Genomic DNA, 144,179 nt, shown 5'->3' with positions numbered 1-144,179 from the left:
GATATCAGTTTATAGTACTTATGACCTTTTTAGATGCTTACATAATTAGGTACTATTCTATGAGCAAGACAGTTTATAGGGCTGTGTTACTGAAAAAATGCATATAAATTACATTTTTATAAATGAATTCCTGAATTCCTGCAGGCTTACATTATATTCACTGTGTTATATCGTCTGCCTTTGATTGATGTTCAGTTACATCAATTACAGCTAGATTGATTTTTCTAAAGCACAACTTTGATGATGCTTTCTCCTGCTCAGAAGTCTTTGCCAGCTTCCCAGTTACCCAACAAAGTTCAGACTTCTCAGCCCTCCCAAACTGGTCCTGGTCTCAATGTCCTACTGTATCTTTAACTACTCCTCTTTCTTCAGTACTCTCTGTTAGCCAGTAGAATTTCTGGATGAGCATGGATGCTTTCTCATAGGTCCACCTTCACTTGTATTGTCTCTGTTCCCTTACAATGTTTTTACCTCCTTCTGAGATTGTCCACATCACACGTATATTTCCAGGCCTATCACAGATGTTAGCACCTAATCTTAATATCTTCTCTGATCACCCCAGCTGGAGGTCACTTCTTTTTCTTCTGACTTCTTAAGACACTTTATTTTTACTGCTCTTTAAGCACTTCACCCTTTTTATTTTGTTTTGAAGTTATTTCTAGTCATGTCTTATCTTCCCCACTAGCTTCTTGAGTCCAGTCTGTGATGGACAAGTCTTTGCTTCTCTCACTGTGCCTAACAGAGTCCCTTGCATATGGTAGGGTCTAAATAAAAAAATTTGGAAGGGATTTATGAGTTAGTTGTTGGTTGCTAGATTGCTCTTAGACAGTTGTTAGTGGCCTCTAAACAAATGCTTCGAGGGATTGATATATACAAAAATCCTTTGTAATGTTGGTCATCCCAAATTCTGATTTTCTTACAGAGATACTACTCACTTGGGATGTTTATATGTCTTTTTGCCCATTTCACTGACACTGATTCACAGAGATTATTTTAGATTCATAAATGGTGCTGTCATTTCCATTTTTGCCACTCTTTTGAAGGTTTGCATGCTCATTTAGCTGTAAAAAAGAATGAAAAGAACAAATGAACACCCTCTCCAGTTGTTGATACCCAGCGGGGAGAAATAGATTTGAAAGCATGTCTAGATAATGTACTTATTTTGCTTGTTTTGGGTTTTCCAAGTGCATGTGACTTTAAATGAGTTTGGAATAATCCCACATAGATTTCCTTTTTCATTGGTTCATTTGGACCTATACCTCTGGTGGACAACTTTCTGTTTATAAGCTTTTATTAAAAGCCATTTCCCTTTGAGAAGCTGTGCCCTTTATTTCTGTCTGAATAAACATTTGAACAGCTTTTAGATTGCTCTTCAATCTATGACTATAGGACCATGTCATGGCTTTAGTTGATGTAATTCTTGGGTTTTTTTTTTTGAAATAACATTATCTCAGGCAATATTTAAATATACAGGATTTCTCATAGAAACATTTGTCTCCAAGGACAAGTAAAACAAAATATAGTTGCAGGATAATGTGTAAATATTTATGATTGATTTAGTATTTGTAATTCATTTAACGTTATTGTTTTGGCTAGAAGCATTTCTTTATAAGTCTCTTTCAGTTTTATTCACTTCTCCCCCTTATATAAGTGGCACATTCATGAAAAAGAAATCATTTAGAAATTTCATATCTTTATGATTAACTATTCTTAAAATTTAACCCTTGAATAATATGATTCTATATAAATTGAGGAGTATATGTGAATTATTAAAGGCTCTTTTTCTTTGACTATATCATTTACTTTTCTTACAAAATTATTATGTGTGTAGTAAAACAAAAAAATTTTAAGTTATAAGGAAGAAATAAAATATCTGTATTTCTTCTTTTCAGAGACAATCATGATTCTAAGCATTTGTTAATAAAAAGAAATCTCTAAATAAATACCAGTTAAGGATACATATAAATCTGGATTAAAAAACTTAAAAATCTGATTTCCTCTCTGGATGCAGTTTTCATATTAGATTAAATTGGGGACCCTAGAGTTTAAAATTTTTCTTTAAGATTGTTTTGACCTGGGAATTGTGAATTACTATTTAGGAAGATCATATGGGCCTTTTAACCTTTCCTAGTTACACTGTTCACATGACAAGTTTTTGCTGAAGACTATTTGTTTTAATTGTTTAGTCTTGAAATATAAATTTGAAATACCTTGGTTTATCAACAAATGTGGCCAAATAAAATAATAGTGTTTTAATTCCTGTAGTTAAAAACTATGTATTTTTGAGCTCTTAATCACTGAAAGCATTTGAAAATGTTTTCATCTGCTAATTTGAATGACAATTAAATGGTCAATATAGTGTCCCTCTTTTGGATTCCCTTGGAACCATATCACAGGACAAGATCCTTGATAGACATGTGGTTTCATTTGGTCATATTTGACATCACAGGGGAATCTGATGAATGAGTAGCTAAAGATCTTGAGAATAGAAATAGAGTCTGTATTAGGCAGAATCAAATTGATAGAGATAATAAGAAGCTATAAAAAGTAGAAATGAAGTAATTTTGCTTATTAAGATTCATTCATGCATTCAGCAAATATTTGTTCATTGTTCAAGCACATTTGATATTGTCCTTGGTATTGTTTTAGGTCAAGGTTTCTCAAGCTTGGCATTAATGCCATTTTGGGCTGGATAATTCTTTGTTATGGGCCTGTCCCATGCATTGCAGGTGTTTAGCAGCATCCTTGGCTTCTAACCTCTAGATGCCAGTAGCACTCCCCTAGTTGTGACAGCTAAAAATATCCCCAGGTATTGCCAAGTGTCCCCAGGAAGGCAAAATCACCTCTGGTTGAGAACCACTATTCTAAATGAACATTTTAAAAGCAAAGTTTTTGAAATGTATTTTGCATTGTTTCCCTATTTCAAATGTTGTACATGTTTCATGTGATTTGGTCTTTCAATACTTCCCAGGTAGTGCTCTATCTGGAAAAATGACTTAGGTTTTATAATGGAATATGAAACTAGCCGTATTACCTATGGAAATAACTGAAATAAAAACCATATATTTTAAAATATATTAACAGTTGATTTAATCATGATTGTATAGGATTTATGACACCTGGGATCAAATAATCTACTATTTCTTGATCTTTTAAAAAGTACTTTGTACCTACAAACAAATTCTTACAAAGAAACCTTCTAATGCTTGTTATTTTCCTCCTTTAAAAATGATCCTATTCATCTTTTGTTTCAAAGGCTCTGTAACTTATTGGTCCTGCATAAAAATTCTATTATTGTAGAAACTGTTCTCTTTGCTTCTCTGCAGCATCCTTTTCTAAAGTTATGAGAGATGTGAAACATATTCCAAAACTTCATTCAAAGTTTTAAAACTTATTATATCCAGGAGAGACAGATTTAAGATTGCTGAGGTTTCTGGTTGAAGTACTTCAAGCAGAAATCCATACTCCATTAGACTCTCTAACATTGTGACCTTAATTTTCCAGATATTTAGCCCTTTAAATTGAAAGCAGTATTTTAATACTATTTAAGTCTTCTGGAGGGGCTTGTAATATCACAGACTTAATTTGTGAAACATTTGAAACAAATGGAAAGTAAAAGAGCAACTGACTTAGGGCTGTATCATTTTATATATTTTTTAATTTCAAAATACACAATGATAGAAAGCTATGCATGGAACATACCTAATGCACTGAAGTTTGTGAAAAAAGCTATTTAGTAAGGAGTTGTTCATACTGTACTTGAGCAGAATTTCTTTCATGGGGTTGTGTGGGGTTCCTGGCATTGCCTAAAGAGTTTCTCATTGGGAATAGTTGTTACGTTCTCTGAAGTTAGGAAATTCACTTTGTATAAAACTATGGACTGGGTGAAATGAAAATCTATCTGGACAATAGCTAGTGAGTTATCTTGCTTCAGCAGATAAAGCAGGAAATGTAAAATTGTATTACACTACTGAGTCAAGAAACTGAAAACTAGTTAAGAAAAAACACTCTATGGAAAAGGAGAGATGAAAAGCCTCTTATTCTTTCATTAGTAAATTAGGTTAGTTTTAAAATAATATGCTCATTGAAAAATGTACACATTTCTCAAGTAATTGATATAATTTAATCCCATTTCTATCTTAAAGGTATAAAGCTGAGTTGAATTCTTTAGGGGCCCTGATTTGCTTTGTCTGTTATCCATTGTAAAACGTTGTTTAGAACCTACATTGATCATATAATCTTTAGTTTATTGCTCACTGAAGGATGCTATATCAAATATTCTTTATTAATCTATAGAATCTTAAAATTTATATTAGCCTCTGTTTGTGTATTACTTTAGTTATGAGTTAGCTATAAAAGAGATACAGTAACCTCCCTGAGTTGTTTTATACATATTCATGTTAGTTAAGTGCCAAATAAATCACATGACTGTATTAATGTCAAGTAATTATTGCATGAGTTGCTAGGGGGCATTCTTTAACATAAAGAAACAATTGCAGGTAGATTCTTCAAATCTTTTGCTGTCCTGTTGTAATCCAAACCTAGGGTAGTTTGCCCTTACTGGTACTGATGTTTTACGGGTGCTCCATTGCTTAGACTAAAAGTGAAAATATCCTCGCCTGTTTGTGGAATGTAACCTGTTTTTGCTGAGAGTTTGGTTTGGTGAGTCTCCAAGTCAGTTTTTAATCTCCACCATATTGGCCAGCTGTCTTAGTCCACCTTATTCACTGATACCCTGTTTCCCAAATGATTATTAATGTCCTCATCAGACTGGGACAGAGAGGTCCATCACCTCCACTGAAAGAAAAATTTTTGAGATGCAGCATAGTGTTCAGAGATTGTCATTAAGCCCCTGGAGGACTGAGCTTGATATCAATATAAGAATGCCTTTTCTGTGAACTTGCCATATCATTCAGTAGTGAAATCCTTCTGGCTAGATCTGACATTCTTGGATATGGCTGAACATCAAAGGGAGAACAGATTTTGGACAACTCTTTTTTTTTAAATTTATTTTATTTATTATTTATTTTTGGCTGTGTTGGGTCTTCATTGCTGGGCGCGGGCTTTCTCTAGTTGCGGTGAGCGGAGGCTACTCTTTGTTGCAGTGCGTGGGCTTCAGTAGTTGTGGTGCACGGGCTTAGTTACTCCACAGCATGTGGGATCTTCCCGGACCAGGGCTCGAACCCGTGTCCCCTGCATTGGCTGGCGGATTCTTAACCACTGCGCCACCAGGGAAGTCCCTGGACAACTCTTAAACTCAATCATACCAGTTTATATCATCAGTATATTTGGAAACATTTCTCTTAGCTTTTATATACCTTCCTGTTGTCAGAATGGCTAATTGGCCGGTAGTGGTTCATTGTCCTATCATTATCACCTGAAACATTTCCTGACCCCTAACTTTTAGAGGCTCTCTGTTAGGAGTTATCGCTTTAGTTCCTCCCCTCTTTAGCATCTTTTTTTTTTTTTTAACATCTTTATTGGAGTATAATTACTTTACAATGTTGTGTTAGTTTCTGCTTTATAACAAAGTGAATCAGCTATACATATACATATATCCCCATATCCCCTCCCTCTTGCGTCTCCTTCCCATCCTCCCTATCCCACCCCTCTAGGTGGTCACAAAGCACCGAGCTGATCTCCCTGTGCTATGCAGCTGCTTCCCACTAGCTATTTTACATTTGGTTGTGTATATATGTCAATGCCACTCTCTCACTTTGTCCCAGCTTACCCTTCCCCCTCCCCGTGTCCTCAAGTCCATTCTCTATGTCTGCGTCTTTATTCCTGTCCTGCCCCTAGGTTCATCAGAACCTTTTTAATGTTTTTTAGATTCCATATATATGTGTTAGCATACGGTATTTTTTTTTCTCTTTCTGACTTACTTCACTCTGTATGACAGACTCTAGGTCTATCCACCTCACTACAGATAACTCAATTTTGTTTCTTTTTATGGCTGAGTAATATTCCATTGTATATATGTGCCGCATCTTCTTTATCCATTCATCTGTCGATTGACACTCAGGTTGCTTCCATGTCCTGGCTATTGTAAATAGAGCTGCAATGAACATTGTGGTGCATGACTCTTTTTGAATTATGGTTTTCTCAGGGTATATGCCCAGTAGTGGGATTGCTGGGTCATATGGTAGTTCTATTTTTAGTTTTCTTAAGGAACCTCCATACTGTTCTCCATAGTGGCTGTATCAATTTACATTCCCACCAACAGTGCAAGAGGGTTCCCTTTTCTCCACACCCTCTCCAGCATTTATTGTATGTAGATTTTTTTTAAGATGGCCATTCTGACTGGTGTGAGGTGATACCTCATGGTAGTTTTGATTTGCATTTCTCTAATGATTAGTGATGTTGAGCATCCTTTCATGTGTTTGTTGGCAATCTGTATATCTTCTTTGGAGAAATGTCTAGTTAGGTCTTCTGCCCATTTTTGGATTGGGTTGTTTGTTTTTTTGATATTGAGCTGCATGAGCTGCCTGTATATTTTGGAGATTAATCCTTTGTCAGTTGCTTCATTTGCAAATAGTTTCTCCCATTCTGAGGGTTGTCTTTTGGTCTTGTTTATGGTTTCCTTTGCTGTGCAAAAGCTCTTAAGTTTCATTAGGTCCCATTTGTTTATTTTTGTTTTTATTTCCATTTCTCTAGGAGGTGGGTCAAAAAGGATCTTGCTGTGATTTATGTCATAGAGTGTTCTGCCTGTGTTTTCCTCTAAGAGTTTTATATATAGTGTCTGGCCTTACATTTAGATCTTTAATCCATTTTGAGTGTATTTTTGTGTATGGTGTTAGGAAGTGTTCTAATTTCATTCTTTTACATGTAGCTGTCCAGTTTTCCCAGCACCACTTTTTAAAGAGGCTGTCTTTTCTCCGTTGTATATTCTTGCCTCCTTTATCAAACATAAGGTGACCATACGTAGCACCTTTTAAAAGGGGTAGACATTCTGCTCCTCTTTCAACATCTGTAGAGATGTGCATACATGTGTGTTCATTCATTCATTCATTCAGCATTTGTTGAACACCAGACATTAGTGCAGGACACATCTTGTCGGTTTGGGTCACTCTGCAAAATTCTTGGGAAATTGCCTGTGTTCTTGAGCTCTTTGTTTTTCCAAAAATTCTTGCTTTTGGCTTTTTTCTTTAGTTAGTGGCAACAAAGTACTCTATAAAAATATACTGGGCTTCCCTGGTGGCGCAGTGGTTGGGAGTCCGCCTGCTGATGCAGGGGGCACGGGTTCGTGCCCCGGTCCGGGAGGATCCCACGTGTCGCGGAGCGGCTGGGCCCATGGGCCATGGCCGCTGGGCCTGCGCGTCTGGAGCCTGTGCTCCGCAACCGGAGAGGCCGCGGCAGTGAGAGGCCCACGTACCGCAAAAAAAAAAAAAAAAAAAATATATATATATATATATATACTTATGACTGCTAAAATACTAGATTCACCCTTACCGTTTCCCTTGATAGAACATCTCAGCATAGAAATAGAGCATATAAGAATAACCAAATGATATTTTAGTACTCAAAAATACAACAATTGAAATTAAAAAAAACTCACTAGTATTTAGATTTATGCTTGATTAAGTTCTAGTTCAATTATTAAACAATAATACTCCATAAGTGGTGCTGTATATTTTCTATTGTCTCACATCTTAAGCTTTGCATCACATCATCAGACGTAGTGTCTGGTTTTCCCACTTTTAGTGAGACTAATACTAATCAATAGGTTCAGGTGGTATCAGCCTGACCCCTCCCCCCCCATTGTGAAGGTACCTCACCAATCTTTCTTCTCTTTATTCTTGGTTTTCTGAAATTTTATGATTATTATTATTTTTAAAAATTTATTTATTTTTTATTTTTGGCTGTGTTGGGTCTTCGTTGCTGCATGTGGGCTTTCTCTAGTTGTGGCGAGCGGGGGCTACTCTTCATTGCGGTGCGTGGGCTTCTCATTGCGGTGGCTTCTCTTGTTGTGGAGCACGGGCTCGAGGTGTGCGGGCTTCAGTATTTGCAGCACGCGGGCTCAGTAGTTGTGGCTTGCAGGCTCTAGAGCACAGGCTCAGTAGTTGTGGCATGTGGGCTTAGTTGCTCTGCGGCATGTGGGATCTTCCTGGACCAGGGCTGGAACTCGTGTCCCCTGCATTGGCAGGCGGATTCTTAACCACTGCGCCACCAGGGAAGCCTCCAAGAAATTTTATGATTATTGATGTGGATCATTTTTCATTAACTTTTCTGTGAAATCTGTGGGCTCTTTCAATTTGGAAATTCATGTTCTTTACTCCTGGGAAGGTTTATATGTATTATTTCTTTGATAATTTCTTCTCTTTCATTTTCTATATTCTTTTTTGCTTGAACTCTTGTTATTCAAATGTTGGACCTCCTGGACTGATCCTTAATTTTCTCATCTATTCACTCCCATTTCCATCTTTTTGTCATTTTGGTCTGTTTTCTAAGACATTTTCCAAATTTATCTTCTAACTCCTTTATTTAATTTTTAAAATAAACTTTTTAGATTTGAAGGACTCCTGCTGGTTTCTGAATGTTCTTTTATTGTAGCTTCTTATTTCATGGATACGATATCTTTTAACTCCCAGAGGATTTTTTTTATATATGGTATAATTTTGCTCCTGGCCTTCTCTCTGTTTTTTTTTGAGTTCCTTTTCCTCCATTTGTTTTGTTCTCTTTCACATTTGAGACTTTCATAAAATGTCTAGCTATCCTTGTGTATGTTTTCCTATTTAAGAATGAGGTATTAAAATTGCGTCACAAGCTCTGTGTCAACTAGTAAAGGTGACCTGGTAATGATCTAAGCTCTTTTCCTGGGAGCTGCTGGGATTAGGGGAAAAATCCCAATATGTCAGTACCTGTGCACCTTTTCACGTATATCATCAGGCAGTTTCTCCAGTGATTCCTCACTGGCTGTAGTCTCCTGCCCAGGAGATATAAGCCTGGCTGCAAGCATTCTGGGAGGTAAGCAGGGGAAGAGGGATGGAGTATCTCAGTATGGTACTTCACTTTTGATTTCAGGTATACTTGAACCACAAGCCAGAACCTATCTGAGAGGGGTAACTTTTAGTCTTTTGTAGACTGAGGAAGGTAGTAGTCTGGCTGTGCAGAATCTAGTGATACTTTTGAAATTTTTGCATTGATTGGGACAACTCAAATCTACAAATTGCTTTAGTAGTATTTTAGACAATAAGTCAAGTAATTCAATACCTGGACCATTTATGTTTCTTGTATTGAGGCTTAGAAGAGAATAGTGGACAGTACCAGTTACTGGTAATTGGGACTAAGGTGACACCCCCAAACCCAAGCTGTCATGGCAAATTTACCATACTCTTTTGTCTCTTTTGTATAAAAGAATAATAATTTTTCTAAATCTCATTGCTGTACCAGGTTTAGGGATGAATTTCCATACTCTTCCCTTCCCTGATATATTTCTGAGATGCTTAGAGGATTCTGTCATCCCAGGGAAAATATTTGCACTTTTCTCATTCCTAAACACTTAATTCAGTTTTTCACATTTTCTCAGAAACACCCAGTGTGCAGGGGCCTTTCAAAGGCAACCTCTTTGTAGTCCTTGGTCTCCTTAAGATCAATAGGACTGTATAAGATATATTTTCATTTCTGAATATTGCAGATTGCAGTTCTCTAATAATAGCAGTTTTGTTTTGGTGGATCATGTGTCACTCAAAACAGTAGAATACCCACTGGAACCACAGATCCCCTAATTGTTTTCAATGGATGATGATTTAATATGTTACAGAGTTGTGTATATATATTTCTCATGCCTTAGAGCAGTGGCTTTCAAACATTTTGACCCAGACCTCAGTGTGAAAAAATTTACCTTGCTACACACACACACACACACACACACCCCTGAAGCAACTTTGAAGAAATAATACCTTTATGACAAGTGTTATACCTTCATATATTCTTTTATATTTAATTTTAGAATGTTGTGTCCCACAAATGATCTAGTTTGTGAATCATTGCAGTTGTGATTCTTAATATTTTGGGGAAGGGGGTATGGTAGATTGTGGACCTTTTGACACTCTGATAAAAGTATTGGACTCTTTTCTCAGAAAAATGTACATACACATGTTTTGTATACATTTTCAGGAGATTCACAGTCTTTAGGCATACACATGGACTTCCCAGTTCTAAAAACTTCTATGCCATATAAAATTTGGAGTTCTCTAGCTTTGCTGGTCCATTTCACCCAGCATACCAAATATCATCAGCTACATAGTAGATCTTCTGCCCTTCCTCCCTTTATCTTGCTAGGTATTGTTAATACAGTGTTGTAGACCAGAGACCCCGCATAATAAATAAAACTTCCTCTTGCATATCAAGGTTAAAAGTCTCAGAGGATCCTTATTCTTCCTGGGTATATAGTTGTCTTTATAGTATTTAGTGTCAGTGCCCAGGAACTGGAGAGACAAACACTTGCTTCTGATATGTCAGGAGCCATTGTGTCCTTTGCAGAGCTGCTCCTTCGCTAGGATCTTAGCACATCAGACCCTTAGCAACTGGAGGCTGATTACCCGGCCGTCTTCATCTTTAGTGGAGAAACTTATTACCAGTTACCTTCCCCAACTGTTCTTTATAACCACCATCTGGTAATTCGAATGGAGCCACAGCTTTGTTGTGTGGACTTCTGCCCTCTCTCCCTTTCACCTTTCATGCATTATGTCCTTTCTGCCACAAATGTTTATTGAGTTTTTTTCTGTGGGCCAAGCTTTGTTAATGCAAGTAATAATACAGTGGTAAGAAAAACTCACATCTGGGTATGCCTGGTTACCCTTGCCTTGTTCCTCTAGGACCTCTGCTCTGAGGTTAGTTCTCCTGTGCCACCATCTTTGGGCTTCATGGCAGCCCTGCTTACTTCCTGCTTTATTGGGGTTTAGTATTTAACTGTTTCTTGCCCACATTGGAAATTTTCATCTGCAATTTTTTTTTCCTCCCTAGAACAACAAGCATACACATATATTTTCTTGTACAGTTTTTCTTTTGCCTAGAACCAAAAAAATACATATTTTCCTTTAAAATAATAATGTAAATATGCAAATCTTAAAATGTCATTTCCCTTATTGGTATGTTCTGGGTCACTATTTTAGAAATCACATCATGGGAAAATGGTGCTAATGTGCAAAAATCACCCCCAAAGTTGAGAGGATCTTTGAAAGATATGTTAATAACGGGAACATTTTTCAACTGATAAAATATAGGCTCATAGCATTTGAAACAGTATTAGTATTCTTTCAAGAGCAGACATCAATCTCAGAAATCTTATGTACAAAAATGACAAAATTGGTCTGTATTACAGTCTAATAAAATCACAAAATGATTTTATTTCTTCACTTTTTTATGAATGTGAAATATTTAATAATATTACAATAACTTCCACAGCAGTTGGAACAAAATCTGATACATTGTTAATGGTGTAGTTAAAAATGTGTGCATTATATCCATATTTTGTTGCTGTTATCCAACAGTTTTTTTAGAAGATTCTTAAAACTTGTGTACTTTATAATCAGGCTCAGCAAGTAGATGCCCATGGAAGACATCTCTAATCAATCACAACATTCTTCCTCACTGAGCATGGACAGTCTCACATCCTCTTCAACGTGGTGATCCAGGTCGTGAACTGAATGCATGTGACATGAAAGCTATTTGTTGTATTTGTTTTGCACCTTAACCTTTAGTATCAACAGAAGATACCAAAAGTCTGCTGAAGTTTGGAAAAGGGAAAATATAACGAGGGAGAATAATAGAGTGGTTTAGGCAAGGGTTAGCAAACTTTTTTGGCAAAGGGCCAGATGGTAGGTATTTTAGGTTTTGTGGGTCAGTCTCTATTACACCTACTCAACTCTCATTGCAGTGCAAAAGTAGACATAAACAATATGTAAATGAATGAGCATGGCTGTATTCCAGTAAAACTTTATTTATAAAAACAGGCAGTGGGCCACATTTGGCCAACAAGCCATAGTTTGCTAACTGGTTTAAGTCACTCCTACTCAAAATTTATCTGTGGAAAAATGGTATCAACATCACCTGTTGGAAATGCAGATCCTTGTTCCATACTCTAGACTTAAGTGAATCAGAATCTCTGGGGATGGTGCCCAGGCATCTGCATGTTTACCAGTTGATAAGGTGATTCTGGTGCTCACTAAAGTTTGAGATCCTCTAGTTTAAATAACATGGCACTTCTCTCTTTAAAAGTTACATATAACTCAAGTGTGAAACTACCTGATGCATTTAATTAATGGCTGATCTTTAATCACTTTTCCTGTCTCTTCTATGGCATTTGATCTGTTCAAGCTTTCTACTTCTTCTTGGGTCATGACTGGGGATTCATGTTTTGCTCGAAACTTATTGATTTCCTCTAGGATTCAGATTTGTTGCTGTGGTGGTTTTAAAACATTTCTGCAATTTTTTTTGACATTCCTGTCAAGACATGGATTTATGTTCACTCCCTTTGGATTTAGGCAGGCTTATGATTACTTCAGCCAATAGAGTATGGTGGAAGTGATACTAGGTAACTTCCAAGGCTGGTTCAGAAAAGGCCATGCAGCTTTTATCCAGTTCTCAGGGATGCTCACTCTGGGAGAAGTCTGCTGCCATGTAAAAAGTCTGATTTGCTCTGAGCCTACCATACTGGAGAGGCCATGTGTAAGCTCCCAGCTATCAGCCAGAGTCTATTGCCAGCCAGTTGAGTAAGCCATCCTGGACACACAGTCTAATTGAACCTTCAGAGGACTGCAAACCAGCTGGCATCTCAGTACAGTCACATGAGAGACTCTAGCCTAGATGAGCCCTCCTTGACTTCCTGACTGATAAAATCTGTGAGCATAATAAAATAACTATTGTTTTAAGCCACTAATTTTGGGGTAGTTTGTTATGCAGTAATTGTAACTAGGAAAATTACCATAGAATTGCAAGTACTATTGTTTTATAATTATCTTAATGGCTTTCTCATCTGTGTTTATGATTTCTTTTAACTCTGAATCTTTTATATGTATATTTTTTCTTTTTCTGATTCTTTTCCATTATAGTTTATTATTAGATATTGAATATAGTTCCCTGAGCTATACAGTAGGTCCTTGTTGTTTACTCTGTTTTATATATGGTAGCATGCATTGTTAATCCCATACTCCCAATTTATCCCTCCCCACCTTCCCCTCTGTTAACCATAAGTTTGTTTTCTATGCCTGTGAGTCTGTTTCTGTTTTGTAAATAAGTTCATTTGTACTATTTTTTAGATTCCACATATAAGTGATATCACATACAGTAATGTTTGTCTTTCTCTGTCTGACTTACTTCACTTTGTATGATAATCTCTAGGTCCATCCATGTTGTTGCAAATGGTGTTATTTCATGCTTTTTTATGGCTGAGCAATATTCCATTGTTTGTATGTATGTATGTATATATATATATATATATATATATATGCCACATCTTCTTTATCAGTTCATCTGTTGATGGACATCTAGGTTGCTTCCATGTCTTGACTATTATAAATAGTTACGCTTTGAACATTGGGATGTATGTATCTTTTTGAATAGGTGCTTTCATCTTTTCCAGATATATGCCCAGGAATGGGATTGCTGGATCATATGGCAACTCTGTTTTTAGTTTTTTTAAGGAGCCTCTATACTGTTTTCCATAGTGGCTGCACCAATTTACCTTCTGACTAACAGTGTAGGAGGGTTCCCTTTACTCCACTCTCTCTCCAGCATTTGTTATTTGTAGACTTTTTGATGATGGCCATTCGGACTGGAGTGAGGTGGTACCTCGTTGTAGTTTTGATTTGCATTTCTCTAATAATCAGCGATGTTGAGCATCTTTTCATGTGCCTGTTGGCCGTCTGTCTCTCTTCTTTGGAGAAATGTCTATTTAGGTCTTCTGTCCATTTTTTTATTGGGTTGTTTGTTTTTTGTTGTTGTGTTGTATGAGCTGTTCGTATATTTTAGAAATTAAGCCCTTGTTGGTCATATCATTTGCAAATATTTTCTCCCAGTCCATAGGTTATCTTTTCATTTTGTTTATGGTTTCCAAGTTTATAAGTTTGATTAGATCCCATTTGTTTATTTTTGCTTTTATTTCTATTGCCTTGGGGGACTGACCTAACAAAACATTGCTACTATTTATGTCAGAGAATGTTTTGCCTATGTTCTCTTCTAGGAGTTTTATGGTGTCATGTCTTATATTTAAGTCCTTAAGCCGTTTTGAGTTTATTTTTGTGTATGGTGTGAGGGAGTGTTCTAACTTCATTGATTTACATGCAGCTGTCCAGTTTTCTGAACACCACTGTGTTATCTCCATTGTATATTTTTGCATCCTTTGTTGAAGATTAATTGATGTAGGTGTGTGGGTTTATTTCTGGGCTCTCTATTCTGTTCCATTAATCTATATGTCTGTTTTTGTGCTGATACCATGCTGTTTTGATTACTGTAGCTTTGTAGTATTATCTGAAGTCCAGAAGCATTATGCCTCCAGCTTTGTCCTTTTTCATCAGGATTGCTCTGGCAATTCTGGTTCTTTTTTCATTCCATATAAATTTTAGGATTATTTGTTCTAGTTCTGTGAAAATTTTCATTTGATAGGGATCACATTAAATCTGTAGATTGCTTTGGGTAGTATGGCCATTTTAACTATATTAATTTTTCTAATCCAAGAACATGGGATATCTTTCCATTTCCTTGAATCATCTTTGATTTCCTTTATCAATGTTTAGTTCTCTGCGTATAAGTCTTTCACCTCCTTGGTTAGATTTATTCCTAGGTATTTTTTTAATGTGATTTTAAGTAGGATTGTTTTTTTACTTTCTCTTTCTGATATTTCATTGTTAGTATAAAGAAATGCAACAGATTTCTGTATATTAATCTTGTATCTTGCTACCTTGCTGAATTCATTTATCAGTTCTAATACTTTTTGTGTGGAGTCTTTAGGGTCTTCTGTATAGAGTATCTTGTCATCTGAATATAAGGACAATTTTACCTCTTCTATTCTGATTTAGATACCTTTTATTTCTTTTTCTTGTCTGATTGCTGTGGCTGGGACTCCCAATACCATGTTGAATAGAAGTTGTAAGAGTGGGCATCCTTGTCTTGTTCCAGAATTTAGTGGGAAGGCTTTCAGCTTTTCACCGTTGAGTGTTATGTTGGCTGTGGGTTTGCCATAAATGGCTTTTATCATGTTGAGATATTTCCCTCTATACACACTTTAGCAAGAGTTTTTATCATGAATGGATGGTTAATTTTATCAAATGCTTTTTATGCATCTATTGAGATGAGCAAACAAAACCTAAAGTCAGCAGAAGGAAGAAAATAATAAAGATCAGAGAGGAAGTAAATAAAATGAAGATAAAAAAGATAGAAAAACTCAATAAAACCAAGAACTATTTTTTTGAAAGGATAAGTAAAATTGACAAACCTCTGGCCAGGCTCACCAAGAAGAAGAGAGGACCCAAATAAACAAAATAAGAAATGAAAGAGGAGAAATAGCAACCAATATCACAGAAATATAAAATACCATAAGAAAATATTATGAACAGTTATATACCAACAAAATGTACAATGTAGAAGAAATGGACAAGTTTCTGGAAACATACAGCCTGCCAAAGCTGAACCAAGAAGAAACATAATCTGAACAGACCAATCACTAGAAGTGAAATAGAATCTGTAATAATAATTTTTTAAAACTCCCTGCAAACAAGAGTCCAGGACCAGATGGCTTCACGGGGGAATTCTGCCAAACATACAAAGAAGAACTTATACTTATCTTTCTCAAACTCTTCCAAAAGATTGAAGAGGAAGGAACACATCCAAAGTCATTCTGTGAAGCCACCATCACCCTGATACCAAAACCAGACAAAGATACTACCACAAAAGTAAATTACAGGCCAATATTTTTGATGAACATAGATGCAAAAGTCCTCAGCAAAATATTAGCAGACTGAATCCAACGACACATAAAAGGGATCATACACCATGATCAAGTTGAATCTTATATATTTATTTTTGCTCTCAGTTTTCTTTAATTTAATTTTATTTATTCTATTACTCATGTCAAAGAATCAGTCTTTAGATTTATTCATTCTACTATTTGAGATATTTGTTTCATTAATTGAAGCTTTACCCTTTTTCATCTTTTCTTCCTACTTTCTGTTTATTTAATTGTTCTTTTCCTAGTTGCTAAACGTGAGCACTAGGTTAATTTTCTTTTTCATTTTTCTTCTTGTTAAGAAATACATTTGAAGCCATCCGATTTCTTCTGAGTATAACCTTCACTGTTCCCCATAAGTTTGGTAGGAAACATTTTCCTCTTCACCGTTTTCTTGAGAGTTTGTATTTCAGTTTTGATTTTCATTTTATCAAAGCATTTTGGAAAATATTTCTAAATTTCCAAATAGTTAAGTTTTTTTTTCTTGGTGGGGAGGGAGGGTCTTTCATTTTTCCAACATATATAATAAGTACATATTTCTCTACTACTATAAGAAAATAAAATTCTAACTATTTTCCATACCAAGACCCTCTCTTCTTCCTTTACCAGTAAGTTTGCTTTTTACTTTAGGGTGCTTTTACTTCCTGATTCCCCACATAAGTGCTTTAAATGCTTTTCCTTCTGCTGTCTCCTCAGGCCTGACCTTCTCAAACCTAAGTTGCTTTAAAAAAAAAAAAAGTTTAGTAATACTTGTTTCAGACTATGATTAGCTTTTTATTCTTTGTTTAGTGCTGATTATTATACATTCTCATTCCATTTCAAGGTACCATGATGCTACCCACAGTCTTGTCTCCTTGGATGCTTTCTTCCATCCTAGGGAGCAGGAGGGATGTAGCATACCTTTTCAGCCCCCACTTTCACCAGCCTCAGGACCTAATAGAAAATGCTTAGTAAATAATATGCTTATTTTAACTCTACCCCTATTGTATTTGTGTGTATTTTTATGGCTTAAATGTTCTGCTTGGAGTGTTGATTTCATTGAAAATTTTGGAATGAAATATTCCTACACATAGAAAGAATGGAAATCAACTACAGTTTACATGGAAGTTTTTCATTAAAAAATGTCTCTTCTTATGGATTTCCCCCAAAAGATAAGATTTAATAACTAAACCCTTATCCTTTAAATAGGAATTATACTTAATGTAGATCAGTTCATGCCATTTAATATTTGAATATGTTGTAGTAAATAGTAAACTTGGTTGGGATCTTGATGCTCATTCATTTTAAACTCCTATTTAGGGAGGAATCTTTTCTCCACATTTCCTGACCTCCTGTGTAGAAACTTCTGCCCTCTTCTGGAGTGAACTGGATATTCTTTCCTATTGCCTTGGGCTGAAATGCCTTCCCACATCTTAAGTCATATTTTTGCTGAATTGCCCTGTTGAGACATTTTGTTTTCTTATTTCAAGGGCATATAAACTATTTGTTACTAGTTAAACGTGATCTAAACTTTGGTAAACCATAATTTTGAATTGATATATTAGTTTTTGGTTACCCAAGTTGAAAAAGCTTGCTCTTTCCATCTGGTATTTTATACTTTTGTTTTCTGCCTTGCACTGAAACTATTTGTATATATGCTGTATTATTAATATTTCCCTTTAGATTGAAAGGATCCAGGACTTAACTATTTTGTTTCCTGTATAGGGCCCATAATTCCTTGCACATAGTAGAACTTGACCAATATTATTAAATAAATGATTGAATAAATAGATATAACTGCCATTGTGATAATAGTAAAGTGATTTTAGTAGTGGTCCTACAAATTTACCATGGTAACTTTTAAAAAAATTATATAGACTATCCTGTTAGAGCAAAATTATTTTCTGGATATAATCAAAATATACTACATAGTACATATAGTACATACAAAGCTGAATTCTGGGAAGCCTGTTCATCTGTGAAACTCAAAATCTTTAGATACTTGATAGTTCTTTCAGCATCTGAATGTGACAAGATCAATGAATTAAGCAGTAATTTACCCATTCATTGCAGATGAAAATTGCATATGTGGTAAATTAGTACCTCTCCTTTTGCCTCTCCAAAGCATATAGAACAGATTTTGGCCAAGTTTTGATACTGCGTACCAATGCCATATAATGGTGGGGAAGTGGGGAAACTGTGTGGCAGACTTGAGGCAAAACTGGGGACTGGAGAGCACCTGGGCACCTTGGAAATCTGGATAGGGGCAAAGGCAGGTGCTTTGGACAGTGAGTGGACTAGCGACTGGGCATTGGGGACTCCATGGGGTTGGGTGCTCATCCCAGAGGAAGAGAGTAAAGGGACAAGAGAAACAACAACATTATCTAATTGACAAATCAGATAACAGCTCTCAAGTTTATGTCTCAGCTTTGCCATTAGTTAGTGTATCGAATATTTTAACAGCTTGTTTTCCACCCAGATTGGGAAAATAGTAGTGTAAAGGAGATTAACTATGACCAATCCTTAATTCCTATTGTTTGAGTTTCCATTTGTGTCCATAGTTGTATGCAGTGGATCCTGGGTGGCCCAGTCAAAATTATTAACTTCTTCTGTGTTCCCACAATAGCAACCTTTACTGGGCACTTAATTCATTCTTCTTTGTGTTAAAGTTAATTGGTCACACGTCCATATTCATACTTTTCAATAACAATTTGGTCAAACTTTGGACCAAATTTTACTGGGTAGTAAAATCAATTTAGTGGAGTGGTAGTAGGGTGCTGTGACAAGGTGTTTTAAAAATTGGGAATAGAATAGACAAGAATAACAAGAAGAGTGTATTGTAAGTACTAAGGGTATTTTTATTAAACATTAATTTCACTGTATATATACGTGCGTGTGTGTGTATGTGTACTGGGTCATAATGTAAAAATATATTTGCTATTGTGGATCAGGTCAAATGAGTTTGACATAGATATGTACTATCTTTCCTCCTTCACTGTTACCTTTACCTTTATCTTTACCATAGAACTTATCAAAGAATCTTTGTTGGGGCATAATGTGAGCGGTTTGGTCATGATTTAGACTCATTCCTTGTTCCATTACCCCACAACGTGTGTTGAGTGCTTACAATTTATCAGGCACCAGTGTAAACATTTTACATGGGTTAATTCATTTAATCCTCATAATAACCTATGGAAGATGCTTTATTATCCCAATTTACTGATGAGGAAACTAAAGCACAAAAGTAGATTAAGTAGATTTAAATCACAGATTTAGTAAGTGGCCAGGACTTGAACCTAGGCAGTCCATGGTGTAACGGAAAGAACACTGAACTGTTCAAGGGCAGAGAGCTAAGCTAGAGGGCTAGTTGGCCTAGGGAATTTTGCTCAGTAAGGCTCTTTCTTTGGGCAGGGCTGATAGACAGAAGACCTCACATGGGTATGACTGGGCCCTGAAATTAGGTAAAGCTGTAAGATAGACTGAATTTCTGCTTTTCTTTTTTTTTTCTTTTAAAGATTTATTTATTTATTATTTATTTATTTAACTTATTTCTGGCTGCATTGGGTCTTAGTTGCGGCACGCAGGATCTTCATTGAGGCATGCGGGATCTTCTTTGTGGTGCGCAGGTTCTTCCTTGCGGCATGCGGGCTTTTCTCAAGTTGTGGCATGAGAGTTTTCTCTTCTCTAGTTGTGGCGCGCAGGCTCCAGGGCACATGGGCTCTGAAGTTTGCGGCATGCAGGCGCTCTAGTTGAAGCAGGTGAGCTCAGTAGCTGTGGTGCATGGGCTTAATTGCCCCGTGGCATGTGGGATCTTAGTTCCCTGACCAGGGATCAAACCCATGTCCCCTGCATTGTAAGGCAGATTCTTTACCACTGGACCACCAGGGAATTCCCCTGCTTTTCAATTAATATTTTGAAGCTGTGTGGACAAAGCTTGAGATAAGTGGCCAAATGCCTTGCCTTTCAAGAAAAATTCATATTTAGTCTGCCCCCATCAATTTACTAAAGTTAATCTTGGCAAATTTTCAGGGACAACTTAATTTTTTTTTAATTTACCACTTTAAAGTGTACTACTCCACGGTTGTACAACCATCACTACCTTCTAATTTGAGAACATTTTCTTCTCCCCAAAAAAGAAACCTCAGACCCATTGACAGTCACTTCGCATTGTCACCCTTTCCCCTCCCCCTAGGCTTTGACATACACTAATCTACTTTCTGTCTCTATGGATTTGCCTATTCTGGACGTTTCATGTCAATAGAGTCATTCAATATGTGGCCTTTGAATCTGGCTTCTTTTACTTAGCATAATATTTTCAAGGTTAACCCACATTGTACATATATTAGTGGCTGAATTATATATATATATATAAATATATATAAATTATATGTATATCACGTACCACATTTTGTTTATCCGTTCATCAGTTGATAGACATTTGGATTGTTTCTAACTTTTTTGGTGCTGTGAATAATGCTGCTCTATTCAGTTGTGTATACGTTTTTGTGTAATATGTTTTCAATTCTCTTGGGTCTATACCTAGGAATTTCTGGGTCATATGGTAACCCTTTGTTTAACTTCGGAGGAACTACCAAATTGTTTTCTATGGCTACACCATTGTACATTCCCACCAGCGATGCCATTTTGCATTCCAGTTACTCCACATTCTCTCCAACACTTATTTTCTGGTTTTGTTTATTTGTTTGTTTAACTGTAGCCATCCTGGTGAGTGTGAGTTAGTATCTTACTGTGGTTTTCTTTTTCCTTTTTTTTTTTTATTTGGCTGTGCCATGCAGCATGCAGGATCTTAGTTCCCCAACCAGGGATTCAACCCGCAGCCACTGCATTGGAAGCACGGAGCTTTAACCACTGGACTGCCAGGGAAGTCCCTCATTGTGGTTTGCACTTGCATTACAATAATGACTAAAGAAATTGAGCATCTGTTCATGTGCTTACTGGCATTTGTATATCTTCTTTGATAAATTAGAGTTTTTGATTACCCAAGTTGGAAGAGCTTGTTCTTTCCATCTTGTGCTTTATACGTTTGTTTTCTGCCTTGCACTGAAATTATGTGTAAATATTCCATGTTATTTCCTTTTATATTGAAGGGATCTTTTTTCCAATATTATTATGGCTATTCTGGGTCCCTTGCATTTCTATATGAATTTTAGGATTGTCAATTTCTGCAGGAAAAAAAGACACTTGGAAATGGATAGTGATTGCATTGAATTGGTAGATTAATTTGAGGAGTATTGCCATCTTAACAATACTAGGTTTTCCAACACATGAAGTCAAAGTGTCTTTTTCATTTTTTTCTTTAAGTTCTTTTACCAGAGTTTTATGTTTTCAGTGTACAGGTCTTGTACTTATTTTGTTATTTACTCTTTTTTTAAAATTAATTAATTTATTTATGGCTGTGTTGGGTCTTCGTTTCTGTGCGAGGGCTTTCTCTAGTTGTGGCAAGCGGGGGCCGCTCTTCATCGCGGTGCGCGGGCCTCTCACTATCACGGCCTCTCTTGTTGCGGAGCACAGTCTCCAGACGCACAGGCTCAGTAATTGTGGCTCACGGGACCAGTTGCTCCACGGCATGTGGGATCTTCCCAGACCAGGGCTCGAACCCGTGTCCCCTGCATTAGCAGGCAGATTCTCAATGACTGTGCCACCAGGGAAGCCCGTACTCTTGTTTTCTGATATTATTGGATTAAACCATTTTCTTAATTTTATTTTCTAATTTTTCATTTCTAGTGTATAAAAATACAACTGATTTATGTATATTGATCTTATATCCTGCAGCCTTGCTAACCTTGTTTATTAGCTTGTGTGTGTGTGTGTGTGTGTGTGTGTGTGTGTGTGTATTCCTTAGAATGTTCTATATACAGGATCATGTCATTTGCAAATAGAGGTAATCTTTTCCAGTTTCCCTTCTAATCTAGATGCTTTTTATTTTATTTTCATGTTTAGTGCTCTCCAGGCTAGAACCTCCAGTACAGTGTTAAATAGAAGTGGTGAGAGTAGGCATCCTTGACTTGTTTCTGATCTTGGGGGAAAAGTTTTCAGTCTTTCACCCGTAAGTATGATGTTAGCTATGGGTTTTTTGTAGATGCCCTTTGTCAGTTTGAAAAAGTTCCCTTCTGTTCCTAGTTTGTTGAATGTTTTTATCCTGAGAGAGTGTTGGATTTTGTTAAATGTTTTTTCTGCAGGTATTGAGATGGTCATGTGTTTATTTTCCCTGGATTTTATAAACATGGTGTATTAACATTGACTTTATATGTTGAACCAACCTTGTATTCCTGAGATAAACCTCCTCTCATAGTATTGTGTAATCCTTTTCATATGCTGCTTGATTCAGTATTTTGGTGGTATATGCTGCCGGTATTCTGTTGAGGATTTTTGCATTTATCATCAATCATAAGGAATATTGATCTCTAGTTGTGTGTGTGTGTGTACTTATGTGATGTCTCTGACTGTTTTGTTATCAATATAATTCTGGCCTTAGGCTACTCACTTCATTTTTGAGAGCAACTTTTTTTTTTTTTTGGGGGGGGATGGTTCGCGGGCCTCTCACTGCTGTGGCCTCTCGCGTTGCGCAGCACAGGCTCCAGACGCACAGGCTCAGCGGCCATGGCTCACGGGCCCAGCCGCTCCGCGGCATGTGGGATCCTCGCGGACCGGGGCACGAACCCGTGTCCCCTGCATCGGCAGGCGGACTCTCAACCACTGCGCCACCAGGGAAGCCCTTTCTCACTTCATTTTTGAAGGGTAGTTTTTGCTGGATTTAGAATTTTTGATTGACAGGGTTTTTTTTTTTTTTCTTCAGAAATTTGAATATGTCATTCCATTTCCTTCATTCTGTTTCTAATGAGAATACAGCTGTTAATCTTACTGAACATTTCTTGAATGTGATAAGTCACTTCTCTCTTGCTGCTTTCAAAATTCTCTTTGTCTTTTGACAGTTTGGCTAATATATGTCAAGGTGTGGATCTCTTTGAGTTTATCCTACTTGGACTTTTTTGAGCTTCTACATGTGGAGATTAATGTTTTTCATCAAATTGGAAGTTTTTGGCCATGATTTCCTCAAGTATTCTTTCTTCCCATTTCTGTTTCTCCCCTTCTTCTGAGACTGTTGTTATGTTTATATTGATTGGTACAGTTGATGGTATCTCCACAGGTTTTTGAGACTATTTTTCTTTATTGTTTTTACTTTTTTTTTTTTTTTTTTTTTTTTGAGGTACGTGGGCCTCTCACTGTTGTGGCCTCTCCCGTTGCAGAGGACAGGCTCCGGACGTGCAGGCTCAGCGGCCATGGCTCACGGGCCCAGCCGCTCCGCAGCATGTGGGATCCTCCCGGACCAGGGCACGAACCCGTGTGCCCTGCATTGGCAGGCAGACTCTCAATCACTGCGCCACCAGGGAAGCCCGGTTTTTACTTTTGTTTCTCAAACTAGATAATCTTCATTGACATGTATCCTCAAGTTCATTGTTTCTTTCTTCTGTCTGCCCAAATCTGCTATTGAGCATCTCTCATGAAATATTCATTTCAATTATTGTACTTTTCAATTGAAGAATTTGTTTGAGTTTTTAAAAAATAATTTATGTATCTCTATTGATAATCTCTATTTGGGGAGATAGCCACATACTTTCTTTTAGTTCATTAGACATGGTTTCTTGCAGCTCTTTGAACATATTTATTTATTTAATTTATTTATTTTTGGCTGCATTGGGTCTTCGTTGCTGCACATGCGCTTTCTCTAGTTGCGGCAAGCTGGGGCCTCTCTTGTTGAGTACCATGGGCTCTAGACACGTGGGCTTCAGTAGTTGTGACACATGGGCTTCGGTAGTTGTGGCTTGTGGGGTCTAGAGCACAACCTCAGTAGTTGTGGTGCACGGGCTTAGTTGCTCTGCGGCATGTGGGATCTTCCCGGACCAGGGCTTGAACCCGTATCCCCTGCATTGGCAGGTGGATTCTTAACCACTGTGCCACCAGGGAAGCCTTGAACATATTTAAATTAGCTCATTTAAAGTCTTTGTCTAGTAGCATCTGGGCCTCCTCAGGGCCAGTTTCTATTAAGTGCTTTTGTTCTTCTATATGGCCATACTTTCTTGGGTTTTTTGTGTGTTTGTTTGTTTTTGCATGGCTCATAATTTTTGTTGAAAACTGGACATTTAAAATAATATGGCAACTTTGGAAATCAGATACTCTCCCATCCCCAGGGCTTTTTTTTTTTTTTCTATTGGTTGTTGTTGTAGTAGTTTTCGTTTAGTGACTTTTCTGAACTAATTATGTGAAGTCTGTATTGTTTGCTTTGTGTGGCCACTGATGTCTCTACTTGTTTAGCTTAGTGGTGAGCTAGTGATTGGAAGAGTGACCAAGAAATCCCCAGTCTTTGCTGAGGAGCTCTATGTGCATGTTGCGGTGCACCTTCAACACTTAGCAAGGTGTATGACAGCTCTGTCTTAACCTTCACTTCCTGCTTGTGCAGAGCCTCAAGGTCAGACAGAGATGAGAGCTTAGGGGCTTCTCAAGTCTTCCTTTTGCATGTGTACAGCCCTATGTGTGTGTGTGGTCTCCTAGATTCCCAAGACTATGTTGGAACTTTTCTTTTCTCTTTTTTAAATTAATTTTTATTGGAGTATAGTTGCTTTACGATGTTGTGTTAGTTTCTACTGTACAGCAAAATGAATCAGCTATACATATACATATATCCCCTCTTTTTTTGATTTCCTTCCCATTTAGGTCACCACAGAGCATTGAGTAGAGTTCCCTGTGCTATACAGTAGGTTCTCATTAGTTATCTATTTTACACATAGTATCAATAGTGTGTGTATGTATGTCAATCCCAATCTCCCAATTCATCCCACTCCCCTTCCCCCTTGGTATCCATACCTTTGAATGTCTGTGTCTCTGTTTCTGCTTTGCAGATAGGATCATCTATACCATTTTTCTAGATTCCACATATATGTGTTAATATATGGTATTTGTTTTTCTCTTTATGACTTACTTCACTCTGTATGACAGTCTCTGGGTTCATCCACGTCTCTACAAATAGCCTAATTTTGTTCCTTTTATGGCTGAGTAATATTCCATTGTATATACGTATCACATCTTCTTTATCCATTCCTCTGTTGATGGACATTTAGGTTGCTTCCATGTCCTGGCTATTGTAAATAGTGCTGCAGTGAACACTGGGGTGCATTTATCTTTTTGAATTATGGTTTTCTCTGGGTATATGCTCAGTAGTGGGATTGCTGGGTCATAGGGTAGTTCTATTTTTAGTTTCTTAAGGAACCTCCATACTGTTCTCCATAGTGACTATATCAATTTACATTCCCTCCAATGGTGCAAGAGGGTTCCCTTTTCTCCACACCCTTTTCTATGTTGAAGCTTTTCAAAGCCCCTATGGGTGAATATTTCTCAGCTGTTTATTTTAAGCTTTTTGGTTAGTCTGTTGTTGCTCCAAGTAGTAACTACTTCCTCAGGCAGCTGTGAAGTTAGAACACTTGCTTGTAACTGTTTTCAACAAATGCCCCTTGGGAGAAGGTTTTTTTATACTAGGTGAGTTCTGAGTCAGGTCAAGTACAGACTGACTTATAAGTAGGTTCTTCCAGGGAACCATCAGAAAGGTCAAATAATGACAGTTCTTTGGGAATGAGGATTTGAAAGGGCTCCAGCTCCATTCTGCTCTACCCAGTGACTACTAGGCTGTACCAGGAATGTGGGCTATTATTTTTCAAAACTATTGCAGAGATGAGAATGGGGGATGGGAGTAAGGGAAGTTAAAATGTCACAAAGCTTCTTGTTCTTCCTGAGATACAACTATTTATTGACTTAAAAATAAATGCTTCCTGTGTTGCTGCAAGGCTTTGGTTAATTTCCAGAGCTCTGGAATAGTTTATTCTAATAATTTTGTCAGCTTTTTCATTGCTTTTATGGATGAACAAAATTTTGGAGGTCCGTAATCTGCCATTTTTGCCAACAATACCCCATAATTTTAAACTAAAACTTTCCAACCCTCATCTTTCTTGAAAGTTTTGAGCCACTTGGCTTTTGCTAGTCTTTCCTTCATTAAATACCCTCTTTTCTGCCTCTATGGATACTCTTTTCCATTGTTCAGTGGACTCTCTTCCTCTGATTATCCTTTAGAATTTGATGTTTCTAAAAGTTCTGTCCTTGACTCTCTTATGTTTCCATTCCACACATCCTTCCTGGGTGATCTCACCTATACCTGTGATTTCAGTTGCCTCTTCTATGACATAACTCTTAACTCCAAGTTTTAAATCTAGATTTCTTTTTACCTTTGGACTTATGTAACCACTGCCTCTTAGACATCTCCACTTCAGTGTCCTCTTTGACTTTGCTCTTAGCATGGTCATAGGCGATCAGTTACCAAGTTCGATCACTCTACTTCCTGAATATCTGTATAATCTATTTTCCCCATCCTTGATGCTGCTTTCCTAATTAGAACCACATTTCTGTCTTGCTTAAACTATTGTAATACTTTCTTGTTTCTATGTCTCCAGTCTTGTTCTGCCTTTCATACATTTTCAATACTGCAGGTAGAACGTGCTTTCTAAAAAGCGCATTTCTTTTTGTCACTCCTTCACTGGGGAGACAATAGCTAGCAATATAGACACCATCCCTGCTTTCAGGGAACTTTGGGTATAGGGAGGGACACAGACATGTACAATTCCGAGTGTGCTAGAGCAAGTACAGTGCACAAAGGAGAGGCGTACACTCAACTGAGACTCAAGACATCAAGAAAATTTCAAAGGAGATGATGTCTAAGCTGAGATCTGCAGGTAGAGCAGAAATTTTAACAATGAAGGGAAGAATGGGAAAGAGTATTTCTGGCTGAGAGTGCATGTAGGAAGGCCTAGAGAAAGCATAGAATTGCAGGAAATGAAAGAAGTTCTGTATGTTGGAAAACTTTACATTGAGGAAGTAGAATCAGTTAAGCCTGAAGAGGTAAACTGGGGCCATATCACACTGAAGCGATTTTTGTTGGGAAGAAACATGATGAGTTTTGCATATTAGAAAAAGCGTCTTGGCTAGAGTATGGAGAATGCTTTGCATGAGAGGGTTGACTTGGAATCAGGGTGACCAGTTAGGAAGCTCTTGCAGTATTCCAGGCAAGAGATAATATTGATGTAGACATTCGGAGTGGAGAAAGTTGGATCGATTTGAGAAGTGTTTTGGAAATAGAATTGTTGAATGTGGAGACCAAGGGAGAGAGAGGAACTAAGGAAAATTGTATTATTCAGTTAATAAAGCTATCTATTCCAATAGCTATTTAGAACATAGAGCTTTTTTAAAAAATTGAAATATAGTTGACTTACAATATTGTATTAGTTTCAGGTGTACAGCAAAGTGATTCTGATATGAATATATATATATATTCAGTATATATATATATATTCAGATTCTTTTCCATAATAGGTTAATACAAGATACTGAATATAGTTCCCTGTGTTATACAGTAAATCCTTGTTTTTTAATCAATTCTTTATATGGTAGTGTGTGTCTGTTAATCCCATATTCCTAATTTATTCCTCCCCACCCTCTTTCCCCTTCAGTAACCATAAGTTTGTTTTCTATGTCTTTGAGTCTGATTCTCTTTTGTAAATAAATTCATTTGTATTATTTTTTAGATTCCGCATTTAAGTGGTATAATATTTGTCTTTCTCTGTCTGACTTCACTCAGTATGATATTCTCTAGGTCCATCCATGTTGCTGCAAATGGCAATATTTCATTCTTTTTATGGCTGAGTAATATTCCATTATATATATATACCACATCTTCTTTACTCATTCACCTGTCGATGGACATTAGGTTACTTCCATGTCTTGGCTATTGTAACTACTGCTGCTATGATTATTGGGGTATATATATCTTTTTGAATTAGAGTTTTCATCTTTTCTGGATATATGCCCAGGAGTGGGATAGCTGGATCATATAGTAGCTCTATTTTTAATTTTTTAAGGAACCTCCATACTGTTTTCCATAGTGGCTGCACCAATTTACATTCCCACCAGCAGTGTACAAGGGTTCCCTTTTCTCCACACCCTCTCCAGCATTTGTTATTTGTAGAGTTTTTGATGATGGCCATTTGGACCAGAGTGAGGTGATACCTTATTGTAGTTTTGATTTGCATTTCTTAATAATTAACAATACTGAGCATCTTTTTTTTTTTTTTTTTTTTTTGCGGTACGCGGGCCTCTCACTGTTGTGGCCTCTCCTGTTGCGGAGCACAGCCTCCGGACATGCAGGCTCAGCGGCCATGGCTCACGGGCCCAGCTGCTCCGCAGCATGGGGGATCTTCCCGGACCAGGGCACGAACCCGTGTCCCCTGCATCGGCAGGCAGACTCTCAACCACTGCGCCACCAGGGAAGCCCCTGAGCATCTTTTAATGTATCTTAGAACATAAAGCTTTTATATATGTATGTAAGTATGTATGCACTTAAGTGACAAGAAAGTATGTGGTGTTTTGTAGATTTTCTTCTTAAAATTATCTACATCTGGTATAAGCCTGAGACCTAAGCTCCCCTGAATAGACTTTACTGTTCACTTGGTAAAAGCTAGTAAATGTAGACCTAATGCCTGGTCAATTTATTTCTGTGAGCCTAGCCTTGTATTTCCTATCAGGATTCATGATTAAAATTATCTCAACATTTCAGGTCAACTTTTATTTTTTTTTTATCATAAGGATAAAACTACATAGTTGATACCATCAGCTTTCCCATGCTACAGAAGAATGTTTCTACTTTGGAATTTTCAGTATAAAGCAATCAAAAACTTTTACAGTTTTCTGTTTGTAGTATAGTAGAACATCTGACTAGAGTAAAAGTCTTACTGATTTTAGGTTCAGTTTTATTTGGTCACTTTTTATCAAATGAATTTATGTCTACATGACTAATTTTTGCTATCTGATTAAAAAGCATACTTTGAACTGTAGCATTCTTTGAATTTGAAGGCCTGTTTTAAAGTTTGTCATTTCATCACTAAGACTTGAGAAAAGAGTCATTGATCATTTTTGCAGAAGAGGTTTGGAAATTCATATATTTGGACGTTCATATTCTTCTGCATGGACTTTGAAGAAATAATAATCCCATACCACTATTCTGTGAACTATTCTAATATTTGTGAAATGGATGTGTGGTTGGATATGGTATTGTTAAACAAAAGTAGCTTTCAGTTTAATTTTAATCAGGATCATCAATCTATTTTTATTTTTGGAAATAAATGAAAATTTAATATTAATATTTTTTAAATGTTATAGAGGACATTTAAAATCTTCATGATAAAAAAACAGAGAAATGATGATTTCCTTTTAATTGAAGACAAAAAACCCCTTGGCTCCAAAAAAGAAATACTCTCTATTCTCAGCTGCTTTTAAAAATCTTGAACCTGTCAGTGAAATTGTGTAATCTAGTAATAACATGCCTAAGGCTTATTGCCTTTTCTTGGGCAACAGTATCAGCAAATGATGTGCTCTATCGATTTTAATCACATTATTTTTACAGTTCCATTGCAGTGTTTGGAAAACTCACCAAGTAAATAAATCTGTGGATACAGACACCTCTTTTTTTCTCTGAAAACCTAACCAATTATATATTATTCCTTCTTGATCAGTTGCTAAGGTATAACACAGAGTAGTAATATTTTGAGAGGCTGTGGTCTTGGCTAGGCTAAAACGTTCTTGATATTCAGCACTACATATTTTAAAAATAAAATTCTTATAAATGTGATATGTGAGTGCCTGTAGCATTCAGAATTTAACATTTAACAAGCTGCCTGTGGGCTAATCTAGCAAGCCATTCCCTCTACAACTCAACTGCATATATCTAGAGCAAGCTCCCATAAGGTTATATTCTAAGCTAGCTATGAGCTGATTTGATGGCAATTTGTATCTTGGAAACCATGTAGAACAATATTTGGAGCATTAGATTGAGAGATTATGGCTGATAAAATAATTTTCTGATGCTACCATCTATTGGGTTTTGGCAGAGTTTCATCATAATCATAAAAACCTCCACTTATTAAAAGCTTACAATGTATCAGGATTTTACATACATTATATCCTATCCTTATAACAATTCTGCCATGTAGGTATATAGACACCATCTATATACTTTGCATATAAGGAAGGTGAGACCACATAGGTTAAGTCACTGATGAGGAATTTGAACCTTGGTCTAACGGTAAAGCTCAGGTTCTTTCTGACTACCAAGGGCAAACAAATTTCACTTAAAATATTCTGTACATGTAAAATGGAACCATTGTCTGAGAAGACTTCTGAGATTTAAATGCTCATAAATTGTTCAGAAATTTGGGGTCTTTAGACCCAAATGGTAGAACACTGCTGTTCTGTTTTTTGGGACTGATGTAGCTTTGTTTGCAGTAGGGCTGAATTTGGAGTAGGGATGTATGCATGTGTGTATAAAATAAATAACTTAATATTTTTCTTTTTCTGTGGAAGTTATAGTGGGAAGGTTCCCTTGGTGTTTTTTGTTATTCTGGAACTAATTAGAAATAAGCCGTATATTTCCATCACATTGAAACACTGACTCTAGTTAATTTGTCACTAAATTCTAATTTGTTCATACAGCAGTAGATTTGGATTGATTGTACTATCTAGGACTTATTCTGCATACTTTAGAACTTTACAGTTTATATTTTCAGCATACGTTGAAGCCCTCTGTCCCTTCCATGCCTAAGCTGCAAATGCTTGCTGGAGGACTTAGTGTTGGCAGTTTGGTGGCTACTCTCTCTTCACTCCAAATCTGTGGCTAATTAGTGTCAGGGTTGGAAGTGTCACCTAAAACTACTTGCAGCAGCCCTTTCTTTCTGGAAGCTCTCAGAACGAGAACCTCACGTTTCACGCTCCTTCATCTGTCTTTTGTGCCTACTGGAGCCACTATTCTTTAGTGAAGACACTCTTGTTAACCCTGATACTTCCTGGAAGTGCTTCTTCCCTCTTCTTATCTTAGCACAGACCTGGCTTTCTCTCTCCCATTGTTCTTGCTTTCAACTGGAGATCACGTTCTTCTACTCCTCTTGAACCATAGGTTCTGGGCCCTTGCATGTGCTGATGTCCCTGTCTAGAGAGCCTTTCCTTGACTTGTTCACCAAGTGAACTCCAATTCATTCTTTAAGACTTAGTTTAATAGATGCAGAAAAGGACAAAATTCAACATTCATTTATGATAAAAATTCTCCAGAAAGTGGGTGTAGAGGGAACATACTTCAACATAATAAAGGCCATGTAGGATAAGTCCACAGCTAACATCATACTCAACGGTGAAAACCTGAAAGCATTTCCTGTAAGGTCGGGAACAAGGCAAGGATGTCTACTCTTGCTACTTTTATTCAACATAGTATTGGAAGTCCTAGTCATAGCAATCAGACAAGAAAAAGAAATAAAAGGAATCCAAATGGGAAAGGAAGAAGTAAAGCTGCCACTGTTTGTAGATGTCATGATACTATACACAGAAAACCCTAAAAATGCCACCAAAAGAATTACTAGAGTTCATCAATGAATTTGGTAAAGTTGTAGGATCCAAAATTAATATATAGAAATCTGTTGCATTTCTATACACTAAGAATGAAGTATCAGAAAGAGAAATTAGGGAAACAGTTCCATTTACCATCACATCAAAAAGAATAAAGTACCTAGGAATCAACCTATCTAAAGAGGTAAAAGAGCTGTTCTTGGAAAATTATGAGACACTGATGAAAAATTGAAAACAGCACAAATAGATGGAAAGAAATATTATGCTCATGGATTGGAAGAATTAATTTTGTTAAAATGACCATACTACCCAAGGCAATCTAGAGATCCAGTGCAATCCCTATCAAAATACCAATGATATTTTTCACAGAACTAAAACAAATAATTTAAAATTTTATATGGAAACAAAAAAGACCCCAAGTAGCCAAAATAATCTTGAGAAAGAAGAATAGAGGTGGAGGTATCATGCTCCCTGACTTCAGACTATACTACAAAGCTATAGTCATCAAAACAGTATGGTACTGGCACAAAAACAAACACATAGATCAATGGAACAGAATAAACAGCCCAGAAATAAACCCACATGCTATGGTCAATTAATCTGTGACAAAGGAGGCAAGAATATACAATGGAGAAAAGACAGTCTCTTCAATAAGTGGTGCTGGGATAACAGGACAGCTACATGGAAAATAATGAAATGAGAACATTTTCTCACACCATATACAAAAATAAATTCAAAATTGATTAAAAACCTAAATGTTAAGACTGGAAACCATAAAACTCCTAGAGGAAAACATAGGCAGAACACTCTGACATAAATTGTAGCAACATTTTTTTTTAATCTGTCTGCTTAGACAAAGAAAACAAAAGCAAAAATAAACAAATGGGACCTAATTAAATTTAAAAGCTTTTGCACAGCAAAGGTAATCATTGACAAAACAAAAAGATAATCTACTGAATGGGAGAAAATATTTGTAAATGATATGACCAATAATGGGTTAATATCCAAAATATACAAACAGCTCATACAACTCAATATCTAAAAAACAGGGCTTTGGGCTTCCCTGGTGGCACAGTGGTTAAGAATCCACCTGCTAATGCAGGGGACACGGGTTCGAGCCCTGGTCCGGGAGGATCCCACATGCCGCGGAGCAACTAAGCCCGTGAGCCACAACTACTGAGCCTGCGCGTCTGGAGCCTGTGCTCCGCAACAAGAGAGGCCACGACAGTGAGAGGCCCGCGTACTGCGATGATGAGTGGCCCCCGCTCGCCGCAACTAGAGAAAGCCCTCACACAGAAACGAAGACCCAACACAGCCAAAAATCAATAAATAAACAAACAAAAAAAAAGTGCACGGATTGGACTTTACCTTTAAAAAAAAATAAAAAACAGGGCTTCGCTGGTGGCACAGTGGTTAGGAATCCTGCCAATGCAGGGGACATGGGTTCAAGCCCTGGCCCGGGAAGATCCCACATGCCACGGAGCAACTGGACCTGTGTGCCACAACTACTGAGCCTGCACTCTAGAGCCCACGAGCCACAGCTACTGAACCTGTGTGCCACAACTACTGAAGCCCACGTGCCTAGAGCCTGTGCTCCATAACAAGAGAAGCCACCACAATGAGAAGCCTGAGCACTGCAACAAAGAGTAGCCCCTGCTCGTCACAACTAGAGAAAGCCCACACACAGCAATGAAGACCCAAAGCAGCCAAAAATAAATAAATTAATTAAATAAATTAAAAAAAAGAAAGAATCTGATTAAAAGATGGGCAGAAGGCCTGAATAGACAGTTATCTAAAGAAGACATACAGATGACCAACAGACACATGAAAAGATGCTCAGCATCACTAATCGTCAGAGAAATGCAAATCAAACTACAATTAGGTATCACCTTACACCTGTCAGAATGGCTGTCATCAAAAAAGCCACAAATAATAAATGCTGATGAGGTTTTGGAGAAAAGCAAATCCTTGTACATTGTTGGTGGGAATGTAAATTGGTGCAGCCACTATGAAAAACAGTATGGAAGTTCCTCAAAAAACTAAAACTAGAGCTACTATATGATCCAGTAATTCCACTCTTGGGTATATATCCAAAGAAAATGAAAATACTAATTTGAAAAGATATATGTACCCCAATATTTGTAGCAGCATTATTTATAATAGCCAGAGTATGGAGGCAAACTAAGTGTCCATCAACAGATGAATGGATAAAGAAGATGTGACACATATACACAATGGAATACTACTCAGCCATAAAAAAATGAAAATTTTGCCACTTGCAACAACATGGATGGACCTGGAGGGTATTATGCTTAGTGAAAAAAGTCAGACAGAGAAAGACAAATACAGTATTTTATCACTTATGTGGAATATAAAAAATAAAACGAATGAATATAACAAAACAAAGAGACTCACAGATATAGAAGGAAGAGGGGAGGGACAAGATATAGTTAGGGTATTGAGGTTCAAACTACTATGTATAAAATAAATAAGCTACAAGGATAGATTGTAGTGCACAGGGATAGGCATAAAATAGGCAATATTTTATCTTAAGTGTAAATGGAGTGTAATCTATAAAAATTTTTGAATCATTATGCACCTGAAACTAATAATTATAAAAACTAATTATAGTAATTGTAAATCAACTATACCTCAATAAAAAACGAAAAAAAAGACTTAATTTGAATATCACTTATCCCATGAAACTTGTGACCGTTCCCTCAGCAAGTGAGTAATAATGATTTTTAAAGCAATAATATGTACCAGGCAAAGTTCTAGGCACTTTACAAATGTTTTGTAGTTAGTCCTCACAATTATCATTTAAGAGAGTTTAACTCCTCTTTACATATCCCGATTTGTACAGAGCTAGTTAGTAGAGGTGGGATTTGAATCCTGAACTCTGTCATTCTAAAATTTTGTTTCCCACCTGATTATATTACTTCCCTGGTTACTTCCTCTTTTATATCACTTTTGTACTTTGTATATACTGACATTATCTTTATCATAATCATTATTAGTAAGGCCCATGTCTTGATAATCTCCTTATTCCCAGCACCCAATACAATCCTTGGTATATAACAGGTATTCAGAACATGTTTGCTGGATACATACATACACGGTTAGATGGCTGGATTCTCAGTTGGTCTGTTCTACTTCGACCTCTTGTGCTCTTTGCTTAACTCATTACTGCCCTCTGGACACTCTTCTTGGCCAGTCGTACAGAAGTCTTGCCAGTAAGTGCCTTTTAGGTCTTATTTCCCGTCTTTCCTGTCTTGCTGAAATCAACAGGCATGCCACATTGACGCCTGAGATACGACACTCTAAATGCTTTTGTTCTGGCTATAAGTCTGGGGTTTGTGTGCTGCAGATAAATGGCTCATCATTAGGAGTGAAGAAAACAGGCTCTTCCTAAAAATAAGTATCCTTACTTGAGGTGGTTTGACTAGGGAGCCTGAGAAAGTTAACATATATATCACGTGAATTTTTTTGGTCTTGGCTATGACATGCATGTTTTACATGAAAGAAACATGAACCAGTTATTACTGGTTACATCATCTGCCAAAAATAGTGACCTTTTGTTGAATATGAGGATCTGAGTAATAATAAGGTTTATGACCAAGGCCTGTAGCTGTTGGAGACTGAGCAGAAACCCTTAGAGTTTGACAATATGGTTTATCACTGAAATAAATATTTGTGTCTATGCATCCTTTGAGATTCCTGAAAACCAAAAGTCTGGAATAGAACATAAGTTTGGGAGTGTAGTTATAACACCTTGTCTGATAGGGAAACTTTCAGAAGTAGGTGGAAATTTAGAGTACAGGATTGGGGTCAGGCTTGGTATGGGGGTTTTGGAGTTTTGCTCTAGAATGAGAGCTTCAAGATAGAGTGAGGGTTGGGTTGTAGTGCAGTTTTTTGGCCAGGAGACTTCCTCAAGGATATTATTTGTTTACATGATAAGCCACTGGCTCTCTTACTGTAGGCAATTATATTGCATATTATGTTTGTAGGTTCAAAAATACTGTTTCTGTCAATCAGTGAATGATTTTCAATCAGTAATCCTTATTTAATAATGGAGGCCTTTACTGGATACAAGACGACAAGGTGAATAGAACATAGTTCCTGCCCTGGAGGGGCTCACAGTTAAGAGAAGTATCTTTTCTTGTTGTTTTCTGTTTTCTTAAATTAATATTACTTATACAGAAACTTGAAAACGGGGATCATGGAATCTGTTGTTGGTGTTTTGTTGCTGACTCTTTGGAGTTATCAAGTTTTCAGACATCTGGCCACAAGATGAAGGTTGCCTGGATACCTCTAAATTGTGTTCCCAGTATTTGCAATGACCTTGAGGGTCAGAATGCCTTTTCTTATATGGTGTGAAACATCTGGGTTGGAGCATTATATCACATTTTGCTTAGCTAACTAACTAGTTTCATGGAAAGTTGCTGGCTTTGGACAGTTCCTCTCTTTCAGTACTCCTGGGAATATTTGACATACAGGAAAGATCTCTGGCCACACGGTTTTACATTAATAGAGCTTATTAATCCAAAATTATTAATTGGTGCTTGATAAATGAAGCTAGCATAACTTTCAGATTTGCCATCAAATTCTTAAACTTACTGATCTGTTGCTAATTGGATTAAGATTCCTTTTGTGTGTGAGAACATTTAAATTCTAGTCTCTTAGAAAATTTCAATTATGTAATACATACAGTGTTAACAGTAGTCACCATGTTATATATTAGATCCTTGGACCTTTTTCATCTTATAACTGAAAGTTTGTATCTAATACATGAGGTGGTGAATGTGTTAATTAATTTGATGCGGGGGAATCCTTTCATAGTGTATACGTTTATCAAATTATCATGTTGTGTATTTTAAGTATCTTAAAATTTTATTTATTAATTATTCCTCAGTAAAGTGGGAAAAGAGGAGTATTTTCTTTTAAGCATCCTGGATGGAGCACTGCTGAGTGTTCATGCCACAGTCCTCTGAGCGGTTCTTCTTCTCTCCTAGAGTTTCTTGGCAATGTTGTGTTTTCTGGCTGCCTTAGCTACATGTGGGCCCATTTACTCACTCTTCACCTATTATCCTCTGATTTAATGAGTGGGAAGATAGACTTACTTCTGTTTTCTTACAGTGTCTTTTCTTTTACACTTTATTTGGCTTTTTCCTTTCTAGCCAAGCACTACTCCTCCAGCCTGGTACCTCATCCCCTTCCTCCTCCTCACTATCACCCTGTGCCCGTGGTAAATCTTGGCTGCATTGCTCTGTTAAAGGTGAAATTCAGGTTGGCCGAGGTGAGTTTTGGGGCTGTAACCAGTTTGGCCTGCTCTGCTGTAGGAAAGCGGGATCCCCACTATAAAATTGAAACCTCCACAGTGGAGGTGAGGTCAACTATCACTTCGGTTCCTTTAAATATCTGCTCCATCCACCTCAGCTGATCATTAGAAGGAGTGATTCATCTTCGTAGACTTTTAGGACTAGGAACCTCAAGACATCCTAGTCTATGCTTAAATATCATCTATGGTTTCTTGCTAGCTGACCTTCCAACCTCTACTTGGACACTTGTAGTGATGGAGATAGTCTTTCCTTTTATCTTTGACAGTTCTAAATGTTAGGAAGCCCTGTGTATCGGCTTGAAATTCGCATGCAGGCTCTTTGAATCATGCAGAACTCTAATTCCTGTGCCTAATCCTCTTCACATCTATGAAGGGAGCCCTGACATTCCCTTTGAGTTTTTCCTCCTCCACATAACCCCCTCCTTTCTTTGATAACTCTTCTGTACACCTGTCTATTTTTCTGCCTAAGTGATTTGTGATTCTGGCTCTTCCCCACAAAATGAACACTCAGAAATTTTCGTTGAGTGTCTATTATGTACAAGGATAATTCTGTGCTGGCATAAATGTCCCTGACTTCAGGTTGCTTATAATGTATCAATACATGGGAAAAACACACTGGATAATAACAGGAAAGAATCAGGGAGAGGGTCTCTCCAGCCTCTTTTTTTTTTTTTTTTTTTTTTTTTGCGGTATGTGGGCCTCTCACTCTTGTGGCCTCTCCCGTTGCGGAGCACAGGCTCCGGACGCGCAGGCTCAACGGCCATGGCTCACAGGCCCAGCTGCTCCGCAGCATGTGGGATCTTTCCAGACCGGGGCACAAACCCGTGTCCCCTGCATCGGCAGGCGGACTCTCAACCACTGTGCCACCAGGGAAGCCCTCTCCAGCCTCTTTAAGCCAAACTTTCTTGGTAAAATCTCTGTTCTTACTTTAAACTGTCAGCATGGGGACCACATTTAAGATTATCCCTTCAGATTAGAGGTTAATCAGTGAGGAATATTATGCAAATTAAAATCTAAAAACTGATAGCACGCATTAGCTGTTAAACATTTTTTAAATGTCTGAAATAATGTAAAATTTAAACATACTGTAGATCCTTTCATAAGACAACACAGACCGGTTTCCCTAATCATGACCTTAATGGAAACAGTAAACAAGTGCTGGTCTCATTTAAAATTAACAACACTATGATCTAGGAAGCTCATTTGGCCCCTCTTTAGGTTCTGTAAGCATGTTATGAAAACAAGTAGTTGAAAAGTGAATATACAGTCATTCTGCTTGGTCTGCATTGTCAGACAATCCATAAGGTTTTTTTCTTCACTTGAATAGAACATATTTTTTACTGAATTGACTGACTGTTAGGTTCCTTGTAGACACAGTCTTAGCAAAGAAAACTAAAAAATTGCTTTTGGGGAAGAAAATTGTAGCTAGTTATATCTCATAAAACCATTCTTGTGTTCATTTTCTTGAGGAAATTACTGTAAGTGTATCTTAGAGGGCCAGTGCCTAAGAGACCTTTTTATGCTTAAATAAAAGCTCAGAGAGTTTCCATATCAGAGTTGTTCCATTGACTTGTCTTACTCCTGAAAATAAAATGAAAACCTTAGCCAAAGGAGAGCTCACATGTTAGTTAAGCATTGACATGATTTGACCTTATTTTTATTTGCATATGTTTAATACCTATGCATGTCCAGTCTTTGGAGACACAAAGAAACACTATTATGTTAGAAGTTTCTTTGGTTTTCTGATGTATTTTTTATATCAAAAGTCCTGTTTAAATGTAATTCCATGATTCTATAGAAGAAGAGCTATTCATCTTTGTGTTTACATAAAGATATGCTGGGTTTGCAATACCTGATTCATTTTATGCCCCTAAAATATGAATGACATCATTTGGCCTGCTAGACAGTAGATTTATTTTAGTAACAAATCTTTCAGATAAATTCATAAATGAAAAGGAAAGAAATGTGAGTAAACGTTTGTTCTATTTTGGTTTTTAGGCGAAAATAATTGGAATTCAGCCAGCCAAAAAGAAATTAAATTCGAAATCCAATCCTTATCAAGAAATTTTGCATGCAGCTAGTCAACCTATTGTTTTAGAACTGCTGGAGTAAGAGAGTAGAACATTACGTTGGCAAATGTAATAGTAAGTTGGAGAGTAGAAATGTAGCTTGTCAGTGAGTACCAGGAACTCCTATGCTTTCTGAATATAGCTACCAAATACTTCTAGGGCAATGGATATGTCAGAAACTGAAGCAAGAAAGTACTCGTCAGAGGGCGGAGTCAAGATGGCATATTAGGAGGATGCAGAATTCGAGTCTCCTCACAACTAGGGCACCTACCAGACACCAGTGAGGTACCACGGACACCTAAGGGGACAGGAGGAAACCCCCGTGACCGGGTAGGATGTGGGGTGTGGGAGGAGTGAAGGGGTTGGAGAAGTGGGGGTGGGACGGGACTGGCGCCCCTGAGGGGCGGCTGGGGGAGGGGAAGGTATCCCACACCTGAAGGGGGAAATTGGGTAACCACTGGGAAGGCAGAGAATCAAAAGGGAACGTGGTCAGGTTTCCCCTGACCACCTAGGCCCCCTTCAGCCACACGGGCCCTGAGGGAGTGGGAGGGAGTGAAGGGGGAGCAAAAGTAAAGGGCGGACCTCTGGGACAGCACCCCTGAGGGGCGGCTGGGGGAGGGGAGGAGTTCCTATGGCCAGCGGGACCCACCCACGGTTAGGGGCCCAGTGGAGTAGGGGGAGGCCCAAGGGGAGACGGTGCAGGAGGGGCGCAGAGGAACAGAAGGGAAGAGGCCAGTGCTTTCCCTGTCCACTTAGGCACCGGGGAACCTGTTGGGCTCCCGGGCCTAACCCTCTGCCCTCTTAGCCTCCCTCCTGCCATTCAGAGCCCAAGCCCTGCCCCTATGCCCCCACCCAGGGCCCTACCTCCAAACTCCGGAACTCCACACTCCAGAGGCCCTCCTTTCCACATGCTGCCTCTCCCCTTCCTTGCAGGTCCAAGGCAGAGGCCCGGCTCCATGCTACAGTGTTGCCCTGCCTAGGCCCCGCCCCCAAGGCCTTTTCCGCTGTGTGGGTCCTGAGCCTAGGCCCCACCCCAAGCTCAAATGTCAACCCCCGACAGGCCTAGGTCCCACCCCACCCTAAACCCTGCCCCTAAGTTCCTCCACCCCCCGGCCTAAACTCCACCCCCATGGCCAAGACTTTTTTTTTTTTCTATTTTCCTCTTAGATTGGGGTTCTGTTTTATCTTGATTCATTGTTGTTGATTCCTTTATATTTTTATTTTTCCTAATAAATTTTTATTTTTATAATTTTATTTTATTCATTATACTTTGTTATTGTTCTCTCCTTTTGGCTTGTTCCCCCACTCCCTCCCTTTTTTTTCTTTTTTCTGTTGTTTTATTTTACCTTGTTGCAGTTGTTTCAATTATACTTTTACTTTTCCTAATATATTCTTTATCTTTCAAATTTTATTTTGTTTTTTATTCTTTGATATTATACTGCTCCTTTTTTTCTTTTCTTTTCTTTTCTTTTTTTGCCACGCCACGCAGCTTGCGGGGTCTTGGTTCCCAGGCCAGAGGTTGGACCCAAGCTCCTATGGTGGGGGCTCTGAGTCCAAACTGCTGGACTAACAGAGAACCTCAGACCCCAGGGAATATTAATCGGAGTGAGGCCTCCCAGAGGTCCTAATCTCAGCACCAAGACCCAGCTCTATCCAACTGCCTGCAAACTCCAGTGCTGGGCGGCTCAGGCCAAACAACCAGTAAGGCAAGGATACAGGCCCACCCATCAAAAAAAAAAAAATGACAAAAAAATATGTTACAGATGAAGGAGCAAGGTAATGCCTACAAGACCAAATAAATGAAGATGAAAGAGGCAACCTACCTGAAAAAGAATTCAGAATAACGATAGTAAAGGAGATCCAAAATCTCGGAAACAGAATGGAGAAAATAAAAGAAACATTTAACAAGGCTTTAGAAGAACTGAAGAGCAAACAAACAGTGATGAACAACACAATAACTGAAATTAAAAATATTCTAGAAGGAATCAATAACAGAAAAACTGAGGCAGGAGAATGGATAAGTGAGCTGGAAGATAAAATGGTGGAAATAACTGCCAGGGAGCAGAATAAAGAAAAAAGAAAGAAAAGAATTGAGGACAGTCTCAGACACCTCTGAGATGACATTAAACACACCATAATTCGAATTATAGGATTCCCAGGAGAAGAAGAGAAAAAGAGACTGGGAAAATATTTGAGGAGATTATAGTCGAAAACTGCCTTAACATGGGAAAGGAAATACTCAGTGAAGTCCAGGAAGTGCAGAGAGTCCCATACAGGATAAACTCAAAGAGAAACATGCCGAGATACATATAATCGAGCTATCAAAAATTAAATACCAGAAAAAATATTGAAAGCAGCAAGGGAAAAGCAACAAATAACATACAAGGAAAACCCCATAAGATTAACAGCTGATTTTTCAACAGAAATTCTGCAAGCCAGAAGGGAGTGGCAGGACATACTTAAAGTGAGGAAAGGGAAGAACCTACAATCAAGATTACTCTACCCAGCAGGGATCTCATTCAGATTTGGTGGAGAAACTAAAACCTTTACAGACAAGCAAAAGTTAGGAGAATTCAGCACCACCAAACCAGCTCTACAACAAATGCTAAAGGAACTTTTCTAGGCAGGGAACACAAGATAAGAAAAAGACTTACAAAAACAAACCCAAAACAATTCAGAAAATGGTAATAGCAACGTACATATCAGTAATTACCTTAAATGTAAATGGATTAAATGCCCCAACCAAAAGACATAGACTGGCTGAATGGATACAAAAACAAGACCCATATATATGCTGTCTACAAGAGACCGACTTCAGACCTAGGGACACATACAGACTGAAAGTGAGGGGATTTAAAAGATATTCCATGCAAATGGAAATCAAAAGAAAGCTGGAGTAGCAATACTCATATCAGGTTAAATGGACTTTAAAATAAAGAATGTTACAAGAGAAAAGGAAGGACACTACATAATGATCAAGGGCTCAATCCAAGAAGAAGATACAACAATTATAAATATATATGCACCCAACATAGGAGCACCTCAATACATAAGGCAACTGCTAACAGCTATAAAAGAGGAAATCGACAGTAACACAATAATAGTGGGGGACTTTAACACCTCACTTATACCAATGGACAGATCTTCCAAACAGGAAATTAATAAGGAAACACAAGCTTTAAATGATACCATAGACCAGATAGATTTAATTGATATTTATAGGACATTCCATCCTAAAACAGCAGATTACACTTTCTTCTCAAGTACGCACGGAACATTCTCCAGGATAGATCACGTCTTGGGTCACAAATCAAGCCTCAGGAAATTTAAGAAAATTGAAATCATATCAAGCATCTTTTCTGACCACAACACTATGAGATTAGAAATCAATTACAGGGAAAAAAACATAAAAACACAAACACATGGAGGCTAAAGAGTAAGTTATTAAATAACCAAGAGATCACTGAAGAAATCAAAGAGGAAATCAAAAAATACCTAGAAACAAATGACAATGAAAACACGATGACCTAAAACCTGTGGGATGCATGCAGCAAAAGCCATTCTAAGATGGAAGTTTATAGCAGTACAATCCTACCTCAAGAAACAAGAAAAATCTCAAATAAGCAACCTAACTTTACACCTCAAGCAATTAGAGCAAGAAGAACAAAAAACTCCCAAAGACAGCAGAAGGAAAGAAATCATAAAGATCAGAGCAGAAATGAATAAAACAGAAACAAAGAAAACAATAGCAAAGATCACTAAAACTAAAAGCTGGTTCTTTGAGAAGATAAACAAAATTGATAAACCATTAGCCAGACTCATAAGAAAAAGAGGGAGAGGACTCAAATCAATAAAATTAGAAATGAAAAAGGAAAAGTTAAAACAGACACCGTAGAAATACAAATCATCCTAAGAGACTACTACAAGCAACTCTATGCCAATAAAATGGACAACCTGGAAGAAATGGACAAATTCTTAGAAAGGTATAACCTTCCAAGACTGAACCAGGAAGAAATAGAAAATATGAACAGACCAATCACAAGTAATGAAATTGAAACTGTGATTAAAAATCTTCCAACAAACCAAAGTCCAGGACCAGATGGCTTCACAGGTGAATTCTATCACATTTAGAGAAGAGCTAACACCCATCCTTCTAAAAGTCTTCCAAAAAATTGCAGAGGAAGGAACACTCCCAAACTCATTCTATGAGGCCACCATCACCCTGATACCAAAACCAGACAAAGATACTACAAAAAAAGAAAATTACAGACCAACATCACTGATGAATATAGATGCAAAAATTCTGAACAAAATACTAGCAAACAGAATCCAACAACACATTAAAAGGATCATATACCATGATCAAGTGGGATTTATCCCAGGGATGCAAGGATATTTCAATATACACAAATCAATCAATGCGATACACCATATTAACAAATTGAAGGATAAAAACCATATGATCATCTCAATAGATGCAGAAAAAGCTTTTGACAAAATTCAACACCCATTTATGATAAAAACTCTCCAGAAAGTGGGCATAGAGGGAACGTACCTGAACATAATAAAGGCCATATACAACAAACCCACAGCAAACATCATTCTCAATGGTGAAAAACTGAAAGCATTTCCTCTAAGATCAGGAATGGGACAAGGATGTCCACTCTTGCCAGTATTATTCAACATAGTTTTGGAAGTCCTAGCCACAGCAATCAAAGAAGAACAAGAAATAAAAGGAATACAAATTGGAAAAGAAGTAAAACTGTCACTGTTTGCAGATGACATGATAGTATGCATAGAGAATCCTAAAGATGCCACCAGAAAACTACTAGAGCTAATCAATGAATTCAGTAAAGTTGCAGGATACAAAATTAATGTGCAGAAATCTCTTGCATTCCTATGCACTAATGATGAAAAATCTGAAAGAGAAATTAAGGAAACACTCCCATTTACCATCGCAACAAAAAGAATAAAATACCTAGGATTTAACCTACCTAGGGAGACAAAAGACCTGTATGCAGAAAACTATAAGACACTGATGAAAGAAATTAAAGATGATACAAACAGATGGAGAGATATACCATGTTCTTGGATTGGAAGAATCAATATTGTGAAAATGACTATACTACCCAAAGCAATCTACAGCTTCAATGTAATCCCTATCAAATTACCAATGGCATTTTTTACAGAATTAGGACAAAAAATCTTAAAATTTGTATGGAGACACAAAAGGCCCTCATAGCCAAACCAGGGAATAAAACAGCTGGAGGAATCAGACTCCCTGACTTCAGACTGTACTATAAAGCTACAGTAATCAAGACAAGTTGCTGGCGCAAAAACAGAAATATATATTGATGGAACAGGATAGAAAGCCCAGAGATAAACCCACGCACCTGTGGTCAACTAATCTATGACAAAGAGTCAAGGATATACAATGGAGAAAAGACAGTCTCTTCAAGTGGTGCTGGGAAAACTGGACAGCTACATGTAAAAGAATGAAATTAGAACACTCCCTAATACCATACATAAAAATAACTCAAAATGGATTAGAGACCTAAATGCAAGAGCAGACACTATAAAACTCTTAGAGGAAAACATGGGAAGAACACTCTTTGACATAAATCACAGCAAGATCTTTTTTGATCCACCTCCTAGAGTAATGGAAGTAAAAACAAAAATAAACAAATGGGACCTAATGAAACTTAAAAGCTTTTGCAAAGCAAAGGAAACTACAAACAAGACGAAAAGACAACCCTCAGAATGGGAGAAAATATTTGCAAAGAAATCAACAGACAAAGGATTAATCTCCAAAATATATAAACAGCTCATGCAGCTCAATATTAATAAAACAACCCAGTCCAAAAATGGGCAGAAGACCTAAATAGACATTTTTCCAAAGAAGACATACAGATGGCCAAGAAGCACATGAAAAGCTGCTCAACATCACTAATAATTAGAGAAATGCAAATCAAAACTACAATGAGGTATCACCTCACACCAGTTAGAATGGACATCATCAGGTAATCTACAAACAAATGCTGGAGAGGGTGTGGAGAAAAGGGAACCCTCTTGCACTGTTGGTGGGAATGTAAACTGATACAGCCACTATGGAGAACAGTATGGAGGTTCCTTAAAAAACTAAAAATAGAATTACCATATGACCCAGCAATCCCCCTACTGGGCATATACCCAGAGAAAACCACAATTCAAAAATACACATGCACCCCAGTGTTCATTGCAGCACTATTTACAATATAGGTTATGGAAACAACCTAAATGCCCATCGACAGACGAATGGATAAAGAAGATGTGGCACATATATACAATGGAATATTACTCAGCCATAAAAAGGAACGAAATTGGGTCATTTGTAGAGACATGGATGAATGTAGAGACTGTCATACAGAGCGAAGTAAGTCAGAAATAGAAAAACAAATATCATATATTAACGCATATATGTGGAACCCAGAAGAATGGTACAGATGAACTGGTTTGCAGGGCAGAAATTGAGACACAGATGTAGAGAACAAACATATGGACACCAAGGGGGGAAAGCGGTGGGGGTGGGGGGTGTAAAATAAATAAACTCAAAATGGATTAAAGACCTAAATGTAAGGCCAGACACTCTAAAACTCTTAGAGGAAAACATAGGCAGAACACTCTATGACATAAATCACAGCAAGATCCTTTTTGACCCACCTCCTAGAGGAATGGAAATAAAAACAAAAATAAACAAATGGGATCTAATGAAACTTGAAAGCTTTTGCACAGCAAAGGAAACCATAAACAAGACCAAAAGACAACCCTCAGAATGGGAGAAAATATTTGCAGATGAAGCAACTGACAAAGGATTAATGTCCAAAATACACAAGCAGCTCATGCAGCTCAGTATCAAAAAACAAGCAACGTAATCCTAAAATGGGCAGAAGCCCTAAATAGACGTTTCTCTAAAGAAGATATACAGATTACCAACAAACACATGAAAGGATGCTCAACATCACTAATCATTAGAGAAATGCAAATGAAAACTACAATGAAGTATCACCTCACACCAGTCAGAATGGCCATTATCCCAAAATCTACAAACAATAAATGATGGAGAAGGTGTGGAGAAAAGGGAACCCTCTTGCAGTGTTGGTGGGAATGTAAATTGATACAGCCACTATGGAGAACAATATGGAGGTTCCTTAAAAAACTAAAATTAGAACTACCATATGACCTAGCAATCCCACTACTGGGCATATACCCTGGGCATATACCCTGGGCATAATTCAAAAAGAGTCACTTACCACAGTGTTCATTGCAGCACTATTTACAATAGCCAGAACATGGAAGCAACCTAAGTGTCCATCGACAGATGAATGGATGAAGAAGATGGGGCACATATATACAGTGGAATATTATTCAGCCATAAAAAGAAACAAAATTGAGTTATTTGTAGTGAGGTGGATGGACCTAGAGTCTGTCATACAGAGTGAAGTAAGTCAGAAAGAGAAAAACAAATACCATAAGCTAACACATATATATGGAATCAAAAAAAAAAGGGGGGGTTCTGATGAACCCAGGGGCAGGCCAGGGATAAAGATGCTGATGTAGAGAAAGGACTTGAGGACATGGGGAAGGGGAAGTTTAATTTGGGACGAAGTGAGAAAGTAGCATTGACATATATACACTACCAAATGTAAAATAGATATCTAGTGGGAAGCAGCTGCATAGCACAGGGAGATCAGCTCGGTGCTTTGTGACCACCTGGAGGGGTGGAATAGGGAAGGTAGGAGGGAGACGCAAGAGGGAGGGAATATGGGGATATATGCATACATATGGCTGATTCACTTTGTTGTGCAGCGGAAAGTAGCACAACATTGTGAAGCAATTATACTCCAATAAAGATGTTAAAAAAATAATAAAATTGACAGTATAAAAAAAAAGTACTCGGCAGTCTGTGTCAATGTCAGTAATACAGTGATAATATGACTTACTGAGAAATTGAGAGAAAAACTAAAGGAAATGGTTTCTGAACAGAGCTAAGAAAAAGATAACTATTTTTTGATCAACAAAATCTGTCTTAAAAATGGGAAATTTAATTAAAGATTATTTGCAAGTTTGTGGATAAATATATATATATGTGGTAAAATTTGAAGGTTATGGTAAGCATTCTTTCAGGAGTACTGCTTATAATGAAGGAACTCAGCTACATTTTAAATAAACCTTTACATTATGAACACTTCTTTCATTTTCTTATGAAAAGTACTTTAAAATCAGTATTCTCAATGCATGTATAAAATGATGCCTTACACATCTGACATGGGACTTTTCTACACCTGTAGAGAGAAAGCACTATTTTTCCTAAACAGAAAGGCTGTTATTTGCAGATCTGCTCTACTGCTCTGAGTCACTGATGGTTACAGGCTTTTATATTTAACCTGAAATGCAAAGAATTTTTTCCAAGGCCTAAGGTAAAATCGTTTTGCAAAGTGCATAAGGGTACATTCTGAGTTTTCTTTGTCTTGCTACATATACTTGAAAAACAAGGTCAAGCATTTGTTAAAAAGGATGTGTGTGTGTGTGTGTGTGTGTGCGCGCAGCTGGGTGCGTTGGCATCAGTTGCATTCTTTTTTCCCTCTACCTGTCTGGATATACCTTTATATACCTTTTCCAGTGCTCACCATTATGAGTTTTAATCACAGCAGGAGAATTTTTTCATACAACTTTGATGAAAGGTCATACTTATTGGGCCGACTTTTTTTCTGTCTAATAATCTTAGAATATGCTGTATGTATTACTTGGGATAAATACAAGTACAGCATTTAGGAATTTTGCATCTACTCACAAATGAGATTGGCCTGTAAGAACTCCTCACTTTTCTAGAACACTGCCATGATCTGATTTTGGTTATTCTAACTGAATGAAATGAATTGGATGGCTTTCATTGCTATGAAACAATTTACATATATGGGAATCATCTATTCACTAAAAGTAGGAAAGAAATCTGGCATAGAACTTCCTGAATGAAATGATAAATGCTATGAATAAAAATAAAGCAAAGTAAGGGGATAGAGTGAATGGGTCTGCTGTTTCAGATGAGGTGGTTAGAAGAGGTCTTTCAGATGAGCAGAAATCAGCATGAGGTGAGGGAACAAGTCATGCAAATGTCTGAGGGAAGAGCATCCTAGCAGAGGAAGTGGAAGGGCCAAAGCCACGAGAAGGGAGCATGCTTGGCATATGCAAGGAACAGCAAGGAGACAGGTGTATCTAGAGCAAAGGAGAGAATGGTAAGATTTGAAATCTGAGAGGGAGGGAGGGAGGGTTCGGTTTATTTGGGACCTTATAGGCAAGATTCAACAGAACCTACATTTCTTTTTCATTTCTGTTCATCTTAAATTTTGTCCCTTAATCATGTTTTTCTCTTTTTGATTCTACTGCTCATGTGGTATATTTTTTATCCTTTCTTTTTCTGTTTTTAATAAAGTTTTCTTTTAAGTACAACTTTGCTTTCATTCTGTAAGGTTCATGGTCAGAAGTCACATGGCCATCTCCAAGCTGCAAGGGATGCTAGGAAATGTAGGATTTTAATTAGCATACTACTGTCCCTGACAAAAATCAGGATTCTGTTAATAAGGAAGAATGGGGGAATAAATATTGGATAAACTACTAGCAATATCTTTCATAAAATCCTAAGGGCCTGGGAGATTTTCCTGTAGATTCCCATGCTATACAGATTGTTACAAAGCATTGTGAGATGGAAAGATACCCAATTTATTTTATAAAGCTGCCAGGATCTTGTATCAAAACCTGACAAAGATGAGTGAAAAGGAAAATTATAGACCAGTTTAACTTATGAATGTAACTGTGAAAAGTCAAAATACAAACATTTCAACTTTTCAGCACATTGAAAGAATCATCCATCATGATCATGTAGAGTTCATACTATAAATGTAAGAATGCTTTAATATTAGGAAAGCTTTTAATACAATACAGCATATCAAAAGATCTAATAGAAAAAATATGGTAATCACAATAGATAAAGATTTGATCAACATTAGCCCTTGTTTCTGATTGGAAAATCAGTCTTAGACAATTAAAACTAAAAATATATTTCTTTAATGAAATAAAGATATCTAGCTCCTGTTCTGGTGAAGTTTATTCCAATACAAAGAACAAAGGTATAGTCCATATACCCCTGCCTTATCAATCTATGACTTCAAAATACACTTTTAAGTAATACCTGAAGTAGGATGGCACAAAACCATAATGATGTACTCCCAGTTACTTCTGGAAGTTTCTCAAAGTATTCTCTTTCATGTGCTGCAGAACACGTCCCCCTCCTTCCTCAGCTCACATCTCTCCAACTTGCCACCATACAGCTGCAATAACTCTAGTTAGGTAGAATGATGGGCATACCTGTTCTTCACTCAGGGAAAAATAGCACCCACTAGTTCCTATTTTTCTGTTTGAGAATAAAAATGAGGATACTTCTAATATTGCCTTTGAACTTTTAGAATTAGTTTTATAAAATCAAATTATCTACTCCTTTGTAAAGTGTGTGATATGGCTTTGCTCTGATAATAAGTAGACTAAGGCTTATTAACTTCTGAAACCACAGTAGTGTACGTTTTATATCAGTATTTTTAGGTCTTTTTTCTTTTTACCACAACCCACACTAAGAAATACATTTTAAACTGTGACCAAATGTACACACACGCACACACACACATTCTGTACATTCATATCTGTATAATTTTTTTAAGTTTCACAAAACTTACCAAGGATCTATGCAAAATACTCTCATATATATCTATTCTATTCTACTTCGTTAAAAAAAAATTGATTTCAACCCACCAAATTTCCTTAGACCATGCTTTGCTTAGCAGTTTTATGATTCTGTACAGAGGGTGATTCTTTTGACTCTTAAGTAAATAAAATGTCTGGAGTTCAAGAATTCAATTTTGGAAGATGAGAATGTATTGGTTTTTAGAAATATGTTCTAATTTTGTTGTAAATGTTAACTTTCATGTATAGACAGGATGCTTTTGGTGCTAGTTGCTAGTTTTTCTTTGATTTCTAGGAGGGTGATTGAATAAGAAAGAATTTTCTAAATGGTGATTTCTTTTCTACCTGCAGCTCTCATGTGTGACTGTAAGTCTAGTGCATCATTAACCTAAGGACCTCACCACTTGGAAGTTACAGTTTTCGCCATCAGCTTACCTTATCTGTTTTTTTTTTTCCTCAAACAGTGGAAACATCTTCTTTCAAGTTGCTTTTGTTGAAGAGTTAAGCAAATGGCTGATAGCAGCTGTGGTAAAAAATCCACAAAATGCCCCAACTGTTCATCTGCTTCTCAGAAAAATGTACTTTGTGTATGTTCTTGTAAAACAAAGCTTTCTCCAGTGTCAGTGGTGGAAATGTCACAGACATCGAGCATTGGTAGTTCAGAATTTATAGTTTCACCAGAGAGACAAAAAGAAAGACAAGCCAGCAAAGACATTACCTCTGGAAAAGATTTGGTAAATATTGAAGATTGTACATCTCAGCACAAGTGGATGTCCCATTCCCTGATCCCATCCCTAGATTCATCTATATCCCATGGACCCGTGTCCGCCAATTCATTGCCTTCTTAACTATTAAAGTAACATTTCTTTCTTATATAAGAGGTGAGAAAAGTTGGTTGGTAATTTCTTTTACGCTATTTCCAACGACTGCCCAATTAATGATTTCTCAGGATTATGAATAATTCAGAATGTTATTCCAGCTTCTTTTTTAAAAAATGGTTTATATGGAAATGAATTGGTTTTCAAATTGAATTAAATCTGAATTTGGGGGCATTTTCTTCAACTGATGCAGAATGAGATTTATGGTTGTGGTTAAATATAGGGTGGTTATTACTTAAGACAGTTCCTGGTTATCTAGATGGAATATCAAGTATACCTTACAAAATTGACTTGCATTAGTTACAATCTATGACTACCCAGTTGGATGGGTTTTGGTATATTCGCCTTTATAGAGAAGAGGCACTATGGAAGATTGTCATTGACATAGCACAACTTTGGAGACAGAGAGCAGTAAGTTTAAGAAAAGTTAGGTTCTCAGCCCTCAAGTTTGTACCTTTTTCACATTTTCACCCTAAACTGTTATTTCTGATTTGTATTATGGTATAGTTTTTGCGATATAGGTGTCTCTGAGTGAATTATTGCTATGTTATCTTCATTCAAAGCATATTTTGTGAATGTCTGGCCAGTAATTTTTTGTGTATAACCTATTTGAGATGACTGTTATGCCTTGAAACAAGGGTGATTGAGAAAGCTGTGAAGTTGCCTTCTCTTGTGATGTTAAAGATTTTAAGTCCTGATTTATCTTCTATGCAGGTCATCATGTAGACTTGCCTGGATTGAGGAGGTTAGATTGAATAACTTCTTAAGGCCTCTTTTAGCCTAATGAGTGAATGAATTATATAGGGCTTAGAATTTGAAAAAACAGTAAACTATCTTGTACACAATAAATATCTCGACACACATTAAAGATTTGTCAGATTATTGTATCTTAAATTTAATATTAAAATTTCTTTTTGGTCCAAGCCCTCAAAAACCTCAAATGTAGAGAGAAAATCTTCTCAACAACAGTGGGGTCGGGGCAACTTTACAGAAGGAAAAGTTCCTCACATAAGGATGGACAATGGAGCTGCTATTCAGGTATATAGAGAGCAAACTGAAGCTACTAGAAATTTTCCAGTTTCTTCTAAGTCAGTGTTAATGGCAAAAATGATTTAAAAGTAAGTTTCTAAGGAAAGGAAAGAGGAAACTTACCATTTTTAAGTATGTCAAAGTCTTTACTAAAGAAAATGCAGATTAATTATTTTTTCTGTTCATAGAGGTGCAAATGGACTTTAATAATTAAAGTGGGGGGCATTTTTATTAGACAAAATGAGAACATTTTGGTCTCCAGGTCTTGCCTGTTGCTGAGGGCAGTTGTGGAGTCTTTGTATAGACCTATTCAAGATGCAGACAGAGACCAGGTGACTTAGATGGTTTGGCTGTTCACTTCTTTGATGACCAGTAGTGTGGCTAGAATTTCCCTCATGGACCCCTCCATATTTTTCCAGCCTGTGATTGAGTGAATACCAATATTATTCTTCCCAGCATTCTAATTCTTATATACAAATATGACTTAAATTTTAGTACCATTTTAGAAATTAAAAACACCAGATTAAAGGAACTGCAACAAGAACAACAAGAAGAAAATTGTGTTAATGTTAAATAACTTTAAAAAATTGCTTTAAAAAATATTTGGCAATTTACTTGAACAGATCAGAAAAAGTTTCTGAGAACTTCTGACCTGAAAAGTTTAAATCTTCCCTTGTAAACAAAAGACCTGAATTTTAAAAAACTCCACAAATTTACTGAGTTTTAAATTTAACCATAAGAGCCTTTATAAAAGCAAAATATATGCGTTTTGAAAAATTAGGAGAATATAGATAGAAAAGTGAAAAAGATAAAAATCACGAGCCAGACATAACCAATTTTAATATTTGTTATCTTCAGTTTTCTAGGCATGTAAAAGTCTTACCCTATTTTTTGTTTTTGTTTTTTTCCTGGTTTAAATTGTAAAATATTTCAAATATACATATATTTTTAAGAAGTAACATTAAATGGTATAGTGGAAGTTTCTCGTCCCCCATTAAATAGACAGGCTCATTTTAAAGATATCAAACCTTTCAGAAGAGTATAAAAAAGGAAACTACAGTCATCCAAAGTTCTACTACCTAATGATAACTATTCTTAATATTTAGATGAACAACTTTCCAGACATCAATGTAAGCACCTCCACATATACAGATTTTTAGTAATGGGATCATATCATGCATGCTTTCACACTCTATACTATATCATGGACTTCTTATATGCCAATAAAAAGAGATCTACGTTACCATTGTAATAGCATCCTCTTAAAACTATTACAAACAAGAAGTCATTTTCTCCTTATTTTCATCACTATGTAATGATGCCAAAGCAGTTAGTTGAAGAAAAAGATTAATTTATAAACAACTAGTTGGGAAGTTGGCCTATTTTTCTACCCATTCTTCATTTAAAAAATCTTATAAACAGTATTAAAATACTGTGTCCAAATTGTGGTTCTATATGTCTAGAGATAAAATGAGAGGTTAATTTTTAAAGGACAAGAAAAGTTGGGGAAGTGGTTAGGGATTATTGAGATTATTTTGTGCTGTGGGAATAAAAGGTTTAAGTTGAGATTTAACTCGTTTAACATAGTGTATAGTTGGGGGTTGCAGGTACATATAATAAAATGTTTTGTCTTATTTTAATCATCTTAGTTTTTTGACTTTGATTCTCACTATCAAGTGGTAATGGGAAGAGGGAAAAGCCAAAGTAATTATAAGTCAGCAGAAGGCCGTGTCCTGAGGACAATCCCCTGGACAGGATGTGCCCTGCCTGAGTGGGAGTCACCATTCACAACATTCAAGACCTCAGATCTGGAGCTCCTCCTCCAGGGGTCAACTCCATGTACCCAGTCTTTCACTTCTCTCAAATATGCATATGTATAGAAGGTTCCTGACTGGCTGGCTTGCTGACTAGATTGATTTATTGATTCAGTTCATTTATCAGCTCACTCATTCATTCCACATTTGCACTGCTGTTCCTTTGAAATGCCTTCCTTGCTTCGATTGGATTATAGAAAAATATTCTCAATTATTTTTTTTTGCCTTTGTTCCCTCACATGCCTATCTCAGAAGCCATGTCTTTCATAACGTTTTCCCTTATTCTCCCAGTGTTTTAGCTCTGGTCTCTGGCCCCAGTGTCATTTTGTATTTTTTTTTAACTTAAGATTTTATGACTTAAGTAATAATCTTGTCTTTTGAGTAGATTACAGATTATGAGAAAACAGTAATTATGTTTTATTCATCTTTGTAGCCCCCAAAGTATGTATCACAAGGAAATGTCCAAGGAAAATCTAACATGTTGAAGCCGAACATTTCTTTTCTTTCCTTTTCCTTTTCTTCTCTTCTCTTCTTTCTTTTCCTTTCTGTCTCTCCCTTCCCTCCCTCTGTCTCTTTTTTCTTTCCCTTTCCTTCTTTCCTTTCTTCCTCCCTTCCCCTTCTCTCCCCTCCCTTCCCCTTCTCTTCTCTCCCTTCCCTTCTTCCTCCTCCCTTTTCCTCCCATGCACTAAGCATGAGTATTTTGCCTACAAGGTTTCAGGCAGGCTTTTTAAAGGATACAAAAGAAACAGCTTCATAAGGTGTTTCTAGACCATCTTGGAAGGAAAAAAATGAGCCAAAATGTTTGTAAGCAAGAGAGTAATAATAGTGTTTGAGGACCAATGCATACATGTTGAAGGAAGTCAAAGGAACAATTACCATGGTGCAGAGTTAGGCAGAGAAGCCCTTCATAAGGAGGTAAGTAGCTAATTGGATACGGATCTTCTTTTACAAAAGTAAGAAAGGAATGTAAGCAGTAGAAAACATAAAGTCTAGCAGTAATTTACCTGTTGCATGGTGAAGATGAAAGTAGTCACGCAGAGGGAACGTGGCATCTCTAAGGCAGGCTTTAGCTGGCTAACCCAACAGAGGCTTCCCCCAGCAGCATTAGCTCAAATGTTCTTTCCTGTTCTAGTCCCTGTGCATCATGGGTTGAGAAACTCTTGTTACTACCCTGGAGTTGATTCAGATCAAGGAGACTGACTCCCTCCAACCAAATTCACAAGAAATGAAAGTGTAAATGAGTTACCTGCTTGTTATTTTACAGCATGAAGTGGAATGCTGGTATTGTCAAGACCCACGCATTCTGTCTTTGTAAGCAGAAGGATCCTTTGTCTGGACAGTGTTACTGTGGATGGTTTTTTTTTTTTTTTACAGTGCTGATTTATATTAATATTTTGGTCATATATTCCTTTTCCTAAAACAAAAGGAAATAAAACAACAAAAGTGATTTTTTTAATAGAAACAGTGAAGATAAAGAAAAAGGGTTACTTGTTAAACAGGAAAGCAGTTATTCAGTGGTTAATATGTGTTGATTTTATAGTGTAGCTCTCAGAGTTTGGTGATAATTTTTTGGTTGAATGTATCTTATACACACACACATATATATTTGCATGTATGAATATTCCATTCCTCCTTTTTCTTATGAAGACATTTCATTAATATTGTAGTTTATAAGAGGTTCATTTTTTATGCTTTTGAAGTTTTTTACATTTCTTTGTAAGGATTTTTATGGTTTTCCTCTAAAGGATATTTAATAAAATTCATCAAAACTTATTTTGTTTTATTAAGATGTGTTAATTAATATTGAAGCAAATATGGGGTGTCTTCTATTTGATTTTACCCTGGAGCAGAATCACTCTTCCCTTGGGTGGATACCTGTCAGTATTATATGTCTATTTGTAATCCTGATGAATGGCAGAGAGAGATAAAGGAACTCATATTTTTTATCCAGGAAATCTATACCTTTGGAAGAATATTGGGACAAGGGAGCTTTGGAATGGTCATTGAAGCTATTGACAAAGAGACAGAAACTAAGTGGGCAATTAAAAAAGTGAGCAAAGAAAAGGTAAGGCATATCAGCAGCATCCTACTGAGGGCACAGTGCCAGTGCAGGGTGGGGTAGGCAGTACAATTTTTCACACTAACACAGCTGACCCTGAGGGCCAGGGCCCAGGCTGTTCCCCTGGAGAAATGTGGATATTTCTCTGGCCTTCTGGGACAGGACCAGTTCTTAAACTCAAGTAGACAGGTACTAAAAAGCAAATGAAAGGATTAGCTAACATAACCAGCATAACCAAATATAGGTAAATTTTACCAGAGTGAGCTGAAGGTGAGGGCTGATCATCAGTATGTGTAGATGTAGGGCTGTGGGCTAGTGATGTCTTAGTGAGAAATGGGTCCCGGTAGTCTCTCCTGATGTGGCTCTGATATACTTTGTCCCTATCTTTGCCTTTCCTTTGATTCCCTATTTCCTCATTGGTAGCTAACTCTGTTTATTCATCCTACCTCCTCTTTCAGTTTGAACCACTTTTCCCCTGATTCTCTTCTGTACTGTTTACTTGTAATCACTGTATGTCTCATTAGATTTCATTGGAGTGAAGAACAACTGGGCTTCTTTTTAAGGGAGAATCTAAGTCCTCAAGCTTTATATCTGATCGTTTCATCAACTTTAAAACACTTTCTATGCCCGAGGAAAAACAAAAGACAACATTAGGTGTTTTTCCCTTGGATTTGCGATGATAAATATTACACTTACAAAAGGAAATAGTAGGTTTTATGTATTCTTTAAAACAAGCCATAGGAAATTATATACCATTTCCCCCTAAAGTTTAATACAGTAACATTAAATCTTAATAAAGGGAGATCCAGAGCCCTTCTAGAAATCTTTAGAATTAACTAAATGAATTGTTGGGGCTTCCCTGGTGGCACAGTGGTTGAGAATCCGCCTGCCAATGCAGGGGTCATGGGTTCTATCCCTGGTCTGGGAAGATCCCACATGCCGCAGAGCAACTAAGCCCGTGCGCCACAACTACCGAGCCTGTGCTCTAGAGCCCGTGAGCCACGACTACTGAGCCCATGTGCTGCAACTACTGAAGCCCGCGTACCTAGAGCCCGTGCTCCACAACAAGAGAAGCCACCACAATGAGAAACCCATGCACCACAACGAAGAGTAGCCCCTACTCGCCACAACTAGAGGAAGCCTGCGTGCAGCAATGAAGACCCAACCCAGCCAAAAATAAATAAATAAAATAAATACATTTATTAAAAAGAAATAACTAAATGGGATGTTATTTCCTTTGCTCCTTTGATGTCAGGGTTAGGGGTTAGGTTTTAGGGTTATATAGTCAGGATGCCTGCTTGCAACTTTAGGAATTCATTATCTTGCACATACATATTGATGCTGCAAGTTTTCAGGACACTAAGATAGTAAAATAAAGTTATATAGTCAATATGTGAATTGGACAGTATATTACTGCATTATATACAGGTCAAACCATTTGTGGAGGGAGGTAGGAAGAGGATTGAGATGGATATTGTGATAACTCTCCATATCTAGTCTGTATAGGAATTCACTCCTCACAATCACTATTTCTCTTGACCCTCTAGGATAACCTTAAACTGTGACTTTCATCCTCCATGGGTGAGGCGCAGAGGGTGGGCAGTTTCCTATCCCTCCTGAGATGGTAATGGTTGAAGGGTAAAGGTAATTGGAAGCAGGGATGACACTAGGAAAAATTTTAACTAGGTAAAATTTGCCTTATGATCAATCCCTTTCCAGTCCTTCAGGAACTATTATGTCTCTCCCAAACTTGGAGGGGGGCAGGGATTAGGGGTAAGGAGGGAGGAATAAGCACTTTATTATCCCTTTCAGGGATATTTTCATGTGAATGAGGACAATGTTTATCCTTGAATAATGATGGTAATTTAGATATCAAGAGGGGTGATGACTGGGATGGTGGTAGTGGTGGTTAGGGTGGAGAAAGCCCTTCTGGAATTTCTTAGATGACATTGTAGACAGTTACTTACACCCTGAATGAAGGCCTGGTCAGGTGTGGTTAAGGGTTACATGTAAGGAGATAAATTGGAGTTAGGTTGGTATGAAGGCAAAATCTCCATCTTGATCGAGCGTGCTCTCTCTCCTCTTTCTCTCTCTCAAATTTTTGAGGCTGGGGGACTAGGAAGTAATATAATGCAGGGCTAAGTGTAGAATCTCACTGCCTATTGTTTCTTTTGATATGTATATAAATATAATCAAAACAAAACAACAATAAAAAACATTTTATTTTAACAATTCTAACATTTAATGAGACATGCTTTATATCCATTTTCTAATTGATGTCCCGGGAAAGTAGATTTTGCTTTTATTATGCTAACATCAAAGGATCAATACGATTTTGAAGGAAATTCCAAAAAGCCTATTAAAAATTGCAACAATTTTGTGACATGACAGAGACCATGTTGTAGCTAATTTATAGAATCAGTCCAAGAAACATGTGGTTTGAGGCCAAATTATATATCTCTTAAAATTGGACAAAAGATAAGATGGGGCATACTTTAATCTTAACACATAGGGAAGTTGCATGTTATCTTTTGAAAAAGGAACTTCTAAAGAAAATGTAGGAAAAATATTAAATAACTTTAACTTTTATATTGAGGTATGCAGTAATGAAATTCGTATGTGAAATCTATGTTTCCTCATCATTGAAGGCTGGAAGCTCTGCTGTGAAGTTACTTGAACGGGAAGTGACCATCCTAAAAAGTGTGAAACATGAACACATTATACATCTAGAACAAGTATTTGAGACGCCTAAGGTAAAGCTTTGTCAGGTGCTGCATTTTGAAAATTGTTATTATTACAAAATGAACATCATTCCCTTGGGAAGTAATCCTTTTGGGACACAGTGGCTCATGTCCTTGGCATGAGTCTGTCACTGGAGATTGATGAGAGCATTCTGGAGGACTTTTTGTTGTTGATTTTATAGTTAGGTGTCTGATGATTAGATTGACGTCTTTAGTGAAATTTCTGGTGGCATGTTGAAAACAAATGTTTAAAATTGAAACAACCTCAGATATAACCCATTTGTGACCAGAGGTTCCTTAGAAGTGTCTTTCTTTTTGCTTTGGTCCTTGGTTCTCCATTAGAGTCTCTTGGAATATTGTCATAATTTTGCAAGTCTAACTCCACAGTAGAGTTGGTATGGGCATATTTGGCACTATATAGAAGATATTTTGTCATCTGTGTCTTAAACTAATATGTTTAATCTTCCTTCTTTCCTAGATGTTTTCATTCTTGTCTTTCAATGCTTGTAATTTTCATTTAGAGTTGTTCTGAAGCCTGGGTTATTTGCCATTCTGCCTTCAAGTTGTTTGTGCACGTGGGCTTGGGTATTTCTCTGCTCGGAGGCAGTATGATACAGTGGTTAAGCATGTGGACTCTGGGGTCAGATTGCCTGTGCAATATCATCCTGGCTCCACCACTTATTAGCTCTGAGACCATGGACAAGTTACTCAACCTCTCTATACTTAAGTTTCCTCATCTGTAAGATGGGTTTAATGATAGTATCAACCTCATTTGGTTATTGAAGGATTAAACGGGAAAGCGAATATAAAGCATACATCTCATCGACTGTTAGCTATTGTTCTTTGTTTCCTTTGACAGTCTCTAAGGCAGCAATAGTCAACTTGCATTATGCATTATGCTTGATTCATTAGAAGTGCTTGATAAATGTTAGAGACCACAGTTACCTTTTATGGGAGCAGTATATGGCAGTGGTGCCAGAAGGCTTCTCTACCTTTTCAGTTTTAGAGTTGTGACTTATTTTATCCTCAAATCTGCTTAGAATAGTTTTGCTCTTTATCATCAGTTTTAACCAATTTGATTATGTTGTGCCTTGGTATAGTTGTCTTCATGTATCTTGGCTTGGGGTTCATGGAGCTTCTTGAATCTGTGAGCTTATGGTTTTCATCAAATTAAGGAACATCTTGGCGGTTATTTCTTCAAATATTTTTTCTGCCTTCTACTTTTAGGACCTCAAGTACACATGAGATTGCCTGATATTGTACAAAGCTTACTGATGCTCTATTCATTTTTTTCTAATCTTTTTTCTCTCCCTGTTTAATTTAGCAGAGTTTCTATTGTGATATCTTCAGATTCAGTAATCTCTTTTTCTGTAACATCATATGTGCTGTTTATCCCTTCCAATGGAAATTTGATTTGGACCATTTTTCTATCTTCCATGTTTCTACTTAACATGCTATTTCCTTCTCCTTAAATATAGTTATAATAACCTTTAATGTCCTTTTCTATTAATTCTATCATATGTGCCATTTCTAGGTCAGTTTTAATTGATTGATTTTTTTCCCCCGTCATTAGATGCCTGCTTCTTTATATGCCCGTTAATTTCTGATTGGGTGCTGGCTATTTTTTATATTCTTACAACTATTTTTGAGCTTTATTCTGGGACATAGTTAAGTTATTGGAAATAGTTTGATACTTTTCAAGCTTGCTTTAAGCTTTGTTAGGAGGCACCAGAGCAGCCTTTGGTCTAGGGCTAATTTATCCTAACTAATGAGGGAAGACCCTTTTGAGTATTCTACCCCATGAATAATGAGATTTTCCACTCTGGCTAATGGGAATACAAACCCTTCCTGGCCATGTGTAAGCGCCAGTGATTGTTCCTTCTGATCTTTTCACATGGTTCTTTTCCCAACTTTGGGTAGTTTCCTCATACATATGTGCTAGTTGATACTTTGCTGAAGAGTCGAGGGGGGCTGTCTGCAAATCTATGGAGCTTTCTCTCCATAGATTTCTCCTCTTTGGTAATCTTCTTTGTGAACTTTAGTTGTCTTGGCCTTCAGGGACTCCCAGCACCATCTCCTCAGTTCATGTAGACTGCTGGGCTCTGTTTGGATTCCTTTTCCCTTCTCTGTGGCTTGGAAACTCTCTCCAGACAGTAAGCTAGGATAATCACGGGGCTGGCCTCATAGGTTTCCCCTCTCTCAGGGATCACTGCCCTATGCTGTCTGATGTCTAATGTCTGCAAATTGTTATTTTATGTATTTTGTCCATTTCTTAAGTTGTTTCAGGAGGGAGGGTAAGTCTGATCTGTTACTTCATCTTGGGCACAAGTGGGAGTCCAAATCTAGAATAATTTGAAGGCCAAAGAAACCATCATCTGTGATTGTCTTTTTTATGTATTGTTTGCCCTGGATTCACACAGGTCACATCTGACTCCCCATCTTCCCAACTCACACAAATGCCTAGACCTTCCGTTGAAGCCATCTTAAGGATGAATGGAAATTGCTACCTGAAGGGTTAGGCTAAGGTAGTAATGCTGATCATGCAGTTTGACTATGTATGGTTTCTTGTGAGTCCAAATGTTCTCCAGATCTACACAATTACTTTTAATAATTATAGAAAGAGTTGTAAAAAACTACTGTTGATATAACTTCTATCAACATACATATTTTTTTTTTTTTTTTTTTTTTTTTGCGGTACGCGGGCCTCTCACTGTTGTGGCCTCTCCCGTTGCGGAGCACAGGCTCCGGACGCGCAGGCTCAGCGGCCATGGCTCACGGGCCTAACCGCTCTGCGGCATGTGGGATCTTCCCAGACCGGGGCACGAACCCGTGTCCCCTGCATCGGCAGGTGGATTCTCAACCACTGCGCCACCAGGGAAGCCCAACATACATATTTTTAAATGACATCAATTTATATTGTAAGCACTGCTAATATAACTTTGCCTTCCAAATAGCTCACTTACCATTTCATTTCATGATCCCTACGGTGCTGTCAGTGGAAAAAATATGGCCTAGTTCAAAAGCTTATTTATGTGTTAGACTTTGCAGCATTCTGTAGTTACTTTTGAAATTCTAAACATCTTGAGGTTGAGTGAGTCAGAATTTTGACTATAGGAAGAAAGGTTGTTAGCCTTCTCCTGTATTTGTGCTTGCTGACTGAACACAGAAGTTGCACTAGTAGTGGTAATAGAATAGGATCAGATTCCAGAATCTTAAAAACAGCAATGAAAATGTGGTATAGGATAGAATGGAGACACGGAGGGTAGTCTGTGTCTGAATAGCATAGGTATGAAAAAGACATGCATTTTAGTTGACTGTGAATCTTTTTGACTTAATAGATGACTTGGCTATCGGAAAACCTAAGGTGATCTTAATATGTACGCACAGAAACAGCAAAAATGTGCCACATTTCATTTTTGGCTTTTTACGATTTATACCCAATTAGTCACTAAGTCCCACTATTTCTCCCTCCAGGTATTTTCACATCTTTTTCTTCTTCCTTCTTTTCTCCATTCTGTGCCTCACATCTACCCTCTTATAATCAGAGGTCAGTTTACGCAGCATGTGAGCCAGTGGCATGTGGCCTGTTTTTTTATGGCCCATAAGCCAGGTTTTTTACATTTTTAAATGGTTGGAAAAAACATAAAAAAGTAATATTTCAAGACATGTTAAAATTATATGAAGCTAAATTTCAAAGTCCATAAATAAAGTATTGTTGTATCGTTTATGGATGGTTTTATGCTGTAACAGCAGAGTTGAGTGGTTGCAAGAGATTGTATGTCCCTCAAAGCCAAGAATATTTACTACCTGGATCTGGCCTTTACAGAAAAAAAGTTGGTTGAGCTCTGCTCCTCATTACTGTTAGAGTGTTCATTTAGAAATGCAGAATTGATAGTAGCACATACCTTTCCCCCCACTCCAGACATCAGCTTAAAAATCTTCAGTGGCGGGCTTCCCTGGTGGCGCAGTGGTTGAGAGTCCGCCTGCCGATGCAGGGGACACGGGTTCATGCCCCGGTCCAGGAGGATCCCACATGCTGCGGAGTGGCTGGGCCTGTGAGCCATGGCTGCTGGGCCTGCGTGTCCGGAGCCTGTGCTCTGCAGCGGGCGGGGCCACAGCGGTGGGAGGCCCGTGTACAGCAAAAAAAAAAAAAAAAAATCTTCAGTGGCTCCTTATTGCATATGGGGAAAAAAAACCAGCTCCTTTGTGTGACTTCCAAGACTCCTTACAGCCTGACACCAACGTGTTCTTTCTGGCCTCACCCCTCACCATCTCAGTCTTCTCTGACTTACCAAACTCCCAGTGCTATTAACACTGAGATACTTGTTATTCTTTAACTGCCAGCGCTGGTTTCTTTCTTTCTTTCTTTCTTTTTTTTCTAGCCTTGCAGCGCTGGCATGCGGGGTCTTAGTTCCCGACCAGGGATAAAACCCATGCCCCCTGCAGTGGAAGGGCAGAGTCTTAACCACTGGACCGCCAGGGAAGTCCCACCAGTGCTGTTTTGAGCTTTGGAGCCTGCAAATGCCATGTGCTATGCCTGTTCTTGCCCATATTCTCTACCCATAAATCCCTATTCAGTCATCCAGACGTGCCTGTATGTTGCCTCTTCAGTGAGCATTCTTTAGGCAAAGGCTCCCCTCCTCTGTAACCTCATCACATTTCGGGCATTCCTCTTCTGTTAGCCATTACCCCATGGTATTGTGATTATAGCTAAACTCTGAACTCCTTGAAGGTAAAGGCTATGTGTCTTATGCTTCCTTTTTCCTCTAGTATCCTGCATAGTATCTTGTACGTGATAGATAACAAATAGTTTTGAATGAATAGATCAATTGTAACCATATTTCTGCTATACATATATAACATTTTAAAGATCCTCAACTAAATAATTTGTGCTGTCTCTCTTTTTAAATTTATAATGTCAGAAAATGTACCTTGTGATGGAGCTTTGTGAGGATGGAGAACTCAAAGAAATTCTGGATAGGAAAGGTCATTTCTCAGAGAATGAGACCAGGTGGATCATTCGAAGTCTCGCCTCAGCTATAGCCTATCTTCACAGTAAGGGTAAGAAGAGGACCATCTAGCTCACTGACTCATGAGCGCAGATACCACTTTTGTTTAAGGGCAATTGTATTCAGGGTTCATAGTCACAGAAATAATGCCTACTAATATGGAAGATTTTCTTTTAAAAATTAAAAAAATTTTTCCTTTTTAACTTTATAGATATATTTTAATTAGAAGCAAGGCAGGTATGCAATTACATTGTACACAGACAAGATGAAATTATGAATGTTTCTACAGAACAGTTTGAAAAGAAGCTAATATTATCAAATCAAAAATAGAAAATCAATAATAAAAGTGAAATTTCTAAAAACACATATATTAATAATGTTAAAAATCTGTATATTCTAGGCATTTAAAAATTTTTAGATTAATTATTAGAGCAGTTTTAGGTTCGCAGCAAAATTGAGAAGTTACAGAGAGTCCCAGATACCTCTGCCCGTGCATGCACATCCTGCCCCATTATCAGCATCCCCCATCAGAATGGTACATTTGCTACAATTGATGAACCTACATTGACACATCATTATCACCCAAAATCCATAGTTTGGATCCATAGAATCCAAAATTCTATGGATTTTGACAAATGTATAATGATACGTATCCACCAGTATAATACCATATGGGAATCATTTCACTACTTTAAAATCCACATTTAAATATTATTCTAATTCTTCTAATTGCTTTACTGTTCTTTGGTGTTATTGCTACTGTTTTTCCTCGTGCTCCTGCTTTTTTTTCTTCAATGTTAGTTTGGCTTACATGTGACTTTAGAAACTTCTCATTTTATAGATGAGAAAAAGCTTTGTTCCAGAGAGGTGAAGTGACATGGTTAGGTGTGGCAGAGCTGGTACTGGAACCCAGGGGTTCATTCAGCAGATATTTCTTGAGCACCTACAGCATTGTGGTTAGTTCTAGAGTTACAGAAGTTAAAAGACAAGGCACCTGCCCCTCAAGGAAATTGAGAGGCAGATGAGAGATGGAGTACAGAAAACAAACTGTAATGCAACATGATAATTTCTGAAAGCCATATGAAGTGCAAGGAGCATAGATATATTAAGTGCCTCATTTAATTTGGAAAGTCAGGGAAGAATTCACAGAGGAAGCAAAACTTGAGATGAGGAATACAAACTCAGATGAAAAAGGGAGGGCTTTCCAGGCAGAGGGCAACAAGTTTTGCAAGGGCAGGAAACCAAAGGCTTAATATTATGCTAATGTCGATTCTTCCACATTAAGCTGTAAATTCAGTATAATTTCAAACTAAATCTTAACAGGATTTTTCATGGAAGTTGATAAAATTATTTTGAAATGGGTGAGAATAGTAAAGAAAACAATGAAAAAGAAGAACAGCGGAGGCAGCAGAGAGACTTGCCCTGCCAACTACTAAAACATAAAGATAAAATTAAAATTTTGTGGTATTTATGTAAGAAGAGATAAGGAGAACAATAGAAACAATAAAAATTCCAACACAGGCTGGAACTGTGTAAGGGAACTGTAAATAATTAGATATAATTGCCAGTCCAGGGCTCATTCAGCTTCATTTTTCCAGAAATTATGCCTATAACTTTTTAAGTTTAGGGAAATGATTGCTATGGATATGAACTGAACCAGTTATTTGCAAAGGAAATATTTGGTACATGAGAGTATTTGCTTGTACATAAAAGTCCTACCTGAGCTCTGACATGTTCAACTGGAGATTTTGTGTCTCAGGGGTTTTTGTTTTTAATTTTGATGTATAGAGTAGGAAAGTGGTACTGATGTTGTAGAAAAATATACTGAAATAAGTGTAGTTTGTATACATGTTGCCAGGTTGCAGTATGTTAAATGTTTATACTGGCAATAACACATGCATAGAAGTAAAGAAGTAATCCTCTATTTGAAGAGCGAAGGACATGGGAAACCTTCCCAGGCTTGTAAGTACACGTGTCTCCCTCCTCCAGAGAATACCTAACCTTGGACAGGATCCTCTTCCACACTTACCAGGCCACTCATCATGAAGAGCGGCCAGTGGAGCAGCAGGGGATTGGGGAGAGGTGAGGGAGCCAAAGAAAATGGCTCCTTAAGGTTAGAAACATGGAGAAAAGGCATTTGAATATCAGGGAATAGAAGAGGGCAGGATTACACCTGGCCCTCGTCAATTTTTTCAACAGTGGATGTTAACTGGTCAAGTATATTTATTTGTTCTATTTGTGTCCTCTCTAATTATTTTTTCATTATCCATTTCATTTGATTTGTTGTTTATTTTCTTGGTAGATATAGTACATAGAGATCTAAAACTGGAAAACATAATGGTTAAAAGCAGCTTTATTGATGCTAATGATGAAATGAACTTAAACATAAAGGTAAGATATTAGAAATGGTGGTAAGTATTTGCCTATAAACAGTTTGATAACGAAGTGGCAAAGTACATCCTCTTTTTAGATACATTTTGAAAGCTTTTAAACAGCCAAAACTAAGTGCTTGTGCTAAAAAAATTAAAATTTCACAAAAGAGGTTGTGACTGACAAGAATAATTTTACAAGTTAAGTGGTACTATTGAATTTTTCTAAAGTACATATTCATTTGGATAGTTCTAAATCATTAGTTAATAGCAAACAAACAGATGCTCTGAATTCTAATTAATTTCAAAATTATGCCTAGTAATTTGATGTAAATGTGTTACAGATCTAGAGAAAAAGTGCACCTTGGCTGTGCCTTTGATACTAAATTAATGCTAAAGTCTGTATTTCTCATTTAAAAATAAAGTCTGTATTTCTCATTTAAAAATACCCAAATTTAATAATTTGGGTATTAATATTTATGTCCTAAGAAAAATTAATGTGCCAAGTATTTATTTTTGAAGACTTTATTCAAATTAAGTGTTCCTTAATGTCAAATAAATGATAGGATACATTATTTATTACTTAGCACTTTAAATGTGGCTGCTTTCAAAATATATGAATGTGTTAATTTAGGAATAAAATGTTGTCTGTGAATAACTTGCTCTGTTGCATTTAAATAGGTTTAACAGCATTGTTGTTTTACCCAAGTAAAGTAAATGTTCTTAAATATTTCCACTGTAAACTTTACGAGAGCAGGAATTCTGTGTGTCTCATTCACTGTTGGTACCTGGAGTAGTGCCTGAAGCATAGTATGTGCTCAATTAATATTTGGTGCATAAAGGAACAAATGCTCTCCAAAGAACTGAATTGGATCATGAAAGCTTTTATATATTTAATATCTGTATAAATTTTCTGTGGAGGAAGATATGTATCATAATGCTCCAAGTAGGATCATTGTGAACACTCCTGGAGAAATTTATTAATCTCTTTAGAAAAATAGTGATATCACATTGTTGATAGGAATATTTTCTTACTCCATGCGGTACTGGAAACTTTCCATTCAGTGTCTGTAGACCAAAAGCCTATCTTTGGTTGTGTGATCAATAAATGTGCCTGGGGCTTCCCTGGTGGTGCAGTGGTTGAGAGTCCGCCTGCCAATGCAGGGGATGCGAGTTCGTGCCCCGGTCTGGGAGGATCCCACATGCCATGGAGCATCTGGGCCCGTGAGCCATGGCCGCTGAGCCTGCGCATCCGGAGCCTGTGCTCTGCAGTGGGAGAGGCCACAACAGTGAGAGGCCCATGTACCGCAACAAATAAATAAATAAATAAATAAATAAATAAATAAATAAATAAGCCTGTTTTTCTGCTTTCAGCCCAAGGCTGTTCCAACTTGGGAGACAAGACCAAGGGCACATACTGAATATTTAATAACCAAATGTTTAATGACCAAGATTTAGAACTGAGCAGAAAGCCTGCAGTTGCAGCAGTAGGCCTCCTGTGTATTTGTAGCTATATTGTGGTTTTTTTTCCTCTTAATTTGCTTCTCTTAGTTTTTAATAGTGTAATAATTTTTTAAATTAATATACTCTAGAAACACAAAGGAAATAATAGTAAAGAAAAGATAGCATTTACTAGAGATAATGTTTTATAAATAATTATTAAAGGGGGGAGTTTCCTTGAGTGCTGACAAGGATAATGATTTGCATTTATAACAGCGCTTTAAACTGGAACATAGCTTGAGCATCAGAAAAATAGATGATAAACTTACTAAGGCCAGAATGTATTTTACAGTGAAAGAACTTTATAAAAATAACTTTTTTATTTGAAAAAAAGTTAAATGCCTTCTTGCAAGAACAACTTCCTATGTTGAACTGGTGAATTTAATTAGAAGGAATGAACAATCAACATCATGGGTGTTTTCTCAAGATTTGACAAACCAAGCTTCTCTTTACCAAGTTTCTTCTTCAAAAGGAGGGATGGATGGGGAGGGGAAGCAAGGTCCTTATTAGTAATACAGGTAAAGCCCCTCCGTCCTCAAGAATCCCTGAATTAAATGCAATACAATGCGGTGAAAGTCCTATTTGCAGAATGAGTGAATTCTGGGACTGGAACACAGGTAACTCCGTATGAGTTTCTTCTTGTAGGTGACTGATTTTGGTTTAGCGGTGAAGAAGCAAGGAAGGAGTGAAGCCATGCTGCAGACCACATGTGGGACACCTATCTATATGGGTAAGTTAGTAGACTTAAAATGATATTTTTTCTATATGAAAAAGTAGAACAACTAGTATGGATTAAAACTTGAGCAGTTCAATTTCACGTCATGACTTAATGGCCCTGATCAAGCTACCTTTTCTTAGGTCATATAATTTTAGCTGTTTTAGCAGATTTCTCATAGTTCTTATCTTCAAAGATTATACTTTTCATTATTTCTCTGGGCTCTTCTTATAGCTCTTTATGTCTCTTAGGTTTAGGTCTCTTACACCCAAACTTAATTATTGTTTTATTAATTCATGCTAAAATCATGAGCATGTTTTGCTTCTTTCCATTTTTTATCCAATTTCATTGCCATCCAGTGGTTTTTCATAGAAAAACCTGAAGTATAATTTAAATACCATAAAAACGTACCATTCAGTGATTTTTTCATACATTCACAGAGTTGTGCAACATCCACAATCCAGTTTTAGAACAGTTCTACCCCCAAAAGTTGCCTCATGCCTGTTTGCTCTCAATCTCATTCCCATCCCAACCCCAGGTAACCACTAATCCTTATCTCTCTAGATTTGCTGTTTCTGGACATTTCATATAAATGGGATCATGCAATATGTAGGCTTTTACGCCTGGCTTCTTTCACATAGCATGATGTTTTTGAGGTACATCCCTGTTGCAGTCTGTTTCTTTATATTGCTGAACAGTTGTCTGTTGTATGTTGTTTATATATTTATTAGCTGATGGGCATGTCGATTATTTCCAGTTTGGATCTATTATGAATAATCCTGCTATGGACATTCATGTACAAGTATTTTTTTTAAGATTTTAAAAAATTTTATTTATTTTATTTTATTTATTTTTGGCTATGTTGGGTCTTCGTTGCTGTGTGCAGGCTTTCTCTAGTTGCAGCAAGGGGGGCTTCTTTTCGTTGCAGTGAGCAGGCTTCTCATTGCGTTGTCTTCTCTTGTTGCAGAGCATGGGCTCTAGGCGTGCGGGCTTCAGTAGTTGTGGCTCGCGGACTCAGTAGTTGTGGCTCGCAGGCTCTAGAGAACAGGCTCAGTAGTTGTGGCGCATGGGCTTAGTTGCTCCATGGCATGTGGGATTTTCCCGGACCAGGGCTCGAACCCGTGGCCCCTGCACTGGCAGGCAGATTCTTAACCACTGTGCCACCAGGGAAGTCCCTCGTGTACAAGTTTTTATGTGGACATGTGGTTTCATTTTCCTTGGGTAGCTACCAAGGAGTGAAATTGCTGGGTCATATATTATTTATGTTTATACTTTGTAAGAAACTGCCAAACAATTTTCCAAAGTGGCTCTAATATTTTACTTTTGTACTAGCAATGTATGAGAGTTCCAGTTTCTTCGTATCCTTGCTAACTCTTTATATTATCTATCTTTTTAATTATAGCCATTCTAGTGGTTATAAAGTATTATCTCACTGTGCTTTTTAATTTGCATTACCTTAATGACCAATGATGTTGAGTATCTTTTCATGTACTTATTAGTCATTCATATATCTTCTCTGATGAAATGTCTATTCAAATCTGTACCTATTGAGATGATCATATATTTTTCTCTTTAAATTTATTAATGAAATAATTACATTAATAGATTTTTAAAACGTTGAACCATCCTTGTACTTTTGGATTAAACCCCACTTGGTTTAATGTACTGCCATATTCAACTTGTCACCACTTTATTTAGGAACTTTGAGTGTAGCTTTCTTTCTTTCAGCTGCCCTTGTCTTTTTTGATGTTAGGGTTATAATATCCTCATTTTAAAAATAAAATATTTTCACTTTTTGTATGCTCATGAACCACTTAAGCAATAGAAATTACCTGTTCATTAATTATTTGATGAAATTTCCCCTTAAAATTTTTTGGTCCTGATACCCTTTGGGGGATAAAGTTTCTATTATTAATTTATATTAGGTTATTCGAGTTTTTCACATCTTCTTGAGTCATTTTGATAATTTATGTTTTTCAGAAAATTTCAAAGTATCCAGTGTAACATTTGCAAAAATGAATACTGTGTTCAATCACAGAGAAAACTCCTAAAAGTTGGAAACCTTTAAGTCACAATTACCTAGTATAATGAAGAAAGCCAGACAGAAAAACCAAAAGGCTAGATAAATTAACACACATTCACATGAGCATCAAACACATCCCAACCACCTAGAAAATTTAGCCCCCCCCACCCCCCTGGCAACCACCCATTTATTCTCTGTATCTATGAACCTGTGTCCATTTTGTATTATATTGTTTGTTTGTTTTGTTTTTTAGATTCCACATATAAGTAAGATCATACAGTATTTGTCTTTCTCTTTCTAGCTTATTTCACTTGGCATAATAACCTCAAGAACCATCCATGTTGTTGCAAATGGCAAGATTGAATTTTTTATGGCTGAGTAGTATTCTATTGTATATGTAAACCACATCTTCTTTATCCATTCATCTATCAATGGGCATTTAGGTTGCTTCCATATCTTGGCTATTGTAAATAATGCTGCATTGAACATAGGGGTGCAGACATCTTTTCAAATTCTTGTTTTTTTGGGTTTTTTTCCAGAAAAATACCCAGAAGTGGAATTGCTGGATCGTATGGCAGTTTTATTTTTAACTGTTTGAAGAATCTTCATACTATCTTCCAGAGTGGCTGCACCAATTTCCATTCCTACCAACCAGTGCGTGAGGGTTCGCTTTTCTCCACATCCTCACCAACATCTGCTACTTATTGTCTTTTTGGTGGTAGCCATTCTGACAGGTGGGAGGTGGTATCTCATTGTAGTTTTAATTTGCATTTCCCTGATGGTTAGAGATGTTGAGCACCTTTTCACGTGCCTGTTGGCCCTCTGTATGTCTTCTTTGGAAAATGTCTATTCAGGTCCTCTGCCCATTTTTAAATCGGGTTGTTTGGTTTTTTGATGTTGAGTTGTATGATTCTTGGTATATTTTGGTTATTAACCATTATCAGATGTATCATTTGCAAATATCTTTTCCCATTTAGCAGGTGGCCTTTTCATTTTGTTGATAGTTTCCTTCTCTGTGCAAAAGCTTTTTAATTTGTTGTAGTCCCATTTGCTTATTTTTGCTTTTGTTTCCCTTGCCTGAGGAGACACATCCAAAAAATATTGCTAAGACCTGTGTCAAAGAGCATACTGCCTATGTTTTCCTCTAGTGGGTTTATGGTTTATGGTCTTACATTTAAGTCTTTTATCAATTTTGAGATTATTTAAATTGTATATGGTATGAGCAACTAGTCCATTTTGAGTCTTTTGCATGTAGCTGTCCAGTTTTCCCAGCATCATTTATTGAAGAGGCTGTCATTTCTCCATTGTATATTCTCGCCTCCTTTGTCATAGATTAATTGACCATATAAGTGTGGGTTCATTTCTGGCTCTCTATTGTGCTCCATTGATCTATGTGTCTGTTTTTGTGCCAGTACCATACTGTTTTGATTACTGTCACTTTGTATTATAGTTTGAAATCAAGCAACATGATATCTCCAGCTCTGTTCTTTCTCAATATTATTTTGGCTATTCAAGAGGGTCTTTTGTGTTTCCATACAAATTTTAGAATTATTTGTTCTAGTCTGTGAAAAATACCATTGTTAGTTTGGTGAGGATTGCACTGAATCTCTAGATTGCCTTGGGCAGTATGTTCATTTAAATAATACTAATTCTTCCAGTCCATGAGCATGGTATATCTTTCCATTTGTGTCATCTTCAATTTCTTTCATCATTGTCCTGTAGTTTTCTGAGCACAGGTCTTTTACCTCCTTAGTTAGATTTGTTCCTAGGTATTTTATTCTTTTTGTTGCAATTGTAAATGGGATTGTTGTCTTTTTTTTAAATTGATGTATAGTTGATTTACAATGTTGTGTTAATTTCTGCTGTACAGCAAAGTGATTCAGTTATACATATGTATACATTCTTTTTTATATTGTTTCCTTTATAGTTTATCATGGGATATTGAATATAGTTCCCTGTGCTATGCAGTAGGACCTTGTTGTTTATTCACTCTATATATAATAGTTTGCATCTGCTAACCCCAAACTCCCAATCCACCCCTCCCCTACTCCCCTTCCCTCTTGGAAACCACAAGTCTCTTCTCTATGTCTGTGAGTCTGTTTCTGTTTTGTAGATAGGTTCATTTGTGTCATATTTTAGATTCCATATATAGGTGATATCATACGGTATTTGTCTTTCTCTTTCTGACTTACTTCACTTAGTATGATAGTCTCTAAGTCCATCCATATTGCGGCAAATGGCATTATTTCATTCTTTTTTTACTGCTGCATAGTACTTCATTGTATATATGTATGACATCTTCTTTATGCATTCATCTGTCAATGGACATTTAGGTTGTTTCCATGTCTTTGCTATTGTGAATAGTGCTAGTATGAACGTAGGGGTGCATATAGCCTTTTGAATTAGAGTTTTGTCCAGATATATGCCTGGCAGTAGGATTGCTGGATCATATGGCAGCTCTATTTTTAGTTTTTTGAGAAACCTACATACTGTTTTCCATACTGGCTACACCAATTTACATTCCCATTAACAATGTAGGAGGGTTCCTTTTTCTCCACACCCTCTCCAGCATTTGTTATTTGTAGACTTTTTAATGATGGTCATTCTGACCTGTGTGAGGTGGTACCTCATTGTAGTTTTGATTTGCATTTCTCTAATAATCAGCGATGTTGAGCATCTTTTCATATGCCTGTTGGCCGTCTGTCTCTCTTCTTTGGAGAAATGTCTATTTAGGTCTTCTGTCCATTTTTTGATTGGGTTGTTTGTTTTTTTGTTGTTGTGTTGTATAAGCTGTTTGTATATTTTGGAAATTAAGCCCTTGTTGGTCGCATCATTTGCAAATATTTTCTCCCAGTCTGTAGGTTATCTTTTCATTTTGTTTATGGTTTCCTTTGCTGTACAGAAGCTTGTAAGTTTGATTAGGTCCCACTTGTTTATTTTTGCTTTTATTTCTATTGCCTTGGCAGACTGACTTAAGAACAGTTTGGTATGATTTATGTTAGAGAATGTCTTGCCTATGTTCTCTTCTAGGAGTTTTATGGTAACATGTCTTATATTTGAGTCTTCAAGCCATTTTGAGTTTATTTTTGTGTGTGGTGTGAGGGTGTGTTCTAACTTCATTGATTTACATGTGGCTGTCCAACTTTCCCAACACCACTTGTTGAAGAGACTGTCTTCTTTCCATTGTACATTCTTGCCTCCTTTGTCAAAGATTAATTGACTTTAGGTGTGTAGGTTTATTTCTGGGCTCACTATTCTGTTCCATTGATCCATATGTGGGATTGTTTTCTTAATTTCTCTTTCTGATAATTTGTTGTTAGTGTATAGCAATGCAATAAATATCTTAATATTCTGTATCCTGCAACTTTACTAAATTCATTTAATCTAATAGTTCTTTGTTGGCATTTTTAGGATTTTCTATATACAGTATCATGTCATCTGCAAACAGTGATGGCTTTAATTCTTCCTTTCCAATTTAGATTCCTTTTATTTCTTTTTCTTATCTGATGGCCCTGGCTAGGACTTCCAATACTATATTGAATAAAAGTGGTGAGAGTGGACATCCTTGTCTTGTTCCTGCTCTTAGAGGATATGCTTTCAGCTTTTTACCATTGAATATGATGTTCACTGTGGGTTTGTCATTATGGCCTTTATTATATTGAGGTATGTTCCCTCTATACCCACCTTCTGGAGAGTTTTTGTCATAAATGGATGTTGAATTTTGTCAAAAGCTTTTTCTGCATCTATTAGGATGATCATATGGTTTTTACCCTTCAGTTTGTTAATGTGTTGTATCACATTGATTGATTTGAAGATATTGAACCATCCTTGAGTTCCTGGACTAAATATTGCTTACTCATGGTATATGATTCTTTTAATGTATTATTGAATTTGGTTTGCTAAGATTTTGTTGAGGATTTTTTACATCTGGTTCATCAGGGATATTGGCCTATAATTTTCTTTTTTGTGGTATCTTTACCTGGTTTTGATAGCAGACTGACACTGGCCTTGTAGAATAAGTTTGGAAATCCTCCTTCCTCTTCAGCTTTTTGGAATAGCTTAATAAGGATAGGTGTTAATTCTTCTTAAGTGTTTTATAGAATTTACCTGTGAAGCTATCTGGTCTTGGACTTTTGTTTGTTGGGAATTTTTTAATTACTGATCCAATTTTATTACTGGTAATTGGACTCTTCATATTTTCTGTTTCTTCCTGATTCAGTCTTGGGAGATTGTACATTTCAAGGAATTTATCTGTTCCTTCTAAATTGTCCATTTTATTGTTATATAATTGTTCATAGTAATCTCTTACGATACTTCGTATTTCTGTGGTGTTGGTTGTAACTTCTCTTTCATTCTGATTTTATTTGTGTCTTCTTTTTTCTTGATGAGTCTTGCTAAAGGTTTATCAATTTTATCTTTTTAAAGAACTAGCTCTTAGTTTTGTTGTTCTTTTCTATATCTTTTTAGTCTCTATTTCTTTTATTTCCAATCTGATCTTTACTTTTTCTTCCTTCTACTAATTTTGGGTTTTGTTTGTTCTTCTTTTTCTAGTTCCTTTAGGGGTAAGGCTAGATTGTTTATTTGAGGATTTTCTTGTTTCCTGAGGTAAGGCTTGTGTCTCCGTAAACTTCCCTCTTAGAACTACTTTTGCTGTGTCCCACAGATTTTTTTTTTTTTTTTTTTTTTTTTTTTTTTTGCAGTACGCAGGCCTCTCACTGTTGTGGCCTCTCCCGTTGTGGAGCACAGGCTCCGGATGCGCAGGCTGGGCTGGGGAGCCTGATGTGGGACCAAGAGCCCTCACTCCCTGGGGAGGACCTCAAGACTGAGACATTCCTCCTGTTTGTGGCTCACCGATCTGAGAGCGTAGGTCCTAACTCTACTGTGTCTGCGCCCCTCCTATCCATCTTCTTGTAGTTCCTACTTATGTCTTTAGTTGTGGAAATTGTTTTCTGCTGGTTTTCAGGTCATTCCTATAGACAGTTGCTCTGTAAGTGGTGGTAATTTTGCTGTATCTGTGGAAGTTCACGGTCTTCCTGCTCTGCCATCTCGGCCACCCAGTCAGTATTGTTAATTTAATCTTGCTTCCTTCCTCTGTTGATTTCTAAGAGAGTTATTAAAGTCACTCACCAGCGTAGGGCTTTGATAGATTCTTTTTGTACTTTTAGTAGATTTCTTTAAAATATACTTTATTGAAACATAGTTTACATATAATAAAATGCACAGATTTTAAGTGTAAAGTTTAATGAGTTTTGACAAATACATATACTTGTACAATTACCACCCCAATGAATATATAGAACATTTCCATCACCCCAGAAATTTCCTTTGTGTCCCTCTCAGTCGATTCCTCACCCAGACCCCAGCAACCACTGATGATTTCCATTACCTTAGTTTAGTTTTGCTTGTCTAGAATTTATATAAATTGAATCATGGGTATATATTCTTTTGTGTCTGTCTTCTTCTGTTCCATGTAATGATTTTGAGACTTACCCATGTTGTTATATCAGTAGTTTATTCATTTTTATGGCTGAGCAGTATACCTAGTTCATTGTTTTTTTTTGTCTACTTGATGCATAAAGCTTCTAAATTGTTTTATCTTATTTGGGAAGAGGCTACTTTAGATTCTGTTCATATCCTCCTGTTGGCAAAAGACATCTGGTCTGTAGTTACATGGGGAAAATATATCCAAGCACCCTGAGTTTTATGCCTGCTTATTAGTTGTCTGCACTGTGAGACAACTGAGAGAACACAAGAGAAGGCAGATGGTTTGTGGAGCTTTGCTGACTTCCTAAATGGCTTCTTGGCCCAGCCAGTCTGGCCTTTGCCTCCCTGTGAGAGCTGCGATGACAGTGCAAGTAGAAATGCCCCTGATAATTAAGGTGACTCCGAAAGAGGGAGTGAGGGCTCCAAATTCTGGGCCCCTGCTATGTGATGCACCTACATGGAGATCTGTCAGGGAATTGGATCACGGAATCTGCCCTTGTCGTAGACGTGCAGCCATAGGACAACTTCAGCTTTAATGATTCCATATTTTAAAAGTTTAAGTAGAGTTAAAGAATACAAGTAATTGCTTAAAGGAAAATATTAACTAGTTAATTTTCAGTGATTTGGAGAAGAATTATTCAGTTTGTTAATTATCTACAGTTGAGCCTGTTCTCTTTTTTTGTGTGTGTGTGTGGTACGTGGGCCTCTCACTGCTGTGGCCTCTCCCATTGTGGAGCACAGGCTCCAGATGCGCAGGCTCAGCGGCCATGGCTCACGGGCCCAGCCGCTCCATGGCATGTGGGATCCTCCCGGACCGGGGCACGAACCCACGTCCCCTGCATCGGCAGGCGGACCCTCAACCACTGCGCCACCAGGGAAGCCCTGTTTTCTTTCTTCTGTTTACCTTTTAACTCCTTTGTTCTTGCTCTTTAGTTCCTTTAACAATAGGCAGAGGAAATGAAATTTCATTTGCTTTTAGTAGTTATAAAAGCTGTGTGTGTGTTGGGGGGGTGATTGAAACTGTTTTCTAAATTAAAAGCACCTTTTACATGGGAGGCGCTGTGTAACGGTGTTGCTTTAGGTGAGTCGCTTCATATGTGTACCTGAACCTTAATTTCCTCGCTGGCAGAGTAAGTCACGGCTACATACCCGTCTCACATGATTCTTAACATAATTTATACAAATAACATCATCTATACAAAAGTACTTTGTAAATTTTAAAGTTCTATTCAAGTACACGCAGTTGACCCTTGAACGATGCAGGGGTGGATCCACGTATAACTTACAGTTGGACCTGTGTGGTGCTACCTAGCTGTAGAAGTATAATAGACATATTCCTGGAATATCATATGTGACTTTTTAGAAAGCCAGCCATTATAAAAAATCTAATCATTAAAAAATGTGCTACCTCAAATTAAAAAAAAAAGTTCTACTTTGAGAAGATAGTTTAAAGGAACCCTATTGTGGACACATTGTAAGTAAGTAGCCCAGAGTTGGGGAGTCAGGAGTGCCTACATCCTAGTCATCATCCTGGGACTAATTGGCTTTTTGATCAAGTTATGTTATAAGAGCTCTCTGTCTTAGTTTTCTCATTTAGAAAATGTGGAAGATAATCATACTGTCATAGGAGTGCTATGATGTTATTATTACTACTGTTATTTTACTGAAGTGATTAATAACTGTTTATCTTAGTTTCTCTGTAAATCCAGATTTCTACATATTGGGCTTGTTTTAAATTGTATCTACTTAAGGTATGTTTTCAATTCTATTTTTGGCAAAGAACTGAGATATTGTTGTCTTCTACTATAACTACACAATCTTTGCAAAATCATTTCTTAACAATTTAAAAGAGATGAAGAGTTGTGCATTTAGCTATACAGTGTGTGCCATTGTTCCATTAGAAGCTAAATAACAGGAGTGAGGATACAGCGACATCAATTGTTAAGGCCTGTACATTATTCACTTAACATCTGCTGTTGGTTCTCTTTTTCCCTGTGGGGGAATAAACTACAGCACATCAGCACATTTTTCATGCTTTGTGTTTAAGCATTTAAAAGTCATTTATTGTATTATTAATATTATTTTATTTCTGCTTGTTTGGCAGCCCCTGAAGTTATCAATGCCCACGACTATAGCCAGCAGTGTGACATTTGGAGCATAGGTGTCATAATGTACATTTTGTAAGTACCCTGCTAAATGTACAACTTAAAATGAATGGATGATCCCTAACAGTAGAATTACATAGACTTTAAATTAAAACTAAACAATATAATTTTAAGAAAGTGACTAAAGAAACAGTTGGGAAGTCATTCTAAAAGGTGTCTTATTAGTTGTCAGGTACATCCATTGGGTATTTTTTTAATACAATCAATTTATAACTTTCAGCTTTGCTTTTCATTGATCTATAAATGCTACAATGCACTGTATGATCTGAGCAACATGAAAAACTTGCCTCAGCACCTCCCTGATCCTTTGCTACAAAACAAAAGATTCTTTGTATTTTCTCAAGAGATTCACTTATAGAGCGTCAGGTAGAGGGAGGTCCTGGGACCTGGCACTAGAGCCACCTGATGGACAGGGCACGTGTGAGGAGCGGGCAGTAACCAGATAAAGGTTCAGCCCAGGGTCCAGGGAGTATTCTGTTGTTTCTACTTCTCTTCATGCTACTGAAAATGTTGGCCTTTCTTGCTCTCTCTTCTATCTCACTCTCAAGATTCAGTCAAACCCCATGGCCTGTATTTTTCCTTTGAAGTGTCCTCACCTATTATTTCATTTCTCTTCACTTGTATCATTTCTCCTTACGATCCCTTTCTAGAAGATTACAGTGTCTTTCTGTCGGTTTTCCTGCCTCGGGTTCATCCTTCACACAGTTGTCAGAGTTGTCTTTCTAAATCACAAATCTGATTTTACTACTTTCCTGATTAACAACCTCTGATAATTCTCCCTTGCTGTAGAAAAATCTCAGAGCATCCCCGCATGGCCTAACACAAAGCTTCCACTGCCTGGCTCCAGAGTGCCTTTCTAATCTTGGTCTGCATATGTGTTCCCACTCACTTACCCTGTGCCGGTGGCCACTCTAGGCTACTCCTTATGACTCAGGCACCCTGTATTGCATGCTTCTGGGTCTTTGCTCATGCAGTTCATTCTGCCTAGCTGTTCTGTTTTCTTCTCTACTAACCTCTTTCCTGGGTGTGTCCAGCTCACACAGTAAAGACTTCTATTTCCCTAAGTTCTACCCTACCCCAGCAGAGTTACTACGTTCATTATGTATATACTTTTTGGAATATAAGGCAGTAGACAAAGATGCATCTAAAACAGTAATGTTGAAAGAAAAACAAAATAATAAGCATATTTAATCAGGAAAGTTTGCACATGTGTAAATATGATAGAATAAATTGTTCACTTTTCTGTGTTCTCATTGCACTTTTAAAAGCTAGATTATAATGGAATATAATTATTGTATTATGTGTATTGTACCTGTTTTTCTTGTTCTAAATTCCATGAAAGACAGAGATATGATTCATCTTTGCATCCCTGGTATCTGGTACAATAGTAAACATGTAGTCAGTGCTCAATATATGTTTGCTAAATTGAATTAAAGTGAATTGTCTAGGAGATGTTCTGAAAAGTTAGTGGTCACTGTTCTGCCTGTTGGTGAATATGAACATTTTTATGTTGATACAACATTAGTTTTATGGTCATATTGAAGATTTCACTGTGCACTACCTCTTCCAGATCTTTTCTAAATATTGACATCACAGTAGTTACATTTTCACAGTCCTGTGAAACGGAATACACGGGCAGTAGAAATTGGATGTTGTGATCGTAGTTGTAACTCAGATAGCTGACATATCACTGCTTAGATTGCATAAAGTATAAATGTATTCACAAAGTTTTTGATCATTGTTCTGTGCTGATTAGAATCATATTAAAATTCTGAGCCTTAGTTTTAAATTAAAAATACAACTATTTAAAATTAGTGTTTTATACTCTCACGACTTTCTGGACAACACAAGTCAAACATAATACATGTGAACTATTATTACACCATTCATGTGGTATTTGCTGCCTTCTTCGTTTGAATTTGATGTTAAGGGAAGTGATAGTGTATTATATTACATACCTTAAATTTTTTTCTCCTACTTAAAGATGTAATTTTTCTGCTTCTGAGCGTGACTGTGTATCATAATAATGACATATTTTTTTCTTTACAGCAGACTCTTACTTAGCTAATCAGTGCCTATTCGTTAATCTGCCTGAGCCCAGTGGTCTTATAGATAATTTCCTTCAACAAGGGCGCAAACATATTATCTTCTCCAAGGGGGTAATTTTCTTGTTTATCAGTTACCCCTGTTTCATTGCTACTTAATTGGAAAACGATAACATACTTTCTCAAGGTGAAATTAACACAAATACTCTTTATGGGCGCTATCTTTTGCTGTTTTGATTCCTATGAAGCAAAATAATCAGAAGGCTTTAACAGGCATTTTTCATGTCTTGGATTCCCTTTTCTGGATGTGCAGAAAATTGCTGTCATAAAATTTCATATGCTGCTGATTGACCAACCATTAGATACATCTTGTGTGAGTAAAATTGTAAAGGACAGAAAAAAGTGGAATTTTTAAAGTGTAGCCCTTGAGCTATATAGTTGCATGCTAGTCAGGCAGTGTGGAAGCAGCTAAGAAATTGGTGAATGTACATATCACTGGTTGTTAACAGACTCAATGAGCCGGGCTTTTGCTGGCCTGTACTTGCTATAATAGATTGTAATTGTCCATAAGACCATTTTTTTGGCTTTTTTTTAATTGCATTTTAAAACTAAACAGTAGTAAGGCAAGTAAGATCAGAGAGAGGAGGGTCAGAATGAGCTGGAGAAATAAAAAGTATTCAAATGAGAGTTTGCAGAACAATTTAATAAATATTTATCACTTAACAAGAACCTATTGGTAAATGAAAAGCTGTGTTGTCCAGCCTAGTTTGATAAATTACTAGGATGAAAACAGCTCTCCCCCTCCCCCCCTAGAAAATCATTGTCATGTAAGATATTTACCAAATATAGACTTATTCAAAAAATATTCATGGGAAAGGTTTTTAAAGAACTTTAAGAAAAATATGACTAAAAACAAAAATCAGTAAAAATGTGTTAAGAGACCTGGAGATCATTATACATTATACTTATGTGCATAATAGACCAGCATTTGGGAAGTGTAATGGAATTCTGCCGTTTTATTGTTTCCATAATAAAGTGGAAAAGTATAATCCTGAGAGTTGAAGAATAGACATACAGAGTTAGAGTTGCCTCTGTGATGAGTCCAGGTCCAACTTCTCTCTGGTTGTCATTGGGAAAATCTGGTTGTTGTCTACAGGGTTGCCCTCAGATGTTGGGGTTGATGATAAAGATGATGGCTAACGTTTGCAACTTTTAAGCATGTTCTTGTAGTTTTGGACTAGATCACCTATTGAAGCATAGGCTTGCCATGCTCTTTGTAAAGTATAGCACAGTACTTCCTTTAAAAGATTCTAAAGACTCATAGTCCCTGTACTACAGGATTTACAAATAAGCCCATGTTTACTGTATACACATGGCTTTACTGATGTTAGTCATTACATATACTCAGCTTTCACCCTCCAGACTGATTTTCCTCATTCAGATTTTCTTCACTTTATGTATCATTTTTGAAGAGTTGTGGCCATTTTAATGGATTTTTGGTTTTCACGCAGAGCCTGTAGACCCCAGGGTTATTCTTACTATCACTAACATTCGTGTAGCATTTTACCACGAATAAAACTCTTACATGGTCATTAGAGTCTGATATCTCACTTTAGACTCTGGTAACTCTGTATATCTTTCTGTAAGTCCAATGTGAATTATGTACCTTAAGGTGTTACCTTACCTTTGCTCACATTGAAGTGTTTCTCCTCTATTATCCACCACTATTACTGTGCACTTAAACTCACACAACTTTCTGTATTTTAACCCTTTAGTGTTTCCCCACCTGGAAGAGCTTTGGGTCATTTGCAAATGTGGAAGTTCCAGTGTATACAAGAGCCTAACACAGATCTTGCAAAAGCCCTTCGCTTCCATTTCTACATCCAGAGAAGTTCCCACCTCTTTCTCTCCTTTACTTAAATATGAAGCACCACTACTTCCAAGTCCTGTGGAAACTTAATTTTTAATAGCCTCATTCTGATTATTTTTTTAAAATCTTAACAAAATGGCTGTCTTTGTTGTAGATTATGTGGAGAAGCACCCTTTATGGCTAGCTCAGAAGAGAAGCTTTTTGAGTTAATAAGAAAGGGAGAACTACATTTTAAAGATTCAGTCTGGGATTCCATAAGTGATTCTGGTAAGTATAGATTTGTTATTATTTACTAAAACAAGTATACATAATATAAGAAAGGCAGCCAGTAATTCAGATACTTCAGATCTCTGGTTAGTCATTAAATTTACTTGTAGAAATACACTATTTACTTGTGGTAATAGTGATATCTTCACTGTGCTTGTTATAGTTGAAACTTTCAGCAAAAACAGAAAATGCATAATAAAAATTGAAGAGGAAATTTGCTGATCATCTAGCTAATTTTTACTATAGACCATAAACCAGGTAATCCAGGCAATAAAACCTCACTTTAGGCCTTAAACTTTATTTAATATTAGCCATTTGTACTGATGATATTTATTTTATAATTGACAAGCTTCCTTTATATCATACAGACCTAATCCTAAATAAACTGGAAAATGTGTGGTACTAATTATAGTTGAGATACATAAGACTTTCAGGATTTTTCCCTTATTTGCAGCTAAAAGTGTTTTGAAACAACTTATGAAAGTAGATCCTGCTCATAGAATCACAGCTAAGGAACTACTAGATAACCAGTGGTTAACAGTAAGTTACAGTATTACTTCTTTTTTTTCTTTTTAGCATGCTGTCGTTGCTTATTTCTTCTCATCTGGCCTTGTAGTTTATATATAGTCTTCTTAAAACAGTCATTTAGTTTCATCTTCTGACAAGTTAAAAAAATTATTGAGTGTTGCCACATTTCTGAAATGGGCATTTTCAAACTGTTAAAATTACTACCACAGTTGTTTATATATGTTTAATAGAGGTTTAAATGAACTTTTCTTTTGTATAAAATCCAGTAAAATAGAGCTGAGAAATGACCATTATTAAAGCTGTGGAATATTGAAGCAGTCTGTATAGTTTAGTGATGTAAAGCACTAGAACCATCTACTTCTATTTCAACTCTTTGGATGCAAGGAATCTTCAGGGATTCAGAAAAGCCAAGGTCTTCTAACAGTGTCTGTTGCCTGGCTTGAAATCTTGAGTAATTATTCATTTACATATTGCTTTCCCCCCTTAGACTAATGCTTTGAGCAGTGACCCTATGTCTTACTGATCTTTGTATCCCTGTACCCAGAACATTACCTGGTCACAACAGGAACTTTGGAAGAGGATGCTACTACCTCTCAGTATTTATTTTCTCTTTCTTCTGTGGAAATGAGCATCCTGACTTTTAGCTGGTAACATTGCTATCTTGTCTTCTTTGCTAGTTCTTCCCCATCGTTGCTAGTTATGGTGCTGGTCAATGAGATCTAAGTGGAGGTAGGAGCAATTTCTGGGAAGTGTCCTTAAATGAAGGAGGTATGGCCTTCCTCACATCCATCTTCTTCCCTAGTGACTGAAATGCAGCTGTGATGGGTGGAGTTTAAGTAACCATATTAGATCATAAAGTGGAATTTATAAACGGGATAGCAGAGCAACAAGATGCAAGGAACCAGGGCTCTTAGCATATAGAGCTGCTATGCCAGCCCTTGACTGCCTACCTCCAGACATTTTTATATGAGCAGGAGACAAACGTCTGTCATCTTTGAGATACTGTGAAATATGCAGTTAAACCTAATACCAATTAATACAATAATAAATAATTGCTGAATGAGTAGATGATTCAGTAAATGAATGTCTGTAGGTATGTCAGAAAATGTCTGAGAATGGAAATTGGAGATTGTCTTAGAGACATAGGAATATTGCTAAGTAATATTTATCTATACAGAAAGTTATTTTACATCTATGACTTGCTAGACACTGTGTTAGGTACTGCAGATACATGATATGCTTATAATGCAGTAGTAATGTTGAGAGATGATGGTGGCTTGGACAGGGTGGTAGCAACAGAGTTGAAGAGAAATAAATGGAATACATTTTTAAGGTATATTTAATAGGGCTTGGTGATGGATCAGATAAGGGATAAGGATAAGGGAGGAATCAGGATGATTTTTAGATTTTGCTTTAACAACTGGCTGGATGGTAGTGCCATTTACTGAGATGTGGAAGACTGTAGGAGAAATAGATTTTTTTTTTCTGGGGGAAGAGTGGTGAGTCAAGAGTTCCATATGAGACATGCTAAATTTGAGATGCCTATGTAGCATTCAAGTGGAGATTTCAAATAGATCATTGAATGTATGAGCCTGGAACTCGAGAAGAATGAGCTGGAGATATAAATCTGTGAATCCTGAGTATATAGATGCCATGTAAAGCCATTGGACTGAAGAGATAAGTTAGGAAGAAAATACAGATAGAAAGGACAAGAGGCCTCAGCACCCTGCCTTAAACACTACAACATTTAGAAGAGGAGAAGCTAGCAGTGGAGGCTGAAAAGGAATAGCTGATGAGGAAGAAGGAAAGTCAGGAGGGTGGTACCAAGGAAGTTAAGTGAGAAAAGTGTTTGAGAAAGCAGGAGCAGTTAGCTCCCAGGTAAATGCTGCCGAGGGGTCAAGATGAGAATGAGTTTTCATTAGGATGGCCAACAGAGGGGTTGATGGTGACCCTGAAGGCCTAGATAGGTTTAGATACCATAAATTTATAGTAATAGCATTCTGATTTTCTTTTGGCAATTTCTAATCACTTTTTTGAACAACATTTTTTTTCTTTAAGGACTAAAGAAATTGTCTTCACTCAAAAATGGTTTATATCTGCCCTCTTCTGTGAATGTGTTGAACTCTCAAATGATTCTGTGCAATAAGTATTTCTGGCCTAAAGTAATTGTGCAAATGAGTTAGCAACTAGATCATTGCAAAACTACTGAGTAGATTTGCAGTACAGCAAAGTAAAAACTGTAAAACAGATGGTATGCTTTAGAAATCTATCTCTTTTCAGCATCACACAACATTCGGGTTTGGCCATTTAATTATTTGTTTTCTAATTAGTACAACTTTATTTCTGGCTTTGGTCATTTTTCCAGAAGTCTCCATTTTTGAGCCTCTGTAACATTTGTCTCTATGTAGTCTTTGCCAAATGGATAGAGAAGTGACAGATAGCGTGTACTATATCAGACTATCCTAAGGAGTTCAGTGTATGAAGTTTAGAATACTGGCATTTTGTAAACTTCTGAAAGGCAAAACTCTTTTCTTCTTAACTACTTGAAGTCTTGCTTCTTGTAATTCATATCCTCTGTTTGAAATAATCTAAAGAGAACACGTTAGTTCTCTCAGTGCCTTACTGCTTTATAACCAGAGCTGATCTTCCAATACCGAACAAATAGTAACATTCTTTTCAAAGAGCTTTATTGGATAAAAAGTTTCTATGGTTTACTTATATATTGTGCATTTTGAAGTACAGTACATATCTGAAAAGTATTCTGAGAAAAATAATCATTGCTTCTCTATGTACATTTAAGTGAATGGGTCTTAAACAGATATTGTCATCCTGATTTAAAAAGTCAAAGATCGGGACTTCCCTGGTGGCACAGTGGTTGAGAATCCGCCTGCCAATGCAGGACACGGGCTCAATCCCTGGTCCGGGAAGATCCCACGTGCTGCAGAGCAACTAAGCCCGCGAGCCACAACTACTGAGCCCGTGTGCCACAACTACTGAAGCCCACACGCCTAGAGCCCATGCTCTGCAACAAGAGGAGCCACCACAGTGAGAAGCCCATGCATCAATCAATGTGTTACACCATATTAACAAATTGAAGAATAAAAACCATACTTGATCATTTCAACAGATGCAGGAAAAAGCTTTTGACAAAATTCAACACCGATTTATCATAAAAAATCTCCAGAAAGTGGGCGTAGAGGGAACTACCTCAACATAATAAAGGCCATATACGACAACTACACAGCAAACATCATTCTCAATGGTGAAAAACTGAAAGCATTTCCTCTAAGATCAACTGACAAAGGATTAATCTCCAAAATTTATAAGCAGCTCATGCAGCTCAATATCAAAACAACAAACAATCCAATCAAAAAATGGGCAGTAGACCTAAATAGACATTTCTCCAAAGAAGACATGCAGATGGCCAGGAAGCACATGAAAAGATGCTCAACATCACTAATTATTAGAGAAATGCAAATCAAAACTACAATGAGGTATCACCTCACACCAGTTAGAATGGCCATCATTAGAAAATCTACAAACAGCAAATGCTGGAGAGGGTGTGGAGAAAAGGGAACCCTCTTGCACTGTTGGTGGGAATGTAAATTGATACAGCCACTATGGAGAACAGTATGGAGGTTCCTTAAAAAACTAAAAATAGAATTACCATATGACCCAGCAATCCCACTACTGGGCATATACCCAGAGAAAACCATAGTTCAAAAAGACACATGCACCCCAATGTTCATTGCAGCACTATTTACAATAGCCAGGTCATGGAAACAACCTAAATGCCCACCGACAGATGAATGGATAAAGAAAATGTGGCACATATATGCAGTGGAATATTACTCAGCAATTAAAAGGAGTGAAATTGGGTCATTTGTAGAGATGTGGATGGGTCTAGAGACCGTCATACACAGTAAAGTAAGTCAGAAAGAGAAAAACAAATATCGTATATTAATGGATATATGTGGAACCTAGAAAAATGGTACAGATGAACCGGTTTGCGGTGCAGAAATAGAGACACAGACATAGAGAACAAATGTATGGACACCAAGGTGGGAAAGTGGTGGGGAGGGGGGTGGTGTGATGAATTGGGAGATTGGGATTGACATATATACACTCATGTATAAAATGGATAACTAATAAGAACCTGCTGTATAAAAAAATAAATAAAATTTAAAAATTTTTTTAAAAAAAGAAACTTTAGATTATTCATTCATTTCTTTGAATTTGTTTTTATATTGCATTTCTTCCACCGCATTTATCCCAATGTAATATATATTTTTGCATGAAAGACTTTTTATTAATCACCCTATCATTCGTCTCATTTTGCAAAAAACAGCTCAAATATGTATTTATATTTTTGTTTTTATTTCTCATGACCCTAGGGCTCTAAATTTTTAAAAATTATTTAAGGGCTTCCCTGGTGGCGCAGTGGTTGAGAGTCCGCCTGCCGATGCAGGGGACACGGGTTTGTGCCCCGGTCTGGGAAGATACCACATGCCGCGGAGCGGCTGGGCCTGTGAGCCATGGCCGCTGAGCCTGCGCGTCCGGAGCCTGTGCTCCACAATGGGAGAGGCCACAACAGTGAGAGGCCTGCGTACCACCAAAAAAAAAAAAAATTATTTAAGAGTGACTTTAATTATTCATTTATAATTGATCAAGGGAATGTAATTATAATTGTTAATTATTAAACATAAGTCAAATTATATTGGAAAAATATCTCTTTAGTGGATGGATAGGGCTACATTTCCCCCCAAATAGCCATCCATCCATGATTGAATGTTACTTAATGTTAGAGAGAGACAGTGTTCAGCATCAATTGTGTTACTGTTTTCAGTTTTCATAGATGTAAGCACTGAGAACCTTATAAACAAGTAGAAGGAGTTTTGATGTAGCAGTGTCACTCATTTCTTTAAATCTGTTTGAGTTATATGTCAAAAACCACCTAGTGAAAGGCCAGCTGGAGGAGGCTCTGGTTCCTGACAAGATACTGAATTAGCACAGACTTCTGCATGTTCTCTGAAGATTAAACCTAGAGTCACTTTAGAGAGAAACCTCATGATACCAGGATTCAGAGAATAGTGTGCAAAACCCCTGGGAAGATAAGGGGATATTCTGAGCTGGCATGTATGGTGAGTGAGGTTACAGCCAGGGAAGGAAGTAAAATAGGAAGACAAAAACAACCCAAGTTCCCCTTTGCCTCAGGACACTGATGCCTGTCCTTTCACAGGAGTAGGAAGTAAAATCAGAGCAGCACTGAGGCCCTGCATGAGTGAGAAGCTAAGGAAAATGGGTGGGAATTGGATTTAGGCATTGACTTACCTGTTGGCCTCCACACCCTAGGACAGGTGGGTTATACTTTTAGAAGTGCCTCCTCCTTGCATGGTTTCTCTCTGGAGGAGAAGTTTGATAAGGTTGAAACCCTGAATTGAAGAGTTGCTTGGTGGGGGCAGATCTTTGGTGCCTAGGGATTTTGAGCTCCTGGGGCTGAAGGCCTGGTTCTGGTCTGTCCTCCTGAGGAGCCAGTACTCCCTGCGGAGTATGAGCTAACAGGCCACATTTCACACACCATTAGGAGAGTTTAGAATAGGCAGTTCAAGAATTTAGAAGTCAACAAAATGAACATGCTACAAGAGATAAGGGAAGATGTTAATAATATGAAGCAAGAAATGAAATGATAAAGCAAAACCAGGTAGAACCTTTTAGGTATAGTAGTTAAAATAGAGATGCAGTTATATAGGATAAGTAGTGAAATGGGTGCAGCTGAAGAATGAATTTTAAAAACTAGATGATCAGATTATGGAACTTTAATAGAACTTTATAGAAGGGAACAGGTGAAGATAAACAAATTGAAAAAATAAAGAAAAGCTATAAGGAATTGAAAGTAAAAGTTACAAAATCCATATAATAGGAGTCTCAGGAAAAAGAGGGAGAAGGAAATCTTTTAGAAAATAATAGAGATAATTCATCAGAACTAAAGAAAGAAGAAAGACTTCAGCTCTAAATAGATGATAGACTACCAAATAGGAGAGAGAAGGAAAAACTGACAAAATAGACATAATGAGATTTAAGAACATCAAAAACAAAGAGGAAATTCTAAATGTTCCCAGAGAGAAAGAGCAATATCATATAAAAAGAACAAGAGTCACATTGACATCTTACTTTTCAGCAGCAACATTGGATGCAAGTGTAAATGGAGTAATAATTCTAAATGTGTTAAATGGAAAACAACTTTAAACTTAGAATTTTATATCCATCCAAATTGTCATTCAAGTGAAAGGGAATGATAAAAATATTTTCAAATATACAAGGCCTCAGGTTTGCCACACAAGTCCTAGATTTAAAACACTTGATAGAAGTAATTAAATAGGAGGTCAAAGAAATCCAGTAGATACTGCAAGAGCTATGTGTACCGAGAGTCTTCAAATACCTTAGTAAAGTGTGTTGGTGTCCAAAAAAAGAGAAAAAGACCAAAGAAGAAGAGGAGAAAGTATATTCATAATAACCCAGACTTAAAATGTGAGATAATATACACATGACAAGCGTTGAGAATGGAGAGAGAACATGGGTACACAAGAGGGGGCTAAAATGGAAGATATAGACAATGGATTTTCAAAGTAGTAAAGGATTAACAAAGATACAAAGAGTGAGACAGTTGTAGTAATAAACTTAAATGATAGAAACAGTTTCAAATAAGTTAATGGGTTAGAAATACCTGTTAAGGGACTTCCCTGGTGGTGCAGTGGTAAAGAATCCACCTTCAAATGCAGGGGATGTGGGTTTGATCCCTGGTTGGGGAACTAAAATCCCACATGCTGCAGGGCATCTAAACCTGCGTGCCGCAACTATTGAGCCCACGTGCTCTGGAGCCTGCGTGCCACAACTAGAGAGAGAAAACCTGTGCACCACAACTAGAGAGAAGCCCACGTGCCACAACAAAAGATCGCGCATGCCGCAACTAAGATCCAACACAGCCCAAAATAATAAAAATAAATAAATAGACATGAAAAGAATACTATTTTAAAAAACAAAATACCTGTTAAAAGACATAAAGTCAGGTTGACTTTTTAAAAATAGCTAAGTGCTATTTACAAGAAGCACATTTGAAGCATAAGGACACAAATATTGAAAGAAAAAGAATGGAAAAGAACATACCAGGCAAACACTAACCAAAAAAAGCCTGAGTAACTGAATTAATATCAATTAAATATACCTTGCCACAAACAAATCATCATTAGAGATAATGAAGGTCACTTTATAATGATAAAAGTTCAAACAAAATATATAAGTTTAAGCATGTATGCAACTAATAAGATAACCTCAAAAATATACATCAAAAATGACAAAATTACATGGAGAAATTGGAAAATTCACCATCATAGTGGGAGATTTTTTTTTTTTTTTTTTTTTCTGTACGCGGGCCTCTCACTGCTGCGGCCCCTCCCGTCGCGGAGCACAGGGTCCGGATGCGTAGGCTCAGAGGCCACGGCCCACGGGCCCTGCCGCTCCTCGGCACGCGGGATCCTCCCGGACCGGGGCACAAACCCACGCCCCTCGCATCAGCAGGCGGACCCTCAACCACTGCGCCACCAGGGAAGCCCCATAGTGGGAGATTTTAATGCACTTCTCTCAACTATTGATATGTAAAGCAAATGAAAACAGAAACAAGAGTATTTTAACAAGACAATTAACAAGCTTATTTTAGTGGACATGTATACAATTCTGCATCCATCAATTAGAGAATATACATTTTTCTTAACCACATGTGGAAGGAACATTTACCAAAATTGAACTGGCCAGGAAGAAAGCAAGTCTCAATAAGTTTTACACAGATTATGTTCTCTAACAATACACAATTAAGTTAAAAGTCAATGCCAATAAGATTAAATATCTGTATATATTTGGAAATTAAATCACATGCTTCTAGATAAGTCATGGGTTAAAGAATAAATACTAATGAGAACAAATTTTTAATTTGTAGAACTGAATGTTAATAAAAATACAACATAACAAAACCTGTGAGATGCAGTAAAAGTGTGTTTCAGCAGAAATTTATCACCTGGAATATTCACATTAGAAAAGGAGAAAGGCTAAAAAAGAACTACATATCCAACTTAAAATCTCAGGAAAAAATCCCAACAGAATATACCCAAATAAAGTAGTAGGAAAAATAAAACTAAGTAAGAGTGAAAATAAATTAAATGGAAAGGAAAGGTAGAAAAGAGAAGATCAATGAGACCAACATTTGATTCTTTGAAAAGACCAACAAATAGATAAATCTTTGGCAAAAATAAGAAAGAAATAGAGAAGACAAAAATAGTATTAATAGGAAAAAGGGAATACAGGCACAGATAAAGCAGAAATTAAAAGGATAAATATTAAAAAGGTAAGGGAATGCCACCAACAACTGTATACTAATAAATCTGAAAACTTAGGAAAAATGGACAAAATTTCTTTTCATAAAAAAGATTTTCCTCAAAAAATACAGCTTCATAAAATTGTCTCAAGAATAAATAGAAGGGACTTCCCTGGTGGTCCAATGGTTAAGACTTTGCCTTGCAATGCAGGGGGTGCAGATTCAATCCCTGGTTGGGGAGCTAAGATCCCACATGCCTCATGGCCAAAAAACCAAAACATGAAAGAGAAGCAATATTGTAACAAATTCAATAAAGACTTTAAAAAAATGGTCCACCTCGGGGCTTCCCTGGTGGCGCAGTGGTTGAGAGTCTGCCTGCTAATGCAGGGGACACGGGTTCGAGCCCTGGTCTGGGAAGATCCCACATGCCGCAGAGCAACTAGGCCTGTGAGCCACAACTACTGAGCCTGCACGTCTGGAGCCTGTGCTCCTCAAGAAGAGAGGCCACAATAGTGAGAGGCCCACGCACCGCAATGAAGAGTGGCCCTCGCTTACCACAACTAGAGAAAGCCCTCGCACAGAAACGAAGACCCAACACAGCCAAAAATAAATTAATTAATTAAAAAAAAAATGGTCCACCTCAAAAAAAAACTAAAAAAAAAAAAAAGAATAAATAGAAAACTTGAATTGTCCTGTATAATTACTAAGGAAATTGAAGCAGTAGTTTAAAATCTTCCACCAGGAAAACACCAAGCCTAGATGATTTTACAGATTAGTTCTACCAAACTTTTATGTCAAATTTATAACTCTCCTCCTGTGCCCCCAAAGAGAGAATTTTCCTAATTTATTTTGAGTCTAGTATTAATTCTGTATACTCTAGTAAAACAAAATTAGACCATTGTAAACCAAACCTATGAAAAAGGAAAATGATCCATATTACTTATTAATATAGATGTAAAACCTTAAACAACATATTAGCAAGTTGGATCCAACTGTGTTTATAAAAAAGATCATGATCTTGTTGGATTTTCCCTAAAAATGCAATGATGGTTTAATTTTGGGAAAAAAATCTGTAAATATAAATTCACACATTAATATATTAAAGGAGAAAAGCATATGATAATTTAAAGGAAACACTTGTAATAAGACTCAGTATACATTCATAATTTAATTAGGAATAGAAGAAAACTTCCTTAACCTGATAAAAGTTTACAGCAAATATCGTTTTAAATGGGAAACGTGAGAAGCATTTCTTTAAAATAAAGAGCTAGTCAAGGAAATCAGCTTTCAATAGTTTTTCCCAACATTGTTGATCTTAGTCAACTTAAGATAAGGAAAATAAAGTCATGAGAATTGGAAAACAGAAAGAAAACTTTTATTATTTGTAGTAATATACAAATTATTAGACAAACTATTTGAAATAATAGAAGAGCTGAGTAAGGTAGCTAGATTTAAGGTTGATACTCATCGATATATAAGTGTATCAAATCAACACATTGTCCACTTTAAACTTACACAATGTTATATATCAATTATATCTCAGTAAACCTGGAAAAAAAAGATTGACATTGTATTTCTTTTCACTAGCAAGCAACAATATAAAATGTAAAAAAATGAAGACGTAAAATAATATTCAAGAATATATAATTTCTAGAAATAAATTCAACATAAGATTTGGGGAAAATTATGAAATTTTATTGGAAAACATTGAAGAAAACTTAAGTGTAAAGATATACCATAATCATAGGTCATGAGACTTAATATCATAAAAACTGATTTCCTCAAGTTGATGTACATACACAATGCAAATCCAATCAAAATTCCACAAGCTTTCCTGACCCTAAAATTTGAATCGAAGCTTAAAGTGTCGAAAATAGCCAAGACATTTCTGAATGTTTTGCTCTTCCAGATATTAGGACTTATGAAGCTGTATTAGTTAGCATAGTGTGATCATTTGCAGTAATAAGCAAATTGACCAGTAGAATAAAATAGAAGGTGCAGAAACATATCCATGCATATCTGGAACTTTTATGACAGTGGTAGTATGGCAGATCAGTGGAAAAAGTAGAGACTGTTCAATAATTGGAGCTGGAATAAATGGTTGTCCATATGAAAAAAAAAAAAGAGAGAGAAATTGGGTTCCTATCTCACACTGCAGACAAAAGTCAACTGCAAATCAATCAAGGACTTAAATAATAAAATTTATATTTAACTTTTAGTAGAAAATATAGGTGAAAATGTTTTGGACCTTGGAGTGTGTAGAAAAGGATTTTATAAGCAAGATACCAAAGGCACTAACATAAAATAAATGGTGGATAAACTTGACTTAATATTAATCTTCAGAACTTCTGTTCATAAAACAACACTTTAGGGATAGGTTATAAACTAGGAGAAGGCTTTTGTAACCCAAAAAACAAAAAAGGGTTAATATCATGAAATCTTAATAATTCTTACAAATCAATACAAAGCAGACAAACAACCTAGTAGAAAATGTACAAAGAGACAGGGCCAGGCATTTTTTAAAATTAATTTTTATTGGAGTATAGTTGCTTTAGGGCCAGGCATTTTTACAGAAGAGGACCCACATTTGGCTGATGAACACGTGACAAGATGTTCAGTCGCATTAGTGATTGGGGAAATACAAACCAAGACCTCAGTGAGATAAACCAAAAATTAAGAAGTCTGACAGTAGCCAGTGTTGGAATAGATGTGGGTAAAGAGTATCTTTTTTTAAAATTAATTTTTATTGGAGTATAGTTGATTTACAGTGTTGCATTAGTTTTTGCTGTACAGCAAAGTGAATGAGTTTTACATATACATATATCCACTCTTTTTTAGATTCTATTCCAATATAGGTCATTACAGAGTGTTGAGCAGAGTTCCCTGTGCTATATAGTAGGTCCTTATTAGTTATCTATTTTATATATAGTAGTGTGTACTGTCAATCGCAATCTCCCAAATTATCCCTCCCCCCCATTTCCCCCTTGGTAACCATGAGTTTGTTTTCTACATCTGTGACTCTGTTTCTGTTTTGTAAATAAGTTCATTTGTACCATTTTTTTAAGATTCCACATATAAGCGTTATCATATGATATTTGTCTTTCTCTGTCTGACTGACTTCACTCAGTATGACAATCTCTAAGTCCATCCATGTTGCTGCAAATGGCACTATTTCATTCTTTTTTATGGCTGAGTAATATTCCATTCTATATATGTACCACATCTTCTTTATCCATTCCTCGGTTGATGGACATTTAGGTTGCTTCCAGGTCTTGGCTATTGTAAATTGTGCTGCAATGAACATTGAGGTGCATGTACCTTTTGAATTATGGTTTTCTCCAGATATGTGCCAAGGAGTGGGATTGTTGGATCATATGGTAGTTCTGTTTTTAGTTTTTTAAGGAACCTCCATACCGTTCTCCACAGTGGCTGTACCAGTTTATATTCCCACCAACAGTGTAGGAGGGTTCCGTTTTCTCCACACCCTCTCAAGCATTTATTGTTTGTAGATTTTTTGATGATGGCCATTCTGACTAGTGTGAGGTGATATCTCATTATAGTTTTGATTTGCATTTCTCTAATAATTAGTGATATTGAGCATCTTTTCATCTGACTCTTGGCAGTCTGTATGTCTTCTTTGGAGAAATGTCTGTTTAGATCTTCTGCCCTTTTTTTTTTTTGTGGTACACGGGCCTCTCACTGTTGTGGCCTCTCCCGTTGTGGAGCACAGGCTCCGGACGCACAGGCTCAGCGGCCATGGCTCATGGGCCCAGCTGCTCCGCGGCATGTGGGATTTTCCAGGACCGGGGCACGAACCCGTGTCCCCTGCATCGTCAGGCGGACTGTCAACCACTGCGCCACCAGGGAAGCCCGTTTTGCCCATTTTTTGATTGGGTTGTTTGTTTTTTTGATATTGAGCTCCATGAGCTGTTTGTATATTTTGGAGATTAATCCCTTGTTGGTCGCTTCATTTGCAAATGTTTTCTCCCATTCTGTGGGTTGTCTTTTCGTTTTGTTTATGGTTCCTTTGCTGTGCAAAAGCTTTTAAGTTTAATCATTGCTGGTGAGAGTATTAATTGGTACAACTACTTTGGAAAAAGGAATTGACATTATTTTTTTTATTTTTTATTTTTTTGTGGTACGCGGGCCTCTCACTGCTGTGGCCTCTCCCGTTGCGGAGCACAGGCTCCGGACGCGCAGGCTCGGAGGCCATGGCTCACGGGCCCAGCCGCTCCGCGGCATGTGGGATCTTCCCGGACCGGGGCACGAACCCGTGTCCCCTGCATCCGCAGGCGGACTCTCAACCACTGTGCCACCAGGGAAGCCCGACATTATCTTTTAAAGTTAACCATTCACATACTTTATAACCAAGAAATTTCACTTCTAAGAATATACCTGAGGAACTCTTACACATATACATGTGGAGATATACACAATAATGTTTGTGGAAGTGTATATAGGAGCAAAAACCCAGAATCAACCCAAATTCCCTCTGACTAGAGAATGAATAAATTGTGGTATAGTCTAACAATGGAATATTATACAGAAAATATATACAGAAAATGATTAAGCTACATGTAATAATATGTACAAATCTATGACACTTAATTTTAAATTAATCATAGTTTTGTTAAGATATAATTTACTTAATGTAAAATACACAGATTTTAAGTGTATAGCTTGATGAATTTTTATGAATTTATACATTTGTGTAACCACCACCCAGAACAAAATACAGAACATTTCCACCCCCTACAAGAAAGTTCCTTTGTTCCCTTTTCCACTGTTCACTTTGTGCCACTCACCAGCAATGTTTAAGAGTTCTAGTTTTGCTCCCCATCCTCTCCAGTGCTTGTTATTATCGATATTTTTAATTTAGATACTCTGGTAATATATAATGGTATCTTATTGTGGTTTTAATCTGCGTTTCCTGAATGACAAATGAAATTGGTCACTTTTACTTTACTTATCCTCATTGGCCTTATGAAATGTCTGTTCAAGTCTTTCCTCCATTTTTCTATTAGTTTTTTTTTATTTATTGATTTGTAGAAGTTTGTTGTATATTCTAGATATGAGCCTTTTGTCTCTCTCACACACAAAAATAAATATATGTACAGTAACAAGCATTGTAAAAAGCTGACTTAAGAAAAGAACATGGAAAGAATTACTGCAGATCCTTTCTCAAGCAGGTGACTTTTGAAAAAGAGTAGGTCATTGGAAATTGAGGGTCTTGAAATTGACTCCCTGCAAACCATCCCTGCCCATACAGCCCTTAGGAAGCCTTCGTGTACAGCGAGGTATATGCATAACCGTTTGAAGAATGTTGGTTTGGAATACATTTTGTTTTTATTTTTCCAGCTTTACTGAGACGTAATTTGACATATAACATTGTATAAATTTAAGATGTGCAACATAGTGACTTAATATATGTATATATTGTGAAATGATTACCACAGTAAATTTAGTTACTATATCCATCACCTCACATAGTTTAAATTTTTTTTTCTTATGGTGGGAAAAATTCTCTGAGCAGTTTTCAAATATACATTACAGTATTGAAGGCTCAGCAACACCTCTACCTAGAAATTCTTAGCAGACAGTTGGAAATGCACTTCTGGAATAAGCGTAAATTACTAAATTTCTCAGTTTGTTTCCTCTTAAAGAATAGGAATATCAACACCAATTTTCTCTATTCTCATTATTTGCTATACTTGTGAAAACTAAATCACTGAGATGACTTTGTTAGGAAAAATTTTAAAGTGGTGCAGAGTTGCTTACTTCAGCAGCCCTTACTACCTTTCTATGCTGCTGCCTTGGCCTCACTGAGACCCATGAGAGCATGTTTGGTGATCTTACTGGGTGCTATCAGTCCTTTGTGAGTATCTGCAACTTACATTATTTCTTTTCCTACATAGTTTATATTACTTTTTAGTTATATAATAGTTGCCATTACCCTCAGTAAATGATTTAAATGGTAAACAAGGCAGGAAAAATAACTTTCTCCCTCTATTCCCTCATTCCCTCTTACTAAAGATAACCATTGTTAAGTCTGTTATGCATTCTTTCAAATACATTCTGAACATTTTTATTATTCCCTTTTCACAAATGGGTTTATATTACGCAAACTATTCTTTTTCATCTAATGTATTTTGGGAAGATATGCTTATTTTTTTTTAAAGCAGTATTGTATCCAAAACTATGGATACACTATTATTTTGCCCCTATGAATATGGAATATTTAAATTGTTTCAGGTCCTTTCTGTTACAAACAGTGGTGCAACAAATGTTCTTGTAAGTATACGTTGGCATACTGTGTCAGCATATCTATAAAATAAATTCTTAAAAGTTGAATTACTGGTTTATGAGAATGTGCATTACATATTTTGATAGTTTATTGCCGATTTATCCTCCCATAAAAAGCAAGTAAATGAGAGAGCCTGTTACCCCATACCCTCACCAACACAGAGTTTTATCAAACTTAAATTTATGTCCATCTATTAGGTGAAAATTGCCAACTCATTGTTTTTGATTTGGATTTTATTAATTTTGTGAAGTTGAGCATCCTTTTATATCTTTTTTATAAAGATATAAAAATTTTTTCTAATTAAAAAAATTTATTCCTCGGAACATTACAAAATAAAGAGCTCTGGCTACTTAACGAAAAGTAGAAAATGATGACCGTAAGTTAAAGACCCAGAATGTTTCCTTTTCGCTTTGCTGATTTTATGTTTCAAACTATCTTATCCCAACTCATACATATCATTCATTCATTCATTAAAAAATACTTGTAAAAGACTTATTGTTTACAGAATACTGATAGGCACTGCCTTTGAAAAGGCACATTTTGTTAGATGAGGACGTATGTTTGGGTTCCTATTTGCAGGACCTGTCTACTAAGATTAAATCCAAATCTTAGTATTTGACCAATGCTTCTCCTCTATGAGTGTTCATTTTTCCAGTTTTTCAAAATAAAGTAGTCTCAAACTGTGAGTTAAACAAGTGGAAATTTATTAACAAAAAGGTTGGTTTTCTACTTATGATAGCCTCAGATTATCAGCCTATTACTGCTGCCTTCTTGCCATTTGCTGCTTCATGGTTGATGAGTTCAGGGTGTGACCCCTCTTAACACAGCCAGTAAAGGGAGTTCAGAGGTTACTGTTCTGATGGTGAGGTGTCTCCACAATCTCCAGTGTCTGCCCTAACAATTCCACCCATTTTTGTTTGGTTGGTTCATGTGTAATTTCTCTTGAGCCTAGAAGGCTCATGACACACAGCTCTGGGCCACTTACTCGTTGGTCAGTCCAAGTATCTGATGCAATTCTTCCTCCAACTGTTAGCAGGCAAGAAGGGGCTCGTCTAGTAAGTTATTGGCTGGACTTTAGACAAGAGGGAAAGTCTGGAATCTATAGCAACATTTGTGCCCTGTTTGATATCACAAGGGAATATAGGAAGCAAATAGTTAAAAATTTATAAATGGTAGAGTGTTTTTGATGGGATAATGACCCTATTCTAGATCTTTTGCTCTTCTCCCCAGTCTCTTTGCAATAAGAAATAGAGTCATTTGTAGCGTGTCAGTCACCATGCTTTTGTGTGTATATATTGATATATGTGAAGCAAGCGCTTGAAAGCTGGCTAGAAATGCAGATTCAAGGTAGTACAGGTAATCCTTGCTTTGCACAGTAGTGCAGAACCATAAAAATAGTGCATATTGAAGCTGTGCAAAATGATTTTAATAATCAATGGGAAAAATTGTGATTTTTTCATGCCCTTTAAAATTTTTTGTTAAACATTAAAAACTCCCTAACTGTTGGTTCTAAATATATAGAGAGAATGAAACAAAAGTAAAGCTAAATTTTTTGCACTGTAATTTAAAACATTAGAAATATTGAGAGTTAAAGTGTCTTATTTTGGAGTTAAAAACTTACCAAGATTAGTTTAAACAGTGCTTGCCTTCTTCTTATCATACAGAGGGGAGCATCTTTTTTATGCCTTGGTGAATTGTCATACTGTTTTACAAGTTTGGATCTACTTCCAACATTGTATCCTTTGTCTTTTCAATGTCTTGAATATCTCTGAAAATTCTTTAAATGTCAAGTTTTTTGTGGGTGTTATTTTCTCTGAAGCATCTTCATCCTTCCTCATTTATGTTGATAAGTTTACCCTCACTAAGTTCCTTTGGTTGCGCATCTAGATTCTCACAGTGGCAGTGGCAGCATTCCCATGGTCAGCTATTTCTTCTATTACTCCATTTACATTTGATTCAAATTTTACTCCCAGTATTATCACTTTTAATTTCTTTGTTGCAGTTTCATTTTTGTTAGCAAATTCCCTGCAAGACAAGGAGGCAACACAACGGCACACATTGCTGTCTGTGTGTGAACTGAATAGCAGATGCACAGTGTGCAATCACCAACAGACTGTGAAAGAAGTGACGTGATTGGTCACTGATCATGATGCAAATCTGTAATTTACCTGGTGATCGTGGATTGAAGGGCTAGCAGTGAAGTTTGAACTTTATGCAATTATAGTTAATGTACCATGGTGACTGAAATTTGAACTGTGTTGCTGAGGGACTGATGTTATTTAAGTCATGATGACTAAAATTCATGCATATCAGGACTGTGCAAAGCAAAGACTGCCTAAATAAATTGGCTATCACATGGTACTGATTGCATATGATTTGTGTAGTAATTACAACTTTGTTGGGTATGCTGATTATATAGTGGGCTCACTCTTTATAAAGCTTTTTGGAGGTGACTTACAGAGTGTAAATATTTAATCTTCTATCAGGACAGGCTAGATTATGCTGTGGTAACAAGTGACCCCCAAATCTCAGTGCTGTTTATGCCTTCCATTGCACATTGGCTGGGAGGAGGAGAGTAAGCTCTGTTTTACTTTGTCTTCACTCAGGGACCCAGGCTGAGGGAGGCTCTATCTCTGTGCTTCTATAGTTACTAAGGAAGAAATTGAGAACATGTAAATTACATGCTCTCTCTTCAAGTTTCTACCCAGAAGTGATACACACTATTTCAAATCACATTTTACTGGTCAAAACAGGTCATATCATCATGTTCCAAAAGAGGTGGAGAAGCAAAATTCTACTATGTGCTAGAAGAAATGACTCTAGATCCAAAGAGTTAACCTGTAGAGAGTTTATCAGGGAAGAGCAATTGAGGACTGGGATTACAGACATAGATGTCAGATTGTCTCTGTTTTCTAATGAAAGAATTAAGTTGAGACAAAGTTGTGTGTACTAGTATTCCAGGAACCTGGACACTGTGGGTTAGTGTTCAAGGTCATCATGAAGCCAGGAAGTTATAATAGAGGCTAGATGAATCACTGGGGTCAAGCAGGGCTGTTGACAGAGCCCTGAAGATCAGAACTCATTCAGATGAGAACTCTGAGACTATCTGCCGTTCTAAACAATTTCAACTCCTTTTTGCTCTCTGAGACTTCATCTGTGCTTCATTTAAGTTGACATCTTTGGAAGTTCTGGGATACTTGACGGAGATGACTGTCAACTTGAGCCTTGACGGAAATGTAGGCTACGTGTTGGCAGAAGGCATAGTAAGGGCATTCTGGGAGTAAATGGGTAGAGGCTGCAGAAGTGCAACCAAAGGTAGGATGCTATGAAAGTAGTAAGAATATAGACCTTCTTAAAACAGGATGACGTAGAAGAACCACAGGGAATGAATAGCATAATGATCCTCATTTAATTATTACTATTCCATGCTTAATATTTGTCTGTGTCTTTAACCATGAATATATTAAACTCTACAAATCCTCAACAGTGTACTCAGATGGCGGCCCTTAAGACGCCTGGCCTCATACTATTCTGAATCACTGTTGCTTAATGCTTCAGTCCACCCACATATCAAATTAACTTAGATCACTCCATAGTTGTTCCCACACCTAAACGTCCTGTTTTAATCTAAATGTGATCCAAACTTCTTGTCCAAACTTTCTCTACTAGTCTGAGTTAGGAGCAAAACTATTTAAGTCATACCTAGTCTAGCAGGAGGCATTTAAGAATGCATTCATGCATTTCTTGGCATTAAATGGAATATAATATTTGAGAAAAAGATAGTTAATATAAAATGGTCAATTTTAGTATGGTATAGCCACATCTGGGGTTAAAACAGTGCACGGAATCCATTATAATCAAATGACCACATTATATTGAAATCTTCCAGTCAACTAAGAGCTTTCAAGTCAAAGATCTATATTCTTGGACACGGCACCGGACTAATCAACTGAATTTAGATTTCTTACCTAGACATTTTGATGTTATATAGGCTTACCCTTAATGTTGGACCCAGTAGACTTTGGGCAACTTCTTTCATTTTTTAGCTTCCCTATTAATTTTCTAGGAACAGCACTGTAAGCGGGTCTTTGGATTCCAGGAACTTGCCCTATCTAGTGGTTCTTTCACACAAGCATGCTGCACTATTCTTTTAAACCAGAATATTCTCCCATCCCTAAATTTTGGCATATTGTAAAAGTATTAGTGAAGAGGTCTGAGACATGCCAGTACAAGGAGTATGCTCAAAAGGGCATCCAAAGTTTTGCTATTTATTCAGCATTATAATTTTTCCATGTGACTTACTGAATTTGTGAGACTATATTACTAAAATATGTAAGAGTCTTCCGTTTTCTAAACTGTTTATAACACCAAAAATTCATTGTTAATATTAGGGCAATATACTTTCTTCGGCGAGACCAACCAATGTGTTAGAAATGATGAAAGAATGGAAAAATAACCCAGGAAGTGATGAGGAAAGTACAACAGACCAAAAGAACAACTGGTCCAGTCACGAAAAGTTGAAAGGTTACCAACCCAGCAGAAGTATCCATGTCAGTAACTCTTCAGTTGAAGAGGAAGGAAAACAGGTAGGAAGAACCAACAAAACAAGTAGGAAGAACCAATTGTTCCATTTCTCCAAACTGTAAAATACCTTCACAACACTTGGAACATTTTTTTGCAACTCTTTTTTGTTGTTGGTTTTTAATGGTTTGTAACAAAGGAGACCTGCATGATAAAGACAGTAAAGTTCTTTCCTCCCTTGAAACTATCATGATTTAGCAAGGTGGCCTATATGCTTATTTTAGGATCCATGATTATATAGGGCAGGAGTCTGCAAAGTTTTCCTGTAAAGGAACAGATAGTACGTATTTTAGGCTTTGTGGGCCATAATAGTCTCTGTCACAGCTTCTCAACTCTGATGTTATAGCATGAAAATAGACACAGACAACAAATGAACGAGCATGGCCATGTTCCAATGAAACTTTATTTACAAAGACAGGTGGTGTGCCAGTTTTGGCTAATGAGTCACGATGAATAATTTTTGTATTTTACCAGGCTACACAATTTGGAATGGGTTTATGTATTACCTAGAAAAAGACTTACTAAATTATCCAGTTAGTCGTTTCCAATTTTATGGTAGCTAAAACTGTTTGTATAGTTTTATTATTTTACCTTATTAGATCTGAATATAGTTTTATTATTTTTGGTGAATAAAATTTAGTAACATTTTGATTAATTCTAGATTGTGTTCTGCTAAATTGAAATCCTGACAATTTACCCAAACCCTTTTTTTCTTTCGTTTCTGTGTTTGAGGAAAAATTTTCTGTATGTTTGTTCTCTTTCTTGTCTTGAGATCTAATCAGCATATTTTAGCTCTTCTTTAATGATTGAACATGCTGCCAGTGGGGGCTGTATTTACCTCCTAAGAGCCCAGACTTCTTGTGAGGAGTTGCTGCCTTTCAGTTCTCCGAGGCCTAGAGACGGGCAAGTGGAGAAAGGAACCGAGAGGGTAAATCCTGACCCACAGCCAGGAAGGTGCAGCGTGGCTGGCCCACACCGTGCCATGATAAGAATCCTGTCAGAAATTTGTGGAAAGAGACCCAGTAGAGTGATCTGGTTGATTTTTATTTACTCATGGGGAACTTCTTTGTCTACTTGATAGCAAATATCTAGTTAATAAGCTTGACATTTAATTATTCAGATATTTTGAAATAACCATATTTTTACCATAATATAAACATAAGTTTATTGACTTCCTTTCATCCTCTCTAGTCTGTTAACAACTCCTGCAGTGCTTAGCAGCTGTGTGTATTTTATATTCTTGTTAAAAATATCCTAAAAACCCAATATTTGCATTTCCTCATTTATAGTTTGAAAATTTTCCTGTTAGCTGACGTGGCATTTTATACACGCATATACATGTGCACATGCACACATATGTACACATACACACACATATACATACATGTATATGTACTCACACATGCATACACATACATTACACGTATTACATACATGCATCTACTGTATACTCACATATATACAAACACAAATCCATACATACACATGCATATGCACATTATCTTTTGTAGTCTTGGATTCTGTTTGGCACTGATTCTGACATAAAATATCCTTGGAACCAAATGTTTGTTTGTCTTCCATCTCCTTTTTCATTGCTCTGTCACTTGTCTCCACTATCATCCTCCTCTTCCCCCTGCAAGTCACAGAGTGATGGGACTTGCCATGCTGTTCTCAGCTACTTCCAATTAGGGAACAGAAGAATTGGAATTTGAGGTTCTTGTGGATGCTAGAACTATACTCAGTGGATTGAAAATTTAAGAATATAGATTTCTACTCATCAACAAGAAGAACTTTTCCACAATCAGAGCTCATCTGCAATAGCACAGGCTGGGCCATGGATAGTAAACCCTACCTTTCAATCATTGGAAGCATTCATGCAGACTCTGGAAAGCTACTTGTTATAAATGCTGTAGCAGGAATTTCTCCAAGATGGGTAGGAGTTTGCCCTGGATGTCCTTTAAGGGACTCTCCTATGCTTAGGTTTTGGCTGTGATATCTTGGGAGGAATATCTTACCTTATTTGGGAATTTTTCTGAAAAGTGTTACCCCTTAAAAGAAAGACTTCTCATCCATATTAAATTTTTCACTGATTTTTATGAATAAATGTTACTTTGTTAATTATATTGAAGTTGAGTTTATGTTAAGAAATTACTTCTTTTATTTTTTTCAAATCTTCATTAACAGTAAATAGTGGAGTATAAGGCCTAACGTGATAACTGAAAATAGTGTAGGCCATTTAGTCTTGAGTCCACACAGGATTCATATAGTAACTAATATTCTTAAGAGAGAAATTTTAATTTTATTAAAAATCATTCTATGAAGGGCTTCCCTGGTGGCTCAGTGGTTAAGAATCCTCCTACCAATGCAGGGGACATGGGTTCGAGCCCTGGTCCAGGAAGATCCCACATGCCGCGAAGCAAATAAGCCCGTGTGCCACAACTACTGGGCCTGCGCTCTAGAGCCTGCAAGCCACAACTACTGAGCCCATGCACCTAGAGCCCGTGCTCTGCAACAAGAGAAGCCACCGCAGTGAGAAGCCGACTCACCGCAATGAAGAGTAGCCCCTGCTCGCTGCAACTAGAGAAAGCCCGAGCACAGCAACAAAGATCCAACACAGCCCCAAATAAATAAATAAATAAATAAATTTTTAAAAAAGAGAAAAAAATCTCTCTATGAATATTGAAATTTTCCCACGGGAAAAATTTATTTGTTAAAATTAGATTATATGGATAATTTGATATGATAATTTATACTTATGAAATTTATACTTACGAAATTAAAGAGATGTATATGATTCTTTTTCCATTAAAGTATTTGAAATTTGGCTTTAAATGGAAATCTGCCAGCAGTTCCTGCTTTCCATTGTATCATTGTTCTCTATTCTGAAGAATCTCATAAATCCATTTAGAGCTTCTGATTTTGTATTTCTCACAAGCCAGTGTCATCATATTTTTTAGATAAGTGGCAAAGCACTTGAAAAACCGGCAGAGAAAGTGAGGAATTATTAAAAACAAAAACAGTTGAACCAAGCACCTTCCTCTTTCTCTGAGTAACTGTTCCTTAGTTCCAAATGCCCTGGGCATTATGGAAAAATACAGTGTGTATCTCCTCACTGTTCATGTTTGGACTAAGGTATCACACTTCACTTTTTCAAACTTATTTTTGACTAGTTGACATTTGTTAATGTCCTTTTTTTTTCTTTTCATTTTCAACCTTTAGTTTGTTTTAGGTAACTGTGTTTTTTGAAGATAGAAGTGTTCTCTCTTATATATCTTGTATTTTACAGGCTGAGTACATCTAGATAACGTTTTGTGTTATTGGTAACCCTCTGAATTCCCTACAATGGGTTCTTAGTCTATTCTGTCAGACAGACCCAAGACTTAATTCCTACAGCAGCATTTACTCATCTTCAAATGAGACACTTAGCAGACCATTGCTTATTGCAGGAACATGCCTTTCGACGTTCGATTCTTAGTGATTTCCGATAAGTAGTACAGTACTTTCATTGTTCATTAAGCTCAGAAAACAATTGAAGAGAAATGAATGTCTGTAATTAAAATGCACCCCCCCATAACCATAGAGGGAGGGACTAGCAACTCTGGATGTGATAGAAGTATATTTGCATTACAGAATTCTTGCTTCATAAAGGAAAAACTTCTTAGTTGTTAAATTGTTTATTGAACACAGTCTTGAATATACTTGTTTAGTGAAAATGGAAGATTTTTGTGATCATTTTTCTTGACTGAAAAAACATGGCCTTTACAGAATCATAGGAGATGGTATGTGTAGCAGATACTTTATCTAGTCTAGAAAGTAGAAAGGCAAGCTGGCTTAGAAACTTTGAAAAGTTATTTTGATCAATGAAATGTGTTCATTAGCAGTTCTTCAAAGTCAAGTAATATTTGAATTTAAATAAGATTGAAATTAAACGGTTGAACTATGTGGTATATTGACCTGTTGCTGTGAGGAAAAAGTCAAGTTTTCTTAGTATTTTAGTTGAGTAAGATAAAAATTTTCTTTTCTTAACATATTAAATCTTAGTTCCCTGAGCCCATGTGAATCATGTGAAAATTTGGTGGTGCTTCCATATTTCTGGCACACTTTTATACTCCAATATTGAAGCATTGTAATCTAGCATATATGCCCAAGCATTCCATTTAAAATATCCTACTGGTTAAAAGCACAAGCTCCAGATCTAGGCTGCCTGGATTCAAATCCTGGCTTCACCACTTATAAGCTTTAGGACCTTGGGCAAGTCTCTAGGCCTCTGTTTCCTCATATCTAAAATGGGAAAAATAATGACATCAACCAAGGACTAAATGAAATCATGCATGTAACACTCTTGACATATAGTAAGCACTCATTAATGTTAGCTATTATTAATTTTATTATTATATTGCTAAGGAACCTGCATAGAATATTGCTAAAATTCCATGTTCTTTCCTGTCTGCTTTAAGGCTCCTTTGGGCATAGGTGTGGGAATAACTAATGAACAAACTAAGAAATATTTTCAAAAGTGGTAAGATGATGCTTCCAACCTCATTTGCCCTCTGAGTTTGGTGAGATCCCTAGGGCACTGTGGTAGATTGGATTATTTTTCCCAATTATTTTATTTATTTATTTTTTTTGTGGTACGCAGGCCTCTCACTGTTGTGGCCTCTCCTGTTGCGGAGCACAGGCTCCGGACACGCAGGCTCAGCGGCCATGGCTCACAGGCCTAGCCGCTCCGCGGCATGTGGGATCTTCCCGGAGCGGGGCACGAACCCACGTCCCCTGCTTCGGCAGGCGGACTCTCAACCACTGCGCCACCAGGGAAGCCCCATTTTTCCCAATTATTTAAAACCTCTGTAAGGGATCTGTACATTCATACCCTTTGCCATGTGGTTTTTCTCCCTATTAGAGTAGATGTATATTTTCTCACCTCACTAATGTTGATCTTAGCTATATGAGACTGACTTTAGCAAATGAAATGTTAGGAGGTGTGATGTAAGCAGAGACCTTAAAAGTGTTTGCATGGTTTAGCTTGCTCTCTTGTATTTCTGCCACCTGCCATGAGAAGAACATGACTGCAGAAGCCACAGTTCCTAGAATTATGAAGATCTGTGAACAGACTTGAACCCAATACAAAGCCTGAAGTCTAGCCTAGCACCACCAAGCAAAAATTAATGTTTATTGTTAGAACATACTGAGACTCTTATAGTTCTTTTTTAGGTAGTTGTACAGAAAAGAGTTAACATAGCAGGCCTAAACTGCTATCCTTGAAAAGTCCTGCTTGCCAGGTTGGCCCTTGGCTGGCTTTTGGGAACTTAGATTTTGGAACGGTGGCTACCATTAACTGATAAGAATGATTAATTGTGCCTAAACTGTGCAAACAATATGGTTTATGCTGAACACCTTCTTTCCTTCTGGGAGTCTGGGACTTCGCTAGGTGCTAGGCAGAGGTTGCCTACATGACCAGCTCCCAGTAAAAACCCTGGGTGCTGAGTCTCTTCGAGCTTCCCTGGTTGACAACATTTCACATGTGTTGTCACAACTTGTTGCTGGGGTAATTAAGTGCATCCTATGTGACTCCTGGGAGAGGACTCTTAGAAGCTTAAACATGGTTTCCACTGGACTTCTCCTCAAGTGTCTTTTCACTTTGCTAATTGTGCTCTGCATCCTTTCACTATAATAAATCATAGCAATGAGTACAACTATATGCTGAGTTCTGTGAGTCCTCCTAGTGAATAACGGAACCTGGAGACCTCCCAAACACAGTAGCATAGCTGCAGCAATAGCTGACTAATACAGGTACTAGTTATTCATTGTGCTAACATGAATTTTGACCTGTTGTTGTTTGATCTAATGCTATTGGCAATTCCAGTTGCTAGTTTGGATTCATAAGCTTCCATAAACAATAAGGCTTTTGTCTGTACTTCTATTCCCAGTAGAATCTCCTGTGTAAGGCTTAGGTTTCACCACGGGTTTAGCCAGACGTCCATGGTTGAAGGGATATATTAGTGAATCCTTTCAAATCATTTCCCTGCTCTCCCAAGCCTGGCTTCTGCCCAGCTCCTCTTAGAGATTATAGCTCCTAGTATATGCTTATGTATATTTTACCCTGTGGAGAACCAACCCATTGGGTTGGGTTATAAAAAATATTGCTTCAATTTCAAATGTATTAATTTGGTTCCACTCATCTCTTATCCTGCCTTTATGCTATGATTGTCACATGTATTACATCTATGTAATTATAAACCCTACAAAACTATGTTTTAATTTTTGCCCTAAATAGTTGTATTTCCAAGAAATTAAAAGGAAAATTGTCTTTTATATTTACCCAGATATTTACCATTTCTGATGCTCTTCTTTCCTTTCTGAAAATCTAAGCTTCCATTTAGTATCATCTCCCTTCAGCCTGATGAACTTCCTTTGCATTTCTTGTATTGAATGTCTGCTAGTGATGAATTCTCTCAGTTTTCTTTTATCTAAAAATGTCTTTATTTTGTCTTAATTTTTGAAGGATGTTTTCTCTGTTTACAGAGTTCTGGTTTGACAGGTAATTTTGGTCCACACTTTAAAGATGTTATTCTTCTGCCTTCTGGAATCCAGATTCTCTGATAAGAAGTCACTGGTAATTTGAAATGTTCTTTTCGTATATGTAATGTGTCACTTTTCTCTGAATGTTTTCGAGATCCTCTCTTTATCTTTGGTTTTCAGCAGTTTGACAATCATATTGCTAGGAATGTACTTCACATTTATCTTGCTTGGGATTTGCTGAAATTCTTGAATCTGTATTTCTGTCTTTTGCTAAGTTTGGGAAATCTTGTGATTACTTTTTCCTTATTTTTTTCTGAGAGTCTTAATCACTCATACATTAGACCACTTGATATTGTTCAATAAGTCCCTGAGGCTGTATTGACTTTTTTCAATCTGTTCTTTAAATTGAATACGTTCTATTGATCTATCTTCAGTTTTACTCTTTGCTCTGTTGTCTCGATGTTCCTGTTAAACCTATCTGGTGAATATTTAATTTCAGATATTATATTTTATTCTAAAATTTTCATTTGGTTCTTTTTTATTATTTCTGTTCCTTTATGGAGAGCTGCTTTATTCATCAAATAAATTTTCACTTTACATCATTGATAATAGTGATGATAACTGCTTTAAAATCCTTGTTTGCCAATTCCAATATCTGGGTCATCTCAGGGTCTGTCTCTATTGATTGTTATTTCTGTTGAGGAATTTTGGATTGTATCCTAGACATTGGGAATGTTGTGTTGTACTGGCTCTTGATTTGACTATGTTCTTCCAAAAAGTGTTGACCTTTCTGTTTTAGCAGGCAATTAGTAGATTGGATAAAAACTGAAAATTGCCTCTTAGCCAGCAGTTCAAATCTTAGATTGGTTCATTTATCTTTAGCTGAGCAGAATTTAGGATTCCCCCTTTCTGGCTATCTCCTTTAAGGAATTCCCTCACTATTCTTTGGTGTCTGTGGTTGCTTTGAATTCCATCCTTTAGTTCTTTAGATCAGAGAGAGAGAATTGTGAAAGCATCTGGAGTAGAGGGTGGGGGCATGTTGCCATCAAAGGAACAACTTTTGACAGCCCAACAGAAATAATGGAAGCCAGAAGACAAAGGAATTATATTGTTAAACTGCTAAATGGAAAACAATACAAAACAAAAAACCTGCCAACTTGGAATTCTGTATCTGGTGATAATTTCCTTCAAAGATAAAAATAAAAAGGTTTTCAAATATGTAAAAGATGAGAGAATTTTTACCAGCCTATCTTACTATAAGAAATACTAAAAGAAAAGTTTCAAAGTGAAAGAAAATGATCCCAGATGAAAGTAACTGTAGGAAAATATGAAGGGCATTGGCAAGAGTAAATATGTGAGTAAATACAAAAAAATGTTGACTGTTTAAAACAGTAGCAATAGGGGCCTCCCTGGTGGCGCAGTGGTTGAGAGTCTGCCTGCCGATGCAGGGGACACGGGTTCGAGCCCTGGTCTGGGGGGATCCCACATGCCGCGGAGCAACTAAGCCCGTGAGTCACAATTACTGAGCCTGCACATCTGGAGCCTGTGCTCCGTAACAGGAGAGGCCGCGATAATGAGAGGCCCGTGCACTGTGATGAAGAGTGGCCCCCACTTGCCGCAACTAGAGAAAGCCCTCGCACAGAAACGAAGACCCGACACAGCCATAAATAAATAAAAAATTAAAAAAAAAAAAAGAAAAATAGCAGAGAGAGAAGGAAGGGGGGTTGGCAAGTACTGAGACTTCCTTAAAAAAAAACAAAAAAAACAGTAGCAATAATAATAAAAACTAAGCTTTCATCTCAATAAGCTAGAAAAAGAACATCAAATTAAGCACCCTCCTAACAAAAATAGTAGGAAGGAAATAATTTTAAAAAGAACATATTATGAATCATTTAATGCTAATACATTGGAAAATTTATATGAAATGGTCAAATTCCTTTAAAATACACCTAAACAGATACACAAAAATAGAAAATTTAAATAGTTCTATTCTTATTTTTAAAAAACTGAATTTGTAATTAAGAACTTGCTGGTGTAGAAAACTCCAGTCCTAAATGATTTCACTGGTTAGTTCCTCCAAATATGTAAGACGGAAGGAGGAGAAAGCTTATGACACAAACTCTTGAGACTATTTCCCAACTCATTTATAAGGAAGGCATAACATTATGATCAAGTGTATAGTATATTCCAGGAATGTAAGTTTGGATTAACATCCAAAAATCCATCAATGTAATTCACCATATTAATAAGTAAAGGAGAAAAGCCATATAGTTATCTCAATAATTTTGAAAAAAGCATTTGATAAAATTCAACACTCAAGCATGAGAAAAACCCTCAGCAGATTAGGGACAGATGGGAACTTTCTTTTACATACTAAGGGATTTTTACCAAAAGAAAAGAAAAGAAAACCCCTCTAAAGCTAATATAATTCTTAATGGTGAAATATTGAACACTTTTCCACTGAAGATAGGAGATAGATAAGGATGTCCTTTCTACTTCTTTTTAACATTGTACTACAGGTCTTAGCCAATGCAACAAAGCAAGTAAAAGAAATAAAATTATATAGATTGGAAAGGAAGAATAAAACTGTGGCTACCTGCAAATGCCATGGTTGTGTACTTAGAAAATCCCCAGGAATCTTCAGAAATTGAACTTAAAGTGCAAGATGCAAGATTTGTATACGAAACAATGAATTGTATTTTTATATACTAGCAATGAACAATTGGAAAACAAAAGCTTTTTAAACCATTTAACATATTATTGTAAAACATAAAATATTAGTGATAGATCTAACAAAATATATGTGAAATATATATACCAACCCCCACACCATATTGCTGAGTGAAATTGAAGAAGGCTGACATATATGGTGAGATATACCATGTTCATGGATTGGAAGATTTGATACTATTAAGATGTCTCCCCAAACTGATTTATAACTTTAAAACAACCCCAAGTGAAATCTAGGGCTTTTGCTTTTCTGATAGAAATTGACAAGTTGCTTCTAAAATTTATTTGGGAATATGTAAGACCTAGAACAGCCGAAATAACATGAAAAGAACAAAGTTGGAGAACTTATATTATCTGATTTCAATATTTACTGTGTAGCTTCAGTAATCAATACAGTGTGATATTGGTTTAAGAGTAGATAACTAGATCAATGAAACAAAATCAAGAGTCTAGAAAGAGACCTACACTTATGAGGTCAATTGATTTTTTACAGATATTTCAAAGCCATTCAATGGAGAAAGGATAGTTTTTTCAATAAATGGTGCTAGAATAATAGTACATCTATATGGGAAAATAATAACTTTGACCCCCCTAGCTCACACTGTATACAGAAATTAGTTTAAAAGCTAAACTATAAAGCTCTTATGAGAAAACATAGGATAATATCTTCCAACCAGAGAGTAGTCAAAGATTTCTTAAAACACAGAAAGCCCTTTAAAAATGGATAAAATAGACTTCAGCAAAAGTAAACATATTAGCTCATCTAAAGCATATTAAGAAAAGAAATAAGCAAGTCACAGACAGGGAAAAAATATTTGCAATAAAATATCTGACAAAGGACTTGTATCCAGAATATAAAGACAATTCCTACAACTCAATAATAAAAAGACAACTCATTTTTTTAAATGGCCATAAGACTTGAACAGACACTTCAGATAGAAAGATATATAAGTAGTCAATAAGCATATGAAAAAAAGTGCAACATCATTAGTTATCAGGAAAATGCAAATGATATCAGGAAAAGTTACAATGACATATCACTACACTCTTTCTAGAATGCCCAAAATTTAAAAGGACTGACAACTCGAAATTTTAGCAAATATTGGAGCAACTGGAATTTTCCTACATTGCTGGTGGGAATACAAAATGGTGCATTCCTTTTGGAATACAGTTGGGCAGTTACTTATAAAGTTAAGCATTTACTTACCATTTACCCAGCAATCCCAAATGTAAGTTCAAAAAAGGATTAGTAGAATATGTTTATAGCAGCTTTACATAAAAAAAGAGCCTCAAACTGGGAACAGCCCAAATATTCACTAATAGAAGAATAGATAAACAAATTGTGACATATTCATACAATGGAATACTGCTTGACAATAAACAGGAATGAACTACTAATACACAGATGAATCTCAAAAATGGTATAATACTATGAGAATTTATAACTATCTCAATAAAAATTTCAATTAAAAACATGTTAAGCAAAAGAAACAAGGCACAAAAGAGTACATACTGTATGTTATTTTGTTTATATGAAGTTTTAGAAAAAACAAAAGTAATTTATGTTGAAAAATGTCAGAACACTTATAGCCCCAGGATGGGAGGGAGTTGACTGGGATGTGGCATGAGGGAACTTCTTGGGGAATTGTTCTATTTCTTGATTGGGGTGTTGGTTATATAGCTCTATGCATTATCAAAACTCATCAAACTATACTTTTGAGATTTGCACATTCTACTGTATGTAAATTATACTTTAATTAAAAAGAAAAGAGATATTTATATCTTTCTCTAATTTACAAGTTAGATTTTGTTTTCATTAACGCCATAGAAGGCCCTGCTCTTTATGTGGGTAGGCTTATATAAGAAATCTATGCTTGGAAGTCAATTTCTCTTCTTCCCCTTGCTTTTTTTTTCCCCTTCCTCTTCCTTCCAAAAACCTCAGGAATGTGAAAGAAAGTGGGTGACCATTGCAAGTAAAACTATAGCTGAAAACTTATATCCGAATATTCTGTCACTTGGACCTTGTGCAGGCCTATAATTTGAATGTGTGACTCTAGAAATGGTTGCTATGGTGATAAACCACTTGACTTAAATAGCATGTATTTTACTCAAAATTTAGAGAAATGGTAACAGTTTCTAGTAATTGTGCACTGGTATTAACCTGCAGGGATATGCCTAGAGCTTACAGGTTTTGCATCCATTATCACCAGATGAGTTCATCAAGTTAAAGTTATGCCAGTGAATAATGAAATATGTGTATTTAGCCCATTTTTTCTGGTTATATATCTCCCCTTGCACACATGGAGCCCCCTTTTCAAGATTAATAATATCATCTGGAGAAATCAGGCCCAGGGTGCTGAACTACAAAAAGATGGAACCAGAGGGAACCTTGTAAGGTCATCTTTTCTATCATTGTGCCTCTAGTAGGAATGACTATTCTTCAGCAGTCCCACATGGTAAGAGTCTGTCAAAGATGAGGAACAACTGAAATGCTGCTTGGGGGAGCCCCTGGTGTAACCATCCTGACTGCAGCACTCAGAGATGCTGTCTGGCTTCACAGTGCTGAAGTCTTACCCCTTCTGCATTTTAAAATTGTGATTATATATATATATGTGTGTGTATGTGTGTGTGTGTGTGTGTGTGTGTATAAATATATATGTATATATATCCTCTTATTCTTTGTATTTTTAGGTTGAAGAACTCTCTCATAAAGAACCTCCACCCATTAGCACATCAGTAGCCTGTCTGTAAACCTTCTCTGGTCCCTTTATATCTATTCAGACTGGTTGCAGTATTTCAGATATGAATTCTTCGTGATAAATAAGGATAGAAGAATTTTTTCTTTGATTTCTAAGATGCTTTCTGATGATAGCCAGGTTCTCTTGGTCACTGTGAAATGGTATAGTACACCAGTATCTTTAGAGAACAGTCTACAATGATTTTTAAATCCTCTCTTGGAAAACAGTCTACAGTGTTTTTTAGATCCTCTTTTGGACTGATAATTATGACCAACAGTCTCATAATGATCATTTAGATAGACTCTTTCCCCCTAGAACTGAATATTGAAATTCCTCTCTCATCTTTCTCCCCCTTTGTACAATCTTATGGGAACTCATCACCTTCCATATGCCTTTCATGACCTGGAAGATCTTAGTAACTTCTATAGCCTTGGCAATTTCACTTTCCATTTCTCTGTTCTATTACTTACAGAACTGTAAAATTGCATCAGTTACAGCATAGATCCCTGAAGAATCCCATCAACTCTGAGAGAAGAAAAATAGAAACTTAAAATTTAGGTAACCTATAACCTACAGAAGAAATCCTTTTAAAAATCCTAGAGAAAAGCCTGGAAGTTGGAATTTGCCTTGGCTGTTTATATTCCAAGGAGATGAGAGGCTTGGCTCTTGGTCAAGAAAGCTGTAACTTGGTCTGAAGGGCATCATGTGGGCCAGCCTTCGTCCGTGTTTTATCAGCATCAGAGAACAGTTTTAGTGAGGGGATATTTAAGAAGGGAGACTCAGTCTTTAGGAAAGCTCTTAGGATTCTGATTCCTAAATAATGGCATCCTAAACTTAATGAAACTGCAAATTAGCAAAGAGAAATGGTAAAGTACATACACACATAATATTTTACAAGGTACACACATATACACAGAAGCTTTTAAGCATTTGCAATAAATATTTGCATTTAGGTAAATAGACTTGCATTGATGTTACCAGGGAGTTAAGGAACGAACATTGTGATTTGTTTCCATGCAGCCAGTTTTAGGCTGATTTTGAAGCTCAATTAAAATATGGTTGACAAAAAATATTTGCAAACAATGCTACCAACAAGGGATTAATTTACAAAATATACAAACAGCTCATACAGCTTAATACAAAAAAACCCCCAAAGAACCCAATCAAAAAATGGGCAGAAGACCTAAATAGACATTTCACCAGAGAAGACATATAGATGGCCAAAGACACATGAAAAGATACTCAGTCTCACTAATAATTATTAGAGAAATGCAAATCAAAACTACAATGAGATATCACCTCATACCAGTCAGAATGGCCATCATTAAAAAGTGTACAAATAATAAATGCTGGAGAGGGTGTGGATAAAAAGGAGCCCTCCCACACTGTTTGTGGGAATGTAAATTGGTGCTGCCATTATGGAGAACAGTATGGAGGTTCCTTAAAAAACTAAAAATAGAGCTATCATATGATCCAGCAATCCCACTGCTGGGCATATATCCAGAGAAAACCATAATTCGAAGAGATGCATGCACCCCTGTGTTCATACCAGCACTATTTAAAATAGCCAAGACGTGGAAGCAACCTAAATGTCCATCAACAGGTGAATGGATAAAGAAGATGTGGTACACACACACACACACACACACACACACACACACACACACACACAATGGAATATTACTCAGCCATAAAAAAGAATGAAATAATGCCATTTGCAGCAACATGGATGGACCTAGAGATTATCATATTAAGTGAAGTAAGTCAGACAGAGAAAGGTAAATATGTAATATCACTTATATGTGGAACCAAAAAAAATGATACAAGTGAACTTATTTACAAAGCAGAAATAGACTCACAGACATAGAAAACAAACTTAGGGTTACCAAAGGGGATACTCGGAGCAGGGGGAGAGACAAATTAGGAGTTTCAGATTAACATATACATGCTACTATGTATAAAATAGGTAAACAACAAGGACCTACTATATAGCACAAGGAACCGTACTCATATCTTGTAATAACCTATAATGGAAAAGAATCTGAAAAAGAATATATGTATAACTGAATCACTTTGCTGTACACGTGAAAGTAACACATTGTAAATTAACTATACTTCAATTAAAAAAATAGATTCATAATAACAAAAACATGGTTGACTATATTAGTTTTAATATGTATTAAATACCAAACTGAAAAAGAAATAAGAAAATAAGTACTCATAATGTTGCTGGTAAGAGTATAAGTTGGTACAACTGCAGTAGAAGGCAATATGGTGATGTCTTTCAAAATCACAAATCCATACAACTTTTTTTTTTTATTTTTTATTTTTTTTATTTTTTATTTTTTGCAGTACGCGGGCCTCTCACTGCTGTGGCCTCTCCCGTTGCAGAGCACAGGCTCCGGACGCGCAGGCTCAGCGGCCATGGCTCACGGGCCCAGTCGCTCCGCGGCATGTGGGATCTTCCCGGACCGGGCCACGAGCCCGTGTCCCCTGCATCGGCAGGCGGACTCTCAACCACTGCGCCACCAGGGAAGCCCAAATCCATACAACTTTTAACTCAAGTTCTACTTCTAAAATATATATCCTGTAGATCTATTTACACATGTACACAATGACACAAGTACAAGGTTATTCACAGCAGCATTATTTTTACTAGTTAAGATTGGAAACAACCTGAATGTCCATTATCAAGGAACTGGCTACATGAATTATGGTACATTCAAACAAGAGAACTCTGCATAGCTGAAAAAAGAATGAGAACTCTTTTATGTATTGACGTGGAATGATGTTCAAGATAATTGTTAGTTTAAAAAAATCAAGGTGTAAAAGAGTGTTTACAGTGGGCTACCATTTGTGTAATAAAGTGAGAGTAAAGTGTGTCAATATATGGATTCGATTGAACCATATGAAATTGCCATTATTAGGCTGTTTTGACCTGCAAAAATGATGACCACTTCCATTTGGTTCCACCTAATATTTGCTTGAAGTTACATAAAATCTCTTCAGAAATGTGCACTGTAAACTGATAGTATTCGTTGTCTTGGATGGGAGGCAGAGCTGAGTTAACTAGGAGGCAAGGAGGAGATTTTGAACACTGTGACTATTAAATCATGGGGATGTACTACCTCTTTAAAAACTGATTCACTTAAAAATTATATATAAGTAAATAAAATAGATAAATGTGGCTGAGTAATAATCATTTTCTCATCTTGCTCTAGAATGAAACAGAAATATCATGTTCCTACACTGAAGCAACCAAACAGTTTAGTTTAGTTTCCTTTTTCCTTCCACTTTGCCAGAAGATTCTGCAAATAATCTTAAGATATCTTATCCAGGAAGAAATCAGAGCCTTTAGTGTTTTTGAAAAAAAGAAGACAATATCTATATCACTAATCCTGCCCATAGAGACTTTGAGTATTTCTTCCCAGTGACTTCAACTTCTGAGTCTACTTTAACGACTCAAGTACATTAATTAGCAAATGGAACAGTGAAGAAGAATGGAAATGTTAAACCAGATATGAATATGAACACGTTAAAAAGAAAATGACTGAGTCTCTATTCCTATTCTATAGATTATTTGTTGTAGTGGACACGATGAAAAACATTTCCTCAGCTACTCAGATGATAACTCAAGAGGTGGAAATGCCAAAAGAGAGAAGGTTAAACTTAGATTCACCTTTTAAAAGGATTTGTATGTCAAGTGACTTAAATTTTTATGAATTGAAATGTCCAAGCTAGGGACCAGTTCTGTACTAAACAAAGCAGCTTGTCTTTAGCCAGACACTGGAACGTCAGGGGTGTTGTACCCTCACCCTGTTGCTAAACGAAAGGAGTTTTCAAGGAGAAGACACAACCTGTATTACTGAAGGCTAACACATTTTGTTTTCTGTTTCTTGAAAGAATACACAGAGAAGCAACCCAGAAATTTTCCTGAGAAAATGAATCTATACAGAAAAGGACCTTTTAACATTTCCAAATTTATACAAATTAATTTTCCAATGTGCAAAATTACCAGCTCAAGAATTAGCATATACTGTTATAAAGTCACACAAGAATGATAGTTTGAAGAGGCACATATTTAAGGACTGTGCAGTAAGCAAACATCTGGTAAATTTTCTCTTTTCTCAAAATATAGGTACCAAAAATCCATAAACGACCTGAGGTTTTGCTGCAGCCCTAGGAGTTCATTCATTCATTGGACAAATATGTACTGCTACTGTGTATAAAACATGGTCACTTGTATCACAAGAGTGATCAAAAAACAACACACACACACACCAGGTTTATTTGTTTTGTGTTATATGTAATCTTTTCACATTCTTTGAAAATTGTTAACCTGATTATTCACTCATGTGTATGCTTTCAGTTAACCAGAGTATTAAACTTACGAGCCCTTTTCCAGCTCATTCTGTGTAAATGAGAACTCGCTGCATCTATAGCTCCGTGTCTCATCCCCCATCCTGCTTGTGCAGGTCTCCTGAGACGTTCTCTGCTGTTTTAGAACTCTATGCCCAGCTTCATTTAATGGGAAGTGAGCATTTTTAAAATGGGTCTAAGGTCAAAATGGACTCTGCTTCCCTCACAACAGCAGGATTAGAGACCGTTTCCTCTACTGTGGGGTGCAGTGACCTGAGAAAACACAATTGCCTGTTAAAATTCCTTCTACTTGTTTCATGCTTTAAAGCTCACAGAGTACTTTCGTGGCTACCACCTTAGTTCATTCTCATAATAAGCCCATGTAGTAAATGTGCAAATACCTTTTTCCTCATTTAACAGTGAGGCATCAAGACTATAGAAGGTCTTCAGACCTGCCCAAGTGGTGTGACTGGGGTTAGAAGCCAGTCCCTGGAATCAATGCAGAGAATGGTGAGCATGTGAGGAGTGGGCCACATGCAGCAACTTTATACCCAGGTTAGAAAGAATAATCATGATGTGCTTGTCAGGGAATCCATACAAATGTCAAAGCTCATCTAGAAATCCGTAAAGATGAATGATTACAACTCTGTCCAGATGAACTTGCCTGTGTGAATGGTACCAGGTATTTACTTTCATTTTGCAGGGCAGTGGATCTGAAGTTGTGCCTGTAGTTTGCTCTACCCCAGACACTAAACAATTCAGTTTTCTTGAAGATGTTAAAGGAGCTTTCTTTGGCATTCAATAACAGTTTCACAATGTGATTAGTTTATATCTCACTTCCGAAGAGAGCTCCAACTTGCACATCCTAGACAACTTTGTAGCCCCTTGCTTCTTTGAATTGATGTGGATTGCTTTGTGTCTGCAAAATTAATCCAGGCCTTTTTTTTTATATTTCTAGCCCACTGCTTATGAAAAGACTTCTGTGCCCAGTAAGAAGGAAAACATGGATGACTTGGACATGAGTTACTCAAGTTACATATCTAGCAGACTCCCTTCAGCTGAACTCAAGGGAGAAATAGAGAAACCCCCTGCGACTTCAAGCCAAGGAACAGCAACCAAAGGCACTGCTAAATCCATTGCCCTGCCTAGAACCAAAAAGAAACTCTAACAATGCTGAACAGTACAGAAACAGAGCTGCTCTTTCTAGTGCAATGAGGGTTTAGGAGGGGAAAAGGACAATAGTATGCCGAGCTTTCAGTGTTTCAGCTGCTCTGAGCCCTGCCAAGTGTTTGCACCAGTTTTAAAATTGAAGCAGTCAACTCCAAAGTGGGGTTAAAGGACAGCCAGCAACAGGCTTGATGGCTTGTGCAGCTGAAATCAACTCAGGGTGTTTTCGAGAGTTGTTCAGAGGAGTGGATGCCCTCAAAGCAAGGCTGTGGGCACACTTGCCCAGTTGTACTCAGATTCTTACATTTAGGCACAATTATTTATAGCGGAAACTGAGAGCCAGATATGGTAATGGAGGTTCCAAATGATTATGTGCACTTTGCACTAGAAGATATGTTAGGAAATTACTAATAAACTTGTCTATAGCGTAACAGCAGAAGTGCTTCAGCCATTCACGTGTGTTCTTGTGATTTTAGGTTGCTGTAGATTGTTTAAGACAGCTTATTTTAAATGTAGAAAAATAGATTTTGTAACTGTTTGCCATTAACATGCTGCTAAATTCCCAATGTATCGATCGAATCAATAAAAAACCAGATGTTACGTTAATTTTTACGTGAACAAGAGGTGACTATAGTCAGGTCCTCTAAGCCCTAAAAAGCAAATTTTGAGCTTGGCCTCCTGCTGCAAAGGTAGGCACACATCTTTGGGGGATGGTCATGAGGCTGGACACAGGGGAAGGTACGTCATTCCTCTTAGTATTATAGGTCTCTCCTTTGCAGCTGGACAAATAGTTTTGTCATTCTAGGTCACACTGGGTGAAGAGATGCTTCCCTTGGCCTCACAGACAAACTCTGAGGAAGCAATTTGCATCTGCTTTTGCCTTTATAAAGTAGTAACCTAGGTTCATTCCAGCTCCTCGTGGGATTGTCACTTAGGCCTCCAAAATGCCCCACACCTGGCCAGCTGAGCAGGTACTAGTTGCATGTAAATCCCCTCAATGGCTGAAGGTAGTAGACGTGCTTCTAGTGATAAATTTGGAAGACACCGTCCAGCCTCCAAATGGGTCAGAGATAACACTGACGTATGTTGCCCCTGGCTGAGTAGTTTGGCCAGTATTTTCTCAGTGCCTTCAATGTGCTTCCTCAGGGGAATCTGCCAGCTTTACTTTAAAACTGGAGTTGAAGCTTCTTCAAGGTCTTTCTCCTTTCTGACTATTACTTCCAGTCCTGCCAGGAGCCCATAAACCATCTCTCCAGGATTAGTGAGCCATCTTTGAGGAGCGTATTCTGTTCACCTGCAGAGAAGTCAGTCTCAGCTGAGTGGAGATTTACCTTTCCCAGAGGTGCTCCCAGAGGCAGAGGTGAGTTGACTGGTCTCCCGGCAGAAAAGCCAACCGAGACAGTGGCTTGGATTCTGTCCTTCCCCTGGGCCTGAAAATGGCATAGTCCCTGTGTTCAAAACTGCTCTTATTTTCATGGTGATACCTTCTTCTGTATCATGTATTGGAGAACTCTTGTTAAATTGAATAGTATCCCAATTTCTTTTTTTTTTTTTTTTTTTCGGTATGCGGGCCTCTCACTGTTGTGGCCTCTCCCGTTGCGGAGCACAGGCTCCGGACGCGCAGGCTCAGCGGCCATGGCTCACGGGCCCAGTCGCTCCGCAGCATGTGGGATCTTCCCGGACCGGGGCACGAACCCGTGTCCCCTGCATCGGCAGGCGGACTCTCAACCACTGCGCCACCAGGGAAGCCCTAGTATCCCAATTTCTATCCACATTTCTCTTCAGTCTTTTTTTTTTTAATTGGAGTATAGTTGTTTTACAATGTTGTGTTAGTTTCTACTGTACAGCGAAGTAAAGTAGAGTTCCCTGTGCTATACAGCAGGTTCTCATTAGTTATCTCTTTTACACATATTAGTGTGTATATGTCAATCCCAATTTCCCAGTTCATCACACCCCCCACTTTCCCCCCATTTGTTCTCTACATCTGTGTCTATTTCTGCCTTGCAAACCGGTTCATCTGTACCATTCTCTTCAGTCTTAAATTAGTGATTCTGCTCAGTAAACTTGAGCAAAGGTCCAGAACTAAGCACTAAGTGAAAGGTGAGGTCATTTTATAACCTTTTAGTACGTCTGTACCTTTTCCCACCCCAGCACCAGGCCAGGACAACTGTCCATCTACCAGAAAATGCGTTCTGTTAGCTGTCCTCTCTCCAGACCTTCACTTGATTTACATAGAATCATTTTGACTGGGACTTAGCTCACTCTTTCTAAAGAGAATTTTCGTATTATTTCTATTTGTTATTTATTTGTATGGAACACACTGGGCCAGGCCATATCTGAGCTTTGTTTTCCAACTGTGTACCTCTTTACTATCTGGGGATCTGTGGCCTTGCTTTCTCCATTTACTTTCATGGCTGTGAAAATAGTTACTCTTCTGTTTCAGATGTGTTTTCAGTGACAGATAGGCCCACTCCAAGGCACTGATAATCACTCTGACACCTCCTGTGCACCACGGCACGGAGGGCTGGGCTTCGTTATGACCCACAGGGACACAGTCTGCCCAGGACAGAGCAGAGCAGGTGTTATTTCCAAGGAATGCAAATGCCAGTCAACACTCTGCCTTGAGTAATAGACAGGTCAAGGCAGTAGGAATATGATAAAAGATAAATGCCAGCCGGGGGCTGGGGAGAAGTTCAGCTGAGGAGAACAAGAGGATGTCAGAGATGGACTTAAATCACAGAAGACAGGAAAATGGGTTGGGGTCAGGGGAGCAAAAAGAGAACAAAGTATAATTAATAAGGAGGACTGGTTGGATAACAACACACGGTTCTGCCAAACCCGGAAGCAAGAGTCAGAGGACGAAAGTGCTCCTGGTTAGAGAGGTCCCTGTCCTAGGCCAGTCTGCATTAGGACTGGCCTCTCGTGGCCAGGACAACAGCACACCTGGGTGAGGACACAGGCTGAAGAAACAAAGACCTGGGGAAATGGAAGCTGAGAGAGGCCGGTTGTAAGAGGTGGCCACAGAACAGTCCTGACATTTTGAGTAGGAATGTAATGCTGCGTGGGGGCGGGTGGGGGAGGAGAAAAAATTCAAAACGCTTTGTGCTTATCACTGAAATGCTTTGTTTAAATAATTCTATTTGACTCCAAAATGTAAGTTCCAGGTTAGAAAGACTGAAAGCAGCCAGTCTTGAAAATGAAGCTTTTTAAATTCCAGCCCTGCTGTTGGAATAGAGAATAAAGGCTTTGTTCAAACATGCATTCCCAGCAGTAAGCAGAGCTTTGAAATTGGCCAGGGAAGTTGTGTTCCATAATGGCTGCACTTGGCTGGAGACCAAGAAGCTGTGGCCTCTGGGAAATGACCCTGGGCTGGATATGTTCCATCTGCCCCTCCAGAACCACTCTGCCCTGCTCTGCCCTCCCCACTCAGAGAAGTGATCTTTCAGGAGTGAATTAACAGGCTCCCTCCCTTGGCCTCTGGGTTCGCTGGGATTTCTGTCAGTGGGGGACACCAGCAGGCACTCGTTGGGGGAGAGGTCTAGGCCTTGATTCCCCCAGTACTGGGCCACTGGGAAGTCACTGCATTCTCTTTCTATAGACCTCAGCTCCTGCCGGCAGCGCTCCCTCACGGCTGTGTTCCCCGCCCCTTCAGGCTAAGACCAGGGCTATTGCCCTGGGGACTGTGTCTTCCTTCATGGGTTTCCCTAAACTCTCTCCGTACCTTTACAAGTAGCCTCTTTGTTAGATTCCCAGCTACCCCATTTGAGTGAGTGTCGTCTGTCTCCTCCTGACACCCAAGGTGATCCAGACCCTTGTCAGTTCTGCATTGTTTTGACCTGGGGCAGCTTTGTCTATGGTTGCCAGCCTCCTACCAAATGACAGTAAAGTGAAGAGCAGAGAGCGTTAAATGGGTTCTTCCTGAAACAAACTGATGCCCTTGGGCGGTCACTGGGGCTTGAGCGAGAGGGTGGCAGGGGAGATATTCCTGAGGTTGGAACCTAGACCCAGTGAGATAAGTCTAGCATTGCACAGGTGGATCTGAGATTGTGTGGACCCAGAAGGCTGAAATTTAGGTCTTAAATTCCAATCGCGGCCTCTGGGAGCCTAAAAGAAAGCAACACTTGCCTTGTAACAGCCAAGAGGACCTACAGACTGGGATGGGAGCTACCCTCGCCATCTCCTGGCTGTGGACTCAGGGCTCGGCAGAGGCTTCCAGGGCAAGCACAGGCAGCCTGAAGACAAGATGTCTCCCAGGGCTGTGCATTTCTTTCTTCTCTACAAGTGCTAACATCACTTTACAAAGCATTTTAAAGTAAACATGTTCGCTATTCAGATGTCTCACATAGTTCAGTTTTTTTCTTCAGGATCCTGTACTTCCCTGAGTGAGCAGGCTCAGGCTTGTGATTTCTGCTCAGTACATGTTTATCACTTCATTCTCATTGGTGAGCCAATTTTCTTTGCTTTTGTTCTTCAGAGGAAGACCATATGCAGTGTCTGTCTTGCTTTTTTGTGGCTGCCTTCCTCAGTTGCTGGTATAATCAGCTCTCTCTGTTCCCTAAATTATCCAGAGCAGCCCTCAGCCAGAGCCATGGGGATTCCCACCACTGCCCCAGTGGCCTCGCTTCAAGCAGCAACACACAAGGGACAGTGGAACACTGGGAAGATTAATAGGGCCATGGCAGTGTCACCACTGGCTCTCTTAGAGCCTTCCCCTCTTGGTTGCCTGGTGCCCCCCCAGACATCTTTGAGGGACCCAGTGAACTCAGGGTGAAGATCTCAGAGGACCTTCTCCGCAAAACATGCAGTGGTTCCTGGCCTGGTGCAGAGGACAGACCCACAGATGCAGTGCGGACCCTCCCCCCAGTATGAACTTCTCCTAAGTGCACTCTGCAGCATCTCCAGACCAGACATATCCTTGGCATTGATACAGAGGTTACATAAATCTCTCTGCCCTTGGGAGACTGAGACAGCTTTGACCCTCTCACCCATGGCGGGGTCTGCAGACAAGATCCTGACATCACCCTGTTGTTTAGGAGAGACTCTTCTCAAATCAGCACAGAAAGCTGTCTCCATCCCTGGCGCAACTGTACCGTCCCAGGAGTCAGCATTTCCAGTCTGACCAGGGGCAAGGCAGGTGGAAGATGAAAAGCTGACACCCTCCCTGTCCCCTGAGGAGGAAGCTCTTGTGTTGAGGTGGCAGCCAGTATTTCCTGGTCCAGGCACTGGTTCACACTGAGTTTACTAGAGATCAGAGTCCCCTTGTTAGCTGGACTTTGAGCTGTATTAGTGGAAGCAATTACTGTCTCTTAACTAAAGCCCCTCTTCAGGGTCATAATGTAATAATAGCAGCAACATCTACAGAGCACTTGCCACATGCCAGACACCATCCTGAGCCCTTTTACATGTATTCTTCTAATCCTTGTAACAGCCTGAAGTTGGTTCTTTTATCCCTAAAGAGGAATAAATTAAGGCACAGAGAGGTTGAGAAATTTGTCCAAGGTCACACAGCTAAGAAGTAGCAGAACCAAGATTTGAACGTAGGCAGCAGGCTCAAGTGTGTCTCCAGGCATTTGTAGTTCAAGCCTGAGACTGCTGTAAAGTTCAATCTCAGAGCTCCAAAAGGCCAAGTGGTTCATGAACTCTCTGTCTTCCAGCAAAAGACGAGGTAATTTTGTGAAGTTTGGGCCTTGAGGTTTCGGAACAAAGTAGGATTATTTTGCATGCTAATAAATTTGAGTAAGACCCAACCACACCCAGGGAGAGCTGCATTCTGCAGGACTTTGCATAATAAAAATAAGTTCTAAATGCTCTAACAGGTCATTGTCAGGAACAGTCTTTAGAAGCCTTTGAATATGTTTTTGACAGAAGAAAGAAAAGGGGCTCCATTGCCTCCTCAGGAATTCACACAAGCCGCCCTGTCTGTGCAAACATGATAGATTGATGCTTACCAGGAGCGAAGTGCTGTAATTCCCATCGCAGGGCAGTGGGGGTTAAGAATCACTATAAATGTTTTGATTTCCCATATTTCTTCATCAGGTAGTGTGTGTAGCTGTGCAGCTGAAAATATGGAGTTCAGAAGTCAGCTGCTGGACCATTTCTCCACCTTGCCCTTCTCCAGGATCTCTAGCATTTGCCATCACTTACCACTTTAAAGATAATGCGAGGTGGAGTGATGATTTTCCTCGTCCTACGGACAGCTCCCTGCTTCAGGGAGCACAGACTGTTTCTGAAGGCTCGGACCCCTTCTGTGGTACAGGATGAGGCAAACATCTGCTCTGGAATGAAGCCCAGCAGCTAAGGATGGTCAGCCTGCCAGCCGACGCCCGTCTCTGAGTCTGCTGCCTGCGGCTGGTCCCCGGAGGAGAGAGGAAGTTCTTACGCAGGATCCTCATTGCTGTTTTGGAACTTTGATAGAAAGGGCTTCTAATGGAAAAGATCCCAAAGCCCATTGAAATGGGTAATTTTTTACAAGAGTTGTTTTCCCTCCAGAAGCAGTTACCTGGTTGTAGCTTGACATCCTTCCTCCCATCAGTAGAGAACTTAGTCGTTCAGCCACTTGAATTTTATAGCAACTTTCAGCTGACTCTTTTTTAAATACAGTCCCTGACCATGAACCATTGTTGGGTCCCCCACCCCCGTATTCCATCTCCTCAGGGATGTCTTGCCCGCAGTACACTCTGCTTGCCCGGAGGGGAAGAGCAGTCTGACCACTGCCCACGTCTCCTTTATCCTCCAGCACCACACTCTGCAGCACCAGCACGAAGGACCAGGAGTTGCACAAAGAACTCAGTAGAATTGGATTGAGAGACTCAGTCCTTCATCCAAGAAGTATTTATTGATCATCTACTATGGGCCGGGCACTGTGACAGGCACTGGACAGAAAATGATGTAAAAGACTGTCAAGGTCATTGCCCTTAAGGAGCTTGCAGTCTTGGAGGAGGGAGGGAAAGATGATTGAGACCTATACAAATAGTAGAATAGCTATGTATTGTGATTAGAGCAATAAAGGAAAGAGTAAGGTAATAGAGAATAACAGAATAGAAACCTTATCTGAGAGCAATTCTGAGGATGCTTGAAGGCTAAAGGGAAGAATGCTTTAGGCAGAAGGAAAGGGGGAAGAGCTTGTTGGGGTCTAGGACTTGGTCCAAAGTCCAGAACAACAGGGGTGAGGGAGAGGCAGGGGCCAGGTGCTGCACGACTTCAGGGGCCACGGGAAGGAACCTGTTTATTCTCAACACAGCAGAAGACCATCAAGTTTTCAGCTGGGGAATGGCACCTGATGAAAGGATCTCTGTGCCTTCTCTGTAACAAATGACTCAAGTGGAGCAAGAGGTGGGAGATTGGTTAGAGGACATTGAATAAGATGGTGGCAGAGAAGATGGAGAGAAGTAGGTGGATATGAAATATGTTTTGGAGATAGAATTGATGGGATCAAATGATGAGTAGATGTGAAGTGTGAAGAAAAGGGGGCAGGGGGTCAAGAATGACTTCTGGCTTCAGTAACCAGACTGATGGTGGTTTGACTCACTGAGGAAGACCAAGTCAGGGGTGGCAGTGGACCGAAGAGGGCTAAGTTGAGATGCCATCAGACCTTGAAGTGGAGATGGCTGCTTGAGATGGACTTAAAGTCTGGAGTGGATCAAGGTGGATGGAGAGAGGGCAAAGTGGCCTAGAGGAGAGAAAGCATGTGAAGAGAGACCCAGAGTTGATCATGAGTTTTTGCACAAGGGATTCTGGACACTGGGCAGGGGTCACAGAACCCAGGGCCCAAGGGAGACCCAGGCATCAAGGCACCATCTTGGTTACCCAGCAGCCTGTGTCCCTCACTCAAGAACTGGGCAGTGACTGTGCTTTGGCAAGAACAAGGATGAGAATGGAATAGGATGACATGAACGCCATTTGGAGAAGTATCCCTAGGAGATGTGGCCAAACCTCCTTATAGCTTGATTAAGCGAATCTGGATAGTGATCGGTAACACCCTCAATGGCTAAATCCTCATTCGATAGCCTCCCATCAGCAGTAAATGAGAAAATGATGGACCAGATACTTTCCTGAAGCCCATATTTGCAGAATCATGGACTATCCGCACTATTTCTTCTGCCCAACTCTCCCCCAGGGGAGGGATCCCGACCTGCAGCCTCAGAGGACACGCTCCCTGGGATGGACGGGTTCCCTATGTCTCAAGGCAGATGAATTCCACTGTGGAAACACACAAATGCTAGAAGAGTCTTCATATTAACTGACACCTGCTCCTTAGTTGCCCCCTGGGAACTATTTAAAGTCTGTCCCTTCTGCCACGTAACGGCCCCTTAGGAATTGAAGGTGTCCCCATAGCCCTGTGAGCCTTCTCTAGTCTGAATGTCTCCACTTCTCTTGGACTTCTCCTCAGATGACATGTGTCTTGGCCCTTCATTCTAGCTCATCCAAAATGAACCGAGGCCTCCAAGTGTGGCTGCCACCCCCAGTCCTCTGGACACGGGGCCCCCATCCCTGGGGCCCATCATGTTCCTATTAGCAAGGATTTGTGGGCAGTCTGGTTTGAGCTTACTAGGACAGGCTTTAATGACGATGTGTCCCTGAAGCATTTTATTTTCCTATCGATGTCCTTGTGGCAGACTCTCGGTGACCACGAAAGAGCCCCTTCCCAGAGGGCTGCCAGCAGGGAGAGACATAGAATGCGCCTGGGTTGCGTCCGCGGCACGGAGCCCTGAGATTAGCCGGGAAGACAGACTCATTTTCCTCAAGTGTCTGTCTGTTTACCCACTGAGTCATACGGAGAGGGGAGAAGGCGCAAACTGAATCATAAGGCTGCTTGCCCGAGGATGCATTAGTGGCTTCCTACTGCTGGGTGGCACTGAGGGGCAGGAGAGGCTTGCAGCCTCAGACGGGACCTGTCCCGGGCCCTCCCAACAGGACGAGCACAGGGCGTCCTCTATGTCTGCGTAACCGAATGTCCCCAACCCTCCCTGGCCACAGGGACACAGGAACATCTATGCCTAAATTAAATGGCTCTGAGCCGTCCCCCCATGGTACCAGCAGGAATCTGAGTCTTTGTCCGAGGATTGCCTCCCCAGACCTCCGTGAAAACTCCTGGGACTGCTCACGAGTGTTCTTGTTCACGTGCTGCCCTTTGCCTGAAGCAGAGGCTCAGACATGACCCTCGAAACCAGGGCATAACTTCTGAAGCCCTTGCCCCTCACTTTTAGCTCCAGGGCTTCTGCTTCCCCAGCTTCTGCGCGGCTCCTGGGGAGCCAGGGGCTGTGGCAGCAGCTGCCCAGCAAGATGCTATGTGTCCGAAGTGATGAGAGCCAGGCCCAAATCGCAGGTGTCCCACCGGGACACGGTGGGACCGAGCAGCCTGGGCACCTCCTCATGTAGCCCCTGCTGCGGACTCAGCCTTGTGTGGTGGTGGATGTGGGTGGTGATGAGTGCTGAGGTGCCTGGGATGTGGGATGTGAGCTGCTGGGCGGGGAGGGGGTGGAGTTTGTGGGAGGAGGGTCACTGTGCACAGAGGGACGCGGTGGGAGGGCCCTCAGAGACCTCTCAGGCCTTCCCCGGCCCCGCTCCAGGCCTCGGGGCACCCCAGGTAGTCCTGACACACAACAGCTCCACTTCCTATCTGGGCCCCAAAACAGGTAATGGGATTTGCAGGCTATCTTCAAATGTCAAGGAACGTCATGGAGAGAGAGCATCTCTGTCTGTGATGAACGGCTCTGGCCACACTCATACCTGAAGTTTTTGGGTGACAAAATCTTTCAAAACACAGAGTCCGTAAAAGAAATAATAAAAGGCATCTTTGGGGTGAAAAGGGTAGGATGTGGTCCAACCCCTCTCTGTACAGCAAGGCTCAGTGAAAAGGCTGCTCTGGCTGCTCGGTGGCCCCTGGATTAGAAGCCAGGCAGGTGTCCCAGTTGGAAGTGGGAGCTGGGAGCTGGGTGGTCTCTCAGGACTCTGTATTCAGGATGTCTCCCATGGGACGAACCTTCCAGATCCAGGGCAGGCAGAGCAGGCAGAGGGTCCAGCATCTCCTCAGCCAGCAGCTTCCCTCCTCCTTCCCTACGAGGCTGCAGCAGGAGCCTAACCCTCAGGGGGCGGGGCCAGCAGGAGACTCTCAGCTGACCTGGGTTTCTTGGAATACCCTTTATCAATCATGCACGGGTCCCCATCACTGCCTTTGGGGGTTAAGAGATTTAAAATGAGATTGAATGTTTTTTAGAGAGGATTTGTGAAGATTGAGGGGTCTGCAGTGCTCCCACCTTCGCAGCAGGACAACTGCATCAATCCAGGGCTGTGGGGTATTTACTGGTCATTCTAGGTTAACGAGGACACCATTTCTACCTTCCAGGTTTTGCTTTGGCTTTGACATGTTTAAAGGAAAATGGAGGATTTTACAGGGTGCAAAAGGGCACAGTCAGGTCACTGATTTTGATGAATGGACCACCTTCCGAGGGATATGGGACACCAAGGAGGAGAGAACAGACACTAGCAGAACAGCTTCAGATTCTGCCATGGAGGGGCCTTTACCTACCCGGGCAGAGTGTTGGGAACTTCAAGGACTGTAGGAGCCAGTGTGTGGCAGCCAGAAGACGTGATGTGGCTTATTTAAAAGAGATGAAAAGCAAAGGCTGCCAGACAAGGCGTTAGGGCAGACCTCGTCCACTTGCAGAAATCCCAGCTGATGACGTAAGCACCCAGGTGGGAGGAAGGAGCACCCAACTGTGCCTCAACTTCCTGCCTTCTCCTGGCTCGGGCCAAAGGTTTTACATAACACCCCACAAACACACACACTCGTGTGCGATCTCTGACCCTCACTGCCTCGGGGAACGGGTTTGAGCTCCTCACATGACAGGCTTAGACACAGATGACTTACATTCACTGTCTGCCCCACCTGCCCAGGATCCAGGTGCCCAAGACTCAGCCAAGACTCCCGTTCCCAAGAGCCCCGCCCCAGCTGGGTATCACTCAGTGATGCCTGGGTTGGAACCACAGCACTGACCCTGCTCATTCCCCTGGGACCTCTCTGGACACTTTTATGGGTGGCTGGCTCTGGAAGGAAGCAAGGGGGTGCACGTGTCCTGATGGAAGTCTGGAAATCTCAGTGGCCCGAGTGCCCAGGCAGTGGACTGTGTTCTCCAAGCTGAATTTCCCCCTCAAGGCTCACCCACCTGCTTCCATTTTCTAGGCAAAGAGAATTCTCAAGTAAATAAGTTGCAGACAACGGGCTGCTGGCAGCATGTATGAACTGCATATTTACTATTAATGAATATAAGCTTAAACAGATTATAAAACAATTCTCTGTGAACTTGAAAATCATGCAGTAGTTCTATTATTCTTACCTTGATGGTGCACTGCTACTTATTCAACTAATACAGATTCTAGGGGTTCATTACCAGTAATGAGTTTCTTTCTGTACAGCAGTGTGGGGAGGGGTGGGGAGTAACATGTACCTCCAAGGTAGGAACAGGGCAGAAATATTCCATGTTTGCACCAACGTGAATGCCCACCTCCAGCCCTCGGCAGTGGGAAGGTTTATGCCGGAAACCCTGTTTTTGCAACTATGTACCCCTACACATTGCAGGGTTAACCAACAAGCAACTGAATGGATAATGATGAAGCTAAATTAATAGTAGCCTGTAGCTAATTAAAACCACAGCCACTCAGGAAAGCTCGGACCCTGCAAGTGCATTCAGGTGCGGCAGACTGTCAGGGGGGCTGGGCATCAGGATCTTCTATAGACTCTGGAAACACTAAGAAATTTCATTTAGGCTAGGTGATGGGGAAGATGTTGTTCATTGAAAGTCCTCCACTTGTTTGCAAAACACTGCTTGGTGGGTCCTTGACTAGAAGATGAGAGAGCGACAGGCCTGAATCAGGGGGAAGCGTTGAGGGAGATAATGGGGTCGGGGAGGCGCGCCCATCGCTCTGGGAGAGGAAGTAAGAGGAGCACGAGATGGTCGAAACCCTCCATTTGTAACGTGACCTCTCTGTGTCAACATCCCTGTTATGGACTGAATTGTATCCCCCCTCCCAATTCATATATTGAAGCCCCAATCCCTAATGCGACTGTATTTGGTGGTGGGGTCTGGAGGGAGGTAATTAGGTTAAATGAGGTCATACGGGTGGGGCCCTGATCCAATGGGATGAAGGTCCTTATAAGAGGAGACATAGGAGAACTCCCTCTCTCTCCCTGCTGCATGAGGCCACAGTGAGAAGGCACAGTCTGCAAGCCAGGAAGAGGGCCCTCACTGGAAACCAACCCTACTGGGCCTTGATCTTGTACTTCCCAGCCTCCAGAATGGTGAGAAAATAAATTTCTGTTGTTTGGGTTACATGGTCTGTGTTATTTCATCATAGTAGCCCAAGCAGACTAATTCAATCCCCTGCCTCTATTGATCTCCCCCTCCTCCCGACTTGCAAAGTGTCTGAGTGCAAGGGGTGGGGATGGAGCCAGACGGGCTGGACTCTGTGCTCTGAGTGCCCCTGAGGGGGGCTCAGGTAGATCCAAGAGCAGAGTGAGAGGTGGTGGGAGCCCAGAGGCAGAGAGAGGCACGGGAACTTGGAGAGGGCTCTGGAATCCCTCCCACAGGCCATGTAACTGAAATGTGAGGCAGCTGGGGGCTCAGGTGAGAGCCAGTATTAGCATTAGCAACCTCGAAGGCTTACATCGCTTTGCATTGGTAAAGAAGCCCGGGATGAAGGAAGACAGGGAGGACGGGAATGCATGTGATTCATGGCTAAGAGCCAGGAAAGGGCCTGCACACTTGGACTGGTGGCAAGAGGAGGACCCTGAGCTCCCGAGGCTGCAGTCACAGCCCCTCTTGACAACCACTGCTGGAAGGTAGGAGTCCCGGGATGTACCTAGGAGGGAAGCAGCTTGGGCTCTTCCAGCTCAGGACAGTTGTGCTTTTCCAGGGGCTCCAGGCCCCACTTCCTGCTGCCTGGGCCTCTGCCGCTGGGATGAGCCACCTGCGAAGAGGGTCTGTCCCAGTGGCAGTGGAGCCAGTGTGACCTAGTGATGCTTTGAGCCATCGGACCTGAGACCATCCTAGGCTCCCTGTGGCAAGCCCACCCCCTGCCCATACCCTACCTTTCTTCCCTCATATTCTTCCCAGCCATGCCTGGCCTCAGCCTGGCCCTCACACTGTCACTGCCATCCTCTGCCAGGCACTGCCCCCCCTCCATCCCTGTGCCTTTATCCCCGGGGTTCCCTGTAGGGTGGCAGTAGGGATGTCTTACCAACATCACCTGGGAAGCTTTCTCAGCATCCATGTGTGACTGGGCTCTCCATGTGTAGCCGCACCCTCGCAGCGTGGCTTTACTGTCTATCTCCCCTCCCCTGAGCCCGGGCTGGCCTGTGACGTGCTTCAGCCAGTCGAATGTGGCTGGAAGTGACTCATGTCATTTCTGAGCTGAAGCTTCCAGAGGCCTCGTGTGCTTCCATTCACACTCTTGCTCCCCTGCCCTCCCATCAGAGCGAGCCCAGATCAGCCTCCTGGAGGATGAGAGACCATGCGGCATGGAGCCCAGATCAGCCTCCTGGAGGATGAGAGACCATGCGGCATGGAGCCCAGTCATCTAAGCCGAGGGCCCAGTCAAGGTCAGTGGAGGCCCTCAGACTTGGGCCTGCCTATGGGGCTCTTGGCAGGGGGGTGGCACACGGACTCTGCCGCTGTCAGAAGCACTTGTTGTGCAAACCCCCTGCTCTGGGGCCGTCTTTCCCGCTGACCTTCAGGTTCCTGATGAGCCCTCCTGGCTGCCTCCATGCCGGCCCTCATCTTCCCAAGGGCCGTGCAGGGCTTCCCAGAGTGACTGGCCGGTGAGAGGGTCCCAGAGCATGTGGAGGAGCCGGCACCCAGGTTGGGCTGGCACGGTCTCCGCCTCTCTGGCCGCTTGGCCTGCACGCTCTCTGCAGTTACCAGAGCAAGCTCAGTTAGATGTGATCTTGGTGCGCCTTTTCCAGAGGAAGGTGTTAAAGTGAAGATGTGCTTTTGGCTGTGAGAGGCCATCGTAAGAGCCTGCAGTGGGTGACCCTGAGCGCAGCTTGGGGCAGTGGGGGAGACGGCGCCTGTCTGAGTCGTGCAGACCGTGGGCGCAAGACCAGCTGACCTTCGCCCAGGCCCGTGGGGTTGCCAGCGACCGGGCTGCGTGAGGAGCAGGCTTCAAACCCCAATGCCCGGCACCAAAGAAAGGCACACTGTCTCCAGACCCCTCTTCTGAGTGCCTGCATTTCTACTAGTTTCTAACTGGGAGGCAAGGTGGCAAGGGTCTTCCTGACAGACTGTGGTGTCTGCTGCTCGTGTTGGAGCCCAGGCGTGGTGAGAATGCAAAGTATGGGGCAAGCTTCCCCTGCCCCACTCCCACCCACTCCTTCTCAGGCCAGGCATCAGCCCAGGTCAGAAATACCGGATCTTGATCTAAATAACCTATGTGGGCCACCAGAAGCCCTCCCCTTTCCAGAGTGGGCTCCTCCACCCCTACAATGGCCTGATGGTGTTCGCAGAACTTGGCCTGAGCACTTACGGCAACAGGGAGCTCATTACCTTACAGGACAATCTGCTCTTCTGTGTGATTCCAGCTGTTAGAAAAGACTTTTTTTTAAATTTAATTTAATTAATTTTTTTATACAGCAGGTTCTTATTAGTTACCTATTTTATACATATTAGTGTATACATTGTCAATCCCAATCTCCCAATTCATCCCACCACCACCACCTCCCCTGCCACTTTCTCCCCTTGGTGTCCATACGTTTGTTCTCTACATCTGTGTCTCTATTTCTAGAGACTGTCATACAGAGTGAAGTAAGTCAGAAAGAGAAAAACAAATATCGTATATTAATGCATATATGTGGAACCTAGAAAAATGGTGCAGATGAACTGGTTTGCAGGGCAGAAAAGCCTTCTTATTACTCTAAAATCTTCCTCCCATCCATGCTCCCTGTATCAGTTTCCTAGGGCGGCCGAAGCAAATGACCACAAAGTTGGTAGCTTAAAACGACAGAATTCTCACGGTTCAGGAGGCCAGGAGTCCAAATCAAGGTGTTGGTAGGGCCATGCTGTCTCTACAGGAGGATGCTTCCTTGCTTCCTCCAGCTTTTGGTGGCTCCTGGTGCTCCTTGGCTTGTGACAGCATCACTCCAATCTCTGCCTCCCTCTTCACTTGGCCTCCTCCCTGAGTCTCTGTATGTCCTCTCCTCTTCTTACAGGATTTAGGGCTATGGTTTAATCTAGAGAGCCTTCACTAATTACATTGCAAAGACCCTCCCTATTTCCAAATATGGTCACATTCTGAGGTTCCAGGTGGACATGAATTTCAGGGGTGGTGGGGGGACACAATTCAACCCACTACAGTCCCCCGTGGTCCATCCTCTGCCCCTGTCAGCCCAACAGAGATCTGACAACATCAGCCATGCCCCTGGCTTTGTTTCACAACAAGCTGCCCCACTGCTTCTCTCACTGTCTCCTCTCCTCCTCCCAGTTCATGGTCTCCAGACCCATCACTCTCCTGTTCATCCCACTCTGGACAACCCAGGGTATCAAAGCCCCTGAAAATATGGTCCTTGAAACTGAGCCCATCATTGAAGCCATGGCTGAACAGTGGGACCGAAGCAAACCTCCTGGCCACTCCTCGTGGCTGGGCGCACTCTGGCACTGGATGCCTGTGGTCACGGCACACTTGCCCAGGGCTTCTAGGGTCTTTCTCCAGCCCCATTTTTCACGTGAGCTGCCTGGTCTCCTCCATCTTCAACTCCAGCAGTTCATTTTTTTTTAATTGAAGTATACTTGCTCTACAATATTATGAGTTACAGGTATACAATATAGTGATTCACAATTTTTAAAGGTTATACTCCATTTATAGTTATTATAAAATATCAGCTACATTCCCCATGTTGTGCAATAAATCCTTGTAGCTTATTTTATACCTAATAGTTTGTACCTCTTAATCCCCTCCCCCTATTTTATCCCTCCCTCCTTCCCTCTCCCCACTGGTAACCACTAGTTTGTCCTCTATATCCGTGAGTCTGCTTCCTTTTTGTTATTCATGAGTTTGTTGTATATTTTAGATTCCACATATGTGATATCATACAGTATTTGTCTTTCTCTGACTTATTTCACTTAGCATAATGCCCTCCAAGTCCATCCATGTTGATGCAAATGGAAAAATGTCATTCTTTTTTGTGGCTGAGTAGTATTCCATTGTGTGTGTATATATATCTTCTTTATTCATTCATCTGTTCAAGGATGCTTAGGTATCTTCTATATCTTGGGAATTATAAATAATGCTGCTATGAACATTGGGGTGCATGTATCTTTTGGAATTAGTGTTTTGGGTGTTTTTTTAATACCCAACAGTGGAATTGCTGGGTCATATGCTAGTTCTATTTTTAGTTTTTTGAGGAACTTCCATACTGTTTTTCACAGTGGTTGCACCAGTTTACATTTCTACCAACGGTGTACTAGGTTTCCCTTTTCTCCACATCCTCGCCAACATTTTTTATTTGTGTTCTTTTTGATGATAGCCATTCTGACTGGTGTGAGGTGATATTTCTCATTGTGGCTTTGATTTGCATTTCCCTGATGATTATTGAGCATCTTTTCATGTGCCTCCAGCGTTAATTTTTTGACCAGAAATTCAGGATGTTGCACTTGCCCCTGTGAGGTCCCATCTTGAAGGTCTGGATGTGGTACTTCGGCCTCAAGAATGGAGAATTTTGGCCTGGTGTTGCCCTGTGCTTCTCCCTTAAGGCTTCGCTTGGGGAAAGCACCAAGGAGAGTTATCTAAACGCTCAGCTTTTCATGCCTTGGGCCTGAATAGGCTGTTTTTCCTCCCCTGCCGACCCTTAACTCTGCTCCAGGCATCCCCAAGCCAGCTCCAAACTCAGACCTGGCCTATGGGAGGGGCAGGTGGCCTGGGCTGGCCTCCTCCTGCCTTCACTGGTCACAGCTGCAGCTGGAGCCCGTGGGCTATTCTGTTCCTAAAGCTGAAGGGCCCCGAGTCAGAAATTCAGAGATAACAGACAGCTGCCTCTGCTTGGGGTCCCCCACCCAGGGCTCTGAGTCCTCATTGAAGAAAACACACACACAGGATTGAGTGCTTGGTCTGCAAGTCTGCCCATGGCATTCCTCGGGCTTGGCCCTGGGGTTAAAGCTCCAGCCTCTCAGGCCTAAATGACCCTTGAGCCCTCCAGAGCAAGGTGGACCAGGCTTGACCCAAACCCTCAGCTGTCCAGGGGGCCGTCTGCTTCTGCCCAAGTCCCGGGGCCTTGCTAGGCCAGCCTCTAAGGAGTCTCCACGCTCTGAGAGTTCAGAATTTTCCAATTAAGAAACTGAGGTCAACAGAATGGGAACCAAGGCCTGCGAGCTCCAGCCCCGGGACTTTCCCTCCCCACACAAGCCAGCAGTACTCTCTCCCCTGCTGGGGGGCGGGAGAGGAGGGACAGGAAAAGAGAGGCTGGGCCTGTTTGCCAGCTCCAGACCCAGGCCCCTCCCGTCCCCCACCCCACCCTCTGTCCCAAATAGTCTTGCTTTCCACGCAAATGAAGAAGTTTCTTCTGGCAGGACTTGCTCAGCTCCCCTGCCTTCTGGAGGCTCCTCCTGGGCCCTCTTCAGTTAGAAGATCCCACCAGCCGCCCCTGGGGCACCGAGTGCCTGCCTGTCTGCAGCCTTTCAGTCAGCGCCCTCCATCAAATCAGTGCACCTCTGTAGGACTTTATGATTTGAATATATATATGTATATATATAAATATAGAAATAGACATATTCAAATATATATTTCACCACAAAGAAATGGAAAAAAAGGAAATTTTTTTAAAAACCTGATTTCACCACTGAGAGATAATATCTGTTAACATTTTGGGAACTTCAAAACATCTGTCTCTTGAGCCTTCTTCCTTTCTCTCACTCTCTCTCAAAGAATAAGATTTTATGTAAATGTCATATTATAAACACACTTTAGTAACCTACAGCTTTGCCAAAACAGTGTATAAAGGACAGTTTCCATGGCAGTAACTACAGATTTATGTCGCTGTTATTGTGTCACTGTCCACTAGGACTGTTTGCCCATAAGAAGCCATCCCATACCCATGGACGCAGTTGTGACTTTTGGTTGTGACAATCAGCTCTGTGATGGAGCTCCTTCTACATGTTGCTCATTTGTGTGATCAGCTCCTTTCCATAAATTCCCAGATGTGGAGTGGAAGGTGAAAGGTCATGTATGTTTCATGTCTTGATCTGACTGCCTGACATCTTGGGGTGGCTTGGGCCCCCACTGGGGGCCTGAGATGAATGGGAAGCTGCTGTTAAACAGGGAGTCAAGACCAGCTAGCCTGGGGTCCTTGAGGGCAGGGGCCAGGCTCCCATCCAAGGGGAGGCAGGGCTTTGGAACTGGAGGGGTTAATTAAAGAGGGCTTGAGAAATCTAAAAACACCCAGAAATGACTGACAGGTGCTAATTTCTTCTTTAGTATTCACAATGGCTTCCTGTTAATTAAGAAGAGAGAGAGCCCAGGGGAGGGATGGCAAGCTGGCTTTCTGGCACAGGCAGGCAGGGCAAGCTGTCCGGGGCCTTCTGGGTGTGAGGGTGCGGCCGGGGCACTGCTTGACCTTGAGGGCACAGGCTAGGGACAGCGTGGCCCTCAGGGAGCCTCCTTGGGCCAGAGAAAGCATCGTGTACGGGGCAGGCAGCAGCTTTAGTTTTTATCTTTTTTTTTTTTTTTAACCACACTAAATGTTTATTTTTTATTGAGTTATAGTTGATGTACAATGTTATATGTTTCAGGTGTACAACATAGTGATTTACAATTTTTAAAGGTTATACTCCATTTACAGTTATTACAAAATATTGCCTATATTACCCATGTTGTACAATATATCCTTATTTATTTTATACATAGAAGTTTGTACCTCTTAATCCCCTACCCCTAACTTGCCCTTTCCTCCTTCCCTCTCCCCACTGGTAAAGACTAGTCCGATCTCTATATCTGTGAGTCTGCTTCTTTTTTGTTACATTCACTAGTTCGTTTTATTTATTTATTTATTTATTTATTTTTACATCTTTATTGGAGTATAATTGCTTTACAATGGTGTGTTAGTTTCTGCTTTATAACAAAGTGAATCAGTTATACATATACATATGTTCCCATATCTCTTCCCTCTTGCGTCTCCCTCCCTCCCACCCTCCCTATCCCACCCGCCTAGGTGGTCACAAAGCACCAAGCTGATCTCCCTGTGCTATGCGGCTGCTTCACACTAGCTAGCTATTTTACATTTGGTAGTGTATATATGTCCATGGCACTCTCTCACTTTGTCACAGCTTACCCTTCCCCCTCCCCATATCCTCAAGTCCATTCTCTAGTAGGTCTGTGTCTTTATTCCTGTCTTACCCCTAGGTTCTTCATGACATTTTTTTTTCTTAGATTCCATATATATGTGTTAGCATACGGTATTTGTCTTTCTCTTTCTGACTTACTTCACTCTGTATGACAGACTCTAGGTCCATCCACCTCATTACAAATAGCTCAATTTCGTTTCTTTTTATGGCTGAGTAATATTCCATTGTATATATGTGCCACATCTTTTTTATCCATTCATCTGTTGATGAACATTTAGATTGCTTCCATCTCCTGGCTATTGTAAATAGAGCTGCAGTGAACATTGTGGTACATGACTCTTTTTGAATTATGGTTTTCTCCGGGTATATGCCCAATAGTGGGATTGCTGGGTCATATGGTAGTTCTATTTTTAGTTTTTTAAGGAACCTCCATACTGTTCTCCATAGTGGCTGTACCAATTCACATTCCCACCAGCAGTGCAAGAGTGTTCCCTTTTCTCCACACCCTCTCCAGCATTTATTGTTTCTAGATTTTTTGATGATGGCCATTCTGACTGGTGTGAGATGATATCTCATTGTAGTTTTGATTTGCATTTCTCTAATGATTAATGATGTTGAGCATCCTTTCATGTGTTTGTTGACAATCTGTATATCTTCTTTGGAGAAATGTCTATTTAGGTCTTCTGCCCATTTTTGGATTGGGTTGTTTGTTTTTTTGTTATTAATCTGCATGAGCTGCTTATAAATAGTTTTTCTCTTTTTGAACCTAGGTGGCTGCTGGCCCTTGAGGGGACTGGGGACACGTGAGGCTTGGGTGGGATGGGGGTTCCCATTTCCCAGAGAGTCCTTTCCACAGGCTTGGGCAGGGACAGGGTGGGCAGCGTTCTTCCCCCATTGCTTCTGGAGAAAGTGAGGCCATGCTGAGATCTGCAAAGCAGGCATGTTTGTTCGGGTGTGCTGCATGGGGAGGACCCTGCCCTCCATTCTTGGGCTGCAGGGGTAGGGTTACAAGGCAGATAAAACCCCCAGGCACCTCCCTCCGGTCCTCCTTCATCTCATGCTCACCACCTTCCTCCCCCAAGATGCCCACCCCAGCAAAGCCAGGGCTGAGCTAGAGCTCTGCTCTGGTCTGGGTCACTCTGGACAGCTGGGGGCACTGGACACGGCCTGGGTGTGGGCGTGTGCAATGTGTGTAGGTGCATAAGTGTGTGCCCAGCATGCATGTGTGATCATGAGTGTGTGTCCATTGTCTTGTCTACATGTGCATTGTGTATATGTGCCAATGTGGGTGTGAGTGTGTGTCTGTTCGAATCCTGATTGTCCCACTTTTAAGCTATGTGTCTTTGGGCAAGCTACTAAACACCTCTTTGCCTCATGTTCCACATCTATAAAATGGAAATAATGATAATGCTCACTCCATAGGGTTGCTATGAAGATTATATGAATGTGTGTAACACACTTAGAACATTTAGCCTGAAACCCCCTTCCCTCCTCTACTACTTGGTGAACTCCTATTCATCCTTCAAAACACAGACGAAGCTCAGGCGGCATCAGGTCCATGTCAGAGTTCAAGAGCTACCCTTGAGAACCCTGGGCTCAAGGGCAGAACCCCAGTCCCCAAAGAAGCAGAGAGGAGCCTCTGCTCCCTACCCCACACCCATGCAACAGAGCGGGGATCTGCTGGCCAGGGCCCCTCACAGTCAGCACACAAATGTACAAGCACACATTCACTGGCACGTGTACAGTGATGCAGGCAGACATAGAATGCACCCTTACACACAATCCGAGTGGGTACAGAGGTGCAAATCCTTTGTGTTCTTGGTGTTCACCAACATAGGACTCACACAGAAACTTCACACACACACAATGCACACAGATAAACCTTACATTATGTACAAATGTAATATAGAGGCATAATTTATATGCACATACTTTGTACACATAACAACATACAGTACTTTGCACATATATAAAGATTTACACTTTGTACACATAAACATTTTGTATACATACAATGCACACATACAGAGTGCACACGTGTACACATGTAAACCAGTAAAGGATGAACATTGCCTTTATACACAGGCGATGCAAGGATAATGAACAAACATGCTTATACACACATGCCACACAGACCAGCCTATAACTGCCATCCTGGGGAAGAGCCACCCTGAGCCAGTGCCCCTCCCTTTAACCTTCAGCACTAAAGGCTGCAAGGGACCCACAGATGGGGAATTAATTGGTGTCATTAAAATGTGGCGATGATAATGGCTTCCCATTGATCCCAGTGGCAGACGTACGGCCACCCCGAGGTGGAGTTGGGAACTCAGGATTGGGAGCCAGACCAGCCGTGCAGAGCCCTGACCTTTGGCGGCCACACCAGGCAGCCCTGCTCCTCACGCAGGCCATGGTGAGGCCCTACCTTGCAAGGTTCCCTTGGGGCGCAGTGGGGAGACAGAACTGAAATCCAGGGGAGAGAAGCGACTTGCCCAAGGTCACAGGGCTGTGGGAGCCTGGGACCGCCTGGGCCCTTCCCCTCTGACTTCCCCCCCCACCCTCCCACCCGCTCCTACCCCGTTTCCTCTTCTCTTTCTCCCATGCCCTCCGTAGGAAAAGTCACTCTGTCTCTCCTTGCCCCCTCCAGGCTCTAGCTGTCTCCCATGGGGCTGGCTCCATCCCCCAGTCTCTGGCCTCTGCCCCTGGAGCCTTCAGTGGGTCCGAGACCCTGTGGTGGAGGGGCTCAGCTGTAAGGAGGGCAGGCCTGGGCTGCAGCGAGAAGGAGGAAGGCACAGAGGTGGTGGTCTGAAGAACAAGCAGCAAACTCCTGCTCCTTATTCAGATGCTGCCTCCTCCAGGAAGCCTCCCCTGACAGGTCCAACCCCTGGGGTCCTGGAGTCCCCTCTTCTGATGTGTCTGCAGTTTTTACTTCAGCCTTTATCCAGCCTTTACCTCACAGGATTGTAATGTCTGTTTACTCCTCTCCTTCCCACTGTGTCATGAGTCCTTTACTTAGGGACTTGATGTAACCTAGCTTTGTAGCTTCTTCAGACTTAGCCCAGAACAGGCAAATCATAGGTGCCTAGTGAATGTTGAATGAATGGAGATAGACTGAGACAGACAGACAGACAGAGCTGTGACCGGAGCTGGAGGGACGAGTGGAGAAGAGTTTAGAGAGCATGCGCCCCAGGACTCAGTGAGTGGACGGGGGGCACTCGAGTCTCCCAGGCTTGGCCTGGTGCCCAGTGTTGAGCAGAGAGTCTGGGCTCTCTGGGGCCCCTTGAGGCTTTGGGGTCCCCCTTCCTATCGTGGAGCCAGACTGCCTTCTCCTATGTGGTCCTCACAGGAGAGGAGCGCAGGGGAGGGTAGCTAAGGGTCCTGAAGCTGGGGGCAGGGCTGGAAAGTGTCAGTGGGCAGGTGGTTGGGGGAGGGGATATTTTAATGGTATCCAAGGACTAGGATTCAGACTGAGGATTCAGACATGGGCACAGTGGCTGAGCTCATTCCCAGTAGCCCCCCACTCTGAAGCCCAGCCTGGGTCACTCCCCTGGGGACACCCCCAGACTGCCTGGTTGCACCGAATTTGTTACTGTCACTGCATTCAGGGCTTCTAATGAGCTGCTAATGAGCTGTCAGCTAATTATGGAAATTAAATGGGGCAGCCAGGCCGGCTGAGCTTTTACTGAGAGCTTCTGGGGTATCAGGAGAAGGGAAGGTTCCCGTTTTGGGCCTCCCGGCCCCATACACCTGATTTGACCTCAGCCCCATGTGGATGGGATGAAGGTATTTTCCCACTGAGAGAGAGAGAGAGAGATAGTCCCACTAGCCCCAGAATAAGGCAAACTCTAGCTCCACAGCTGGAAGGGCTGACCCTCAAGGGCAGCCCTCGGCAGGGCAGGCAGGCCTCCTGGAGGGCAGGTTGAAAGGGGCCCCATAGATCTGACTCTGTGTGACCTCAAGCAAGTCCCTCTGGATCTAGAGTCTATCTTCCTATCTGTAAAATGGGTCTGGAAGAGGGGAAGGACCTCCCATCTTAGTGCAGTTATGACCCTGTGATTCCTCTTTCTTTACAGATGTTGCTCAGATGCCCCAGCTCTGTGGGGATGGGGACTTGCCTGGGGACACATGAAATAATTGGGTAGAAAATCCTTAACCAACCAAAATGAGTTCATATGTTGACAGACAGGTGCAAGGATATTCATAGCAGCTTTATTCATAATAGAGGCAAACTGGAAACAACCCAAGTGTCCATCAACAGCGAGAGGAACAAATAAATTGGGACATAGTCATACAGTGGAGTAGTACACAGCAGTGAAAAAGAACCAACTATTTATACAAGCAGACTTCATTTTACACAGTTCCAAGACGCACAAATGTCAGTTACCACAGTTTTGTTAGATAATACCAGTTTCCCAATAACACAGTTCAAATTTTAGTTACCATGGTATATTAACTGTAACTGCATAGAATACAGACTTCCCTACCTGGTCTTCAGTCTGCAAATCACTACATAAATAGCAGCTGCACATCACGATCTGTGACCAGCCATGTCACTTCTTTGGGAGTCTGTGGGTGACTAGCCACTGGGCATCTGCTGTTTATTTCACGAACAGACAGCAAAGTGTGCCATTGTGTTGCCTCCTCATCTCCAAGTTATAAATACATGCAACCCTTTACAAAACTCGTTAAGTGAAAGAAGGAATTAGTCACAGAGATGAAAGTGCAACAAAGAAATGAAAATCGATAATGATGGAATTGAAATTTGAATCAGATGTTAAGTGGAGCTACAGAAGAAATAGCTGATCGTGAGAATGCTGACATAGCCACTGTTTGAACCTGATTGTGACTGAAAGGATGAAGATGGCCCAGAGAAAGTGAAGCTCACACAAAACTTCGAATTAAAGGGACTTTCAGAGATATTTCACCACATTGAAAGCACAAAGGCACAATGTTGGAAGCTGATCCAGACTTAGAAAACAGCAGGACAGTCTGCCAAGGCACAGAAAAGACGCTCGCTCTGTATTGTAAGTTACATAACATGAGCAGAAGGAGGCGAGGACTGTTCAAACGGCTCTTGATAAGTTTTTTTACAAAGAAATACAACACTTTAATTTTTAATGCTTTAAACGACAGGTTACTAAATATTAGTGTTCCTATTTTTTCATTTCCCTATACATTTATAACCAACAGGAAGAGAGTTTTTAATGTTTTGATTAAAAATTTTAAAAGTCACAGAACAATCATAATATTCCCCATTGATCGTCAAGATTGCTTTGCATGGTTTCAGCCTGCATATTCATTTCATGGTCCTGCTGTGCAAAGCAAGGACTGCTGGTACATACAGCGTGGATGAATCTCACATGGATGACGGAAAGAAGCCAGTTGCAGAAAAGTACAGACTTTATGATTCCATTTATAAGAAGTGCAAAGGCAGGCAAAACTAACATATGGGGATAGAAGCCAGAATAGTGTTTACCTAGGGGGATGCAAGGTTATTAATTTTGAGGAATCATGAGGAAGGCCGCCGGGGTGCTGGAAATACGGTCGTCCTTCGGTATCCGTGGGGGATTTGTTCCAGGCCCCTCCCTTGGATACCAAAATCCAAGGGTGCTCAAGTCCCTTATATAAAATGGTGCAGTATTTGTATAAAACCTATGTACATTCTCCCGTAGACTTTAAATTGTCTCTAGATTACTTACAATACCTAATACAATGTAAATGCTATGTAAGTAGTTGCAAATACAATGTAAATGCTATATAAATAGTTGTCAGCATGTGGCAAATTCAAATTTTGCTCTTTGAAACTTTCTGGAATTATTTTTTCCAAATATTGTCAATGCACAAATATTCTGAATCTGCGGATGCAGAAGCCATGGATACGGAGGGCCAACTGTATTCCATATGTCCATCTGGGTGGTGGTTACAGGCATATATAAATTTCTAAAACTCTCATCGAGCTGCACACTTCATATTTATGTACTTTGCTGTAAGA

The 144,179-nt window shown here is 39.0% G+C and overlaps 1 protein-coding gene across 3 annotated transcripts; it reads left to right on the top strand.

Annotated features, from left to right (window-relative positions):
- Positions 1–50,115: 50,115 nt before the first annotated feature.
- Positions 50,116–125,017, top strand: STK33 (serine/threonine kinase 33; the record flags this gene model as incomplete). Of its 3 annotated transcripts, XM_079709200.1 has the most annotated exons (14): positions 50,116–50,340; positions 51,409–51,522; positions 55,279–55,392; positions 58,035–58,139; positions 63,050–63,188; positions 65,439–65,527; positions 67,651–67,735; positions 77,332–77,407; positions 81,462–81,574; positions 82,029–82,114; positions 101,163–101,357; positions 119,671–119,754; positions 120,099–120,225; positions 124,902–125,017. In XM_079709200.1, the coding sequence occupies 14 exons, from the start codon at positions 50,116–50,118 to the stop codon at positions 125,015–125,017; spliced, it is 1,668 nt and encodes a 555-aa protein (XP_079565326.1). The 3 variants fall into 3 exon arrangements, with proteins under 3 accessions (XP_079565326.1, XP_079565327.1, XP_079565328.1); XM_079709201.1 differs by lacking the exons at positions 119,671–119,754; positions 120,099–120,225; positions 124,902–125,017 and adding an exon at positions 118,657–118,866; XM_079709202.1 differs by lacking the exons at positions 101,163–101,357; positions 119,671–119,754; positions 120,099–120,225; positions 124,902–125,017 and adding an exon at positions 118,657–118,866.
- Positions 125,018–144,179: the final 19,162 nt, after the last annotated feature.

The sequence above is a fragment of the Hyperoodon ampullatus genome, assembly GCF_949752795.1.
Source record: "Hyperoodon ampullatus genome assembly, chromosome: 7".
In the NCBI taxonomy this organism is placed as follows: domain Eukaryota; kingdom Metazoa; phylum Chordata; class Mammalia; order Artiodactyla; family Ziphiidae; genus Hyperoodon; species Hyperoodon ampullatus.
The sequence above is the reverse complement of the archived record's forward strand: the minus strand, read 5'-3'. Positions and strand labels throughout refer to the sequence as shown.